General features: G+C 38.1%; 5 protein-coding genes and 1 gene segment (V, D, J or C); 4 read left to right on the top strand and 2 right to left on the bottom strand.

The window, feature by feature from the left end:
- Positions 1-15,469, bottom strand: part of prpsap1 (phosphoribosyl pyrophosphate synthetase-associated protein 1) — a 24,979-nt gene extending 9,510 nt beyond the window's left edge. For 2 of the 3 annotated variants that reach the window (XM_079839571.1, XM_079839570.1), the window contains exons 1-8: positions 15,194-15,466; positions 14,635-14,687; positions 10,467-10,533; positions 9,739-9,911; positions 9,465-9,580; positions 9,303-9,358; positions 6,926-7,071; positions 3,447-3,485 (exon numbers count right to left, since the gene is read on the bottom strand). In XM_079839571.1, coding sequence (XP_079695697.1) covers positions 3,447-3,485; positions 6,926-7,071; positions 9,303-9,358; positions 9,465-9,580; positions 9,739-9,911; positions 10,467-10,533; positions 14,635-14,687; positions 15,194-15,276 — 733 coding nt within the window. In that variant the 5' untranslated portion in view covers positions 15,277-15,466. Of the gene's footprint in view, positions 1-3,446; positions 3,486-6,925; positions 7,072-9,302; positions 9,359-9,464; positions 9,581-9,738; positions 9,912-10,466; positions 10,534-14,634; positions 14,688-15,193 lie in introns of all 3 variants that reach the window. The other variant, XM_079839572.1, reaches the window with a different exon arrangement.
- An 8,475-nt stretch (positions 15,470-23,944) lies between these two features.
- On the bottom strand, positions 23,945-24,416 carry trem2 (triggering receptor expressed on myeloid cells 2; the record flags this gene model as incomplete). Its single annotated transcript, XM_079808419.1, has 2 exons — positions 23,945-24,255; positions 24,368-24,416. The coding sequence occupies 2 exons, from the start codon at positions 24,414-24,416 to the stop codon at positions 23,945-23,947; spliced, it is 360 nt and encodes a 119-aa protein (XP_079664545.1).
- Positions 24,417-24,814: 398 nt separating this feature from the next.
- Positions 24,815-26,291, top strand: LOC307120974 (Ig lambda chain C region-like). The segment is given in 3 exons: positions 24,815-24,819; positions 24,893-24,927; positions 25,916-26,291.
- A 13,017-nt stretch (positions 26,292-39,308) lies between these two features.
- Positions 39,309-47,028, top strand: LOC307126070 (uncharacterized protein). 7 transcript variants are annotated; one of them, XM_079816437.1, is made up of 5 exons: positions 39,309-39,580; positions 42,597-42,962; positions 44,111-44,221; positions 44,306-44,334; positions 45,487-47,028. In XM_079816437.1, exons 1-5 carry the CDS (start codon positions 39,514-39,516, stop codon positions 45,508-45,510), a joined length of 597 nt encoding a protein of 198 aa, XP_079672563.1. In that variant the 5' UTR covers positions 39,309-39,513; the 3' UTR covers positions 45,511-47,028. The 7 variants fall into 7 exon arrangements, 6 of the variants coding, with proteins under 6 accessions (XP_079672563.1, XP_079672565.1, XP_079672564.1 ...); XR_013816448.1 differs by having other exon boundaries at positions 39,353-39,580; positions 42,597-42,988; positions 45,487-47,026; XM_079816439.1 differs by having other exon boundaries at positions 42,597-42,988; positions 44,306-47,028.
- A 529-nt stretch (positions 47,029-47,557) lies between these two features.
- Positions 47,558-120,476, top strand: LOC307125805 (protein NLRC3-like). 4 transcript variants are annotated; one of them, XM_079815942.1, is made up of 10 exons: positions 47,574-47,662; positions 57,494-57,600; positions 57,719-57,898; positions 73,859-73,942; positions 74,437-76,374; positions 79,807-79,980; positions 94,360-94,533; positions 100,692-100,853; positions 119,211-119,257; positions 119,334-120,476. In XM_079815942.1, the coding sequence occupies exons 3-10, from the start codon at positions 57,753-57,755 to the stop codon at positions 119,903-119,905; spliced, it is 3,297 nt and encodes a 1,098-aa protein (XP_079672068.1). In that variant the 5' UTR covers positions 47,574-47,662; positions 57,494-57,600; positions 57,719-57,752; the 3' UTR covers positions 119,906-120,476. The 4 variants fall into 4 exon arrangements, with proteins under 4 accessions (XP_079672067.1, XP_079672068.1, XP_079672069.1 ...); XM_079815941.1 differs by having other exon boundaries at positions 47,558-47,662; positions 57,494-57,898; XM_079815943.1 differs by having other exon boundaries at positions 57,494-57,902; positions 73,583-73,942.
- A 90-nt stretch (positions 120,477-120,566) lies between these two features.
- luc7l3 (LUC7-like 3 pre-mRNA splicing factor) lies at positions 120,567-141,427 on the top strand. Of its 3 annotated transcripts, XM_079822300.1 has the most exons (11): positions 120,567-120,784; positions 122,649-122,715; positions 122,796-122,835; positions 123,668-123,812; positions 131,171-131,245; positions 131,328-131,432; positions 131,517-131,678; positions 134,818-135,152; positions 135,636-135,805; positions 137,394-137,590; positions 140,920-141,427. In XM_079822300.1, exons 1-10 carry the CDS (start codon positions 120,686-120,688, stop codon positions 137,555-137,557), a joined length of 1,362 nt encoding a protein of 453 aa, XP_079678426.1. In that variant the 5' UTR covers positions 120,567-120,685; the 3' UTR covers positions 137,558-137,590; positions 140,920-141,427. The 3 variants fall into 3 exon arrangements, with proteins under 3 accessions (XP_079678426.1, XP_079678425.1, XP_079678424.1); XM_079822299.1 differs by having other exon boundaries at positions 120,598-120,784; positions 131,328-131,678; positions 140,920-141,414; XM_079822298.1 differs by having other exon boundaries at positions 120,598-120,784; positions 131,328-131,678; positions 137,394-141,414.
- Positions 141,428-144,179: the final 2,752 nt, after the last annotated feature.

Below are 144,179 nucleotides of genomic sequence, written 5' to 3'. Positions count from 1 at the left end.
GCAGCTAAAAAAAAACTACCATTTAAAAACTCCAGTCTAGGGGTTTTCAAAAGCAGGCATGGTGTGTTGATTGGCAAGATGAGCCTGGATCACAAATAAAGGCATATCTCTCGGACAGACATTCAATGGTTCCATTTCGATGGAACAAACAATGGTAATTACATGGAAATTGAAAATAAGCACTTAATTTGAGGTTTCTGAGTTCTGTTTGAGTGAAGCACCCTGAAGCTTAAACATCCATTTTTACCATTATTTGGTAAAAAAATAAATTATATTAAGGCTGGGCGGTGTGGCAGTATGTATGGTGGATGTATTAGTGCAGCTTCTAAAGATCAACTATTTTAAATAAAAATATAAGATAAAGTACCTTATTTGTAATAGTTAATTAACTGGATTATGCAAAAACAGTCGAAATAACATGCTAATTATAATATAAACTTTTATAACTAAATTTATATTGAAAATAACTAAATCGTGATACATATTGTTCGCATACTTGTATTGTGAAATTTTAAACATACCGCCCACCCTTACTCTTCATAATAGCTTACAATTACTATTACAATAATATAATAATTTTTAACTGCTCTTTTTCTTATAATAATGAGGAAAATATAAAGGGTTAGTTCACCCAAAAATAAAAAATCTGTCACCAATTAATCACCCTCATGTTGTTACAAACCCATAAGACTCTTCAAAACACAAATTAAGATATTTTAAATAAAACCAACCAATGAGGTTCATACTTGTGTTATGCAGCACGTTTGAGCTTCAGCAAGAACCAATGAGGTTCATTCTCGTGTTACGCAGCCATTTGAGCTTCAGTGAGAACCAATGAGGTTCATTCTCGTGTTACGCAGCCATTTGAGCTTCAGTGAGAACCAATGAGGTTCATTCTCGTGTTACGCAGCACATTTGAGCTTCAACAAGAACCAATGAGGTTAATTCTCATGTTATGCAGCACGTTTGAGGTTCCGCAAGAACCAATGAGGTTCAATCTCGTGTTACGCAGTACGTTTGAGCTTCAGCAAGAACCAATGAGGTTCATTCTTGAGTTATGTAGCCTTTTGAGCTTCAGTGAGAACCAATAAGGGTTCATACTTGTGTTACGCAGCACGTTTGAGCTTCAGCAAGAACCAATGAGGTTAATTCTCGTGTTATGCAGCACGTTTGAGCTTCAGTGAGAACCAATGAGGTTAATTCTCGTGTTATGCAGCACGTTTGAGGTTCAGCAAGAACCAATGAGGTTCATTCTTGAGTTATGTAGCCTTTTGAGCTTCAGTGAGAACCAATAAGGGTTCATACTTGTGTTACGCAGTACATTTGAGCTTCAGCAAGAACCAATGAGGTTAATTCTCGTGCTATGCAGCACGTTTGAGCTTCAGTGAGAACCAATGAGGGTCATACTTGTGTTATGCAGCACGTTTGAGCTTCAGCAAGAACCAATGAGGTTAATTCTCGTGTTATGCAGCACGTTTGAGCTTCAGTGAGAACCAATGAGGTTAATTCTCGTGTTATGCAGCACGTTTGAGGTTCAGCAAGAACCAATGAGGTTCATTCTTGAGTTATGTAGCCTTTTGAGCTTCAGTGAGAACCAATAAGGGTTCATACTTGTGTTACGCAGTACATTTGAGCTTCAGCAAGAACCAATGAGGTTCATTCTCGTGTTATGCAGCACGTTTGAGGTTCAGCGAGAACCAATGAGGTTCATTCTCGTGTTACGCAGCCGTTTGAGCTTCAGTGAGAACCAATGAGGTTCATTCTCGTGTTATGCAGCACGTTTGAGCTTCAGTGAGAACCAATGAGGTTCATTCTCGTGTTATGCAGCACGTTTGAGGTTCCGCAAGAACCAATGAGGTTCATTCTCGTGTTATGCAGCACGTTTGAGCTTCAGTGAGAACCAATGAGGTTCATTCTCGTGTTATGCAGCACGTTTGAGGTTCCGCAAGAACCAATGAGGTTCATTCTCGTGTTACGCAGCACGTTTGAGCTTCAGTGCGAACGCATGAGGTTCATTCTCGTGTTGTGCAGCACGTTTGAGGTTCCGCAAGAACCAATGAGGTTCATTCTCGTGTTACGCAGCCATTTGAGCTTCAGTGAGAACCAATGAGGTTAATTCTCGTGTTACGTAGTACGTTTGAGCTTCAGCAAGAACCAATGGGGTTCATTCTCGTGTTACGCAGCACATTTGAGCTTCAACAAGAACCAATGAGGTTAATTCTCATGTTATGCAGCACGTTTGAGGTTCCGCAAGAACCAATGAGGTTCAATCTCGTGTTACGCAGTACGTTTGAGCTTCAGCAAGAACCAATGAGGTTCATTCTTGAGTTATGTAGCCTTTTGAGCTTCAGTGAGAACCAATAAGGGTTCATACTTGTGTTACGCAGTACATTTGAGCTTCAGCAAGAACCAATGAGGTTAATTCTCGTGCTATGCAGCACGTTTCAGATTCTGCAAGAACCAATGAGGTTAATTCTCGTGTTATGCAGCACGTTTGAGCTTCAGTGAGAACCAATGAGGGTCATACTTGTGTTATGCAGCACGTTTGAGCTTCAGCAAGAACCAATGAGGTTAATTCTCGTGTTATGCAGCACGTTTGAGGTTCAGCAAGAACCAATGAGGTTCATTCTCGTGTTATGCAGCACGTTTGAGCTTCAGCAAGAACCAATGAGGTTCATTCTCGTGTTACGCAGCCGTTTGAGCTTCAGTGAGAACCAATGAGGTTCATTCTCGTGTTATGCAGCACGTTTGAGCTTCAGTGAGAACCAATGAGGTTCATTCTCGTGTTGTGCAGCACGTTTGAGGTTCCGCAAGAACCAATGAGGTTCATTCTCGTGTTATGCAGCACGTTTGAGCTTCAGTGAGAACCAATGAGGTTCATTCTAGAGTTACGCGGCACGTTTGAGCTTCAGCAAGAGCCAATGAGGTTCATTCTCGTGTTACGCAGCACGTTTGAGGTTCCGCAAGAACCAATGAGGTTCATTCTCGTGTTATGCAGCACGTTTGAGATTCCGCAAGAACCAATGAGGTTCTCACTGGAGGTTCATTCTGGTGTTACACAGCCGTTGGAGCATCAGTGAAAAACAGTGAGGTTTGTTCTTGCGTGTCAAGCAAATACGATTGAGCTTCTGCTTATGTTCACTCAATGTTTATATGTGAATAAATGCTCAAATTAAATTTACAGAAATCTCTCGGATTTCATTTAAAATCTTAATTTGTGTTCCGGTGATGAACGGAAATCTTACAGGTTTGGAACGACACGAGGGTGAGTAACTGATGACAGTATTTTGGCTGAATTGATAAAGACCTTATGGTGAATATAGTAAGTACTTCAGAGTGCTGGGATCACAGACACTGAGAGACCTCAGCCACTGCACGCATGCAATAGGAACCATTTCAGCGTGTTCACTGCTGTGATCGGTAGCAAATAGAGTTAACCATCATACTTGGGAGCTCTATGCCTGGGAACGGAGCTTGTTGTTTGCCTATTACCAATAAATAAACATCACGTTAAACAAAAATCCACACACAAATGATAGAACATACAGACAAGAAACTAGGACTTCAACAATCCTTATTAAACCCCAAAAAAAAATTTAAAAGCTTTCAAATAATCCTTTTTTTTTTACATTTTAAGTTTTAAGAATTAAGTGCCTTGAAATTAAGACCAAAGACATGAGAGGGTCTTTTGAGGATTGTTAAAGTCCATACAAAAACCATAAATGTACACAGAGCTACTTGGAGTGAACTCCGCCAAGACACATACTACACAAGATCTGCTCATACATTAATATGCTAAATATCACAGTGTGTTTATGAACTTCTTAATTAAGTGACTGTGTGCTCAAGGTAAGACGAAAGTATCATAAAATATAAAACAAATAGCACATGGAACAGTGAAAATAATCAAAAACTCTCAAAACCTAGATACAGTAACTGACTTGTCTAATTCCTTTATTGGTCAGTGTCTACTAAAAGAGCATGCCAGAAGTAAACCTTTTGTCATTGAAAACACGTCTCGTAACAGTAACTAACATGAGTCAAACATATTCTATGCGTTTGTGCAGTCCTTTAATTGTGGGCTTCAGAGAGATCTATTTTTCAAGGTTTGTTTTAAAATCTCAGGACCATACAGTATTGGGCACTGTTTATTATTGGAATTATTGGTGTAACGATATAGTGTTAATCGATATATCGCAATATAAAAATGTGACAATATGTATTGTTGATGTAAACGATATGATTTGCGATATAGAGTTGTTTTATCCAAGGCTCAGTTTAGTGTATTTATAAGGAATAATTCACCCAAAAATGTAAACTCTGTCATCATGTACTTACCCTCATGTTGTTTCGTTTAACTTCCAAACACAATTGAAGATATTTTTTATGAAACCTGATTTCGGTCACTCCATTTAAAGTCCATTCCTCTCAAACTTAAAAGGTCCAAAAAATGTCAAAGGTATCTTAAAAATAATCAATTGAGTGTCTAATCCAAATCCAGGTCTTCTGAAGAGACACGGTGGCTTTATATGATTAACAGATTTACTGTAGTAAACACGGACGTTCAAATGATTGCGTGACACGCTAAAAAACAACAAATGCAGAATTTACATTTTTGGATGAGATAAACATTTACAGTTTGAGAATGGTCATTTTGACACGCTTTCTTGCGCTTTGAACTGTGATTGATTGCATTGATCATCTGAAGCGCACACACTCCTCAAAGTAAAAGCACAAACATAATTTTATAGTTTATATCATATTTAGTTTTAGTAGTATGATTATTCAAAGTATTTTAGAGGGTTTATTCTTATATGTATAGTGCATTAAAAGCGGGAGAGGAGGGACATTGCGAGGACCGGGTGTGCGCAGCTATAAGAGATCCAATGTCTGCATTGAAAGTGCGAGTACTGCATGAGGGGAAAAAATTAAGTTTACAAAGTTTCAGTGATTACTACATTAAATGACTAATATATAATGTTGAATTTAATGTATAATAATACAATGGGGAAATAATAGTGGGTCCTGGTAATAATAATATTATTAGTTTAATAATAATAAAAAAAGTAAAAAAAATAAATAAAATAAAAACTCTTCATTTTGGCTTAAAATATTGCGATACATATCGTATCGTGAGTTCAGTATCGCGATTTGTATCGAATCGTGACAAGTGTATCGTTACACCCCTAATTGGAAAGAAAGCCCCCAAGTAATTTGCCGACCCCCTCTAACCAATTGAAAAACAAAGCATCATGAAGCTTCGAAGCGTTATGAATCACTGAGCCGAATGATGATTCGGATCGCGTGTCAAACCGCCAAACTGCTGAAATTTGGCGATTCAAACCACTGATTCGACTCGCTGATTCATAACGCTTCGAAGCTTCATGATGCTTTGTTTTGAAATCGTCATCACTATGTAAGTCGTTATTTAGGGTTTTTTTGCGCACAAAAACTATTGTCACCGATTCATAAAGTTATTGTAGAACCACTGTAGTGAGATGGACTTTGTAACGACGTCTTTAGTACCTTTTAAGGGTCTTGAGAGTGTAGAGTACCATTGTGCCAATGGAGGACTTTCAGAGCCATCAGATTTCAACTAAAATATCTTCATTTCTGTTCCGAAGATGAACGGAGGTCTGACGGGTGTCGAACGACATGAGGGTAAGTAATTAATGACATAATTTTCATTTTTGGGTGAACTAACACTTTAATGTTTAAAAAAAAAAAACTCCCCCATTTTGGAATATTTAGTCCCCCCAACATTTGTTATTGTTCCAAAAGCCATTTCACTCAGATATAGGTCACAACAGGGAAGAAAGTACTGAGGACATCCCTAGTCAAGAGCTACCAATACTGCATTAAATGTTTTTCTAGTTTGGTGGATCGCTAGTTTTTGGAACAGAACAGAGCACTGTCAAGGTAGCTCACTAACTGACTAGGCTGAGACAAAGCCTTTGTAAACAGAGCTAGAGCCAGAGACAGAGCTAAATAAATGGGGGAGGGTTAAAAAAAACATCCTGACCTATCTTGAACTACTTAACAGATTTCCAGAATCAGCTATTCTGCAAGCTGAATGCTGCAATCGACCCCTTCATTAACAGGATCACGGTATACATTTCACAAAAACATGTTTAGGTTACATTTCACCCTAAAATCAAAAGTTTTTTTTTATTTTATTTAAATTGCATAAATAAAAGGAAACATAATTTGTTTCCCCACCAAGTCTTTTTTGCACTGAGGCATTATTTTCATGACAATAGAGCAAATTTTCGGATCTGTGTACATTCATTTGTTTTTTGGTTTAATACCGAAAGCAGAAAGAAATGGAAAATTCCGTTTTTCAACAAGAATTAGGCTTGATCGAAAAAGGCTCTGTAGTCACTTTTCTGCTTTCAATATATTAAACCAAAAACGAATGAATGCAACGTAGATGAACCATATCGCTCTAATTGTCAAAACCGTATTGCTTCTTTATATTCAACTTTTGAGTTTTTTTTATTTTTATTCTCATTACTCTTGATGGTGATTCCAAATACTGTAATACAATACAGTACAATATTACTGAAATAAAATATTTTTTACTTAACTTAAATGCAGGACAACACACTAGCATGAGGTACTGTGAAGGTACTGAGGTAGCAATGAGGTAATCTGAATTACATATATTGTAATAATGAAATTATGTCTAATTCAATGCAGAAATATTAACATTCATATTGTTTATGAAAAATAACCATTTCTTTCTTTTAATTGAAGGGTCAAATATAAGCAGGACATGTTTGACATGTTTTGTGAGAGTTTGGAAAAGCCCAATCAGTCTTGCTGGTCTAGTTTGTGTTTATAACCTGGTTAAAACTTTTAATAACACATAGTCACTGGGTTCAAGCTGCTCTGTTGTGCAGATCTACAGTGTGGTGGCTCTTACATGGCAACTCCAAGCCGGGGTGTCCAAAGGTGTTGCGGACACATGGAGGAGAATGTCGCCCATCTGCCATGTCTGACTCCGAACACTGAGCTTCTCCGTGCATGACGGCCAGACCGAGACGCAAACGCTCCGCATACGACTGAGCCCTGAAGAGACAACGATGAGAGAGGGAAGACAAACAGAGATGATCCTTATGAGCCTCTTGCCAAAATGTTCATGCATGTCAAGTTGTGATCCAGTAATTCTAGGAGTTTATGCATTCCTGAACACTTTTCCGTGACATTTCGTAGTGACCGTGTCTGTCAAGCTGTGGGGACTAAACTGATGTTTTTTGTTAGAACTACTATACAGTTAATGATAATGAATTAATCGTTAAGTGGAATCAAGAACAGTATAAATCTGTATGACATCCACTCCTTATTAAAATGCCCCATTATGCTATTTTATTTTTTAAGTCTCTTACAATAGGTTTACATACAGGTAAAAAAAAAAAAAAAACCACTTTCATTTTCTCATATTATATATTGCAGCATCAGCTCTTTTCTCACAGTGTCTGAAACAGTTCGATAAAAGATCTGGGCTGCATTTCCTGATAACATTGTCTCTAAGCGCGCTACGAAGAATCTAAAGGTATAACTTAACTAAAGGTAACCCATTTCTAGGCGTGTTGCCCGAACTAAACCTTAGGAGGTTGCTTAAGGTATGCCTTCTTAAGTGCGACGTTAGCAGGCGCTGTCCGTGGCGGCAGTGCTGAATTGGTTTATCAATGGCTCAAAAATCGATTATTCACTCTAACGGGCTGTTTAACTGCATTATGTGAGAAAGCGGTGTTCTTTATAATAGAAGCACTTCAGAAAAAGTCTAAATTGCATTTATCAGGACTTGTGAGATCTTGTAAACATAATCCAAATTGTAAACTAAATCTAACTGTGGATATTTTAAATAATATTGAAATTGTGCGAAGCCCGCAACCACTACACTAACTGGCAGTAGCCTATGCCTATGCCATTTATATTATCATAATATATTTTGCCATAGTCTTTTTTTTACTCCACAACCAGAGTTGATTGCCCGCATCACATTATTGATGTAAATCACTTTCTGTTATTGGATGACCTACTCGATAAAAGCGCAACACGCAAAAGATTATCAACAGCTACTATAGCAGAGGAAAAAAAAGAAAAAAGGAGAGCCGCCAGTCGGACCAACAAGATCTAAAAGCTGTTGAATTTGCTACCGTGGCAGGCAAAATCTATTTTGAATTGCAGCTAGACATGGTAGCTAGGGAACTAACGTTTTCACGGATGAAATAGTGCATATAGAAATGGCTCCGCGGACGGCGCCGTCTTTGATTTAGCACAGCTATTCGCTGTATTATCACTAGTTTGACCAAACTCCCCTCCAAAATCATTCCCTTTAAATAGACTCCATAATGGTTTGCCAGCTGATATACCTTTGGATAACATAATTAAAAAGCTAACAACCATCAGTGTAATGACAATCATTTGCATTCAATTAGCAGAATTATATTAGTATAGACTGAGATGTAAAGAAACAGTGGTGGCCACTGTCGGAATGAACTGTCAATAGTGATAAGGTATAGCTAAGAGTGCTCCAGACCAACCTTACGAAAGAATGACTTAAAGAAGGCATACTTAACGAAGATCGTTTCGGGAAACACGTATTAACGTTAAGGTACAGCTTAAGGTATAACTTAAGAACAACGTAGTGTTAAGAAGTTTTTGGGGAAATCCAGTCTGCTGTGATTAGTATAATCTGCTCTGATCGGTCAGATGGCCCAGTCTGTTGTGATTGATCTACGGGAATTACCACATCTGAATTGCAGATCTTCCTCAGCACTTAATACACAGTGATACGAACAGTAACAATGGCATCGTTTTTACCGTATCAATTTGTAACAGGATGTAAGACTGGAATTACTGACGACTTGTTTCAGGCACAGGCAGTTCAGAATCTTTTTTTTGCATTTATCTGCACTTTGATTTTCAAAACTTTGAAGACCTTTAACATTCACAAACAGCTATATTACACTCTACATGAAAGGAAATATCAGAAAAAAAAGCATAATGGGGCACTTTAAGCAACCTGAAAGTTTGGCTTCCAAAATACTGTACACAAGCAGACTCGCATGCAATCTGCACTAACAAATCTCTGCAAATGTGCAGTCATCCACAAAAAGATATGCTTTATCTGACCCTTACATGTTATTTAATTGGATAATGCTTTCAGTTAAAAACATAGTGTTGCCAGCTCTGTTTAACACATTTCACCATGGAAAAAAGTAAGCAATTTCCAACTAGGCCAGCTTTCACCCACAAAACAAATACAAATACAAGACAAATGCAGGAGCAGTTACCGTTTTGCAGCAGATGGGGACTTGGCTACAATGATAGCATTTCTATAATCAGGAACCTATGCAAAACAGGAACAAGAAGAACAGAAATGATTAATTATTTTAGTATGTTTGTTTTTCTTTGAAATTAAAAAGCTGAAGTTTTTGGCTGTAAATGCTGCCAACCTCCTCCTGAATGTACTGCAGCAGGAATGGAGAAGCCCGCAGGTTGTCCACAGGGAATGTAAAGAAGCCCTGGATCTCTTTCTGGTGCAGATCCATGGTGATTATATGAGTCAGACCTAGTTATCAACGCAAATGATTTTAAAATGAATGGTTTTCAATTGGAGCGGACAATGAAGGAATGCACATATAATAATAAAGACTGTGTTGTGTTCAAACTTTTGACTGGTAGTGTGAAAACAGAAGTAGAAACGTCATAGACGTTATAAGGCATTACCTGCTTTAGCTAACATGGAAGCGAGCAGTTTGCACACTATAGATCCCCTCTTCCTCATCTTACACTGTTTACTGTAGGGGAAGTACGGGATCACGCCGATGATGTTCTTGGCACAGGAGGTCTTCAGTGCATAGGCCATAATCAGCAGCTCCATAATAGCCGTGTTGACATCTCTGACAGAGACAACAAAAAAAATTGATTTTAGCTATTTGTTCTAAAGCGCCTTTGAGTCTAAAAGACGACTGCATGCAGTTCAGCAACAAAGGTAAGATGCCATGCAAATAAATACTAAAAAGTGTGGCTTTTGAGTTCCATGGAAAAGAGGATGAGTTAATAATTTTTGGGTGAAAACCCTTCAACTGGCAATTACAACTGCAAACCCATTAAAACTATCACCTTATGTACAATGATGCATTATATGATTTTAGAGTGCAAAATGCAAAGACACACACACACACACACACACACACACACACACACACACACACACACACACACACACACACACACACACACACACACACACACACACACACACACACACACACACACACACACACACACACACACACACACACACACACACACACACACACACACACACACACACACACACACACACACACACACACACACACACACACACACACACACACACACACACACATATATATATAAACGTTCTGATTTTACTTAAGTGTGTTGATTTCCTACTCTTACACTCTTACCTGGGAATGGTTTGGATGATGAAGATTGTTTGTCCTCTCACAGACTCTTTGATCTCAACTCTCGTTTCTGTAAGATAAAAGCAACGGTAAATTGATTTGAAAATAATTTGTCATAAATAAAACTGAAAACTGAAATCTGCTGAAAACAAAAAAGAAAACGTAATTTTTTACCTCATACAAAAATAAGACCTAAATACATATACTCTACATCAGTTTTCATGACATATTTTTCATAGAAAATTAATTCTCATTATTGTAATGCTTCCATATTTACTAAATTAAACAAACTTAGAGCCACAATATGTAATTTTTCACCGCTAGAGGTCGCTTTTTCAAAAAAGGCGTAGCTTGATGACATCTTTAGACATGGTAAAACACGGTACTCGTGGTAAATCAATAATTTTTTTAAGATTTAAGACTAACTGTGTTGAGCTATATAACGATTAGTTTTGAATGCATCTAAACAGTTGCACACCTGTCTAATAAAACACATAATATATTAAAGTGTCTTTGGTGTTTCCATGGTTTCTACAAAATAAAACTGGAAATCAATGGGTAAGGTGGGTATGATTTCATTGATAGTCGACACATGGACACGGCCCGTTTCCTGGTTAAAAATTCTCTGGATTTAAACATTCTTGGAAACATTTGGGATAATGTAAGTACACAAGTCAACAAAATATATAACATTGTTCTAGTGGTTTTTGGTTATTTTAATCCAAAAATCTTGTGCCTGGAGTCCATCTGAGGTGAAAATCAAGTTTTTAATGTTCTCTACGTGGTGTTTTTAATATGCTTTAAGACAACCCATGTGCAAATTCTTAAGTCAACACCATTGCAGAGTATTTTCTCCTTAAAACTGCAGTGAACAGTCTCAAAAACGCAGTTTGAAATCGCTGGTGTTTCTGACGTCACAAACGACCTTGTGACCAACCAATCCCGTCAACCTGTGATCGTCAACGAGTGGATCTCTGAGCTGGTGTGAGTGAGTGGAGGCGGGGCTCATTTGCATATTCATGTCAACGCATATGTTGAATAGAGCAAAGGTTGTAGAGTTACATTCAAGCTATTTTAAGCTATGAAGAATTTCTTTTTCACAGGAAAAAAAAAACGTTTAAATGTAAACGTAATGCTTTATAGATCAAAGATGAGTTTTTAGCGATAACATTATTGATTACAGGGGGACTTTAAACATTAGAGCTGCGTCCGAAACCGAATACTATCCAAATAGGTAATATAATTGAAAAAATATATATATTATATTTGTTCTATAAGGTATGAACGTGTGTGGTATGAATGAAATTTGGACATACTACAACATCATTGTCATGTGACATATGATGTCGGTTTTGCTTCACTGTCATTCACAAATCCTCTTGCGTGGTTTCATGGGATAGTAAAGTGTCAATCAGACTCGCACTTCATACGCAGATATACAATCTCGCTATAAGTAGTTGGTCATCCGGGTACTTTTCACCTACTGTTTTATGAATGCTATGAATTCAGACATATTACACTTATCTCAGTGTTTTTCCTTGTACTAGCCCAGTGGTTCTCAAAGTGTGGTACCCGTACCACTAGTGGTACTCAGGCTCCCGCTAGTGGTAAGCAGAGGAATCACTCAATTAAAGTAGCTGTAAAGGCGATTCTAAAAAAAAATTCTAAACACATTATAAATATTAGAAATGTATTGCTGAAACGCGTTACAAAGACTGTGAACTGTGTAGTACTAAAACGGTGGCTCGATGACGCACTGGAGCCACTGAGCCTGGCCCCTCCCCTAACACTCTAACAACTAATGTTAGAGCTCATTCGCATCAGTTAGCCCGTTCAATCCAAGGTTACTGTCACTACCGTTTGTTACTACTACAGCCTACAGTTAGCTAGCTAGTTATGCCTTCACCACGTAAATACATATTACCTAGTTGTAAAACCTATAAAAAGCTACAAAATCGCTGATATCAAGAAGAGGTGGATTAATTTTGTGAACCGTTGCCTTGATCTCCACCAACACCTGCCTCTGCAGTGATTGTTTTACACCGGATAGTTTTACAAACGTTCATCAGAGACAACTGGGATTCACTGATAATCCACTGCAGAAAGGGGCCGAACCGACTATCTCCCGCCCCGGCCTTCATCCGCCCGTCCCGCTAACATCTGGTGCCATCGTTGCAGTACGTGCCACTTGCCCAGTTGTCTTGTGTACTCACTGTAGCTTTCCCACTAGTGGGCGTGGTTTCAGCACAGACAGCGGACACGCCCCCAGCGTTTGAGAGCAGAGAAAGCTGCTTTTTTTTTTTTCAAGATTTTGCTTGGCTTTTTTATCATTCAAATTTGGTTGGGTGGTTATAACACTGTGGTGTGACAAACTCAGAACAAATATTGAATTTTGATTTTACAGGGACTTTAAATATAAATTAATGTTAAAACAATACATTTTAATTTAATCTTTATTTGAGTAAAGTTTTTTTTTTACAATTAAGTACAGTACAGTTTTAATTTAACTTTTGGGTACAACACATTTTAATTGAATCATTATTTAATTATTTTATTTACCTGTATGTAAGCACAGTGCAGTGTTAATGTACAAACTGTGTATTTACAATGTTAAATTGGCTGACAACAATACATATTCTTATTAGGAATAAACTGCCTTGTTTTTTAACTGTGCAGAGCTGTAGCTGAATAGTTAGGTTTACTACACTACTGTGTTTTAATGTTGGTCATTATGGTGGTACTTGGAGAGCCAAATATTTTCTGAGGTGGTACTTGGTATAAAAAGTCTGAGAACCACTGTTTTATATTATTTCATCATATACAGTGAAATAGTATGAAGTAAGCCGTGTTGTGGCCCATCTGCAAGGTTTCTCTGAATAACAACGCAGATATGCACATCTGGCTAATGAGAGGTCAGTAACCCGGGTAAAAAGTGTTTCTTGTGTTTGAGCTGGTTTTTGAAGATGGCACACATCTTGCTAACATGTGCTCTCAGATGCGTCTTTAAAGAAGGTCACATGTTTGCTGAGCGTGACGAAAGGCTGTAAAGGAACGGTTGCACAGAAATCCCTTATTTGGAGATGGCTTGGGCATGTTTTATGCAAACGATTATAACCTCGGGCATGCGGTCGCTCATTTAGAATACTCCGGATTCATTAACATTAGAACGAGATTGAGAAGAACTTCATGTGTTGTGAATTAGGTAGAATTGTTTTGTGAGAAGCGTGCGTACAGTTATGATATTCCTTTGAGTTTTGTGTGATGTATTGAACATTAGTGTTGTTATAAATGGTGCAGACTTTGAAAGAGATACTGATGAAGCTTGCAGTTGCAAAAATGCATTGATGGCATTGGAAGCCTCAGAAAGAAACATAGTTAAAATAGTCCATTTAAAACGTTTTCTCGTCGCTTCATAACACTAAGGTTGAACCACTGGGGTCACATGGACTATTTTAACTGTGTATTTACTACCTTTCTGGACCTTGAAAGTGTTAATTACATTGCTGTCTATGGAGGGGTCAGAGAGCTCTCGGATTTCATCACAAATATCTTAATTTGTGTTCTGAAGATGAACAAAGGTCTTTCGGGTTTAGAACGACATGAGGGTGAGCAATTAATGACATAAATTACATTTTTGGGTGAACTAACCCTTTAAGTACCAAGTAATATTAATATACAACATGTACTTAATATATAATTAGAGTTAGATGCTTGTAATTATGCATAATTTACTGTTATTACCAAAGTAAGTGTGTAATGTGTAACAAGGACACTGTAAAGACATTTTTAAATGGATAGTTCACCCAACAATTAAAATTCTGTCATCATTTAAATTCAAGTCGTTCCAAACATGTATATATTTTTTTGGTTCTGCTGAAAACAAAAAAGATATTTTAAAGAATGTTTATAAACAAACACCATTGACTCCCATAGTATGGACGAATAAAAATCAACTTGAAGGTTAGTAAATAATGACAGAATTGTAATTTTTGGGTGAACTATCCCTTTAATCAGGATTATCATAAATGCTTTATGGTTTGCACAATATATGACTTTTTAAAATCAAATTACAGTAGTGAAAATGAGTTTAGTCCATGTCAAAACTGACAGGGTGTCAAGGGTCGCCCTGTCAGCAACAGAGTATTAGAACAAACAAAGCATTATTGATCACCTCTGTTCGACTCCTGGTAAACAACTGATTTCCCCAGCTCAACTCCAAGACGCCTGCGCAAACACAAGCAGAAAATCAAGACAGGTTTGCAAACAGTTTCTGATCATGAAAGCAAGTTTGAAGCAGAGCTGCATGACAGTGCAATTAAATAGAATTAGCAGTGCAATGAATGCAGACTAGTAGCTCGTTTTCAGTCAGTCACATGCACAGCTTATGTGATGAATAGCCCACTGTTCCTGCTCTTTTCTCGTAGGAAATATTACATTTACTTCCCACACAGTGTCTTAAAGTGAGTACACTTATTACAGATCCATTCTCCTGGAGTAACTTTATGTTCAAGAGCACAATGCATATGCTTTATAGATCAGTTATCAATCCAAATCTACAACTAGCATACATGACATCATCAAAGTGATGCTGTGAAGAAACAGGCCAGGTTCATCTGTCATGAGTTCTGCTGATGATCTACAGGCCAGATCACAATAACATCACATTCGTACATCGTCAAGATCAGCCTCTGTGTTCAATCTCGAGCAGTTGGTGATGCTGGGATACTTACTCGGTAATCTTCTTAGAGAGTTCCGTGCAGGCGGGCGTAGAGTTAGCCGAGAAAACACGATAACCACTTTTGGCGACGTTCATGATCAGCAAAGTGAGCTAATGGCCAACAACAAAACTGAGCTGTTTACGGGACTACTGCTAGAGTCTCGCGGTTTTATCTCTGGCTTTACAAAGGAAAACCTGTGAACGGTGTAATAGCAATTGAAGAAGACGACGTGCGTTTATTGTGGTTTCCAAACAACCGTCCGGTTTCTTCTGCGCGAATTCCACTGATGTGGGACGGCTCTTCACCACCGCCTAGTGGCGGGCGCGTTCGAATCCTTGATTCGAAACCTTTGTGAATCGTTTGGTTGGTTCGAACCAATGATTCGGAGCGGATTTTTTCAATCCGCCAAACGATGCGTCGTTGCGTATTTCACATAACTTTTTCGAAATTTCAGCCCATGAACCAGTGTCTATTAGTATAGTTTTTACCTGATCTCTGTAGACTTTTTAATGCCACATTTGTATAAAAGGAACATTTCAAGCAGCCCCTAAAAACAAATCAAGCGCTACAATTTAACAAAATAATCCTACGAATATAACACATTTTATACAGACATTTTAGATGTAATGGGATTAGATAATTCGTTAATAGATTACACTCTCGGCAAAACATTTGCAATTGTTTTGTAAATGTGTTTTTATACATGTTTGGGCTGAGTTTTCGTCGCATTTACACGATTTTAACCAGCAGGGGACAGCCGCGTGATGCGTTTCGAGGGCTTCGAATCTGAATCATTTTGCGAATCAATTGATTCAAAGTTTCGAAAAGCTGCGTTTCACTTCGCCACATACACCTGCTGGCGTGAAGGGCGCAGCACCTCGTGAACAAGTTAGTTGCTGTATCTGTATCCACATCACAACTTTTGAGGTATACTGTCGATACCATTAATATTGGAAATTAAAGTCCAGCATGCCATGTTCACTGCGTAGAGCTACTTTGCTTGAAAACAGTATTCATGATTAATAATCCATGGACAACGACGTACAGCAGATCTTGTTCTTGTTCTTATTCTTATTCAAATTTAATATACTATGTTGTATCTTATCTTACACATTTTGTTCCTAGATTGATTTTTATGTTATGCTGTACATTTTGCTAAGGGTTAATAGAAGTCCCAGTCTACTAATGTTCCTGGAATGATTGTCTTGCTAAGTCTCAGAGCACATTTGTCCTCTTGTTTTTATCTTTCACACTTGCCTGCTTTCAGAAAACTGGACAGGTTACTTAATTACTACTTTGAATAAGACTATTTAAATTATATTCACAACTATACACTGTTGTACACACGTTCATTTTTTTGGTGCAGAGCCTAACTGTAGGCTACATTTAAAATGAATAAATGAAATAAGACAAGCAAATAAGTTTTCGTTTTATTAAAACAAATTTAATCACACCTGCATGTTATACACAGTTCCCAAAGCAAATAGCATATAATGAGCAACTGAGCATCCTTGATTACATTGTAGTTTTAGGTTTTGTAAAATGTCTTGTTTTTTTATCACTTAAAGGTCCCATGGCATGAAATTTTCATTTTATGAGGTTTTTCAACATTAATATGAGTTCCCCTAGCCTGAATATTGTCCCCAAGTGGATAGAAATGTTGATCGGTGTAAACCCGAGTTCTGGCTGTCTCTCTCTGCCTTTGAGAAAATGACAGGCCAGACGAGCCAATCCTGAAGTCTCCTGGTTTGATGTCCAAGCAGGAACGGTTTCCTCCCTTTCCTCCGCCCAGAGAATCTGGCACGCCCATGCAAACGCTCGAGAGATCATTGCTTGTGAACGAGTGAATGCTGGCAGTTTCTCAGTGTTTGGATGTACAAATGAAAACAGAAGTCTTTTTTCAGTTCCTTCTGATCTGTGATCAGTGATTTCTGATGTGTAGCTAATTATTTATTATTCGTGCACACAATGCGGCTTCTCTCTCTCCAGACAGAACGGTGTTTTCGTGTTTTCTATCTTGTGAGTCAGTGTTTTTGTACGTCCTCGTCTCGTCTATCGGTTCTAAAATGTGCATACAGTTCTGCAGTTTCTGCTCAACATCAGCAGACTCACACACGCCGAAGCTCGGGCTGCACTGGCCGGTGGCCTTCAACATCCCCGACCCCCAGTACTGCATCTGGCCCACAGCGGAGGCACCAAACGCGGCGTGAGATTAAGCAGAAGGGGGGTAAGCGTGAGCGTATTCGGGCTATCCAGCCTAGCCCCACAATAAACTGGATTACATCCGATTACTGCTGTTGTGTCTTTGTTTGCGCTGTGTACTCGACGCGCGTCACTGACGCTTTTATTTTATTTTAAAAATAATGCTATTATCAACACTTTTAACTCGTTCATCTCGACAGCTGTAATGGTACTTTGCATGTGTTACAAAGTTGGTAAAAATGATAAAGACGGACTCGGTGTGACTGGGACTCGTGTTTATTCAGAACTCTCAGATACAAACACAATAAACTTGCGCTGACTGACAGCCCTCTCATAACTCAGTAGTTACTATAAATAACTTTGTTAGCAATCGCTGAGCTCCGTCTCTGGTACGTTAGTGATGTCCGGTTCGCGAACGATCTTTCTTTTGAACCAGTTCTTTTTAGTGAACCGAATCAGTTCACCAAATCGGACTGAATCGTTCTAAACGGTTCGCGTCTCCAGTCAGCGCTGATCCATAATTTACTAAAGTTACTAACTTTCTGACATGAGTGACAGCCCCTCCGACTAGAAATAGACGAATAACCTGAAGTATATGCTGTAACTACAACAGTTCAGACATGCTGAGAACTGATGTGAGGTGAACTTAGGTCCATCCGTCTCTCTGGCAGCAGCTCCTGCCTCGTAGACCTCGTTAAACCACGCCCCCTCCGCTCATTTAAAATGCAAAGATGTCAGCCAATCACAACAGTGGGCGTTTTTACTGAAGTCTCACAGCAGACACGCCTCTTGAAGCAGGGCATTCAGCCACAGGGCAAACAGCAGTATATAAAAAATGCCTTTTATTTCTAAATTATGACATTTTATGATGTAAAAGTCATACTAAGAATATAAGTACACCTCAGGAAACATTATAAAATAATAGAAAAATGCCATGCCATGGGACCTTTAAGGTTTTGTGGGAAAAAAGTGTTCTTGAAACTTAATAGGCCTATACTCCAATTAAATTTTCTATCTTGTATATGATTGAGATAGATTAACAAATAGCCTTAATGGGGGGTTGAGAGAAGAAAGCAGAGGTGCACAGATAGTCTAGTCATGCCGTTTGTCACAGAAACAATGCGAAAAATGTTAAAGATTAGGCAATATAATCCACTGGTTATGCTAGCATCTCCAGGGGCCTGTTTCAATAAGGGGGTTCAACCAACTCTGAGTTTAAACCTGAACTCTGAGTTGACTTACTCTGAGATGGGAAACTCTGAGTTTTGGGTTTCAGAACAGCTGAATTGTGTTGGTTCAATCAACTCTGAGTAGACTGACTTAACCACACACTATGAAAAGCCGCGATCAATGGAGCTCCGAAATTACGATTCACCATGGCGAGAGCACCCAACAAAAATATGTTTGCATACTTCTGAGTCAATATGTAAGTTTAATTCTTAATTATTTGAATTAAGTTTAATTTTCATGGTATCCAAAAGGCAAAAAAAGAATGTGGCAGCAGCTAAAAATGAAAAATAAAAATATAATCCAATCAGGTAAAGCTTTAAGCATAAAATGTTCATGGGTGTTGGTTTAATGACTTTACAAACTTTTGACATATTAAATAAATATCATTTTCCCACATAGACCCTGTTCACAGACTGTGATAATGTGTTTTAATGGTCATCAATATCGTAAATCCTGCAAAGTTTTTTGTATTTTTTATTTATTTACATTTATAACACTAATACTTTGTATTTTATTACTTTTGCATCAAATTACAAAAAAAACAAGTTACCGCTGCTGTGAGGGGATTTCTAATACAGTGTCTATGGGAGTAATGGTAAAAATAATAGCTTTTCTCTTTATCTTTATATCTTTCTCTCTTTTCACGTCCGTTATCAATCTCACTCTATTTTTTTCCCCTCTTTTTGAAAGTTGTGAAATCACTATTGTGGAGTTTTTCTTTTGCTATTTGAGCAAATGGGGACACAAAAATATATATTTAATGTATTCTCTCATTCACCGCTATAAAAGTTAACCCAGCTATGACGAATTCAGCTTCGGAAAACCCGAAATGTGAAAAGGGTCTATGCTCTTTCCACATACTGAAATGTTCTCTGATCCCACCTGTTACATTTATTAATCAGGGTAATGACATTAAACATTTGACTTCTACTCAGGCCAGCCAAACACCAGCCCAACTGACAGATGAAGAGGAGATGGAGGAAGAAAATTAACATCCAACAGGAAAAAGAATAAAGTATTTGTAGGAAATAAACATGACGATAAAAATTGTAAATAAATGTATTTAACAGCTGTGGTGGTGGTTATGGTATTTATCTCGTTCTACCATCTTCCATCACATACAGTAATCCGTTTTCAGAAAGTGTGGTGATGGGTATATGAGTGTCATCAATGTGCACAACCACTGGAAATCCTAAAGGAAATTCGAATTAGTAGGTTACTTCTAGAGGTTTATCAAGTGAATGTCCGGATCCTGTATAAAAGGATGCCATTTTTTGTCACTTTGACAGTGTCCTCATGATGAAAATATGAGCAATGAATGAATGTTCCTGCACTGCAAAAAATGCTTTTCTATGTATTTTTGTCAAGTGGCAGATAATTTAATTTGTTTTAAGTAAACTTCGCTTACATTAGATTTAGATCCAATTTATTTCTTGAAATATGACCAAAATACTCAGTAAGAAAAGCATTTGTGGCGTTTGAATGAATGAAGTATTTAAACACAGCTGGTGCTTTAAAAAGGGGAGGAGACTGAAAGAAACTCTGGGTTTACCCAAGCAAACCTGGGGCCTGTTTCAGAAAGGAGGTTCAACAAACTCTGAGTTTAAACCTGAACTCTGAGTTGACTTACTCTGAGATGGGAAACTCTGAGTTTTGGGTTTCAGAACAGCTGAATTGAGGTAGTTCAATCAACTCTGAGTAGACTGACTCTGAGTTAAGCTCATGCATTCCAACTATGAAAAGCCACGATCAACGGAGCTCCGAAATTACGATTCACCATGGCAACAGCACCCAACAAAAAGACGTTTGCATACTTCCGGGTCAATACACAAGTTTAATTCTTAATTATTTTAATTAAGTTTAATTTTCATGGTATCCAAAAGGCAAACAAAGAATGTGGCAGCAGCTAAAAAAAAAAAAAAAAAAAAAAAAAACATAATTCAATCAGGAAAAGCTTTAAGCATAAAATGTTCATGGGTGTTGGTTTAATGACTTTACAAACATTTGACATATTAAATAAATATCATTCAGTGTCCAATGTGCAGCAGCTTTTCCCACATAGACCCTTTTCACAGACTGTGATGACGTGTTTTAATGGTCATCAATATCGTAAATCCTGCAATGTTTTTTTTATTTATTTTTTATGTATGTACATTTATAACACTAATACATTGTATTATATTACTTTTGCATCAAATTACAAAAATCAAGTTACCGCTGCTGTGAGAGTGTTTCTAATACAGCGTCTATGGGAGTGATAGTTAAAATTAACATCTTTCTCTCTTTTCACTGCAGTTATCAATCTCACTTTAATTTTTCCATCTTTTTGAAAGTTGTGAAATCACTATTGTGGAGTTTTTCTTTTGCTATTTGAGCAAATGGAGACACAAAAATATATATTTAATGTATTCTCTCATTCACCGCTATAAGAGTTAACCCAACTATGACGACTTCAGCTTCGGAAACCCAGAAATGTGAAAAGGGTCTATGCTCTTTTCACATAATGAAATGTTCTCTGATCCCACCTGTTACATTTATTAATCAGGGTAATGACATTATTGACTTCTACTGAGGCCAGCCAAACTCCAGCACCACTGACAGATGAAAAGGAGATGGAGGAAGAATATTAACACCCAACAGGAAAAAGAATAAAGTATTTGTAGGAAATAAAGATGACTATAAAAATGTAAATAAATGTATTTAACAGCTGTGGTGGTGGTTATGCCATATATCTCGTACTACCATCTGGCAGCATCCTTCCATTCCATACAGTAATCCGTTTTCAGAAAGTGTGATGATGGGTATATGAGTGTCATAAATGTGTCCAACCACTGGAAATCCTAAAGGAAATTCTAATTATTAGGTTACTTCTAGAGGATTATCAAGTGAACGTCAGGATCTTGTATAAAACATGCCATTTTTGTCACTTTGACAGTGTCCTCGTGTGCTTTTCTTACTTTGTATTTTTGTCAAGTGGCAGAAAATTTAATTTGTTTTAAGTAAACTTTGCTTACTTTAGATTTAGATTAAATTTATATATTTTTTTATATTTATACTTGAAATATGACCAAAATACTCAGTAAGAAAAGCATTTGTGGCGTTTGAATGAATGAATAAAGTATTTAAACACTGCTGGTGCTTTAAAAAGGGGGAGGAGAACGAAAGAAACTCTGGGTTTACCAAAGAAAACCTGCCTCTGACCAGGTTAGGTTCACAGAGTAAGTGACCCTGGTAACTGACTCTGAGTATAAGTTACCTCTCTTTCAGAAACGGGCTTGGCTTACCCTGCTTTCTCGGGTTTGACATACCTCCCATTCTGAAACAGAAAACCCAGAGTTTCCCTTATTTCAGGGTTAACCTACTCAGAGTTTTCACTTAACCTCCTTTCTGAAACGGGCCCCTGCTCCTGACCAGGTTAGGTTCACAGAGTAAGTGACCCTGGTAACTGACTCTGAGTATAAGTTACCTCTCTTTCAGAAACGGGCTTAATTTACCCTGCTTTCCCGGGTTTGACATACCTCCCATTCTGAAACAGAAAACCCAGAGTTTCCATTATTTCAGGGTTAACCTACTCAGAGTTTTCACTTAACCTCCTTTCTGAAACGGGCCCCAGATGTAAGTCTTATGGTTAGTTTGACCTAATCTCTGCGCATCAACAATAATACAAAAAAGGTTCCCATTAAGTTAAAATTTTGATCTGACGAAGAGCTTCATTAACTTTAATAGCCACTAGGTGGCGAAATGAGTGGCGCTTACGTGCTTTATAATGTAAACTTTCGGCTGACTGCCTTCCCTGTTCAATTTATGGAAAAATTGTTGAAAGTTCCCCTGCCGATCGAAAGACTAACGCGACCAGGTACGCTCGTCATTACGTCACGTACGCATCTTGAGTTTCACTTTCAACATTCAACACTTTTCCACGGAAGGCGGACGGCCGAAAGTTTACTTGATAAAGTTTTTAATATGGATATTTTTCTTACACAAACGCATTGATTCGCTTCAGAAGGCCTTTATTAACACCCCAGAGCCGTGTGGAGCATGTTATTTGATGGACAGATGCACTTTTTATGGACTTCAAAAACCAAATTCCAATCCAATTCTAATGCTTGGATTAGCCTGGACTTTGTAATAAAACTCAGATTTTATTTGTCTGAAAGAAGAATGTCATATACACCTAGGATGACTGGGTGAACTATCCCTTTAAGAACTGAAATGTGTATTTATTTATTTTTCGCATTCATTATTTGTTTATTTATGTATTTCTGTTATTTCCAGAAGTCCATAAATGTTATGTTTTCTGGCACTGTGCACTTTGCAAGACAGGTTCATCTCAGTGGTCAGTTTTTGAAACAGACGTCACAATGTGTTGAATAAATACAAATACTGTGAACAAACACTTTTTTGCCTCTAAAATAAATAGAGTAGGCTATTGCAGAATCACTGTCATCGATATCACAATACCATCGATATGATGGACAAAATTGTATTGTAGTTGCGAATACACCAGAGTCCTATGCAGTTATTCTTGCCTCACTAAATTCTGCAAAGTGTCCTCCTTTTTGGTGTTATGGAAAGGCCACCCTATATGAAGTATACTCGCTCTAAAATCAAGGGAGCTAGGGTCTGGCCGTAAAAACTTCCCTCATCCACTTCACGAAGTGGAACGTTCTTCAAAATGGCTGCAGGGATTCCCCGAGGGGAAGTGCTTAGGGAAATTTGCAAGTGTCTAAAAGTGGAGTGGCACGCAGCCCTGATGGCGTGAGCACCTCGTCAGCAATTAAACAACACTATACAACAACAAAATAGTTGCTGTATGTACCCGCAACTATAGGCCTATACTGTCGAATCCATAACCACTGAAAATTATTTTGACTCACATGCCATGTTCACTGCGTAGAGCTACTTTGCTTGAAATCATTATTCATGATAAAGGTTATAATATCCTATAAAAGTATTTTAATGACAGTTACAAAGTGCATTGGTGCATCAGTATCTAGCATTGTTTAAATGCATATACACGGTGTGTGTGTGTGTGTGTGTGTGTGTGTGTGTGTGTGTGTGTGTGTGTGTGTGTGTGTGTGTGTGTGTGTGTGTGTGTGTGTGTGTGTGTGTGTGTGTGTGTGTGTGTGTGTGTGTGTGTGTGTGTGTGTGTGTGTGTGTGTGTGTGTGTGTGTGTGTGTGTGTGTGTGTGTGTGTGTGTGTGTGTGTGTGTGTGTGTGTGTGTGCTCAGAACTTTAAAAACTGGCTCTAATCATAGTGTAATATGTGTGTGTGTGTGTGTCTAAATCAGCAGTTCCTCTTTCACTGAAGGGGTTTTTGTACAGCTCTGTATCACTGTGTTAATGGCCATTCATTATGCTGCTGACAGTAATAATCTCCTGCATCTTCAGGCTGGACATTTCTAATATTGAGCATGAAGTTTGTTCCTGATCTCCCATCAGTGAATCTCTCAGAAACTCCAGACACTTTGCTACCAACACTAGAGAACAGGAGTTTGGGTGTTTGTCCAGGTTTCTGGTGATACCAGGCTAAACTGGATGTTAGACCAGTGCTGCTGGACCTGCAGTTGAGAGTGACGCTGCTTCCCACAGACACCAGATTCACGGATGGACTCTGAGTCAGAATGATCTCAGCAAAACAGCCTGCATCACAGCACCATCAGTCAGTGTTACAGTCAAACACACCATATGACAAGAATCTTACAACATTTGTAAAGCACTTCTAGAAGCTCTGAATATTCAACACTAATCTCACCTGGAAGAGAAAGCAGTAGAGAGCAGAGAATCAGAGCGTTTGCAGTCATCTTTGCTAAGAACGAGTGAGAACAGAGAGAGCTGCTGTTTATAGTCCTGACCGGTGGACAGTCCGTCTTAAACAAAGGGGTGGCGCACATATTCAAAGCTGCTTCCTTCCAACAGAAGGAAGAGGGGATTTTAAAGTAAAGTTATTACATTTATCCACTTATTGAGATTTTGTCTGTATCAGCTGATATTTCTCAATAGTTTCCAAGGATATGCTGATAATTTCTAATAAACATTCAGTAGTTGAGCGTCAGTGAATCAACTGGAGTTTAGATTGCAATGTTTAAACAAAGAACCATATATTACAAAAAAAAATTGCATTTACAAATGAAATGTGTAATTTTTTATTGAACTGTAATTGAGCACAATATCAAATCAAACTAAAGCTGTTGTTTTGGAGATGCAGTGAACAGTGCAGCTACTGAAGCGTTCAAGAGGTTTGTGTACATCTGTTCTATTAGTTTGTATCACTGTGAAGGACTTTCGGCGGCGGCACCAGACTGGATGTTGGCAGTAAGTAAATAATCAAACTATTGAATGTTTTACTTTGTCTTGTGGAACAAAAATATTCTATTTGATATTCTTACAGTGAATATAGTATAGGTTTATATGTGAGAGTCAAACTACAGACACATACTACAAAAGTCTTAACTACACAAAAGTTTTGAACATTTTCACCATTATTGTCCAGGAAAAGAGATATATTGGACAAATATTGACATGCTATTGGAGCATGAGAAGAATGTTTGTTGAAATGTGAAATACTACTTGTTAGTAAGTATATGTAAGTAAGTAAATAAATAAACAATTAAAAAAATAAATACCCATAAAAAACCTGTATTCAAAATGTATTGTAGGCTAAGATTTTCAACCTATTGAACAGAACAATTGTAAAACTCATTCATGCTGAAGATTGCTTTTTTAAACCAGTTAAGCAGGACTTCTTTACATCTTTATATGTAATTCCATAATTACTTCTATTGTCTTTGAAATATGGTTAAAGTTACTGCTGAATGTACTGACAAGCATTTTGTAAACTAAAAGATAATTTAATGTAACTTATTGAAATGTGCCCGCCATGTAAATATACTTGTGATGATGAAGCTGCAGTATAGTATATTTAAAATATATAACTTGTAATGTAATATTGAATAGCACAATAAAGTAAAAATTACACATATTAAACACATTAAATAAATGGCACTTCTTTAAAGCACAAAAAAAATATTATTAAAACATATTGATTTAAATTGGCACTTCAATGTAAATCTTTTAAATTGACATCATTACAAGGTGTGTTTTTTAAAAGCGTACTTAAGTGTGTAAGAAACAGTCATGAAAGTGCATTCGCTTTAAGTGCACTGAAGTTGCCTTTTATTATATTACATTCTCTGTTTAAACTGATGGTAGGGATGTTGTCTGTCACATTCATCTCTAATAAAATGTGTTAAGATGTTTGTTAAGAGAGTTGTCTGTTGTCCCGCTGCTCTTCTTCTCTCAGGCAACACTCCTCCTAAAGTGACCATCCTGCCCCCGTCCAGTGCAGAGATCTCCTCTCTGAACTCAGCGACACTGCTGTGTGTGGCCAGCGAGGGCTTGCCGTCAGACTGGAGCCTGAGCTGGAAGGTGGACGAGAGCAGCAGGTCTCAGGAGAGCAGCGCTGGGCTCCTGCAGAAGGACGCTCTGTACAGCTGGAGCAGCAGCCTGACTCTCTCTGAGCAGGAGTGGATGAAGAGCGTCTCAGTGAGCTGTGAGGCCACACGGAGCGGCCAGCCTGCAGTCACTGCACGACTGAGGAGAGATCAGTGTTCAGAGTAGATCCGCTCAGTCTCTCCTCTGGCTGAGGTCTCACTTCTGCTTCTCTGATCTCATTCACACAAGAGCATGCATGCTATGATTTTATGTTAGAACTGAAATTAAATAAACAATATTGTGCTTGTATTTGAGTCCTTTTGTATGATTTGAGGGGGGAAAAAACATTTATTGTTAAGGCATTTAATATAAAGTGGGTCCAAAATAGTTTTCGGTAATTGAAATACATTTAAAAAATAGTGGGGAGAACAGGTGATTTTACTTACAAAGTAGAGGTCTGTAATTTTTAACATAGGTACACTTTAACTGTAAGAGACGGAATCTAAAACAAAACCCAATGACTTTTAAATTATTAATGTGATTTTCTTGATTGTCGACCTGCAAAATCGGCAGTGTATCAAATACTTGTTCTCCCCACTGTATAAATATTAGCTGCTTACACATCCATAAGAAATGTTGTATTGGCTACTAACTGAAAGGTTTTTTGTTTGTTTTTTTTAAACATTACTAAAGCACCTTAAACTAAAATGAAATTTAATAAAACTGAAAATATTAAAATGAAAACTAATTCAAAATATTAACAAATATTATAGTCTAATACAATATAAATAATACTAAAGTATCCCTGATTTGCAATTGCAACCACTTTTTGGAAAAATAAAAGTTTGCAAACATTTAAGCCCATCGGCAACTATAGTTGCCGCAGTGTATAGTTGTCATTTTCCTTTTGTAAGTATTTTTCTAGATAGTATCCATGTTTTATATCTCAATCACACGCAAGAAAACAACCAAATAAAGGATTTCAAGAGGGAAAAAAGGTATTAACTTCCTTCCTGTCACATGAGACTGCCAACTTCCTACCCTCACTTCCAGGAAGCATAACGAAGGCAAACCCTCCCAAAGAAAGGTTATGTTCATGTTACTAATAAGTATTTTTTGTTGACATATAGTATATATCTATATTTTTTCGTCATTATATTAATTTATTTTCATTCAACTTTTTGATACACAATGCCCTGTTAGTTACTTTGTCCTGCACTATGTTCCACCACTTTAAGACAAATGTATTTGTTGTATTTTCATCTTTTTTTCAGCTTTTTTGAGTTTGCATCGAATGTTCTTCGACTTTTATACATAATACATTTGTTTGTGTAAAGATTGATCGGTTGAAAGCAGTTATTTTGAGTTAGATGGCAAATGTTCTCATCCTAGTCAAATTTGACATTGAAGGGGTGCATACAACATATTTGCCCACCGGCAACTATAGTTGCCGCACCTTCAAATACGATTTTCAAGAAAAAAAAACTAAAACTTGGGGAAAATAAATGCAGAACATGTTCACATAGGACACTATTAACATGACTATATGCATGAAACCATTCAGAAAAATTTGCCCACAAATGGGTTAACTTAAGAATGCTTTTTTGACCCACTTAAGTCAAACATAAGTACATCTTTATATGTAATTTCATTATTACTTCTGTTGCCTTTGAAGTTGTCAGAATGTCAAAATGTTTGGGGATAGGCGAATGTGTCTAGTTTTGTGGCGTGTGTGTGATCTATGAGCAGCTGCAGAGTCTCTCAACTGTATCAGTGCATTGTGACAGAGGTTTTTGTACGGCTCTTTATCAAGGTGTGACTATTGCACCAGTGTGGTCGCTCTGACACAAGTATTGTCCTGCGTCTTCAGGCTGGACTCCTCTGATGGTCAGAGTGAAGTCTGCTCCATGTCCACTTCCTGTGAATCTAGATGGAGCTCCAGTGAAACGATATGTGGCACGGTATATGAGTAGCTTAGGAGCTTCTCCAAATCTCCTGAAGTACCAAGAGATGTGGTCATTAAGATGCACTGGCCTGTTGGCTTTGCAGTTTATTCTCACTTCCTGTCCTGGTTGGGCTGTTGTTATAGACGGTGTCTGGGTGATGGTGACCTGTCCTCTGCACTCTAAAAGAGTCAGATATAGCATGAGATACCAAGCTATGATAGTTTATAGAATAAGATCTAGTCTGATTATACAAACCCTGAAAAAATACTGCAAGCATCGAGATAAAAATTATGATGAAAGTCATTGTTGTTCTGTGATGGTGAAGATATTGCTCTGTGTTGAACTCTTTCAAAGCACTCTTTAAAAGCGCTGAATGTGCTGCCAATGCAAAGTGCTGCTATATGTGTAAATGTTCATGGTAATCAGACCAGCATTTACTCTTTAAATTCTTGCACCCGGAAACAATTCAACTAACCATACCACCATAACTAAAAGTTTGCTAAGAGGTATTTCCTACTAAAACAAGGTGCTATAGACAAATTTGGAGCAGACGTCACAGTTACGTCACTTGCAGCTGCGCACGCATTGTGGTGGCAGAATAAATGAACATGATAACATGAGAAATGCGTATAAATGGTACAAGTGTGCAATGTTGTGGAATGTATGCACAAATGAGGTTTGCATGAATATGGTACGCAGTTTTTCGCGTGCATATGATAAGCACTTTATAGCGTGTATATGAAACGCTCATGGTAGGATGGGGGGGATGGGGGGTTTGTGCGTATAATATGCCATAAAGTGCGTATCATATGCACGTGAAAAACTGCTTACCAAATGCACTGCAAAACTCATTTTGGCGTATAGCCTACATTCCATGACATTGCACACTCATATATGCATTTTCATGTGATCGGGCTCGAAAAATAGCAGTATAACAAGTGGAGGAAAATGGGCAAAATCCACAGAATAAGAGAAAAATCTTTTGCTGTGCTTTTGGATGTCAGAATCGTAATGCAAAAAAAAAAAATTGTATAGAATTTTTCGTTCCAAGAATTGTGAGATATTTTTTAAAAAAAAAAGTCTTTGCTTTTTGCAAACACAAAATAGGTCTATACACTTGGAGTGTCAATCAGGTAATTATATATATCTGGCCGGATGCCTAGCCATTTAGTTTCATCATTTAATCATTGACAAGGTGCTATGGCGTATCCCACTCACTAATGTCAATTTCATTGAATAGAAGTGATAATCGCTGGGTGACAAGCTTTTGAAATATGCAGAGAACATTATGAAAATAATGGGGTTTTTTTCATCTTATTTCTGTAGACTAACCCAGAAGTTAAACATCACTCTGGTTCCCTTGACAAAAACCCAATTTTCCATTGGCTTTTCAATTATTGCAGAAAATAAACTTATGCAATAATCCAAAAGCCAATGAAAAAATCCTATTGGGTTTTTGGTGAGGGAACCACTAAATTTATTTAAAATGTGTCAGTGATGTAAAATACGAATTCAATTAATTGTAAATACATAATAAACAAGTGAGATAAGCATAACTGTATAAATGTTTATAACGTAAATCCATCCAAGTAGTCAAAACGTGAGGCAAAATATTTGCAATAGTCTAAATAAACTGAATTAACACAACACCTAAAAGTATAGAAGCAGTTACAATATATATAGCAATACCAACACAAAGAGCCCTAAATAATTCTGTTAGTAGAGCATGACAATATTGCACTCATTTGTGCTTGCTTAAGAACATTATATTTGTCAGAAAACAAAACAAAAGCCTCAATCCTAACAGATGTAAAATGTCTGATAAAGTTGTGAACCGTTAGTGGTTTCAGTTGTAAATCTTAATTTCTTGTAAACAAACCTCTTGGGGTTTGATCATGGTCTACTGCCTCAAATGCAAATGTGAGTTTCAGGCCACACTTCTAGTTTTACTAGGGTTTATTTGATTCAGTGCTTATAAATAATCCAGCTTTGTGCAGGGTACTCACTTTCTTGAATAAAACATTTCAATAAAACTTTTGAGCAATGTATATTTTAGGGTCTCATCTTTAAGAAACACAAAAAAAGGTTCAATATGGTTCAAAAAGGTCCAATAAACCTCCCATGTCTTTGGGCAAATAGAAATTATATAATAACTTGTTACATTTATATAGCGATTTCTATAGAACACCCACCACACACCAGCTTCTTGGTGGAGAGGAGACGGAGTGATGAAGACAATCAGTGGAAATGTGGGGATTATTGAGGCCATGATGGACAGGGGCCAATGGGCAAATTTGGCCAGGATGCTGGGGTTACAGCCCTACTCTTTTTTCAAAGGACATCCAGGGATTTTTAATGACCACAGAGAGTCAGGACCTCGGTTTAGCGTCTCATCTGAAGGATGGTGCTTGTAATCACTATACTGGGGTGTTAGAAGTTTCTGAATTTGCAGTGAGCCGTGAAGATTTTCTTCCACACATACAGGATGCAGCTGCTGCTCCACACTATAAAAATGTATCTATGTAAATTATGAGCTTTTACATATCATTTTCTGTATAAATATATTGCTAAATTGAAGGAAAATTCTGAATTTGGTAAATCTTGCAAAATATTTTCATTCTAAAATCAAAGTGAAAAATAAGTAATTATATAAATTTTTGCTAGTAATATTGTGAATTATTACCATTTTAAATGTGTTTTCTATTGAAAAATATTTTAAAATAGAATTTATTTGTGATTAAAGCTGAATTTTCTGCATTATTACTCCAGTCTTCAGTCACATCCCGCAGGTGAAAAATAAATATATTTAAATTGTGCTTTTTTGGACATATTTAATTTAATTTCAATTTTAAGCTATTTGCAATATGTTTTAATATATTAAATTCTGCTAAAAATTGAACAACTTTAATTTAGTGCTATTTAAATGTATTCCTTTAAAATTTATTTTAATGCACTTCAAGAACATTTTAATAGCATTTCAGTACATTAGAAATGCATTAGTATTGCACTACTAGTATATTATAAAGCTGTTTTTTAGTATTCAGTATAAACTTTAATGTACTAAATCATTATATACATTACAAAATAAATTCCTTGAATACATTAAAAAAGTACAGCAGCATACATAATCTCTTGACAAATACATTATAATAAATGAAAGATCAGTGAAATATATGGCAGAGCTATTTTCATCCATATTACTGAAAAGCACACTATGAATATGACATCATTGAATAAAAGTTACTGGAAAACAAAGCCCAGGTGAAAAAAGACATACTATTAAATGTATTAGAAATGCAATTGAAATTCAAGTAGTATGTTTATATTATATTTGAATTGTACTAAAAACATACTCAAGTAAATTTTTAATACATTTAAAAAATAATACAATTTGTTTAAAGGTAGGGTAGGTAAGATTTGGTTAAAAAAAGTTTTCCAAATTTGTTTAAACTTTCTTTATATATCAATACAAAATTAAAATGTAAGTACTCTGAGTGTCTGTAGACCTCTCACGACTGTTTTAAAGACAGCTCATTATTTCCATTCACTCCACCTTCTCCCTTCTGGGCTCTTTCCAAAGCCACGCCCCCAAAACACATGAACGCTCCACGCCGACCAATCAGCTCAGCTGAAAGACGCATTATTTACCTGAGACGAGCGGAGAAGAAGTGCATGTAGGTACATCATGTCAGAATCACATGTAATAAAAAATCTAACTTTATCATTATAAATATGAACAAAAAAGATGTCTTTTAGTACTCACTCTCAAGCTAGAATAACGATACTGGTAAAGTTCAAAATACACACACAACACCGTGTCTACGACACACACAGATACAAGATAAAAACATCAGTAAACATTGGTAGAGTATATAAAAACAAACCAAGGGCCGAAATTAACGTGCAGGTAAAGTTCCCGGTGAATATGGTAAAAGAGTTTAGACAGAGGGCAGAGATTATGTATAAAGCTAACTTAGTTCTAAAAGTTCCTGGATGCGGTGTACTAGCTTTTACACATGCATTTTGTTATCTAAAGTTACATTTTGTGAAATTCAACACAACAGCGATCAACTTGAGCTAAGCATATTGAGTATTTATCATCTCTACTAATGGTTCGCTAAGTGTATAACATTGTAACTTTATGCTTAGTAATGTTATGTTAGCTATATTAGGCAGCTACGTGTGCTAGTGATGCATGCTTCATGAAAATATAAACCAAAAAAATGTATAATCAAAATGAAAGATTACCTGTCCAGCAGAAATACAGCCTCTTGAACTCCTCAAATCAAACGGGTGCGCCAGGGTTGCCAGGTTTTCACAACAAAATCCGCCCAATTGCTACTCAAAACTAGCCCAAAACAAGCCCAATCGTGTTACTCCGGTAAAAATTTGGGGGGTAAAATGTGTCTTTTTGGTAGGGCTGCCTGCTAAAATTCGCAAATCCCGGGTCAAAATATCACATAATTGGGGTCACTTTAACCTGCGGACATGAAAAACAGCCCGCGGCAAGTGTTTGAAGTAGCCCGACTTGGCAACACTGGGCTGCGCGCATGTGGGCAGATCCTGGAGCAAAAGCGGCGGTAGCCATGGTAGCGAGAGAGAGTGACAGGCGCCCAAGCCAATCACTTGTTTCGGCCCGAACGAAAATAATGAGCGGTGTTTATTGCAGATTAAAAAGTCTAGAGTCACTCGATTTTTATACTCTCTTTTTCAGAGTACTTACATTTTTATTATGTATTGACATATAAAGAAAGTTTAAACAAATTTGGACAAAAGTGTTTTTTGTCACTTTTACCTTTAATTTAACAAACAAGCCTGCAAAAGGCTGAACCAAACATAAGAGTTTAAATGCCACATCATCTTCAAGTGGACGCTCACTTCGGAGTATGACTTGAATTTACTGCAACTGAGGGCTTGCGATTCAGACACTGTAATGTTTGAAGACTTCTTTATCACAGGATCTGTGAAAGGGAAATGTTTTTTTATATAAAATTAATCAATGATTAACAGTTTTGCATCCACGTTTAAATATAATATTTAATATATAATTTACATAGATATGCATTACAATTTCGTGACTTCTCAGTTTACCTTTCAAATCTTTGACTATATCTTCATCAATCTTGTCCATTTGTATCTTCTTGTCTGTCGTCACTATACAGCACTCTATGAGTAACAATGAACATAAGATTAGAAGAAGACCAACAACACCACTTACAATGAGCAGAGATTCATCATTCACTGATATTGTTATTTGAAGCAGTAATGCAACCTGTGTATTTCAGGGTATGTTGATAATAGAGTGGGGCAGGTGTGACATCCCTTTGTAGGCCAAAACACAGAAGCGAGTTAGCATTTTGCACTTCCGGTTCTCTCGTACCGAAGTCAATGTTTTTTGAATGCGATTTTGTTTAAATGGCTGAAATAAGGTCTGTGGTGAACACAAGCTCAAGACACTTTCGCGTTTTTTTCTACAACATAAAACACATCAGTATTACCCCTGCGCCACTTTATTGTGGTTTATTTTAACCTAAATTTCCCATGAATGTGTCTATTGCGGTCATGATAACATGCACTCTTCACCTCTGTTGCAGATATTTAAGGAAATTAGAAGTAGTGAAAAATGGCATGCCATGAAGACTATGACAAGTGACCTGCGGCTTTACCAAAAAACAAAAACAATTAAATAACAGACAGATTTTTACATGAATGACTCAAAGGAAGCACAGAAACGAGCCATTTGGAGCCAGTTGTGCTATCATTTTCTTATCAAGTTTGACCGAATCACCCTCCATTAGGCATGATTCAAAACAGAGGTGATACGAAATTAAATCATACTTTCTTCTCCCTTCTTTGCTTGTCTCTGCACTCTGCCTTCTATAGCCACTGATCTGAAGGGAAAAACAAATGAATTAATATTTCACAAAAAAACGGCAGACACATGATGATGAATGATTGTTTTCTTTTTAAGAATGACGCGAGTACAATGAATGTACCTGGTGGTAATATAACCAAAACCCTTCACAGCCTCAGCAGTTTCAGATGTACACTCTCTTATAAGCATCTCTTTTTACAATTTAATATTTGTACTTATCTGTAATTAAAAAATATATTTTAGAAAATAAACAAAAAGGCAGGTTGTCAAGCTTGAACAAATATAAACACCAATCAACGTTGCCAAAGTTGGCTGGTCAGCTCAAGACAAAGTAAATTTATGTTCATATAACATGGTTATTTCACACTATTTCAGCTTAAATGTAGCTTTGGCTCTAATTGGTCAAATTGAATGTACATTAAGGTTAGCTGAAAACGAAAGAAAAGTGCTGTTACAGTTACATTTTGTGTCAAAAATACGACTGGCACAGAAAATAGCATTAATTAAATACAAATCTTACCTGGAGTCTTAAATCTTACCTGAATCAGTTATGAATCAGCGAGCCGAATGATGATTCGGATCGCGTGTCAAACCGCCAAACTGCTAAAATTTGGCGATTCAAACCGCTGAATCGACTCTCTGATTCATATTGCTTCGAAGCTTCATGATGCCGTGTTTTGAAATCGTCATCACTATGTAAGTCGTTATTTAGGGTTTTTTTGCGCACAAAAACTATTGTCGCCGATTCATAAAGTTATTTTAGAACCACTGTAGTGAGATGGACTTTGTAACGACGTCTTTAGTACCTTTTAAGGGTCTTGATAGTGAACCGTGCCATTTAGCCAATGGAGGACTTTCAGAGCCATCAGATTTCAACTAAAATATCTTCATTTCTGTTCCGAAGATGAACGGAGGTCTGACGGGTGTCGAACGACATGAGGGTAAGTAATTAATGACAGAATTTTCATTTTTGGGTGAACTAACCCTTTAACTTTGGTCGCAAGTTCCATCGTTATAAGCATAATTAAACGAGTCAGGGTTTCCCATAGTTCCAACGAACGTTCACAAACAGCATCGCAAAGTTGAGTGGTTGGAATGACAGCGGAGTTTTTTGTTTTCATGACATGTGGACTTAAATGTCCACTTTTAAACGAAACAATTCATAACAAATATAAATAGCCAAGCAATGGGCAATGGGCAATGGGCACTGTTCACGCTAGCAGCTCATGACTGGCGTCTCAGAGCGTTTCTGTTCGCGCTTCATCACTGCATGTGCTGTAGTTTAACCTGCATTTTTTGACTAATCCTGACTCCAGTATTTCATTAAAGTTGCATACATTTTGTTCTTGCACTGATGTTAAATTTGTAGCCATTTTGCACTTTGACAGCCAGTTTAGTTTAAGATATAGGCTATATTTGAGTATTGTGTGTAATGAATCTGACAGTTTTTGCCATTGAAATGACTGTGAAAAAATGTGTCCCAATAACCCTGAATTCACCCTATACTCTTTGAAATCATAATTACATTGCATTAAGTTGCTTGAAACCCCAAATATTATAACATTCTTCATTAACAATTATTCAGTCATTTGTAACAATCTCATTGTAAAAAAAAGAAAAAAAAAGAAAAACGTAGTTTAAATGTAGCTAGATACTTTTTAATAGTAACTTTATAGTGTAGCTACTTTTTCAAAAGGGTAGCTTGAATGTAACTTAACTACTTAAAGTAATTTTTACTACAACACAGTTTGTTTGTTTTTTTAGATTAGCCACAGCCAAAAAGAGCCGCACAACAGACAGGACATACATATTTTTTTTATTTTTCTTCCCTGTAAAAGTATGCTGTAGGTTGATGTATAATCAATTTGTTCTATTTAGACAAAATCATGCTTCTACATAGTGCTTTAAAATTGTGTGTGTGTGTGTGTGTGTGTGTGTGTGTGTGTGTGTGTGTGTGTGTGTGTGTGTGTGTGTGTGTGTGTGTGTGTGTGTGTGTGTGTGTGTGTGTGTGAGTGTGTCTATAGGATATACTGTATATACAAAGCATCATATAGATGCATTTTGTCTTAATAGACAGAATTAATTATCAACCTATACTTATCAAAGGCAAAAAAGAAATCAACAACAACAACAAAACAATACTACCCCATTCAAATGCTTATGCAGAGAGAGTTTTCTGGGATGTGTGTGTGTGTAGCTCAGGGGTTTTCAAATTGGGTGAATGTGAGCCTCCCCTTAGAGTAGGTAAGGACAGCCGAGCCCCCCCTTCCCCAAAATCCTGTCCGCCTCTTCTAACCCACACACGCCTCGGCAGTAAATGCCATCTTCTGTGTGTTCCTGGCAATGATGAGTTTCAATAACAACTAATAAAATGTAAATATTTTTTCATATTGTATTTTATTTCCTTTTTTTTTTTTTAAGAAGTGCATTCATAAATCTTTGCAACAGTAAATAACTTCCAACTTTATGCAGGCCTATTTGAGGCTACTTTTAAAAATCACAGAACATCAGTAGGCCTAACCATAAGTCAACAAAACATGCTTAACATGTGAATGTTACAAGTGTGAAACTTGTGTCTGGGTCTTAAAGGGATAGTTCACTTTAAAATGAAAATTCTGTCATCATATACTCACCCTCAATTTGTTTCAAGCCTGTATGAATTTCTTCTGCTGCACACAAAGCAAGATATTTTGAAGAATGTCAGTAACCAAACAGTTAACTGGTCCCATTGACTTCCATAGTAAGAAAAATATATATATACTATGGAGGTCAATGGGACCAGTTAACTGTTTGGTTACTGACATTCTTCAAAATATCTTGCTTTGTGTTTAGCAGAAGAAAGAAATTCATACAGGCTTGAAACAAATTGAGGGTGACAAGATTTGTATGTGGCTAAAATTATTTAAAATCATACATTCAGATTTAAACAATAAACAAAATGCACCATTCACGTCATTTGCACGTGTCATTCACGTCATTTGAATTTTAATTTTGAACTTTGAATAACCGCCCATATCAGTGGGAACAATGAGGACGCGCTTTTGACGCGCAGAGGTGTTCGATGCGGGGCTGCACTGCAGAGAGAAATAAACGCAAGTCGTCCTCCTCCTGCAGCCTTGATCTGAATTTATTTTTAATCATGGTCAGTGCGGAAAACCCACACTCACACAAGTAAGTGGAGGTGAAGGGGATTAGGACTTGCATAGCCTCAGTGGAGATCTGAGGGAACTCGCTCTCCACAGACAACCAGAAACGCGTGATCGGCATTTCTGCCAGTCTCTGCTTCAAGTCCACATTCGAGCTGAATAAAATAAAAATTTAAAATAAAAAAGTTCGATTTCGTGCATTGATTTGTATTAGTAGGCCTACACTAGTCTTTTCTGTCTGTGTCAGCTGCAAAAATTAAGTTGAAGATCGCCATCTCCGTATTGAACACGCCTAGCCTACAGAGAGAAATGCACATCATGGATTACATTGAGTAACGTTAGCTAGCCTATTTCTTTTCGTTTTGAATAGTTTCGTTCAAAGAAACGTAAAGCTTTCTTAAATATTTTTCATGTCTATGAGGCATAAACTGAGTTTCGATTAATTTATAATAAAAAATTAAGATATCTGATATGAGATATGAATTTATGATGCGCTCCAGTTCACGCGTGGAATGCAATTGATCGCGGCTATATTTGCTTCTTATTTATTAAATCCAGGCAATTTGTTGAATAAACATTTATTAAAATTAAGATACAATTTATACAAAACGAAATTCACTTTAAACTAAAGAAAGCCTTTCTACAAAACAAAACTTAATGAAGTGGTCAATCATGTCTGACCCACTCCATGTCCCCGATGCATCCTATCTTACTCATGGTGTTCACTTTTCATAATCAACATATAGATGGAAAAAAATAACATATAATATTTTAACATATGAAACTAAATGCGCTTATTTAATGTAGGGCTGCTCGATTATGGAAAAAATCATAATCACAATTATTTTGGTCAATATTGAAATCACGATTATGTAACACGATTATTTCACATGACTTTGGGAATGTGTTGTATTTATTAAAAATACACCTTTCAACAATTCAATTGAAATTGTAACATTTGTTGTACTTTTTGAACTATTAAAATAAATAATATAACATATATATTCAAATCAAAGTATAAAAGTATTCACGTAAAAATGATAATCACAAATAAATAAGATCAACAATATGGTTCGGCTAGATATGCTTTTCAGGTACGTCTAACATTAGTTTTCAGGTACAGAAATGTCTCAAATGTAAAATAACATTGCATATTTGAGTGCATAAATTAAAGATGAATCCTATTAAACTTACAAAAGCTATTCAATCCGGATCGGATATGCGTCGTCTTTATCGACTGTATAAAGTTCACTTAAGGCATATACAGACTATGTCTGCTAGGATACTCATCAAGATGGACATGTTGACATACGTTTTGTGTGAGTTTGTCCGTTCAAGAGCAAGACTTGAAAGAGAACTCAATATTTGCGCGCTGAGAGACGTGTGCGCGCTCTCGGATGAGCGCACAGAGATACATTTCCTCACAGCGCGCACGGCTTCTCATTCGCGTCTTCTGGCACTAAACCCGGGTGATGACGGTGAAAACGACTGGTCATATTCAAACATACGGCAGCACTCGCATGCATTGAACAAAGTTTACAAAGAGAGAATTATTTGAAAAATATGAGGGGAAAAAAGGACGTTTACACGGCACCCCTGCTCTCGTCAGTTTTTGTTTCTTTATTAGATTGTCATAGGTCACTCAGTTTAATTTTCAAGTGGTTCAAGTGGTTTAAAAACAAATTCGTGGTGTTCCCTTGCGTTGCAGCCACTACCATGTAGCAAATCTTGCACGTAGCATGTTTCTGCTCGTCGTCTGATTCCTCGAAGCCAAACTGCTCCCAGACAACGGAGTTGGTTTTGCCTTTTTTGCTCACCAAACGCTGCTGTAACTGCCCTCCTTCTGCCATCTTTACTCGCGCCGAGTTTTTAAATTCCAGCGGATGATATGCACACGAGACTCCCGATCTGAGAAAGTTTGTGGCTTCGGGAGGGGCGGATGAGCGCATGCGCGTTTCATTCAGAACGCAAGGCAAAATAATCGTTTTTTCTCGATTGTACTATTTTGGTGATCGTTGGGAGGCAAAATCGAAATCGAAATCGAAATCCGATTAATTGCACAGCCCTAATTTAATGGCTACAACACATAGGCTATTAGGCACATTCAAGTTAATTCTCCAATTAATTTGAAAATGATTGAAAAAAATAAACATAGCCTACCCCGTAAAAAAATAATTGCATTGCAGTTTTTTCTAAGTTCAAGAAACACTCTTTCTGCGTAGAGTGTTTTGTACACGGACTAAGTACGTTTTTGTCCCCCAGTTTATTTTCCCTCCTCTCGACGCTTCACACTCCAGTCCAGTGGGTGGCGGTAAGTCAGATACGTGTGTTTACCAACCACCATTACAACTCAGAAGAAGAAGAATAACTGTTAGAAATATAATTTTGGTGTATATAACGATATTTTTTAATAAGGCGTAATATAAACATCCTCATAGACATGAGTTTTGAAGCAAGCAGGAATATCTGGAGGAGTATCAACTGAACTGTAGCTGTGAAGATGGTGTTTGTTAAAGAGGAGAGTGAGGAGGACATGCGTGAACCAGAAAAACACGAGGAACAAGGAGGTTGGTGTCTATATTCATTCATCTTTAATTACTGTAGTGGTACATTAAGTCTTTAATTCCTTAATGTAAAAATAATTACCATTAAAATGTCTTAAATCCACGTCTCAAAGTCAAAGGTCGCTCTTTGCTTTTTATGATGCATTCACGTTATAGGAATTATCGTAAATACTATCGTAAAAACGTAGTTCCTACTAGGAAGATCCTAGTTTACTAAAATTGGACACGAACGTCCTCTCAATTGCAAATATATATGTTTCTGATAATTTTATTGTCTAGTTTTGGAGAAAAGTACAGGCAAACTCACCCCAAAAATCATTCCAGCACTTACACCATGTCCCATTTTCAGAAACGCATAAAAATCTTTACTTTATATGTTTGCTCATTATTTCAATTGATTCCTGTTCAGAGTGACCCTGACTATTACTGTATTTATTTTCAAGTCATTTTACTGAATTACAGAAAGATGTTGTGATGGGTAACCTGTTATGACATTTCACAATTAATGCAAATATGTCATTTTTAAGCAATAAAACATAAACCTATTATGAGAAGATGCTTTTATTAGTGTGTTCAACAGAGAGTCAGTAAATGAAGTCACACAATGTTGTGTAGTCTGATGGAGTACAACAGCATGCCAAAAGTGCTGGTTTACAAGATGCACAACATAATTGTTTTCTGAAATAAAAAAAGCAAAGAATGTGATCAAAGAGACAAAAAGTGTTTTTCTCCAAAACTTTACACAGGAAAATTACATGGAAATTGATACATAAATAGTCAGTGTTAGAAATATCAATATAAAATAGCAATTAACAGAATGAGCAATGAGATTAAATAATGAAACTTAATACAGTAATTGTCAGGGTCACTCGGAGCAGGAATCAATTGAAAGAATGAGCAAACCTATAAGGGAAAGCTTTTTATGAGTGTTTAGTGTTATGGTGTAATGCACTTTGATGTTTGGGGTGAGTTTGCCTTTTCTCCAAAACTATACAGTATTATGGGGGGGTGGGGTATTATGTATTTAAGCATTTAACTGCCTGGGGGAATAAGCTGTTTTGTTTGTTTTGCCTTTTATTAATCTGTATCTTCTCCCAGACGTTAAGGGGGAGAACAGGTCATGTCCAGGATGGGGTCCTTTTTTTGAAGTCGAGCAGAGTAGATGTCACTGGCTGTGTGCATATCATGTTGTATCCTGTCATGACCATTTTCTCAGCCATTTTGAATTTTCCGACATTTTTTAACTCCTCCTAGGCCGTTGCTTTGTTTTTCATGATAATTGAACCAGGTCATCTCCAGACCATGCAGAGAAAAAAAGTTTTGGAATACAAGTTGATTTGTCAAAACATTCCTTGAATATCTGCAACGCTTACAGCGTATTCTGACCATACTTGGTGTATGACAACCATGAATTGACGCTACCTGCACAGGTGACATAACTTCTGAATGGGTTGGCCAAAAATAACAAACCAAAAGCTCAAGCCATTTATACAAATTTTTGCCGTCGTCTTTTATGAATTTACGAACCATGGATTTTAATGTGCTGTTAGTGGGTGATAGACACTGGTGCGAATCGATTTAATGCCCAAAGTTTGTATAGTTTGCTTAATGTACACGACATGAACATGTGCCCTGATCAGTGAGAATCTCTTTGAGTTTCACAGTTTCTTACAGTGCATCTGCCAGATATGGGTAAGTTTAATTAAAAAAAGCCACATTTTGAACAAAAAGCTGAGAAAATCACGTTTTTGTCAAAGACTACATCCAGATCAGATTCAGAACGATGATCGAACACCGATGGAGTAGATTGAGTCCATCAACACCCCTAATGCTCGCACAGTCCTGGGTCGACATTTCATTCAGTTACATATTACATAGTTTTGATTTATATGATGTTTAATGTTGATGATTACATTATTTTACATATGCATCTGCTTGCATACAATCTTAGTTTTTTTTTGCGTCTCCTTCTTCTGTGTTTTGATCAGGGGATTCTGTACTCATTCAGAAGATGTGTAATAGCGCCCCCTAGTTTATAACAGTGGAAACACTGAAAATTCTGTGTTTGGTTGTTTCACACAAATAACGGAAAAGTCCATGTTTGGCAGGGAAAGAGTTAAATTGTAAAGAAATTAAAGATCCGTCTTTGCTTGTTGAAAGAATTCCAGATGCATTTCACTCTCAGCCAATAAGATTCCATGTAGCATTTCCATCGGTCAGTCGTAGAAGTCTATTCTGATTGGTTAATAACTTTTGACAATGTTTAATCCCGAGGCGAAGAGAATTCATTTCTAGTGAAAGAACACACAGACAAGGGCCAAATTGTGATGGCTAAACTATATTTGGCATCTCCAAAACTGCAGCTCTTGTGGGGTGTTCCTGGTCTGCAGTGGTCAGTATCTATCAAAACTGGTGCAAGGAAGGAACGGTGGTGAACCAGCGGCAGGGTCATGGGCGGCCACGGCTCATTGATGCGCGTGGCGAGCGAAGGCTGGCCCGTGTGGTCCGATCAAACAGACGAGCTACTGTAAAAGGGGGACCAACACAATATTAGGTCATTATGTTATGCCTGATTGGTGTATATTGGAGAGCGCACGTCCAGTTTTATAGCAAAGCAATAGCATGCTAGTGGAGCAATTTGTGCTTGTGTATTACATGGAAGTGCTCTCGCGTTAATAATTGTCAATAAAATAATGCCAAAGTTTTCTAATGTATTATAGTAAATTGAGTCAAAAAAATATATTGCTATTATTATGTTACTATTTGTTCCCCCAAATCAAAATTTAATATTGTATATTTTTTCAGTGTAACTGTAATATTACAAAAATATCCTATATATTTCTTTTTCTGTTCTGACTTCTGAAATTGTGCCAAAATCCTGCTTTCTTTCTCTTCTGACTGCCAAAACACAGATGTTTTGTGAATGCGTTTGGACGGTTTATTTACATGTGTACAATATTTGAAAATATTTGCAAGGGTCGTCTTCATGTAAACTACAATTTTTTTTCTTCCATTTTAGCCCTGATGAAACTGAAAGAGGAAAGGCAAGATCTGAATGAAGTGGAGGAGAAACTTCAGCATCAGAAATCTCATGAGGTCTCCGCTGGAGAAAAATCATTGAGTTGCTCCAAAACTGAAAACAGTTGCACACAAAGCAGCATTCAGATAACAGAAGTCAACCTGTTCACCTGTTCTCAGTGTGGAAAGACTTTCAAACAGAAAGGAAGGCTTCGGACTCATATGATAACTCATACTGGAAAAAAGCCTTTCACCTGCTCTCGGTGTGGAGACACTTTCACACGCAAAGGATACCTTGAGAAGCACATGTTAATTCATACTGGAAAAAGGCCCTTCATCTGTTCTCAGTGTGGAAGGAGTTTTACACGTAAAGGACACTTTAATGATCATTTGGTAATTCACACTTCAGAAAAGCCTTTCACCTGCTCTCAGTGTGGAAACACTTTTGCACGTAAAGGAAACCTTAAAGGGTAACTAAACCCTAAACCAACTTTTTTTAGTTAATGATCTGTAATACTGGGGCTTTATTAATGCTGTTCATTGATTCGAGTAAATGTTTTGACATTTGAGTATAAAGTGTTTTAATTCTATAAAATATGGTGTAAAACCGCCAAAGTGCTGCCCTCTTAAGGTTGAACGGTGGCTACTGCAGTTGAATTTTCCTATTGGACGTTGCGGTACATCGTGACGTAGGATGGTACCTCCAACGGCTCTCTATCCGCGCCCCTAGCATGAGCTCACCACGCCCTCAGAAATGTTTCCCCCAATCACACGACGAGAACGGCTTCACTCCAGTATGAACTGTCATGTTACATGAAGTAAACATTATGAATGAAACTCACTTGACACTTGCTTTAACACCGTATTGAAGAAAATACGGTTAAATAATGCAGTTGTCAGTACACGTCAGGCTTTTCTTGCGATATTATTGCCGCCCGTCATGTGTACAGATAATTTTCATACATGAGACGCGCTTTCAAACCCTGACACGCAAGTGGTTGCCGCGGACGCAGATAGATTAGGTCGGTTCTCTTGCGCGGCTGCTTCACTAGCATCGTCGGCATCGGGAGTTAACGCAGTTTGAGCAGCGGCTCGCATTGATAAGGCTCCGGGTTTGTGTCTGTTACAGACAATCCACCCTCCTCCACTTCAGGTGAAGGTAGGAGAAATGACCGCTCTGTTGCAAAGCTGGCGTCACTCCAGTCATTCTCCATCTTTGCAACTCGCGAGTCTGACAGCTGTCAGTCAATCCGTCACTGCGGGTCTCAGGTGCACGCCCTCCGCTCAGCCCCGCCCTCGGTTCGTCCCCTCTGTGTCCGCCGGGCTCTGCCCACTTTTCCAGCATTTTTTGAAAATTGCCAGTGGGTGGAGTTAAGCTCTGAGCAGGGGTTTAGTTACCCTTTAAGGTTCACATGTTAATTCATACGGGAGTGAAGCCTTATGCCTGCTCTCAGTGTGGCAAGAGTTTTACACAGAAAAGACAACTTGATGATCATGTGCTATTTCACACTTCAGAAAAGCCTTTCAACTGCTCTCAGTGCGGAAACTCTTTCAGAAATAAGGGAAACCTTAAGACTCACATGTTAATTCATGCTGGAATCAAGCCTTTCGTCTGCTCTCACTGCGGTAGGAGTTTTACACAGAAACAATCTTAGGTTGCATTGTTTCTGCTCTGTACGTGAATAACATTGGTTTTGCTTTTTTTCACAGAACCAAGATATGCATTTGTTATGTTAAAGGTGGGTAAGTATGATCTAAAACACTTTTGTCCAAATTTGTTTAATCTGTCTTTATATGTCAATACATAATTAAAATGTAAGTACTCTGAAAAAGAGAGTATAAAAATAGAGTGACTCTAGACTTTTTAATCTGCAATAAACACCGCTCATTATTTTCGTTCGGGCCGAATAAAGTGATTGGCTTGGGCGCCTGTCACTCTCTCTCGCTACCATGGCTACCGCCGCTTTTGCTCCAGGATCTGCCCACATGCGCGCGCCCCACTGTCGGGCTACTTCAAACACTTGCCGCGGGCTGTTTTTCATGTCCGCGGGTTGAAGCGACCCCAATTATGTGATATTTTGCCCCGGGATTTGCGAATTTTAGCAGGCAGCCCTACCAAAAAGACACATATTTTACCCCCCAAACGTAAATTTTTTACCCGAGAAACACGATTGGGCTTGTTTTGGGCTAGTTTTGAGTAGCAATTGGGCGGATTTTGTTGTGAAAACCTGGCAACCCTGGCGCACCCGTTTGATTTGAGTTCAAGAGGCTGTATTTCTGCTGGACAGGTAATCTTTCATTTTGATTATACATTTTTTTGGTTTATGTTTTCATGAAGCATTCATTACTAGCACACGTAGCTGCCTAATATAGCTAACATAACATTACTAAGCATAAAGTTACAATGTTATACACCTAGCGAGCCATTAGTAGAGATGATAAATACTCAATATGCTTAGCTCAAGTTGATCGCTGTCGTGTTGAATTTCGCAAAATGTAACTTTAGATAACAAAATGCATGTGTAAAAGCTAGTACACCGCATCCAGGAACTTTTTTTAGAACTAAGTTAGCTTTATACATAATCTCTGCCCTCTGTCTAAACTCTTTTACCATGTTCACCGGGAACTTTACCTGCACGTTAATTTCGGCCCTTGGTTTGTTTTTATATACTCTACCAATGTTTACTGATGTTTTTATCTTGTATCTGTGTGTGTCGTAGACACTGTGTTGTGTGTGTATTTTGAACTTTACCAGTATCGTTATTCTAGCTTGAGAGTGAGTACTAAAAGACATCTTATTTGTTTATATTCATAATGATAAAGTTAGATTTTTTATTACATGTGATTCTGACATGATGTACCTACATGCACTTCTTCTCCGCTTGTCTCAGGTAAATAATGCGTCTCTCAGCTGAGCTGATTGGTCGGCGTGGAGCGTTCATGTGTTTTGGGGGCGTGGCTTTGGAAAGAGCCCAGAAGGGAGAAGGTGGAGTGAATGGAAATAATGAGATGTCTTTAAAACAGTCGTGAGAGGTCTACAGACACTCAATATTCATACTTTCTTTTTCAGAGTACTTGCATTTTAATTATGTATTGATTTATAAAGAAAGTTTAAACAAATTTGGAAAAAAAATTTTTTAACCAAATCCTACCTACCCTACCTTTAACTATAGGAACAGGACAGTTTTGAGTGTCTTTGTTTTGTCTCGTGCCGCTGCTCGTAACGGACAACAAACTCTTATGTACGGTATATTTTTGTTCTTCCTTGACGTCCATTCATCATATTTTCCGCAAAACACTATTTTGCTCAGTTTCTGTTGTCTAGTACAATTTTTTTTCCCAGAACTTCTTTTTTTAGCCAATTTTCTGTTCACTCCTGGGACCCAGAAAAAAAAGTGATTTGAATTTAGTATTTTTTCATGTCATTACATTGTCTAGAGCATAAGAAACAAATGGTAAAAAAAAAACATGTTTGAAAAAGGATATTTTATTCATATGTTATGATATGTCCTCTGTAGTTGACAGTTGTCTAAAACATAAAATGACATGATATTGCATGTATAGGCAAAAACAATGTGATTTATTTTTAATTCACCAATCAATTTTTAGATTTCATGATTTTTTTAAACAAACTTTGTTTAAAGATAATTCTGAACTATGTTATGAAAGATATAACGAAATGCATTGATAAACCATTTTACTTTATGAAATATGTGGGTAAAATGGCCATACTTGGATTTTCCCATTCAATACAATGTATCTATACGCTGCATCTAATTAGCATATTAATGTGTTCTTGGTGCAACATGTAAGGAAAAAATAAGTGTAATAATGGGAGTAATAATTAGCAACATTTTCATAATAATATCTAATATTTCATAGGAATATTGATATGTCATTTCTTTCCCTATTCACTTATGTCTCCAAAATGCCTGATAAACATGATTTAAATCCTGACGTCCATTACAGTGGACATTTATGAAATCAATGCCGTTTTGTAACAGAAAATCACATTTTGATTAGAAACCCCCTTAACATTTTCCTGAGATGTTGATTTATAACAAACAATTTCAAATTGAATCCGATTTAAATTATAATTAAAAAATATTATCATATTTCCATAAGAGTGCTGAACATTAATGTCAACCGTTTTTAAAGACCAAGAAGTTGATATTGTCCTGGTGAAACCTCAAAACATTTGGTATCTCTGCATAGCCCCGAATGTGCTCTTTACAGGACATCCAGACTGTGACATGTATGATGTCACAGAAATTCACTAAAATATAATGTCCACTACAGTGGACAAAAGTCTATGCGTGGGTCCCAGGAGGACATGTCTTCACAAGAAATGAATGTGTAAAAATAAACATGCAAATGTGTATTTTCTTTTTACATGTAACATTGCTAGACAAATAAATGTACTGTATACATACAAATTTGCATATTCTTTCTCTGTGTACAGTATTAATAAGACCCTATTCCTCATCTGGGATCACGCAGAGCCTCTGGAGCCCATGGAAGCGCTTTGAAACTGCATTGATTTGGACCTTCAGCATTTTGGTTGCAACTGAAACCTATTATATGATGAAAAACCCTGGAATGTTGGTACTGTGTACCTCAGTAAAAAGGATAGACCTGTCCTTTGAAATTGATGGGGTTTATGTTAGGCCTTCCTCATCTGTCCGTAATCTTGATGTCTTATTTCATCTATCTTTTGCATCCCACATTTCTTTCTGTTGTTAAAAACTCTTTTTTCCATCTTCGTAATATTGCACGTCTCCGATCTTCTCTCACTCAGGCTGATGCTGAAATCTTAATTCATGCATTATTAATCACATCCCGTCTGGATTATTGCAATGCTCTATTTCTTGGTATTCCTAAAAAACGTATTGCACGGTCATGTTCATTTTGATCAGGCATTACCCCAGTGGGTCCCTATTTCACAGGAGGACACGATTTCTCATGACAGCGGAACTCTGCCAAAAGTGAAAGCGAAAGGGATCAGCATGACTAGACACCATTTCGGGTGTCTTGAAAATCTATCAATGTCTTCACGGGTCACTCATGGTAAGTTCATTAAAACGTTTCATAGTTATAATATCAACCGTTTTGCGTCCAAACAACTGAAATACGTCAAAGTTGTCTGTCTTCTGATAGATTTATCACGGTAACTTAGATCTAACGTTAGCATTTAGCATTCCGGACGAGAAGCGCTGGGCGTTTAGCTCAAACTCACAGCTGTAGCTGCACCGACTGAGACTGGACTCGTGTTATTCAAGGCGACAGTCCAAAACAGTTGATAAATATAACCATACAGGCAAAAGTTCACTTTAAAAACAAACAAAGAGGAGTTAACGGGTTTAAGCGAAAGCGAAGTATAAACTTAGGCCTATATTAGCCTAACGTTACTCTAAATGTCTGTACACACTCATCCGGCTTCAGGTGACTTATAAAATAATAACGATTTGGGGCAAATTATGGATATTAATGGATCTGCCCTGCCCAGCACCGATCCAGAGAAAACTTTTTGTTAGCTTATAAACACTTTTTTAAATAGAACTTGTAAGTTAAACAACAGTACACTACAAAAACAGGCACCAAATAGGCTAAGTTACAGAGGCTCCAAAATTAAAAACAAAACATCAAAACAACAACAACAAAGACATTCCCAAGACGCCAAATACAGATTCGTAGTAGCCTATGTGACAATAGCAGTGTTACCTTTTACATTTTTCACAACTTTAAGAGACTTCATTAACAGAATGAGTTTGTTACAGAAAAACTTGTAGCTATAAAAGAGGATGTTTAGATAATCAACATTTATGAATAAAGAATTTTCCGTTGAGGATAATGAAATTTACAAAATTGTCAATATTTTTATCTTCGTATTAACAAATAATTCCTTTCACATTCATTGTTATCATTAATCCAATTTTGGCAGAGAAAGTGTGAAAACAGTCTTTCCAAAATGTATGTACACTTTGACAATCAAAAAAACAAATTCTCTTCAGTAGCCTACTATTACAAAAAGACCATTCTTTCCCAATATCCATAGACTTAGAGAGTAAGATATTAGTTGGATATATGTAAGATCCTTAAGTGAATTTCTCTTACCTGATTTGAAATACAAAATGTGTAGGGCAAACCGCCATGCCTTTCTCCAATTAACTTCCCAGAAAGGAATTCCAATAAAATTTCCGTCTTGTAATAACTTTCTTTCTTTTCATGAAAGGCCTGTCTAATATCCTTGTTAGTGCATTTTTTATCAAATAAATTTTTACCATTTATAAAAGAAATTACAGTTTTTATTATCTACATTATAACAGGACAAATGGCTGCTCATCAAATTAACAAGTCCAGAAGGGATTAGCTTTGATTATTGTAAAAACAACAACAACAACAACAACAACGTTATATTTTACAGGAAAATTGAACTTAAAATAATCATAAGAATACATTTTGTGTTTTAATCAAACAGATCACTCAAGTAATTTTAAGCCATAATCCAACCATTTCTCCAAAAATACTCTTGCCTCTAATTGTAATCAATTCATTATTCCAAATTTGCATTCTATGGTGAGAAAAATTCAAGGAATTCAGAAAAGCCAAGAGTGCTTGGCCATGAAATTTAGATAATTTTATGGGTAATTTAGTAAGTTAAAAGAAAATCAAGACCACCTACTTTTTTAAAGACATTATGTAGAATAAAAAAACAAATTGAATAAGGAACACCAATACACTTTTTGATCCAATTAATCTTGAAAGTATTATTTTATCCACATAATCCAATATTTCAAATCCTCCTTCAGATGTCTTCCCAGCTACAGATTTTTTAAGATGGTGGTGTTTATTTTTCCAACAAACATTTATTAATTTATTTACAAGTGGAATCCTGAACAAACAAAGAAAGGCCAGGGAAAATACATCTAGATAATCCACTGCCTTGGATAAAAGGGCTCTTCCTAAAACAGACAGATATAAACACTTAAGCTTATACGTGTTTGTTACGTGGCTAATATTATTTCCTTAATGTTCACGTTGTTACAAATAATATGTACAGACTCAGAGTATGGGCATTTAATGTGACATATACTGTATTTAATTATAAATAAACTAAATGAACATTTATAAAGCCTTGAACTAGTGGAACATGCATTTCTTTATGGAAACCAATAAGACATTAAAATAATAAAATATAGCTAAAATAATAATAAAACTCATAACTGTAACAAAACACAAGCTTTACATAACAAAACAAAAATCACTGTTTAATTATTACAAGAACGGTTGACTCTTACTCCCATTTTATCATGGCATTCCTGTAGAAATAACTCCATCCCTGAAAATTTAATTAATATGATTAATATGAATAATATCTGTTCATATATCAATTGAACTGACCACAGAAAACACTTAATAAATTAGTTGACCACATCATGAGTGAAATATTACTTGCTGTATTCTCCGTCATGCTTGTTCTGTTTGTCAATGATCTGTCTTCAGACGATTGATGATCTCATTTGCTACATTTGAAAAAAATAACATTTATTTTTTGCAACATTTTATTTTTCTCTATTATTTTAAAACTAAAATGTGTGGTTTTATTGTGGATGGGGTTTGCAATTTTCAGAGAGTTTAATTAATTTGTACATCATGTAATATTATATTTTTGTTGCATTTGTGACTTAATGATTAACACCCCTAATTTTGGCTGTTTCACACATGGAATTATGGTCCCACATTGACCCAAATGTCTCTTGCTGGATGTAAATCACCCATTACAGAAAGAAACCAAATGCAGCCCCATTGACTGGACCTTAACTATGAAAAAATCTGCAGATCATATACTGTAAATGTAACTTATATCTGATCATTTGCTCTCAAAACTTACTGATTATTGTAGCTGGTTGTTCTGTTAACTAAAAAGAAGAATAAACTGCATAAATCAATGTATATGAATACAGAAACAAGCAAGAGGAGCATCTGTAAAAAAAAAATGTTTGAGAATAAAACATCTATCATGGTAGAAACTATAATGGCGGTCGCATCCTGGAAGAGAATTGGGCGTTTAGCCCAAACTCATAGCTTAATTATTTACATCCCTAATTTTGGCTGTTTGTCTCACACATGGAATTATGGTCCAATGTAGGGCTGGGCGATATGGCTGAAAACTGTATCACGATATAAGTGTTTCATATCGGTCGATATTAGGGGTGTAACAATTAGTTTTAACAACGATTTGATTCGTATCACGATTTGAGGTTGTCGATACGATTCAAGGACGATATTGGTTCATTTAGAACGATACGATCCGAAACGATTCAGTAACTTTTTAGCCAAAAATTGTGTGACTGAAATAAATATCTGGATACTGGTCAGTGCAGGTGAAGTTTCCTAGATTCCTGTTGTTTCTTGTAAGGGAATCAGGTATAAATTAATTATGGATATAAACAAACAAGTAAACAACAATTAATGGAAAATGCATTAAAATTTTATTTGAATAAAGTGCAACCAACAGTTTAGGTTGAATTAACAGGAAGTTAACCTTTTCTGCTCTCAATTTCAATATTCAATACATTTTCAATAAAAGCACAGTAAGTGCAACCAACATTTCAACAGTAGGTTAACCTGCTACTTCTGCTTTTGTTTTCCAACATAAAAATATTACAATATTAATATCAAAAACAAAGTGCAACTAACTTCTCTTCAGGTTTAATTAATAGTAGGTTTACCTGCTACTTTTGCTGTTGTTTTTCAACATTAAAATAATACAAATACAATATTAATATTTACCATGACAAGTTTAGAGCAATACTGCCTGAGTGATTGGATTAGCATCTATGCAGTTGAATGGCACTGTTATGCTGATTGAATCTGGACGAGGGACACAGTTATGTAGAATAATATAAAAAAAATAAAAATAATAAAATAAAGTGCAACCAACATTTCTTCAGGTTGAATAAACTGGCTGAACCTGCTACTACTCTCAGTTTAACAAACAAACAATATTTAACAAAAGATAAAATGTAACCAACTACTCTTCAATGACTCTACAGATTTCTTTTTCAAAAATATCAACATGATCTGACCTCAGAACACTTCTCTGTGCGTTCACTATATCGCCAGCAGTACTAAAAACTCGCTCTGCTGGCACACTGGTGTCAGGAATGCACAGGTAAAATTTAGCAAGGGTTGAAAGTACAGGTAGCTCTTTCTCCTGGTGGCTTGATAATTTCTCTCTCGTTGGCTTCTCCTCTGCCATCCGTCATGCTATGTTTTGTTTTCTTAGCGTTGCTTCTGGTGCGTTGCGATGATGTCACAGATAGGCAGACTGAATCGAGTAACGTTTAACGCCTTTATCATTAAAAGTGCTAAGAAAAAACATCCATATAAAGTCTGACGTGCTTAAATCAAATGCGTTATTTCCTATGATCGATACAATCGATTGATTACCTTTTAAAACGATGTTAGATCGATATATGTCGTCCGGAAGGCCAACTTGCCGAGCACAGATCGATGTAGTTAGATCATAGGAAAATAAATCGATACATCGATGTAGTAGATGAATCGTTACACCCCTAGTCGATATTGATAATTATTGATATGTTTTATGACCTATTTAAATATTTATTTTACATTTAAACATTTTTATTTTAAACATAACCTTCCTCTGATTATAATCCCCTCAGTTATAAAGGCAGAAATGTCAACACAACCATGGAAAACACTCAAATAATTAAAATATAAACACAAGTCTAAAATCACAATGAACACTTAACAATTCTCTTAACATTAAGGTGCAGTGCCTTCGTTATTTCTTTGTAACTGTTACCGTTTAGATACCGTTTAGTACCTCTCCATGTAGTTTCAAAGGCTGAATCCGAAATCGCCCCTATACCCTTAAATAGGGCGCTTTTTGAGGGGACAGCCCTTTGTAGTGGTATCCGAATTAACCATAGTGGACGTTCTTGAGTGCACTTATTCTATCCCACTTTGCACCGCAATAACGAGTGTAGTGCCGTTGTACACACTCCTTCAAGTGAACTGTATTAGTGGACTAAAGTAGGGAACAGTGATTGAGGGTTTAGGGGGCGATTTCAGATTCAGCCAAAGTCAAGAATAGCACAACGGCGAGCGCGTCGAGTATAAACATTTCCCCGAACGAACGAGGCGTGCGCGCTGTCAGCGGAGGCTCGCGCTGCGGAGGCAGATGAAAGTATAAACAAGGCTTAAGGTGGAGAAACAAGTTTGTGGTATTACTAGTCTTGGTGGGGACGACAGTCTTGCAGATGACATTGGTCTGACCATGGTCAGACTTATACAGTACAAAAAACTGCCATACTGGCGAGCTGACTTGTTTTCCTGTTTTATTAACAATTTCCTCGCTTGCTGCAGCAATCATTTTCAACTTATCACTCCACGCCGGTTTACTGAAGAATGAATCCATCTAACAACACTAGACAACGATATGGCACAACCTTTTGATACAGTTACATGATTGGCTGTTAGCATGTCACTCCCTACGTTGCTTGGTTACCAGAGAATGAGTGCCTTTGTTCCTGCAACCAAATTTGCTTCGCAACCTCTGGTTTCTTCCGATGAAGAAAAAAAAATTATCTAACGTTTTATCATGCACATTTTTTATTGATATCGCTTGCGTGTCTATCGCGATACATATCGTCATCGTTTTATCGCCCAGCCTGTTAGATTTTTGGTGTATTTGGCCGAGCAGTCGTTTGGGTGGCTCGCCAATGTATTAGATTTCTCCAATACATAAAATAAGTAAGCTTGACCAGAGTTCTTGTGGGGAGAAGAATTTATTGAAGGTTTGTAGTGTAGCAGTCTTTCAGCAGCGATGTTATCATGCAGCCCTTCAACAATCTTAACCCAACGTTCTGTGTTCTGAGACAGAACTTTATACAGGGAAGACAAAGGGCTTCAGACAAAGGGAAACTGTTAGGACCTCCCACAGGAGATCGTTCTTACACACCCCAAACGTTCCTGCCATCGATACTGATCCAATCAGCATAACAGGGACATTCAAATGCATAGATGCTAATCCAATCACTCATGGGCTCCAAGGGCCATTAAAGACAAATGGTGCTCATTTTACAAACAGGAACTGGCCTGGAAGATTTACATACAAAATCTATCAAGCCCTACCCAAATGTCTCTTTTTGAATACAGAAACAAGCAAGAGCAGCGTCTGTAAAAAAAAAAAAAAAAAAAAAAAAAAAAAAAATATATATATATATATATATATATATATATATATATATATATATATATATATATATATATATATATATATATATATATATATATATATATATATATATATATATATATATATATATATATATATATATATATATATATATATATATATATATATATATATATATATATATACAGTGAGGAAAATAAGTATTTGAACACCCTGCTATTTTCCAAGGTTACTGTTGGTAATACACTAAGACGTCATGGTTTGAAATCATGCATGGCACGGAAGGTTCCCCTGCTTAAACAAGCAAATGTCCAGGCCCGTCTTAAGTTTGCCAATGTTGTGAACTTCAGTTGTTTCTTGAAGTATGGAGACCACGAGACGTCGGATCAAGACAGAAGTGATTCTTTTAATGAGAACTCTCTGTGCTGCCGGTCTGATTTAACAGTACAAAATAAGGCAATTTATCTACATTTTAGGGGGAGTCGTTATACAGCAGAGGAGGAGACATTCAAACAAAGGAATGCATATGTTGTGTAGGTAAAGGACACACCCTACATAACTGTGTCCCTCGTCCAGATTCAATCAGCATAACAGTGCCATTCAACTGCATAGATGCTAATCCAATCACTCAGGCAGTATTGCTCTAAACTTGTCATGGTAAATAGTTAGGAAATTGCATAGAGACAAAAGACTTAATGCCTCAACCACTTACACAGCCTGACGTCATCTCCTTAGAATTTCCTCAAGTTTACTTCAAAATGTAAAACACAAATATAGATAATGTTTTCAGTTATATTCTATTACATTTGAACCTAGATATAACAATGTGTACATTTGTAATTCAACACCAATGACCATTTGGATGATCCAGAGGAGTCATGGGAGAAAGTCATGTGGTCAGATGAGACCAAAATATAACTTTTTGGTCATAATTCCACTAAACGTGTTTGGAGGAAGAAGAATGATGAGTACCATCCCAAGAACAGCATCCCTACTGTGAAGCATGGGGGTGGTAGCATCATGCTTTGGGGGTGTTTTTCTGCACATGGGACAGGGCGACTGCACTGTATTAAGGAGAGGATGACCGGGGCCATGTATTGCGAGATTTTGGGGAACAACCTCCTTCCCTCAGTTAGAGCATTGAAGATGGGTCGAGGCTGGGTCTTCCAACATGACAATGACCCGAAGCACACAGCCAGGATAACCAAAGAGTGGCTCTGTAAGAAGCATATCAAGGTTCTCCAGACCTAAACCCAATAGAGAATCTTTGGAGGGAGCTCAAACTCAGTGTTTCTCAGTGACAGGCCAGAAACCTGACTGATCTAGAGAAGATCTGTGTGGAGGAGTGGGCCAAAATCCCTCCTGCAGTGTGTGCAAACCTGGTGAAAAACTACAGGAAACGTTTGACCTCTGTAATTGCAAACAAAGGCTACTGTACCAAATATTAACACTGATTTTCTCAGGTGTTCAAATACTTATTTGCAGCTGTATCATAAAAATAAATAGTTAAAAAATCATACAATGTGAGTTCTGGATTTTTTTTTAGATTATGTCTCTCACAGTGGACATGCACCTACGATGACAATTTCAGACCCCTCCATGATTTCTAAGTGGGAGAACATGCAAAATAGCAGGGTGTTCAAATACTTATTTTCCTCACTGTATTTGAGAATAGAAAGTTGAAGTTGGTCAGTAGTGTCATTTAGGATGTAGATAATAATTCAACTTCATAATAATTAAATTTTTTGACAGAGCAACACACATTATTGTAAAGCACAAATGAGATCCATCACACCACTAGTCAAATATCTGGAAGGAATGCAAAAAGAAATTGTACAGGATTTTTGCTCTTAGTAATTCTGTTGGATCATAATTGTCATTTATAATATCGATAGTTCTGGTCCTTGATTATGATTGGCTAAGCTGTGTTCAAAGCCATTGTAGCATACACTATAAACTAGGGATCGACCAATATAGATTTTCTAGTGCCGATGCCGATACCGATTTCTTTTCATCAGCCTTAGCCGATGACCGAAACGGACCGTCGATTTTCTTGAGCCGATATTTGGAGCCGATCCTGCTTTTGCTCCCTCAATTTACATCATAAAAATGACACAATGATCATGATGATAACAATGTTAAATGTCTCAATTTAAAAAAGAAACATTTATTGTACTAAAAAAAACCTATATTTAACAAATAGTAAAAACAGGTAAGGAAGAACTAGTAAAAAAAGAGTTCAGTGCTGAAAATAAATTCAGAAAATAAATATTTCAGCATAATTAAAATTCTGAAAATAAATATTTCAGCATAATTAAAATTCTGAAAATAAATATTTCAGCATAATTAAAATTCTGAAAATAAATATTTCAGCATAATTAAAATTCTGAAAATAAACATTTAAGCAGAAATAAAATAATTACACTATTGCACACAGTAGCTACAAGCAAGCAGCATAATAAAGTGCACACTGACTGTACTGTATCAAATTTTAAAACTATTTACAACCTAGTCATTTAATGCTTAGGTGCACTTAACTTAATCTCTTGTAGAGCAACACCAGCGGTAATTCAGGAAGAAAATCTCCCAATGCTCCATGTGAAACTTAGGTCTTCCGACCTTTTACCATCGTGTCAATTCTCAATTGATTTTGATTTATATGTGCGAGGGAGGGAGAGCAAGACAGTTTGAAGATGGTGCGTGCGGCCGGAGGAGAGGCTCTCTCTCTGCTCTTTCTCTCAGCAACACATGCGACCCGTTGTTTTGGCGCACCGCCGCAAATTAATCTATGTGTGGGAAACACTGGAGAGACACACACACACACACACACACACACACCACACGCGTCTAAACCTCAGCCAGGTTGTCGCTGAATAAAACTCACACAAATACCACGGAACAACACCGGCATTACTTAATCCTATGACCAGTGTTCGTAACAGCTACCGTGTGCATACGGATAGCCTACAACTGAGCTATTTGCAGCTCCCTAAATACAATGGCAAGCAGTTTTATAGACGAAGCATTCAGCATTTGCGTTTTCCATTTGGATGCACAAACTTGCTTAGCTATAGTTGCAAGCACATATAGAGCAACGTGTTTCCACTTTCAAAGTGTATGGCAATATTTCAACTAAGTCAAACAGTTAAAACATGCTTTGAAAGTTTAAAACTTATCGTTGTCTTGAAGAGAAGATTCTAGCACTGCTAGTGGGGGAGGGGCAGTGCATGAACTGCAGCGTCTCCAGCAGCTTAGACCTGCCCGTGGACGCCTGTCTGTAAATAATGCCGGGAAAAAACTATCGAAGAACAGCAGCCTTGTATCGGCCGATGCGATACACGTAAAAACCGCAAATATCGGCCTGATATATCAGCCGGCCGATATATCGGTCGATCACTACTATAAACGCACACCTGTGAGGTCATTAGCCCACTATTATTCTGGCAACAGTGTGTATTGCTGTATCTGTGTTTTGTGTGTCATCATAACAACGGCTCTTAACTGCCCTAAAATCACTGTAAACCACAGCTTCTTAGGCCATCAAACATACAGCGTTTGCACCACAGGTGGCCCGGCCACTTCAGTCCCTGTGCTTCCTCACTTCTGCTCACCAGCTAGTAGAGACTTAATTGTGTCATAATTCAGTGTATGTTTTCTGTTTCCACTTACAGGCCTGAAATAAAATCTCTTATCTAGGAAGAAGAGAAGAAGAAGTCTGCCTGTAAAATGAGTGTGTATGAGAGAGAGGAGGAGGAGGAGAACCGGACCTGTAAAATAAGTGTGTATGAGGAAAGAGAGGAGGAGGCTTCTGTTGACACTCAGAGAGCAGCATCTCCAGAGTTCAGCTGTGTGTCTATGAAGAGTAACATGTCCATTGGTCTGCCCCCTGTGTTCAGCGATGGACCATCTTCAGGATTCAGCTGTGTGTCCATGAAGAGTAACAACTCCATGTATCAGCCCCCTGTGTTCAGTGATGGACCATCTTCAGGATTCAGCTGTGTGTCCATGATGAGTAACAAATCCATGCATGAGCCCCCTGTGTTCAGTGCTGGACCTGCTGTGACCTCTGACCCTGTGTGAGTATCATGAAGTTGGATGTAAATTTTTTTTAACATGATGATTCACTCACTGATGTTATTTTTTCTAAATATTAATATGTTAAAAATATGGCTGCCTATTAAAAATTAAGCGATTAAAATGTTGAATCTAATTAATTACATAATGTGCTGATTAATTAATCGAATTAATCACAAATTAATCAAATTTGGCTGAGAAATTACAAGAGCCCGACCAATTTATCGGTCTGTCGATTTTATTAGCCGATACGAGCCAGTCACAGGTAGGGATGAAACGGTATGGAAATTTAACATCACGATTATAGTGACCCAAATTATCACGGCTATCAATATTATCACGGTTTTGTTCAAACGAGATGAAAGTATTCAAAAAGAACAGATGCACACACTTAAAACATTTCAACAAGTTTTATATTTGAAAATCAACAAACAACAAATAAATAAAGCAGCTCTATGCACTTTATTTAAGCTAGATTCTATTCAGTGGGATTTCCTTCCTTATAATGGCCGTCGTCAATAGCAATGCATAAATAATAATAATTTGTAAATATAATCTCTAATATTATCTCTGTAAATATATTCTCAAGCAATATTCTCATCAGTGTTCAGCAATGATGCATTTAAATCTAGCAAATTTTGTGTAAGTATCCTAGTGAAATAATGCATATCCATATTTCCATATGATTTGACAGTTTATTTTATTAAATTTCAAAATGTGTGCATCATACCTGACACCTAAATGATCACTTTACAGTCAGTTTTATGACTGGCATTCTCTTCAAATGCTATTGAAGTCAGAAACGCGTGTAACGTTACCAATGTTGTGTGTAACTTTAGAGACGGTCCCTAAATTCGCCAGTGTTATGCCAGTCATATCAGATGCGCTGTGGTTCTGCTGTGTTTTTTTTTTTTTTAAACATTTTCGCTGCTGAAATAGAGCAAACAGTCAACCCTTTGTATGATGAGTGAATCTCCTGCGCACATCGCACGTTTGTCTCTGATCTGAGTGTATATTTCAGCGAGTGAGAGCGGCGCGCGCTCTGAACAAAACTCCGCTAACGTTAATCTGAACGCCTCTGATTATGAGACATTGCATTCATAAACTCAATAGAAACACGTGTGAGTGGTTATAATGCACAACGCGATTATAACAGATGGCTTTTGAGAAGACTATAATAAGTTCAATAGCCAGAGTGACTAGTGTGCAGCCGAAATAACGTTACACCCGCAAATGGCGGTTGTTAATGTCAAGCCCTGATTATTATCCCTTAAATGTCACCCTAGTCTTGTCTGAATTTGTTCGTTCGCTTCACGTTATTATTTCCCAGACGTAGTTTTGGTATTGAGGTCAAAGTCCACTTGCCTTGCGTTTGTAGTTTTGAAGTGTTCCCCCTATTACAGCGACTTTCTTCTGGCATGTTCTGCAGACAGAGTGACCATCTTCGATTAAGTTTCCCTCAGGACTTTTGTCCTGCCAAAATATGACAAAGCCAAAATATGACAACGCCTCAGATTTGGTCCTTTTAGAAGTCTGAAAAATCTCCCTGCGCTGTCACTGTCTTCTGCCATTTCTTCTCATTCAAAAAACAGCGCTGCTTTGCGCCAGACTGATGCTGACTGGACAAGATTTACCGCAAGTTTTAATGATAATCACACACGGTTTTAATGATAATTAAATTTTATACAATATTACTAATCGTCACAAAATTTTATCGTGGTTTATCGTGAAACCGGTTATCGTTTCATCCCTAGTCACAGGTATATCGGCATCGGCGTATATGCCACCGATATGAACGTGCGGCCACGCATCTCACAGCATGAGAATATTCACACAAAATTATGTCAAAATGTCTTGTCGAGTATCATCGTAAACATAGTCGGTTCTGTCTTAAGTGAACGTAAAAATTTGCCAGTTTTTTGCCAGTCACCGCCTGTGTTTTTGTTTCGCAGTTTCATGGCCCACAGAATATCTTGTTATATGAATAACTGAACATGCAATATATCAAAAGAAAGAACAGGCTTTTACTCTTGCTTTATGCATGTTTTTTATCAACACTTGAATGTGGGTAAGTTTCATGAAAAAAGCTAAATTTTCAGCAAAAAGCTGAGAAAATCGTGTTTTTGTCAAAGACTACATCCAGATGAGATTCAGAGCGATGATCAAACACAGATGGAGTAGATCGAGTCCATCAACACCTCCAAAGCTTCACAGTCCTATAGCGACATTTCATTAAATAATATAGCCGTTTTGATTCATATGCTGTTTAATGTAGATGATCGCGTTATTTTCATATGCGTCTGCTGATATGAGGTTGCTCGTTTCTGCTGCTTCTTTGCCTCTGTTTTGATCAGGAGATTCTTCTGTACATGTTCAGGAGATGTCTTGAAATCTTGACGTACCCTAGAAGCAGCAAATGTAATTTGCAGCCAGGGTCGTCTAGCAACTATCTGTTGGCTTGCAAGCTTGAAAAGCCAAACCCTAGTCAGGCCAATCACATCGTGTATAGAGTCGGTGGGGGGGCTTAACATAATGACGGCAGAGTTACAACGGTTCCGCGTGAATTCCCTGCTATTTGAAAACAAAGAAGATGGCTGCTGCTGCTGGCGAACAGTGGCCTTTCGAATCGGATTTGACCACGACTCTGGAAGACTTGGAGTTAAGCTTTTCTTTGAGAAAAGAACAAAGAATGGCACTGAAGTCATTCTTAAAAAAGGAAGATGTGTTCGGAGTTTTGCCGACTGGATACAGCAAAAGTTTAATCTATCAACTAGGGCTGTGTATCACCAACAATGTCACGATACGATACACATGACGATACTGAAGTCACGATACAATACCTATCACAATATGGATCAATTTGGAATTAAATTTGTTTTGAGTTTGGTAAAAGTAATATCTGTTTATTGAATAACCAGTGTTATAACAGTTGTGATAACTGAAAAACTATTTTGTTTTTGTCATTAAAAAAACAATGAGTTAAATGAAATAAATAAATTGTCACAAAAAACGTAGGAAAGGCTCGGTCCAATAACTATTATTTTGGATGTATATCAGGTACAATAGATGGCAAATTTTTATGTAAAACAAATCTTGCGATAAATCTAAAATCTAAAACAAATTTGGGAAAACAAATCTCTTAACTAATGCTGTAAACTATGGGAGTCAGTTGTACTATAATATGAAAGGTAAAAATGAACAAATTTGTACAAACACTTAAATTACACAATTTACACAATGATGTTTTTTTTATAATAATAAAGTTATAATACTAACTTTACAAATTACATAATCATATTTCTACTCCAAGTCGGTTTTTTGAAATGTAAACATTTAAATGGTGGCTGTCATAAAAACTTGCCAGATTAATTCAAACATGCATTAAATATTGAAGAACATTTAAAAATGATAATGAATATGGTTCATATATTTATATATATCTCTAGAGTACATTTTTCTAGCCGACTAACGAATATGGACACTGGATATGTTTTTTCTGAGGTAAATGTGACATTACATGACATTGTTTACAAGCTGTTCTACTGACGCCTTTCTGCGATTGAAACACTGATTGAGCTATTCCATGTGACATGATTCGGATTTCGGTAAGTTTTACTCTATCTTTTAACACACTTTCAGATGTTCATTCATGTTTATTTCGCGCTGTAACTGGTAGGCCTATTAAGTATTAAGTCGGAAGAGAAGATCCGTTCACATGCGCTGTGCGCGGCCGCTTCTCTAGAGCTGAGCTGCGCCAGAGCGATCTCACGCCACAGCGCCAAAACGGTATTTATGTTTTTGAATTTTGTATTAAAATGGACGTAATTTGAAATCGGAAACTTTGTTTTATATCAATAGCAACAAAGCACAAAGAGTATTGCTATTTATTGGATGTGAGGCGCGCTGCAATGTTTCGTTCATTCAGTAACTAAAAACCTCTTCTACATTTTGAATGTCTTGCACTGCTGCTCGCGTTGCGTTGGTTACATTCAAAAGCACACAGTATCGATACGGCAGCTGCTGTATCGATATGCGGATCATCAGGAGTTCATGACGATGTATCATTGTATCGATATTCTGAGAGTAGCCCTACTATCAACTCCGCTGTATCAAGCTAGCTCCCACCAAGCCATGTCACCTTCTTCAATGCTCAGGGGCCAGTTGCATAAACTAAGCCATTATGTTAAGACAGTGTCTTAAGATCTAGTATGAGCCACTAGCAGTTAGGCAAGTGGCATTTAGTCTTACTTTTCATATCAAATTAAGCCAGTTTATGTTTTTATGTAACTGATAAAAAAAATGATGAACAGTCTTGAAGAAAAAAATGTATGTCTAACTTGTAAGACTAGTCTTAACGGTTTATGCAACCGGCCCCCTGGTTGGTTGTAGCGCTATCATATTGCGTGCAGAGGGAATTTGAAAGACAACCGTTTATCCTGCCCCTCGGATTGAGCCCTGCCAATGGTGTGTTCCCAGACCCAACATCTTGATGTGGGTCTGGCTTGTCTCCTCATAAAAGACGAAGATAACAAAAGACAGAAAAGAAAATCACTCGCGGCTCTTGACTGTATTAATTTAAAGGGGTCATGAACTGGCTTTTAAAAAAAAAAAATTATACTGTTGTCTGAGGTCAACTTATGACGTTTGTGTGGTTTTTACATTCAAAAACATCATAATGAATAAGTAATACGCTATTTTCTGCCTTGGTTTTGAGGCTGTCTGAGAAACACTAGTATTTGATGGGCGTGCCAAACTGAAGACTCGGAAGTAAACGCCCACGGCTAGGATTGGATAATATTTGAATATTTAATGAGCTTCAGCTACCGTCTGGCCCAAGAATCGTCTGGGGGAAATGCTCAGAGAACTCGCAAAATATCAAACAAACACTAAATCACACACACACTCGCGCGGACACACACACACACACACTCGCGCGGAGACACACACACACACACACACACACACACACTCGCGCGGGACACACACTCGCGCGGAGACACACTCGCGCGGACACACACACACACACTCGCGCGGGACACACTCGCGCGGAGACACACTCACACTTGCGCGGACACACACACACTCGCGCGGAGACACACACACACACTCGCGCGGACTCGCACTCACACTCGCGCGGAGACACACACACACTCGCGCGGACACACACACACACACACTCGCGCGGACACACACACACGCACTCGCGCGGGGACACACACACACACACACACACACTCGCACAGAGACACACACTCGCGCGGACACACACTCACACTCGCGCGGAGACACACACACACTCACACTCGCGCGGAGACACACACACTCGCGCGGGGAGACACACACACTCGCGCGGAGACACACACACACACTCGCGTGGAGACACACACACACACACACGCGCGGGGAGACACACACACTCACACTCACGCGGAGACACACACGCGCGGACGGTCGGACACGCACATAATGTTACAACAAGTCTCTCTACACAATCAATACACAATCGTACACATATTAAACGATCTGTAACAATGCAATACTATCACGTATAAAAAACATGTTTTACTAGGGCTGTACGATTAATCGAAAAATAACCGAAACCGACATTCAGAGCCTCTAACCGACGTATTTTTCCCATGTCGGTTATTTCGGTTTTCACGTAACTCCGCCCCGTCAGTCACATCAAGTGCAGTTTGCAGGCACACAGAGATGCAGGAGCAGTTATCTGTGTTTATAGATGCCCAGAATCACTATAGTAACTGCATGTTTTACACAGTTTATACAGGTCAGTTAATTGCTGTTCTTATAGCCTACGCGCTGACACACACAGACTGCGCGCGCAAGCCCCGAAGCCGCTTTCACTTTCGTGCTCATAAAGTTTGTCAAGTAAATGCGTTTTAAAGGCTTGCCAGTTTCAACATTTAAAGCGAATGTGAACTATTCAACAACACAATACGGATAACTTCTCCGTTCAGTGCTCAGCTTTTTTCAGTGACACAGAGCCGTGTCGCGTCTCTGAAAACGCGTGCACCCTGAAGGCAGACCTCTCTCACCTGCGTCCTCACACATCTTTGTCATTTGTATGTGGTTTAAGCACTGCCAGTTTGAACATTTAAAGCGAGTTCAAACAGAAATCTGCTCCATAGTCAATAACTGCTGAAAGTGAACCGTTTCCTTCAAGTATTTTAAAATCACAATGCACTTTTTCATTAGAAAAAGAAATTCCACCTTTAATAGTAGAAAATATTTACAGTACAAACCTTATGAGTGAACTTACTCAAAAACCTTATGAGAAAAAAAAAAAAAAAAAAGCAAAATAATCGTTCATTAATCGTAATCGAGGTCAAATGTTCAATTAATCGAGGTTTTTATTTTTGGTCAAATCGATACAGCCCTATGTTTTACATAAGTGTGCTGCACCATTCCTGTCGGGTCCAATATAGATGGAAGCATTGTGTTTCAATCTCAATATGTCTGCAAATCCCCACGTGAGCTGGAACTTCATTAAAAATAAAGTTCAACCACATATTCCTAATATTAGGATCCGAAGGAAGCTTATGCAGCTACTGTGTTCTTCCACAACCAGGAATAGCGCAATATCGTGATATCCTCCGCTTGTTTATTGCTGCTGGCTAGAGGAATCCGACCATCTCTATGAGTCGGTGGGCGGGGCTACTGAATTACACGTGCTTATTATTCTGTAGAGGCGGTGTTTCGTCGCGCGATGACGTAAGGGTGAAGCACAAGATCGTTTTCAGGGTCTGGTGTCTATAAAAGCTTTTCTTTGACCAATGTTATGGCAAAAATTAATTCATTGACATCACTAATAAGAGACAAACCATAATCCAATTGTCTTTATAAAGATTTATTTTTCTTGCAAGAAAGAGCCACGGTCAGTGCAGCCATTCGAGGCTGCCTTGAGTGTGAACTGATAAAACAAAGGAAAGCACTTTTATACCCTCAATGTTTTAACAAACCCCCTCAGTAATTTTCCATACATCTGGCGAAACCCACTGAAGGTTTCGCCTTGAGCAATTAAAAGCAAGAAACACAATGGTCCTTCATCTGTAACAACAGACAGAGTATCACCTACTCCTAATCAGCATAACTATTCAAACGCATAGATGCTAGTCAGGAACTCCAATTCCAAGAGCCATAAAAGATAAAAGGGGCAATGTCTGGGCTCCCACAGGGCCTCATTGATCTGACTCATTTAAAACACAATAGAGAAAACAGGTCTGGAAGATTAAATCTTCTGTGATTAAATTTTTCCCCAACACTAACAAGAAAGTTTTCAGCTCTGAAACGTACAGGATATTCTTATATTTGCAAATGACCTCTTATATATCAAAAGCTCAAGGGAAAGTTGATTTCTTAATTCATCACCCCTTTAACTGAGTGATGCTTTTTGTCATTTCCTGGCTGATGTGCTGCAGGAGATATGATGAGTTAATTTAGGATTTTTCACAATTTCGTATTACAGAAGCAAATCTTAACTTGATTTAGGATTCTTATCCTATCTTACAAAATCTCATCTTATCTGTAGTTAAGAAACCTTAAACTGCTCCATCGAGTTTGGTAATCAACTGTCAGGTCTGTTACCATTGGACACATCAATGGGAAAGTGTGTCCAAACTTTTGACTGGTACTGTACTATAATATACACGTAAAGAATATCGGCCGATATATCGATATCTGACTGTTTTTGCTCCCTAATATCGGCATCAGCCCATATCCCATAGCGGTCGGGCTCTCGAAATTACCCTCAAAAGATAATTTAAAGTCATGAAAGCATCAAATAGATCGCAAAAATAGCTTTAGAAAGAAATATTTTGATTCAACATCAACAGAATTTATTAAACATAAACCAGGGATGTGATTTTTCAGTATTTTCCAACCTGAAAAGTAGGACCCACATGAATGGCTCAAATCCAAGAAAAACATAGTTGGAGGCTTGTGGTAATGATGATTGAAAGCGCAAAATGGCCTTTAGCAATGACTAAATAAACTGCAAAATGTTACGTTTCCTAATATATTTATTTAATGTACGAATTGGTGGAAAAGTGTCTTTGGAGTCTTTACTAATGAGGTGTTGAGTTGAATCAGGTGTATTTGATTAGGGCAATACCCAAATGTGCCGTTCTGGGGGTCTCCAGGACCGGGTTTGGGACACACTGGTTTAAGCCTGAGGCATTTAACATCCTTCTACATACCCCTTCTCTTCTACTGCAGTCACACCTTTTCCATTAACGGACAATATTTGCCCCTTAAATTGATTTTCAGGTTTTTTTACCTTTTATAAAGGCAAAGTTTTTCTAACCCTGTCAAATGTGTGTCAAATTCTTAAAATTCCAATTATTTAATTACCAATATAATAAATAAAGCAATACATTAAATTAAATCAATAATTTAAATCAAATGAAATGATTGAACAAACCTCTATCTGAACCATTCAATGAGGACCTTCAGTTCCTTGTTGCCATACGACAGTTCAAGTTGCTTTCTGTCATCAGGCCCCTGTCATGGTTGAAAATTGCAAATGCTGACATCACAGCTTGTGCATTTTGATCTTTGTTAACTCCAAGCAGGTTATCCAATTTAGCATGAAGGTGTTTCTCACAGGCTGAACATGCATGCTCCATCTGTTGTCTCAGATTGTCTATCAGACTGTCTCTTTCCCCTCTCAAGTCAATGCCCTGAAAAGTTGTGGCATGAACACCAGGTGTTTGCTTTTCCAGACACTGGGTGATGAACGTTTCCAGCATACCATCTGGGAGAGGGTTGGTTTTCATGTAGTCAAGACTGGTCAAACAGCTCTCCACTGCAGCAACAGCACTGGTAGGATGAGGTCTGCCTTCTGTAGAGTCTGACTTAAAGGGTTCGTTCACCCAAAAATTAAATTTCTTCCATTAATGACTCACCCCAATGTTGTTCCACACCCGTAAGACCTCCGTTCATCCTCAGAACACAGTTTAAGATATTTTAGATTTAGTCCGAGGGCTTTCAGTCCTTTGAATGTAAGTGTATGCACACTTTGCTGTCCACGTCCAGAAAGGTACATTTACATTTATGCATTTGGCAGACACTTTTATCCAAAGCGACTTACATTGCATTCAAAGTACACATTTTACATATTTGTCAGTTCTTGCTTTCCCTGGGAATCGAACCCATGACCTTGGCGTTGCTAGCGCCATGCTCTACTGTTTGAGCTACAGGAAAGCTAGGTAATGAAAACATCATCAAAGTAGTCCATATGTGACATCATTTGGTTAGTTAGACTCTTTTGAAGTGTCGACAATACATTTTGGTCCAAAAATAACAAAAACTAAGACTTTATTAAGCATTGTCTTCTCTTCCGGTTTTGTTTGAATCCGCGTTCACGACGCCACAGTGACGCTGCTGACGTAAGACGCTGTGACGTGTTATCTCCAGTGCGTCATCAACAGTTATGATAGTGTAGGGGAATATGCTCAGTGGCTCCAGTGCGTCATCAACAGTTATGATAGTGTAGGGGGATATGCTCAGTGGCTCCAGTGCGTCATCAACAGTTATGATAGTGTAGGGGGATATGCTCAGTGGCTCCAGTGCGTCATCAACAGTTATGATAGTGTAGGGGGATATGCTCAGTGGCTCTAGTGCGTCATCAACAGTTATGATAGTGTAGGGGGATATGCTCAGTGGCTCCAGTGCGTCATCAACAGTTATGATAGTGTAGGGGGATATGCTCAGTGGCTCTAGTGCGTCATCAACAGTTATGATAGTGTAGGGGGATATGCTCAGTGGCTCCAGTGCGTCATCAACAGTTATGATAGTGTAGGGGGATATGCTCAGTGGCTCCAGTGCGTCATCAACAGTTATGATAGTGTAGGGGGATATGCTCAGTGGCTCCAGTGCGTCATCAACAGTTATGATAGTGTAGGGGGATATGCTCAGTGGCTCCAGTGCGTCATCAACAGTTATGATAGTGTAGGGGGATATGCTCAGTAGCTCCAGTGCGTCATTGAGCCACCGTTTTAGCCCCACCCAGAAAATCCTGAACACAGCAACGGTGAAAAACTGTTTAACGGTCTAACTTCAGTCTTTATAATGTGTTTCAGCCAGGGGCGTAGCCGTCTTTTCATAAGTGAGGGGGACAGAAATGTCATGTATAATACCTGTTTTTTTCTGACCTCTGTCTAATTGACAGATTTAATTGATCTATTGCTTTTAATTCAGTAAGATATCAAATACACTGCTGACCAATAACCACTAATATGTATAATATTTTCCCCTATATTTTATGCCAATTTTATGATTGGTTTATGCACTACAAACACTTGTGCATTAAAGGGTTAGTTCACCCAAAAATGAAAATTCTGTCATTAATTGCTCACCCTCATGTCGTTCGACACCCGTAAGACCTCCGTTCATCTTCGGAACACAAATGAAGATATTTTTGTTGAAAGCTGATGGCTGAGAAAGGCTTCAATTAGGCCTCCATTGGCATTCAGTACATTTACTCTCCCAAGACCCATAAAAGGCACTTAAAACGTTGTTACAAAGTATTAACAAGTTGGATAAAGGCGTTATTTTGATTTTTTTTTGCGCACAAAAACTATTGTCGTAGCTTCATACAATTATTGTAGAGTCACTGTGGTGAGATGGACTTTGTAACGACGTTTTAAGTGCCTTTTATGGGTCTTGTGAGTGTAAATTTACTCAATGCCAATGGAGGCCTATCTGAGCCATCAGCTTTCAACAAAAATATCTTCATTTGTGTTCCGAAGATGAACGGAGGTCTGACGGGTGTCGAACGACATGAGGGTGAGTAATTAATGACAGAATTTTAATTTTTCGGATGAACTAACCCTTTAACCCTCAGAGCCCGACGGCATCGCCCACGACGTCATACGGCACCTCCGATAAATATCTATATTATTTCATGAAACTTTTATCGATTTTCTTACCGTTTTTTCCAGCAGAAAGCTAACGAGCTTGCCATCACGGGGGTGTCTTTGGTGTCTTTGTAGCCTTTACAGAAGGTTTTCTATCCAGCCTGGAACATGTGCATCTTTTTGGAGTTGTTCAGCAATAAATCAAAACGCTTACATCCAAGATATATCCACTTGATGTCCATAATTTATAAATTTTCCGTCATTTTTGCCGCTAGCGCGATGCTAGCTGCCATTTTGGATGAGGGTTTGACCAATGACAGGCTGATCCGTCATCCACGTTGGTGTGCGTCATTACGCGAACCACAGCTCTGTTATTGTGAAGAGAGAGAGACGCATGGCTAGTGTTGAGGAGAGAGAGAGAGAGAGAGACGCGCTGCAGTTTTGTGGAGAACGTTTGAGGAAAAAGTTTGAGAAGAAAGTTTGAGGAGAAGTTCCTGATAGGAACTGTTTTGAGGCTTGGCACCAGTAAATATTCAAAATCCAAAGAGGCCAAAAGCGCCTGGACTTTTTTTGGAAAAATGTAAATAGTTTTGGTTCTGTATAAGTTATCATGTTTATTCCTGAGTTCCAGGACTCCAAAGACTTGAACAAACTGTTTTCCAGAGGAAATATGCTTAGCTTTTATTTATTTGTGTGTGTTTTCAATAAATATTTGAGTGATTCAATTTCCGTTTTATGTTTTCATTTGTCTTTATGGTCCCATAACTTATTTTACATTCAGGTGACATCAATGCAACACAAATATACTGACAGTGCAGCTTGTCTTGAAAAAAAAGAGGTGTGTCAATTGTCTGTGCACAACAGGGTTGATGTTTTACAAGCTTTTTTAGTAAATAACACCAGGCGGAAAATTAATTGTAAAAATACCCTTAGGTCTCTGAGGGTTAAGTACCCATGGATTTTATGCAATGTTAAAAAAATATCACTGAACAAGGCAGTGTAGTTAAAAAATTACAATTGTTCAATGTTTTTGAAAGAAGACTTCTGCTCACCAAGGCTGCATTTATTTAAGAAAAAGTGCAGTAAAAAAAAATACAGTGAAATATTATGCCAATTTAAAGCAGCTGTTATCTATGTGAATATATAAATAAATTAAGTAATTTATTCCTGTGATCAAAGCTGAATTTTCAGCATCATTACTCCAGTCTTCAGTGTCACATGATCCTTCAGAAATCATTCTAATATGCTGATTTGCTGCTCAAGAAACATTTATGATTATTATCAATGATGAAAACAGTTGCTTACTTAATTCACTGCTGAAAACACTGCTGCTTAATTTTTGTGGAAACCATGATAGTATTCAAACTTTTGTGGTAAGATTAAAAAAGAGAGAAATTCATACTTTTATTAATTAAACATGCATTAAATTGATCACAAGTGATATTTATAATATAAATAAAGATTTATATTTAATAAGTGCTTTATTTAATGCAAATAAATGCAGTTAATTTAACTTTCTATTCATCAAAGAATCCTGAAAAATAAAATGCATCATGGTTTCCACAACATTTTTAAGCAGGACAACTGTTTTCAACATTTATAATAATCATAAATGTTTCTTGAGCAGCAAATCCTCATATTAGAATGATTTCTGAAGGATCATATGACACTGAAGACTGGTGTAATGATGCTGAAAATTCAGCTTTGATCACAGGAATAAATTACACGTTTACTAGCTCAGTTACATAGTAAACAGCTGTTTTATATAATAAATGCAGCCTTGGTGAGCAGAAGATACTAAACATTAAAAAGGATATCAGTTAGCACTGCATTATTCATATACTTTATTGTCAATAAATACCTTGAGATGGCTTGAGAAACACACATGAACCATATAATGTCGAAATCATGTGTTTGTCGTCGCGTTTCATCAGTCATTATTCTCTTTATTTAGCTGCTGGTTCAGCGCTGTGAATGCCTTTGGAACGTGATTTCTTCTACGAATCCGTTTTGGACAGGGGCGTAAATTTCATCTAACAGTTGGGGGGGACAATAAACATGACATTTCTCAAGAGCAAATTTTGAAGGGGACACAAATAATACAACCAAAATTGTATTTCGTACTTTATTTGGTGTTTTGGTGCACTTAAAAATTATGTAATGTCCATTTTTCTTTTCTTTTCCCTTTCATTTTATTTGACCAACAACACAAAGTGATAGTTGTTTAAATACGATTAAGGTTCCCCACGCAGTCATAGTATAATTATTAAATTATCTTGCGTCCTCCACATAGTATTTATGATATTCAGATCTTTAGATATTCAACTACAGCAAGCCCTCTGATCTGCCACTTATTATCATATTGAGCAAAACCCAACACACATCTGGCGGAGCGGCCGTCCGCATACTTTCGGTTTAAAATTAGCGCCAATTTCTGGGCGGGTTGCTTGCATTTTTGGTTTATTAGCCTATTATTCTTAATGAAACACACAGCAAGTACAATGAAACTCCCTTAAATAGGCACTTTTACATTTCGCTTTGAAAGCAAATCTTCCGCGATCATCTTGTCTGTCAGCTGTTTGCCCGTTCGGCTCGTGCTGTATTGAGCAGACACGTTCAGTTTTTAATAGTTGTGTCTGTTCTCTAACTGAACCAAATTATTTTATTACTATAAAAATGAAAACGACGGTGGCCCGGGGCGGTACCGCGGTGGGCAAGTGATGTTAAAAGTGTTTTGCCTAATCTGTATTAAAGAGAAAAGAGTCACTTAATCTGATGTTTAAAGTGAATAAAATATCATTGACAGCTTACTGGAGTTTCACAACTGCTGTCTGAAGAGCTTTGTTCTCTCCCCAAACTTGTGTGGTAGTTTTTTTTACGGTCTATGGTTAACGTTAGTTGAGATGCGCGGTGGATCAAACCACTGTGGGGGGAGGGGGGACTCAAAATGTTTCTAAATTTAAAACGCATTTTTTTGTCCCGTTTGCGTTTGTATTGTTTTACTACTTACACATTTATTTTAATTATATATCATTATATTATTTACAATACTCAGCATGGTTTTCAGGGGGGGGGCAGCCCTCAGATTGGGGAGGTCCTGTCCCCCCCCAGATCCCGCCCCCCCCCACGATTTACGCCCCTGGTGGATACAGACAGTTTTGACCAGTATTTGACCTTTTACGGCACGACCATTTCCTGTTTTTAGATGCTGCATTTTGCCTGTTAGAAATACATGCTCGATTTTAATGTAATTTTAAAGGTGTAGTATTTATGAGGATCTATTAACAGAAATTCAATATAATATACATAACTGTTTTCAGTGGAGTATAAAGACCTTACATAATGAACCATTATGTTTTCATTACCTTAGAATGAGCCATTTCTATCTACATACACCGTGTGTCCCCTTACAGTGACATCGCCATTTTGTGCCTCCATCTTTCTACAGAAGACACAATTCTCCACAGAGCGCTAGCTACTCTCTGCATGACAGCAGGAGGTCTTGGATTAGACACAATGGGCATTGTTTATGAAACTTTCATAAATATGAGTAAATTCTGAGTAAGATTAAGCCCCACCTGTGAATTACAACTACGCAATTTACGTGTGAAGGGATGCTGTGGAATCTTCCAGAGCCCCTTTTCATGTTTTGCTCCAGTATATTGCATAAATGTAAAAAAAGACTACTTCGTGTCCACTAAAGCATTTTTAGCCAGTTGAAAATGCCTGGTGCTCTTCTGAAAATGGCCAGCTGGTGGCGCTTGAGAGTGCTTTGGAGGCGCAGCGTTTTTCCTCTTTTTTCGAGATGGTCCTCACTGCAGAACACGAGATCCAGGGTGCGAGATTGGATCCAGATCCAACTCCTCTCATTTACATATGAGAAGCGTCTCGCTGCAGCCTGCGGTGGACATCCAACCCAGCCCACATCCAAGTGTGACATCAGAAGCCAGGCCAATGACGACCCATAGCCGATTCTTAAGATTGTATTGGTCATGGCATGACTGGTTACCTACACCAAACACTGATCCCTAAACCTACCCTTCTCCACCCCCTGGATCTTGTGGACTGCAGTGAGGAGCTACTGTTTTTTTTCAGCCGTTGTACAAGTAGGATAACTGGTTGGTATTGTATTTGTCCCACAACTCCTCCACTGTGATGGCTAGGTAAAAAAGTGACCGTGAAGAGCACTGTGTTTTACCCACAGTTGAAAAGTTTTCAACTCTCAGCAACACAAAAAAGTACATCAAAATGCATTGTCATCAGTTTTCCTAAAATAACACAATTATAACCTTCATCTGGGCATGAATCTCTGGATGGTGATACTTCAGGTGCTGTAACATTCTAGATGTGTTCATTTTTCATTGATGACACTTTTTGTCTGCATGTTTTGAATGTTGGATACCGTCTTCAAACACTCCTGAATCATTTTTAAATAGCCAAAATGCTTCCAGATAGCTTTATTTTCTTCTTCAGCAAAGGAAAGTCCTGCAGTTTGTATTGTTCCACCATGTTTTCATTTTCAGAGTTTCACATACTCTGAAAGTTCATGCTAAGCATATGCCCTGCCTTACCCAGATAATCACCTCATGAACTCGGCTAGTAACAGCCTCACAGAACATCCAGACAGATGTGTGACACAAGTGCTTGATCCCAATCTGAAAGACTCTTTTTCATGTTTTTTCTGTTTTTTTTTAACCATAGTTTCCTAATTATTATGGTTTAACAGCTGTGACCTTACTTTAACATTAATTAAAACATTGATTTGTTTATATATCTATTTTTTTTAAATATATATCAGTATTGCATAAATAGCAATTAGAGTAATTTAAGCAACTTGGTATTTTTTCTCCGCGTACTGTACCTCTCTCACTCAGTTAGTATTTAACATGCATACTGACTCAGTGTAGTTTTCTTACATTGCATGTGAACTTGTTTGATGTCTTACTGTTGACAATACCTCTGTTTTCTTTATATGTAATACAAGTACTGCTCTTTATATGCAATACAAGTCCGGTGTTGTGGTTAATTTATTGGAGCAGACCAATAATCTGCAAAGAAACAATCTGAAGTATTTCTTTCTTTTTTCAGTATCATCAGCAGGAAGAGAAAGAGAGCAGCATCTCCTCTACAACCCCCTGATCTCAGTCATGAAGCAGTGCCCTTTGACCCTCTGTGAGTATACTCAAGTAGATTCAGACATTCAACACAAGAACACAGAATGTACACAGAAACAACAAGAGGGGAATGGTTACAGAATGGTAGACTGAAAAAAAAGAATAAAACAATGAATTAATGATTTTTTAAAACAACAAATACAACACAGAAACGAAAATCATGATGAAGAAAGAGTAGGTAGGGCCTTTGTTAAATAGTGTTTATGCTTCCCTGTCATTTCTCTTTTATATGTCTTTTCGACACTGAATTTTTGACACATGGGTTTTCTTCATCAGCGTTAAGTCGACATTAATCAGGAAATTAGTTGGACAATAGATTCTTTTTATTATATTCTATTAATCGAACACTTCTTTCTTAATGTGGTTGTGGTATGATTTCAAATAAGATCATTTAATATTAGAGACATTTAAATATTTTCTCTATTTTGATAAAGGTATTTTCTGTTTGTTTTTGTCTCTTTGTTCATTCTGTTGATCTCAATGTATTTTCAGTGGTGGGAGAGCTGACCAGATCAGAGATGTGTCCTGTCAGACCAGCACATCCTCCTCCTGTCAGAAACACATCAGTCCTAATGACACAGAAGCAGCCCTGCAGCTCGACTCTCACCAACCAGTGCATGATGATCTGCAGAGAGTCAAAGACCAGCACAAAACCAGCATGAAGAACAGATATGAGAATGTATTTGAGGGGATCAAACTACAAGAGAATCAGACGCTCCTGAACAGGATTTACACACAGCTGTACATCATAGAGGGAGAGAGTGAAGGGGTGAATGAAGAACATGAGGTGCTACAGATGGAGAAAAGTTACAAGACACTCCAAGACACTCCAATCAACTGCAATGACATCTTTGATCCTTCACCTGAACTAGGATATGAGGAGATGAGAAGAGAGAAGAAAGACAAAATCAAGACTGTTCTTACTAAAGGCATCGCTGGAATTGGAAAAACCGTCTCTGTGCAGAAGTTAATTCTGGACTGGGCAGAGGGAAAAGCCAATCAGGATGTAGATTTCCTGTTTGTGCTTCCATTCAGAGAGCTGAACTTGATTAAAGATCATCAGTACAGTCTTCACAGACTTCTGCTGGACTTTCATCCTGAACTTCAAGATCTGGATTTAAAGATTTATGATGAATGTACAGTTGTGTTCATCTTTGATGGTCTGGATGAAAGCCGATTGACACTGATGTTTTCAGACTGTGAGAAAGTTTCTGATGTGACTGTGACTTCTTCAGTGGGTGTGTTGATGTCAAACCTCATGAAAGGAGATCTGCTTCCCTCTGCTCTCCTCTGGATCACCACCAGACCAGCAGCAGCCAATCAGATCCCCTCCAACTACATCACCCGTGTGACAGAAATTCAGGGATTCAATGACCCTCAGAAGGAGGAATATTTCAGAAAGAGAATCAGTGATGAGCATCAAGCCAGCAGAATCATCTCACACATCAGAAGAGCAAGAAGCCTCCACATCATGTGCCACATACCCGTCTTCTGCTGGATCTCAGCCACTGTGCTTCAAAACATCCTGAATCTAGATCTCAGTGCAGAAATCCCTCAAACTCTGACTGAAATGTACACACACTTCCTCCTCATTCAAACTAGTATGAGGAACCAGAAGTATGAAGAGAGAGATCCAGAGAAACTCCTGCAGTCCAACAGAGACGTGATTGTGAAACTTGCTGAACTGGCTTTCACTCAGCTGATGAAGGGCAATGTGATGTTCTATGAGGAGGACCTGAGAGAGAGCGGCATAGACGTCACTGACGCCTCAGTGTATTCTGGGATTTGCACAGAGATCTTTAGGGAGGAATCTGTGATTTATCACAGGAAGGTTTACAGCTTTGTACATCTGAGCTTTCAGGAGTTTTTTGCGGCGCTGTATGTGTTTTTCTGCTTTTTACACAAGAACAGTGAAGTTCTGAAAATGTTCCTGACTGGAAAGTTCAGATCTCAGTGTGAGAAGGTTCCTCTGGATGTGTTTCTGAAGGGAGCAATGAATAAAGCCTTGAACAGTAACAATGGACACCTGGATCTTTTCCTTCGATTCCTTCATGGCATCTCGCTGGAGTCCAATCAGAGACTCTTACAGGATGTGCTGATTCACACAGAGAACAACCCAGAGAGCATCAAGAAAATAATCCAAAACCTCAAACGAGGTCAAAAAAACAATGTCAGTCCTGAAAGATGGATGAATCTGTCACACTGCTTGATTGAGATGAAAGATAATTCTGTTGTTAAAGAAATGCAGACATTTTTAAACTCTGAAACAAAAACAAAATGTCTTTCTCTTGCACAATGTTCAACTTTGGCAAACATGATCCTGATGTCAGAGGAGGTGATGGATGAGTTAGACTTTATGAAGTACAAGTTCAAATCAAAAGAGGGGAGATGGAGACTGGTACCTGCTGTGAGGAACTGCAGAAAAGCTATGTGAGTGTGAAAATATAAACATAATTATACAACCCCAAATCAGAAAAAGTTGGGACAGTATGGAAAAAGAAGGAAAAAGAAAAAAAGAAGTGATTTCTAAATTTACTTTGACTTGTATTTCATTGCAGACAATTTGAACACAAAATATTTCATGTTTTGTCTGGTCAACTTCATGTCATTTGTTAATGATGATCCTGTCATTCAGACCTGCAACACATTTCAAAAAAAGTTGGGACAGTAAAGCATTTACCACTTTGTAATGTTGCCATTCCTTTTCACAACACTTAAAAGACGTTTAGGGACTGAAGACACCAAGTGATGAAGTGTTTCAGGTGTAATTTTGTCCCATTCTTCCTGCAAACAAGTCTTAAGGTGGGCAACAGTACGGGGTCTTCGTTGTCGCATTTTGCGCTTCAAAATGCGCCACACATTCTCTATTGGAGACAGGTCGGGACTGCTGGCAGGCCAGTCAAGTACCCGTACCCTCTTCCTCCGCAGCCAGGACTTTGTAATGTGTGCAGAATGTAGTTTTGCATTGTCTTGTTGAAATATGCATGGACGTCCCTGGAAAAGATGTCTTCTTGAAGGCAGCATATTATGCTCCAAAATCTCTATGTACTTTTCAGCATTAATGGTGCCTTCACAGAAGTGCAAGTTACCTTTGCCAAGGGCACTGACACAACCCCATACCATGACAGACCCTGGCTTTTGGACTTGTTGCTGGTAACAGTCTGGATGATCCTTTTCTTCTTTGGTCCGGAGCACACGGTGTCCATTCCTCCCAAAAATACCTCAAAAACGGATTAATCTGACCACAGTACACGTTTCCACTCTGTGATGGTCCATCCCAGATGCCTCCGAGCCCAGAGAAGTCGACGACGCTTCTGGACACTGTTAACATAGGGCTTCCTTTTGGCACAGTACAGTTTTAACTGGTATTTGTGGATGTAACTACGTATTGTGGTACTTGACAAAGGTTTGCCAAAGTAGTCCTGAGCCCATGTGGTGATATCGCTTATAGATGAATGATGATTCTTGATGCAGTGCCGCCTGAGGGATCGGAGATCACGGTTGTTCAGCTTAGGCTTGCGCCCTTGTCCTTTACGCACTGAAATTCCTCCAGATTCCTTGAATCACATCATTATTTAACCATTTTACCTCATTACTAGCCCTAAATTGCTCCTATCCCAACTTTTTTTAAATGTGTTGCAGGTCTGAATGACAAGAAAAGATGCATATGTACAAATGACATGAAGTTGACCAGACAAAACATGAAATATTTTGTGTTCATATTGTCTGCAATGAAATACAAGTCAAAGGTAATTTAGAAATCACTTCTTTTTTTTTCATTTGCGTTTTCCATACTGTCCCAACTTTTTCTGATTTGGGGTTGTATTTGACAGATGATGTCATGGAGGTTTGATAAGTTTTATTGTTTTTTGTTTTGTTTTGTTATTTGTTGTGTAAATAGTTTTATACTTTGTGAACATAAACAAGCTAGCAGTAAAACTAGTCCAGCTCTAAAGGCAGTTGTTGATGTGACTTTATTCAGTAGAACTGGTTTATGTAATAAATTCGGCTGTTAACCGAAAGGTTTGTGGTTCGTGCCCACTCAGGGACGACAAATGTTTTTGGGGGAAGTTGTGGCCATGTAAACTGTTTGACTAATTAGACTTTACATGTTTTCAACATTCACACTTAAGTAATACCAACACAACTTGCCTTGTAAACTCAACTCAAATACTTTGTGTAGCAGAAAAATAACTCGAGTGAAAGTAACTCATGTGAATACAAATTAGTGAAATGATGGAATACACTACACAACTTTTGCTCAGATTTTTTTCCCAATTTGCGATCTGGGTGAGTCGGCAATAGCTGCCAAATGTCTGCAATAATCTGCAGATTTTGTGCATGCGGAGTTGACAGAATTCAAAGAAAATTGCGTAGTGTTGATGATGGGCACAGACTCAGACTTTTTCATTCAGGCTATTATTCCATGGGTCGGAGGATATCAGAACATGCAACGAGGCATGTATTTCTGTTTGTGTTCGGAGCGGTTTAAAGTCTGGTAGAATATGAGGTTGTGTAGTGTATGATGCCCAGCTTTTCTCTGTAACCATCTGTACAGATTTTAAAAGTTGTGTAGTGTATTCCAGCCTTTACATAGTAAATATATTGTCACATATTTGTCAATATATGAAAAGTGGCATATTATTCAATATATTGTAATATACACCGATCAGATATAACATTATGACCAATGACATGTGAAGTAAATAACACTGATTATCTCTTCATCACGGCACCTGTTAGTGGGTGGGATATATTAGGCAGCAAGTGAACATGGGAACTGGGTCAGAGCATCTCCAAAACTGCAGTTCTTGTAGGGTGTTCCTGGTCTGCAGTGGTCAGTATCTATCAAAAGTGGTCCAAGCAAGGAAGGAACAGTGGTGAACCAGCGACAGGGTCATGGGCGGCCAAGGCTCATTGCTGCACGTGGGGAGCGAAGGCTGGTCTGTGTGGTCTGATCAAACAGACAAGCTACTGTAGCTCAAATTGCTCAATAAGTTAATGCTGGTTCTGATAGAAAGGTGTCAGAATACACAGTGCATCACACCGCAGAAAGCGCCAACAGTGGGCACGTGAGCATCAGAACTGGACCATGAAGCAATGGATGAAGGTGGCCTGGTCTGATAAATCACGTTTTCTTTTACATCATGTGAAGGGCCATGTGCGTGTGCGTCGCTTACCTGGGGAACACATGGCACCAGGATGCACTGTGGGAAGAAGGCAAGCCGTCGGAGGCAGTGTGATGCTTTGTGCAATGTTCTGCTGGGAAACCTTGGGTCCTGCCATCTATGTGGATGTTACTTTGATACTTACCACCTACCTAAGCATTGTTGCAGGCCATGTACACCCTTTCATGGAAACAGTATTCCCTGGTGGCTATGGTCTCTTTCAATAGGATTTCAGCACCCTGCCACAAAGGTAAAGGAATGGTTTGAGGAGCACAATGAGTTTGAGGTGTTGATTCTGCCTCCAAATTCCCCAGATCTCAATCCAATCGAGCATCTGTGGGATGTGCTGAACAAACAAGTCCAATCCATGGAGGCCCCACCTCGCAACTTAGAGGACTTAAAGGATCTGCTGCTAACATCTTGGTGCTAGATACCACAGCACACCTTCAGGGGTCTAGTGGAGTCCATGCCTCAACAGTTCAGGGGTGTTTTGGCAGCAAAAGGGGGACGATAACACAATATTAGGAAGTTGGTCACAATGTTATGGCTGATCGGTGTATTAATGCAATATATTTTTCAATATATTTAAACCATTTAATATATTGATCATAAATGTAAGGAAATCTATTTTCTTTGCATAAGGGGACATCAGCACAACAGTATGCATTTTAACCAGAGTCCTTGCTGTTTTCAGATTGGCAGCCTGTAGTCTCACTGGTCAGCACTGTGAAATTGTGGCTTCAGCTCTACAATCATCAAATTCCCCCCTGAGAGAGCTGGACCTGAGTAACAATCACCTGCAGGTTTCAGGCGTGAAGCTGCTCTCTGCTGGACTGAAGAGTCCAAACTGTCAACTCAACATACTGAGGTTTGTGTTTCACACTGATTCAGTTTGTGATTGTTACGACCTTTCCTTGTAGAGGTCTAGGGAGTGAGGAGGGGAACATAAGGCAACTGGACAGTGTCAAGACAAAGAAAAGAATAAAACAAACAGAATATTTCTAACCTGTTTCAACTAAACCTACCTAATACAAAAGAAAAATGTAGAAAGAAAGATTCTTCAAAGTCCGAGGAGTCGTATCTTCCCTACACTGTCAAAACAAAAATTACAATGAGTGGCACATGCCCCTAAACCTAGTGTGTCCAAACAAATAAAACAAAACTAAGTGTGCACCATGTATGTCACGTGACAGAACTTACCTATCCTTTTTCCTCTATCCAGCCAAAACACAGTGTTCATTCTTTCAAACACTCAATAATAAAGGGATTGGAACACAAGGTAATTTGGTTTCACATGATAATCAAAACATACTAACAAAACTAATAACTCAAACTAAAATAAACAAAAACAAAACAAGCATTACAAAAATCACACAACACACAATCTCAGCTCAAGTTCACACACAAAACCATGTGCGTCTAATGCAGGGGTCTCCACACTCGGTCCTGGAGGGCCGCTGTCCTGCAGAGTTTAGCTCCAACCCCAATTAAACACACCTGAACCAGCTAATCAATGTATAACTAGGGCCTTGTAAGACACTGATTAGCTGGTTCAGGTGTGTTTATTTGAGGTTGGAGCTAAACTCTGCAGGACAGCGGCCCTCCAGGACCGAGTGTGGGACCCCTGGTCTAATGTGTTAGCGTGTCCTTGTATATTTTTCCGGGCTTCCGTTTGCGAAATGATTGGAGGTTGCCGCCTGACATCAGCACACTCAACCTGCTTCTCTCAAATGATTAACAGCAGAGACGCAAAAGGGAAAGTAAAAACGGAGAACAACACAGAAGAAAGAAAAATAGCAAAGAACACCCAATCCACACATTCAAATGTCACAATGATGTTACAGTGATGTTAATAAGTACAGACCTCCGTCAAGCATGTTTAAGAAGAAACATTTGGGAAATAGTAAATATTTAAGTTTTCCCATCATAAGCCTACTACAAATATAACTGTTCTTTGTGAAAAGTGTATACAGTGGGGTCCAAATATTTGAGGCAAAAAGTGAAAATGTTTATATTTTGCAGTGTTTTGTCATTGTATAAATATTTTTTCACAATAAAATGACCCAACTCTAAATTTAATCTAATTGTATTAATTGTCTTCTACAAACAGAAATAATCCAACAATATGCTCAGTTGTTTTTGTTTGGTCACCTAAAATATTGACACAAGGTTCATATAAATATATTTTCCCCTTTTTTCAAATCTTTAAGACATTCATTCTGTAAATTAGTGTCATTTTCATTTCTGTTACATCCACCCGCTAGAGTGCTTCATGATCTCCACTATGATCTCCACTCTTCCTGACTCTAAGGGCGTTTTCACACCTGAAAGTCCGCACCAAGGTCCGAACCGAAGTTCATGTTTTGATACTTTTTATACATTCGGTTAGTTTTGGTTTGGTTTCACATTGCAGTTATGCGAGCGGACTAAAGAACTTTACATGAGACACTCGCGTCCACTCGTCATCATCTATATGGGCGGCATCTGGACATTGATTGGTTTGTAAACGGACGTGCGTCTGACGTCAGCGTCTTTGACAAGTATGAATGAACGGACGCATATCGTTGCCACTAGTGAACAGTGCGCATTGCTTGACAATTTTTTATTTGTTACGTTTAAAAGTGGACATTTCAAGCTTTATATACACATATTTCTCATGTTTGTGAGGCAAGTAGCCTGCTGAGTTTCGGTTTATTTGAGACGTGCTCCAGCTTCATGTGTAAAGCATGTGATCGCTCCCGCGATTATTGTCTGCTATAGACTATTTGCTTCTTATTTATTAAATCCAGGCAATTATCTGATTAAACGTTGATTAAAATTAAGATACAATTTATACAAAACGAAATTACCATTAAAGAAATGCTTTCTAAGCAAAATCATACAAAATTTTGTTCAAAATTATTTCTGACTTTCTGTCTTCTGACATATTGCGCATATTTTCACTTTTCATAATCAATGTAGCCTAGATTGAATTTAAAAATAACATTATAATATTTAAACATAAACAGGAACTTCCTGTAAATGGTCTGAAAGTCCGAACCATACAGAAAATGCTTTCACACTAGAAACGAACCGAACCTTTGTTCAGTTTGATCCGGACCGAGACTACCTCTTTTCGTCGGACCAAATTTCGTCTCTTTGGTCCGGACCGTGGTACGGGGGAGGTTTCACACCTGCAATTTTTATTCGGACCAAACTGAAAAGTCCGAAAATCCGGACCAAACAAGGTAGGTGTGAAAACGCCCTAAATCTCCCATAACCCATGCCCAGACACATTATGGATTGATTACTTCCACCTGTCTATCATGTGATTGTATCAGTTTGTCTTTTAAAGCTCTGTGCTTCTATCCACTCTTTGCAAAGTCTTGTTATTGTTACTACTACTTTCTGAGTGCTTGTATCTTCAGTTTCTTGTTCTGTGGTTTGACCTTCTGCCTGTGTTCAAAAAGTTAATAACATTGTGATATGATAAAACGCCTTTTTTTTTTGAAACCGCAAAGGCTGCAGTTACACTGGTCACGTGACATGCAAAGTAACCCAGATAGCATGTCATCATTGAATCAATGTTGAGTCAGTGTTGATGCGCCAACGCCAATTACATTGAATTAACGTTACAAAGTGATGTTGCTTTAGCATCACTCATGCACCCTCAGTTAATGTTGAAGCGATACTGATATTTTAACCACAAATCAATGGTAATAATATTGATTCAACATTGCAAAGTGATATTTTTTCAACATCACTTTTGCACCCTCAGATAATGTTGAAATAATGTTGAGATTTCAACCATAAATCAACGGTAATAACATTGATTCAACATTACAAAGTGAGTTTTTTTTCAAGAGATCTTTAGCACTGTTTGTCACATGTCTGTCCTGTCTCATGTAGCACATGTGGTGTTTTGTTATTTTGGGCCATGTGCTCTTAGGCTTGTTTGAGATGCGCCTCGCCTTGCCTGCAATTCAGCCGAGACTAGGCGGCTGCAGTGAGGGGAGGAGTGAAAAAAGTGCAGGCAAGATAGTGTAGCGTCTTAGGGTTACATATATATTTAAATTAAAAATTTGCTCAATAGGGAATTGTGGGTATTAATATTTAGGGATTTATGATTAATCATAACGGGTCATAATCTAATCACAAATCTCCAAAATCCCCTAAAAGGGGAATACCTAACCTCGGTATTTATGCAACATATAATATATATATGGTTAACAACAATTTATTGCAATTAACTACAGATATATCTATATTAAATAATCACAGAATAACCTAGGGAGCTGATTCAAATTCCTCTCCGTTCCGTTTAAAGAACGAGCGGAAATTCTTTATCCACTCACCAGGTCTATTCTTCCTACCCAATTTTCGGGAAGTTTATCCTTCTGGCCACAGAGGACAAACTTTCCGAGTTATGGTATTAATTAAAGCATTCAACGATGCTTATAAGAGCTCGTAGCTTAGATCTGACATTAAAGGGACTCGTGTTCCGTGAGCAAAACAATGACAATCAAAACGTGAATATCATGGTTTTAATAAAGATTAATACTACGATTACCTATGACTACATAAAGAATACATGTATTTACAGAATAGTGGAAAGTAAAGAGGAGGATAAGGAGAAGGGAAAGGAAGAAGGGTATGATCGTGTCCGATCCGACACCTTCCCAGACATAACCACTGGAGCCAGCAAGAACCATATCACCTTAAACAGGGGTACAATCTTAAAACGCATCTAAATTTCGGTAGAATTGATACTTGCATGGTTTCTTGGTGTTGTGTAAAGCAAGATGCGTGCGTTGGCGTTTCTCAGAGTGTTCGTGCGCTGAAGCGTTCTCTCCGTTTGGTTCTTCCGGAGCTTCGTTGGTCCGCGGGACTTTTAAAGGTGTTTGGGAAGGGAGCGTCTTGGAAGGGAAAGTTCATCTCGTCCAGCTAAGTTCCTCGGTCTGGTGGAGCGGAGCGCGTCGATCTTCAAAGGAAACAACAGCTTGGCTGGACCGCGCCGGCTCGCAGGTCGAAGCCCGCGAGCCGCGCTGATGAGATGGGAGGAAAAGGAAATTTTTGTCTCGTCGGGGTCCTTGCAAGTTGACTTAGCAACAGATATGCTAGTGTTACTGTCTTTTGAAGTCCATTAACCTATGCCCATTTTCCCTGAGACGACCAATCGTTGGTGTGAATTTCAGGCGGGAGAGACGTTCTTTGTTCGGACTTTATTACTCAATGGAATGTTCTTGCTGGAAGCCAGAATTAGTAAAGTTTCACTCCAAAGACCTAACCATACTAGTGGTACATCTCATAATCATATACTTTGTACCATTGACTAAGACAAAGAAAAAGGAACATTTAGACATCAGACATGCCTTGGTTTACAGACATGAAGGCAGTGCATCTTCTATACAGAGCAATTTGGAGCGTTTAAGATAGCTCTTACATCACGCAAGCATAAGAAATATAGGGAGCATGCATACACTTAAGAAATCATCATATATGTAATTTCTGGGATAGTTTAATTAAAGGCTAAATAGAGGGGAATGCTTGTGTGTGTGTGTGTGTGTGTGTGGTGTGTGTGTGTGTGGTGTGTGTGTGTGTGTGTGTGGTGTGTGTGTGTGTGTGTGTGTGTGTGTGTGTGTGTGTGTGTGTGTGTGTGTGTGTGTGGTGTGTGGTGTGTGGTGTGTGGTGTGTGGTGTGTGGTGTGTGGTGTGTGGTGTGTGGTGTGTGTGTGTGTGTGTGTGTTTGCGTTAGCGTCAACCCCCCGGCCGTTCCAGACTGAAGGGTGAGGGAACTGTCCTGGCTGATTAGAATCTGATTGAAGGTCAGAAAGGGCCGTCAAGTCTCTTCTGGTCACACTCTAACTGGTCATTAAACAGTCGGAGGCGCAATTTGACCCAGACTCGTTGGAGCCAGTGGGGCAGAAATTTAATTTATATGCAGAGCTGTTTGGAGGAAAGCATCTCTGATCACTTTGATCCTAGTTGAGAGACACTCCAGACGCTACAATAGACAGTTCTCTCTTCTCGTAGTGGATCAGACACCTGCGAGATCAAAGGCGGATATCGCGGGATTCACACTTGTGCGCTTTGTTGCTGATAAACTGGATGTAATTTAAGTTCTGTTACTTTTATATGAATATAAATATGATGATCAAGACACCCAGAGTTTTTGTTATTTATTTTAATTCGAAAGACGTGTTTATCAACCATTTTTACATTAATTAGGCCTACATACATGTTTATATATATATATATATATATATATATTATAAATATGACAACAATCACATAACCCACAGAGAGATCGCTTTTGTTAGAGAGTTTGGGAATATTCACACATAAAAACATGATATCAGAGTTTTAAAATCAAACATTTTAAAAAAGAACCATACATCACAGTTGTTTAAACCAATAAGCATTAAGCTGTGTCGTCAGCAAGTCGTTTCCCATCATGCTTTTGCTCAGTGGAGAGCAAGTGCGCTTGACTGCAGAATCCGACACATCCGCCTTTCGCTCGCGAGAGTTTTTTTGACATATGTCAGCATGACATCAGAGCAAGGCGGACCGCCCTCGGACACATTTCTAACCGGCATGCATCTCGCGCTGATCACCGGTGATCGGTTCTGTGCAGATTTTGCTCATCTCAAACAAGCCTCTTGTCTTTGTCTGGATCCCACCCCTCTTGTTATCTAATTATTGGTTAATTTACCCCACCTGTTCCCACCTGATTATTTACCCTTTATAAGGATGCATCTCAATCAGCTCCCTAGTTCAGTAGTCAGGGTACTGATCAGGGAATCAGCCCATTGACTTATGTCCTGATCAGTGCCCTGACTACTGAACTAGGGAGCTGATTAAGTCGCATCCTCAGTATCCTCGTGTTTGCTGTCTGATCGTTGTCTTTCGTCTCTTGTTTCCCCGTGTTCCTGGCTGTTATGTTCCAAGTTGTTTTTTGTTATTTCAAGTTAGTTTTTTTCCCCCTCGTGGGTTTTTGTTTATTTGTCTAATAAATCATCCTTCACTGCATCTGAGTCCTCACTCCAGTTTTTCCTTGGTTTAACGAGACACTGTTGAAACAATGTTGACATTTGAAGCACAAATCAATGATAATACCATTTATTCAACCTTTTCAAAGTGATATTTTTAACATCACTTTTGCACGCTTAGATAATGTTGAAGCAATGTTGAGATTTCAACTACAAATCAATGATAATATCATTGATTCAACATTACAGAATATTTTTAAACATCACTTTTGCACCCGCAGTTACTGTTATAACAATGTTGAGATTTCAACCACAAATCAATTGTAATATCATTGAATCAACATTATGAACTGATGTTAGTTCAATATCACGTTTGCACCTGCATTTAATGTTGAATCAATGGTGAGATCAAAATGGTAATGGTAATGCTATTGAATCAACATTACACTATGATGGATTCTACATCACTGATGTTGAATCAATATCTAAATTAACACAAATAATCAATGGTAATATTGTTGAATCAATGTTACGTTATGATGGATTCTACATCACTGATGTTGAATCAACACTGAAATTAACACAAATAATCTTTGATAATATTGTTTAATCAATGTTACAATGTGATGTTGATTCTAGATCACTTTTGTTGAATATGAAAATACAACTGAAATGTAATGACAACATTAAACAATGTTGCCATCTGATGTACCAAGTTAATGTTGAAACAACATTAATATTTAAACTACACTTCAATGGACCATTTCGAATTTGGAGAAAACCCTTTAAAATATAAATTACACCTTCTCAGCAGTTGAGTCAATTTATTTTATTTAACAGTTTACCACAATCAGTGACAAAAAAAGATCCTTCTTTAAAAAAAGAAAGGGGGAAAAAATAGGACAAAAGCATTACAACCTTTAAAAATAAAATTACTTTCAGAAGTCTGATGTTATTATAACTACAGGTGGTCCAAGGGTTCAGGTTTTAAAAATCTGGCTTGCATCAGACGACTGCCTCTTTTCCTTTGGGTTCTCTGAAATCTGAAAAAGAAAGCATGATATTACTTAGGAACAAGTCAATTCAGTTGTCATACATACAGTCACATTCAAGCATGTTAATATACTAATCACAATATGATTCACTTAAAAAAAAGTTGGTCACTGATGGATGAAGACATGGGCTGTGTGACATTCCTCATGTTCATGTCTCTTGCACTTCAAGAAATCTGTTAGATGATTTTATTCAGGAATTTCCCAATAAACATTACTAAAGCAAGATGCATTTTTTACAAGCAGGCAAAATAAAGGAACAGAGAAATAAAAAGGTAGATGGAGCATTGTTTGAAATTGGACAAGATAAGTCATGTATGTCAGGTGGTTTAACACACAAGACTGTATAGGATGCACCTGTGTTTTCTCTCTAATGAAGAAGCATCAATTAGTCTACTGAGAAGTACACATGCTAAACCAAAATGGGTGTTAACCAATCAGTGGCCAATTGTGTGCTGTCGACTTATATCACAATTTCAATGCTGATCCAACATACTTTAAACATTGAAATGTCAATCTCAACCAAAATGATGGTTTGGATCAAAACTCAACATTATATCAATGTTACCATGCTGTCTGGGGAGCGCATGTGGCTGTGAGAGACTCAGTGTACTTGCATCTCAAAATGCTTTTATGACGCAAATTTAATGTAAACACAGTGAGCTATACGTTAAAGGGGTCATATGACGGTTCTAAAAAGAGCATTATTTTGTGTATTTGGTTTAATGCAATGTGTTTATGCGGTTTTAGGTTTAAAAAAAAGTTATTATTTTACACATACCGTACATTATTGTTGCTCTTCTATACCCAGCCTTTCTGAAACGTGTCGATTTTTACAGAGCTCATTATTCTGAAAAGCACGGTGTCCTCTGATTGGCCAGTGATCCACTGCATTGTGATTAGCCCGAATACCTTAAGCGTGTGACGGAAATGTCATGCCCCTTACCATATTTGGAACATCAGCTCCCGAAGCAATATTGACAGGTGATAATGTCGGTACTACCTTATCAATTAGAGACCGAATCTGATCCGGAAAAGGCAGATGACCAAGCTGATTGATCAACTTTATTATCAACAAAGCATTTGTTGCATCCATTGGGGACATAATTACTGATTATAATCACTTATACTGTCTTTTTATGCGTTGCGCCGCGCTACTGGGAGAACACTATGTAAACATAAAACCATGTCTGCATTTGTGATCGTAGAAACGACAAACAAGCAACAAAACTGTCACTGAGCTAGACAAATTCTGTGGGCGCGGTCTCAACTGGGCGAGCTCATGAATAGTAATTTTGTAATTGACCTGATTTCTCTGCTCATTTCTTTTCAGTGGCTAGAGCTGACAGAGGAGGTAGCAGTTCATTTTCACATTCACAACATAACACAAACACATATGGACCTAACATAATTTTTTTAAATTCAAGTAAAAACGGTTTTGTGTGGCAGGGCACCTTTTTAAACCTTTCTTTGCATATGCATTTGGCCGGTGTTATGAAACTCTGCCCCCACAGACTGACATAGATTTGTGGGGGTGTGTTTGAATGAAGCGTTTTAGGAAGGCGTGGCTGAGCCTTACATTTTACAAAGAGTATCTCTTTGGGTTTTAGACTTTGAGCTTTGTAGATCTTATACATGCACAAACAGCTAGATAACACACTAAAAAAAGGAAAACAAGAAATTGCATCATATGACCCCTTTAAGGGATTAAACAGACAGGACAAAAACAGCTTATAATTCAAAAGAGATTTGTGCATTAGATCTTATTAGATCTCCCACGATCTATGATGTCATTATAATAATCAAACAGCAGTAAAGATGAATGGAAAACGTTCAGATAGCCAGGCTACTCTTAAAGGATTAGTTCACTTTTAAATAATTTTTGCTGATAATTTACTCACCCCCATGTCATCCAAGATGTCCATGTCTTTCTTTCTGCAGTCGAAAAGAAATTAAGGTTTTGGATGAAAACAGTCCAGGGGTTTACTCCATATAATGGACTTCAGTGGGTTCCAAACGGTTCAAGGTCCAAATGACAGTTTCAGTGTAGCTTCAAAGGGCTTTAAACGATACCAGAGGATGAATAAGCCATAACTCCGCGATAACTTCCGGAACGTGAGGTCAAATTTAAGCGTGGTCATAACTGATCGTTTTGCTAGATAAGACCCTTATTCATCGTCTGGTATGCTCGTAAATAAAACCCCTATTGGATCGAGCCTTCTGTGTTGACCCTCTTTTATGTTACGGTGGTGGCCTTAACGCGTGCCTAGTGTAAAAACGCCTAAAACGGGCATTTTTGCCCCATATCTTATCCATATTCTTGAATTTTGGCTTTATCATACAGTGAGTTGTTGCCCTGCATCATGTTCTTCATCAATCAACTGTATGAAATGTAAGATGACCGAAGTAGGTCTGAGGCGAGGCAAGTGCATTAAATACGTTAATAATTTTTTTACTGTAACTAATTAATCTAATTAACGTGTTAAATCAACAGCCCTAATAATTACATATGTGATTTTTTTTTTTTTTTTTTTACTAATAAAATAAACAATAAAAAAGATGAAGAATTGTTTTGGAAATGGATCTTGACTCCCAGAATCATAATTAGGGTTGGGTATCGTTTGGTTTTTTTACGATACCAGTGCCAAACCGATACTTTTAAACCGGTACCGGTGCCTGAACCGATACTTAAAAAAAAAAAAAAAAGAGCCACAAAATGACGGTGGATGACATTAAAGAATGGCTTTTTATTGATTTTTTTTTATTCTTTAAATTGAACAATTTATTAAAAGGTTCAAGTATACTTAATAGGGGTGTCGAAATGAATCGTTTCTTCGATGCATCGCTATGCAGACGAAGACGATTCGGTATCGGTTCAGTAATAGACCATAACCGATTATAATGTACAGATTCTTTTCTGACATCATTTGTCACATACGTGCGTTGTCGCGGTAGCATACAATGGCAGAGAGACACGAGTGAGAGTAATTAAAATGCTCCAACTACTTTAAAAGACGACATCTGGGCACATTCCGGCTTTTATGAACAATCTGGTAAGCACGACCTGGAGAACACACGTGCTGTGTGTAAAACAAAGCTATCTGATTTATCTAAACGATTTCATTTACACCTGGGCACATAAATGCAACTGCACTATATGCAGATTTATTTGAGTGCACGTCACCGAAAACAACATCTATGAGCTGCATTATATTAATCACCATTGAGCCGCGCGCACTCCTATTGCGGTCTTGAAATCAAAGACCGCAATAGGAGAGCGCGCAGCAAAAGCACTGGTCAGATCATTCAGTTTCTTTACTTTTAATGAATATGATTGTATTTTGAGCACCTGCAACTTTACTTTCGGTAGTTTGTGCGTTTACTTGATGAAGAGAAACTCACCCGCTCTTCTGCGGGATGCGTGCTTCAGTAGCAGACGTGTCTTCTGTTCCCAGCCTTGAGTTTTGTTTGATAGATTCAAGAAGCGTGTTTTCTTTGAGCAGGTAAAATAAAAGGTTCAGTTCATATAACTGACTGATAAAATTGTATGAGGATACAGTGAATCGTCAATGCATTGTGATGCATCGTGATATCGAATTGAACCGAATCAATGGCCTGATAATCGTAATCGAACCGAACCGTGAGACCAGTGTAGGTTCACAGCCCTAATACTAAGCCACCTAAACCAACTACAATAGGTCTAATTTTAACAGTAAATAACAGTTACAGTACTAATAACAGCAAAGTAGTCGTTAATACTGGTACGCTACAAACCAGCTTCAAAGTTCAGCTTTATTTTGAAATATGACGATAATCTCTGGCTAAATATTTTAGAACGCATCGCCTTATTGTTTCATGGCAACGCATCATGCTTCTCACATGACACACAGCAGCCGCAATATGGCTGTATGACAGCTGTAGCTGTCTGATGTATTTTGTTGTTATCTTTTTTTATTCAAAATATTCACAAACTTGTTAACTATGTCAAAAACTATCTGATATTCTGATTTTCAAATATGTGTAAGTGAATGTGTGTTATTTGATCTGTAATGCGTGATGGGCACCGCCATGTTATGCCTAGTTCAGACTGCCCGATTTTAGCCCCGATTTTGACTCGCCGACAGGTTTTGCGAAATCGCCGACAAATGCCAGAAATCATAGGCAAATCGGTGCTCGTGCACGTGAGTGACAATCACGCAGTGTGAATGATCAAAGACGCGATCAGAGAGAAACGCAGACGAGATATGCTGTCGGACCTGTTGGCAATTCAAACTCCTGCTGTGTGAAATGAGTTCTGACTGAAAAATACATTGTCGATGACCGACAGCCAATGAGAGAGCAGGATACAGGGCAGCTGGAGGTTCAGGGAGGAGTTATAGACCATAATATCAGTATTTTAATAGATATATTTACAATTATATCAAACAGAAACAAAGCACAAACATTTGCTTGACCAGCCGCAACAGTAGCACATTGCAAAATTATTTATTTACCTCAAATTCTCCTTGCAGAACACAATCCTTTCTCCCTGTGTCTTCCCAACCGTTTCCTCCACCATAATCTTTTTTCTTTTTCGCTCTTTTGCTGCAAATCAACACACTGACCATTTGGCCATATTTTTTATAACGATTCCAGTCTCGCACAAGAACTCCAGTCTGACGCACGTGTGATCTCGCGTTGTTTCCTTCTCACTTCTCGCGTGCGTTTTGTTGTGAAACGTAGTTCGCGGACGGGACAGAGCTGTCGGCGATTCTTCCTCTTGTACAGTCATGCAGTGTGAAACCCCCTGTCGCCGATCCATCGTGCAGTGTTAACACAGTAGTGACTGAATGCTGGCCCAGATAGTCATGCAGTGTGAAAAGAGCAGTGATCTGACGAGTTTGAAAATCGTGCAGTCGGAACTAGGCATTAGTTTGCACCTCAGAGAATCGTATCTGTCAGATTTTCATCACGTAAATTCATCCTCGTCTCACGAAATACATGAAAGTAAGTGACCACTGAACAGGGAGAATAGTAGAGTAAACTATATACTTACTATATAATGTGTATCTGATATGAATAAAACACATAGTCAAATTATAACTGTCTGAAAGGATTGCTATTGCCGCTTCAGTGTGTGTTTTCTGCTAGTACTTATGAGCATTTAAATGTCTGAAACCTAAAACAAACATTATGTGGTTGAAAACACTGAATAGTTGTGATATGTGACGAGCGCTGAGCATGTCTGTCTCTGGCTCGGCGCCAGCCAAAGTGCGTAAGTAAATTTACATAGCCTAGTCTATATCCTTCCGTCAGCCCAGACGAATGGCCCGCGCGGCCCACATGAGGGAAAAACTCTAATCTGTTGAGCCTGAGCAGTCTCAGTGGTATAAAAGTGCTCGTCAATGTCAAAATGTTTGAGATATCCATTCAAATCGAATGAGGCGGGATTTATTGTCCACAGAAACTGCGTGGCACTTGAATGCGAGCCAAGGTAAGATAAACAGCGGAACTTGAGGAGTCAATACAGCACTATTTCCCGACTGTTTATGATTGACAATATTTAAAAAAAATGGACATTAATTTCCAAGGATGCAAACTTCTGCTGACCCTTTCAAATTTCTCAGATTGTAATGTCATTTACGTTAGCCGACATATAATGCACAAAGAAAAATTAACGTAAAAGTTTTCAGCATCAGAGTGAATGTTTGTGTATCTGTTTCCCGGCTTTCTTCAGTAAAATCACAGTCATTTGAAAGGGATTTATAAAACTCAAAATATTATTTTCACTAAAACTTAATAAAACTGGCAACTTTCATATTCAAGTATGTCCCGTGAAGGAACGTGTCATATAGCCTACTAAAATAAATATAGGCTATAATTTTCTAGTTAGTTCACATGCATTATTTTACACACTAGCAATCAACAGGTTGAAATAGTTAAGACTTTTTTTAATGTTTTTGAAAGGAGAAGGCTGAATTTATTTGATTAAAAATACAGTATATTAAGAAATATAAGAAATATGAATACAATATTAAGAAATATGAATATCATTTCTAATAACTGTTGTGAATATATTGTAAAATGTATTTTATTCCTGTGATCAAAGCTGAATTTTCAACATCATTACTCCAGTCTTCAGTGTCACATGATCCTGCAGAAATCATTCTAATATGCTGTATTTTACATTAAAAAATCCATGGACCAATATAATTTTTAAACTTAAATTTTTAAACAATTGGAGCTCTATTCCATAAAATGACTGATGTCAAGCTCCTGAAAGGACATAACCACTATAACCACTAGAAAGGCACCATAAAATAGTCCACATTCTGCACTACATACATAAGTCTTCTAGACCATAGCACTGCTTTATATGGACTGATTTTATGGTAGGTATTGAACTTTAGTGATATTAAACTTCACTCTATGGAAAAGATTTCAAAATGTGTAAAAGAAAAAAAAAATCTAAATTATTAAGTAATTCATTAATATTAATGATAAGCATTTCAATAAAAATAGCATTTATATTTCTGTATAAATAGCCTCTATATTTTTATGTTAGTAAGTGGTGTTTAAAATTGCTTTAATGAGCATAATGAGCTGGTGAGTTTATGATGAGATGTGTTGCGGACCGGTTGTTATGGGCCGCTTTGTGCCAGAAAGTCCAGGGCCACTTTTTTGCCCCAGTCCGCCCCTGACCCAACCCTAATCATAATCGGACCGGATCTTAAGGTGCCTAAAGATTTCCACCAATACCGATTTATTGTTTGTCTTTGTTGAAATTACATATGAAGTGCTTAAAAAGTAATCGCATATTAAATCACAATTTCAAAATTGATAAAATCATTGATTCTATTATTTTACAAAATCGTTCAGCCTTGCAAAGACAACAGCAGCTCCATGTGCATGTTTAGTGCCGTTTCTATGTTAGTTTAATGCAGACAGGCAACCCGTTTTTTTATTATTTTATTACCTACAGACCCAAAGCTAAAATCCTATTCACCTGCATGTCTGACATGCTCACATAAGTTTTTTGGTTTGATGAGAATATTTGTCCTTTTTTTTTCTAATTTATTCTTGTTCATGCTGAGTATTTGTGTTTGGTGTGAAAGAGCTTTAATGTTCAACAGCAGAAATTGTGTCAATCTACTCATTTTGTGTGTGACAGTCATTGACTGCTAAGCAATTTTGAACTCACTGTTTTTGAGTTTAGTTTTGTACACTAACTTGAACACTGTTGTTGTAGATTATCTGGCTGTATGGTGACTGAGAAAGGTTGTGTTGCTCTGGCATCAGCTCTGAGTTCAAACCCATCACACCTGAGAGAGCTGGACCTGAGTAACAATGACCTGCAGGATTCAGGACTGGAGCTGCTCTGCGTTGGACTGAAGAGCCCAAACTGTCAACTTATCATACTTAGGTTTGTGTTTCACATTGATTCATATTTTTGATAATTGTGTGTGTGTGTGTGTGTGTGTGTGTGTGTGTGTGTGTGTGTGTGTGTGTGTGTGTGTGTGTGTGTGTGTGTGTGTGTGTGTGTGTGTGTGTGTGTGTGTGTGTGTGTGTGTGTGTGTGTGTGTGTGTGTGTGTGTGTGTGTGTGTGTGTGTGTGTGTGTGTGTGTGTGTGTGTGTGTGTGTGTGTGTGTGAGTGTGTGTGAGTGTGTGTGTGAGAGACTATTTTATATATATATATTATATATACTAGCGGGTAAAATAAGTATTGAACACATCACCATTTTTCTCAGAACATATATATCTAAAGGTGCTATTGACATTACATTTTCATCAGATGTTTGTAACAACCCATACAATCCACACATGCAAAGAAATCAAACCATACATGTCTGTAAATTAAGTTATGTTTAATAATGTTAAATGACACAGGGAAAAAGTATTGAACACGCTTACTAAAACGTATTTAACACTTTGTACAAAAGCCTTTGTTGGTAATGACAGCTTCAAGACACCTCCTGTATGGAGAAATGAGTTGCATGCATTGCTGAGATGTGATTTTGGCCCATTCTTCCACACAAACAGTCTTAAAATATTGAAGGTTCCATGGGCCTCTTCTATGAACTCTGATCTTTAGTTCTTTCCATATATTTTCAATTGGATTCAAGTCAGGTGATTGGCTGGGCAATTGGTTTCTCTGAAACCAATTGAGAGTTTCCTTGGCTGTGTGTTTGGGATCATTGTCTTGCTGAACTGTCCACCCTCGTTTCATCATCCTGGTAGATGGCTGCAGATTTTTATCAAGAATGTTTCTGTACATGTACATAGACATATGTATCCTTCCTTCAATTATATGAAGTTTGCCAGTACCGTATGCTGAAAAACAGCCCCACACCATAATGTTCCCACCTCCAAACTTCATTGTTGGTATGGTGTTTTTGGGGTGATGTGCAATGCCATTTCTCCTCTAAACATGGTGTGTATTATGGCATCCAAAGAGTTCAATTTTGGTCTCATCTGACCAGACTATTTTCTCCCAGTATTTCTCAGGCTTGTCCAAATGTTGTGCATTATATATAGACAGGGTGATTTAGTAGGGAACAGCTTCTTCATGCAAAATAAAAAAATAGATAATTTAGAAAGAGCCTAAAAAACATTTTGTCTTATTTTAGTTTAATACACTGTTTGATTCCATGACCAATTATACTCCTCTGTCAATTTAGGCTAAAGTCTATCATGATCTAACATGTCTAACATGATAATTATCCCTCTTAAGCTTTTTATAAAAGGTCAAACCTAACAATGGCTTAATGTCAAAATAATGTTAGGATAATAATGGTCAGTAAATGGCTGACGTTTTAGGAATCCCTATACATTTGGATATTTATATAGACATTAACCAACTAATATTTGGTACAGGATCAGAAAGTAGCGGATACTTGGGGCGAAAATGGCACAAAAATTAACACAAATTCCCCTGAAATTTAAGACGAGACAAAAAATGACCCTGAATAATTCAACTAAAATTATTATGGCTGTGGCGATTTAAAGTGGCATGTGAAAATTAACCTCAAAGGGGGCGCTCGTGGGCACCCTTCTGAGACCTAAAATGACAAATGGGGACACCTTGCGGTCTCGTGGACTAAACGGATACACGCACGTAGCGGCCTTTGTAAGTCCACAAGACCGAAAGTGCACATAAAGTGTGCCATTTGGGACAGGGCCATGGACTACAAGCGCCCTCCGGCTGCCAGTCTGAACTGAAAACACAACACATCAGTATCCAGTGCTCATAATGATTACATCTGTGCATTTTGGGGAAGTATTGAATAAATAATACTCTGTTTAGAAATTTGACACAAACATATGAGAATCTATCAATATTTCTCCACATCTGCACACTTTTGAACTAAAAGCCCTGAGGGATGTTGTTTTGTTGCTAGTCTTCGTGACTAGCATCGAGGAGTTTTTTTATGAATGAGAGCAGCTGAGGCAATCATATTACAATCAAAAGGTACCGACGCCGATGTTCATATTCATAACTCCTGACACATATTAACAAATTACGGTCACTATGAGACTTTGAGAATAAAATAGAGGTAAAAAAAGTGGAATCTTGAGTCTTAGATCTTTTTAATGGTGTATAGTTTGTCAATGTAGTTACTTACATCTGACAGTTTGAGCTAATTTAAGCAAAGAAAGCTTCAGTGCGTCCACGTCCTCACGCAGGTTATCAGGTTAATCTTTAAAGACAAAGTAATGTTACCATTACTTAGATTTTGTGAATACATAACTGTGGAACAAGCAATATTCAGTTGAAAGAAACTGTATTTTTTGATGATAAATATATAAACCTGGTTATTGTGTATTTAAAACCCATTTGGTTTATTGATGATATTACATAAATCTTACTTGTTTCATTTATATACTGACAAATATGAATCACATTAAGTTTATTAATTTGTTAAAACTGTGTGATTCAAAATGTTTATATGCAATTCAAATACATAAAACTTCAATTTAAACCTTGATGTTGAGAGCAATAAAATGTGAAAAGAACTGACTGACACAATAAAATGTGAAAAGAACTGACTGACACATCCGAAGCGTGCGCACAGAAAGTCGCCTGTCTCAGCATGCGATAGCGAATTCAGTTCTCTTTCGTGTTATTGCACTTGAATGGTCAGATAGACGCACAATAATGTCAAAATGCCCGTAGTGTGGAATATTCACATAAACAGCCGTTTATGCCTTAAATTAATGTAAACAGTTGGGTGAGAGGTGGATGTGTGTCAGTTATTGGATCTGTGCATTTGGTCTTAGAGGGACAGCAACATAATAAACTGCTGTCTGTCTCAATGTTAAAGCTGCAGTCCGTAGTTTTTCCTCTTTGTCGCCATCTCTGTTCGAAATCTGCAATTGCAGTATTCGCGGAATTATCAACTTTACGTGATTTGTGCCTTGGCAAGGGACAGCGCGGAGGAATCCAATGTTTTGAGGAGAATGTGCGGCTGTCAGTCAATTGAATAATTGAATATTTTTTAACTGCAGCTTTAATCATACAACAAAAGAGAAAATCACTCACTGCTCTTGGCTGAATCACTTTTGTATCTTTATTAATAATCAGTTCATATTTGATTCATACAGTGAAGATTATGCAGTGTTTTTGTTATATACTATACATTATTAAATAATACATTATTTAATGTCTGTAGTATTTCTTACTACGTTAAATAAACCAACTGTAGCTGAAAAACATACGTTTATTTATTTGTCATATTGTTTGTATTTGTTTGTTCTTATTTTTAATAACAAATAAAATAACATAAAAATAGCTATATCAATACAATATATAATTATCATGAAATAAAATGTATCATACCATGAAATCATATCATGATACCATATCATGATACCATGTATCATATCATATCACCCACCCCTACTCTATTGTCATTTCTGATCATTGTCCTGTAGTATTCTCTGCTTCTTGGACAACATACCATCACAAATTATGTGAACATTCAACTCTAGATTACTGGCAGGTGAGTTCATAGTCTGGTATCTGGTTAGATAAGAAATCTATGTCCTTGAAAGAAACTGTATACCAGGTATAAACAGACTAAATTAAACCTCTGGGAGATGATGAAGGCCTTTTAAAGAGACCAGATAATTTCATACCATCAATTTCCATGAGGGGAAACACAGAATAGAGCGGGTCAATCAGATTATCTCAAGGATAAACGGCATGGGTCAAGAGCTTTCTAAGTCTCCCACTGTTAAGGAGAGAGGAGTATTACAGTCAGAATTAGTGTACAGTCAGAATTAGATACCTTAACCACGGAGGCAGAGAATATGTTATGTTTGCAGTCTTTAATAGCAAGAATTTGAGTATGGAAAAGCCTATGAAGTTACTCTCTCACCAACTGAGACAGACTGAATTGAACATTAACAAGCAGTCGCACAACATACCACACTTTTTCTCATCCAAAGGATGCAACTTTATTAATCCTGTTTAGACCCTTCATCAATCATTTATATTTATAGTCATTATAACTATAGACAGGCCTCCAGTTTTTTCAGATACATAAACGGTTAAACCACAAAACCCAAATAAATGTCACAATCAGCTGCTGGGTCATTTTGTAAATAAATCAGCATGTTTGTCATTCACTCTGTTAAGCAGTTTAAATGAGTGCATTCTTCACTGCTTATGTCCACGTGAACTGGACATTTGTGACCGTTTTTTTCTTCAGTGTTGTGACATATTTCTAAGTCGAATTGAATATTAAGTTAGATAAAAATAGAGGGTGGGGCTTGATTTCTTTTTTTTTTTTTATTGCTTTTTAAGGACTACAACAAACGGCTGATAGAGACTACACAAGCTTCCGCCCGGGTTAGGGTTCCCTGACATCACTAACCCTGAAATTTACATAAACCACACAACAAAAGGAGGGAGATTATCATGCCAAAATATGCTAATCAATGACTTAAAGCTAGTTAACTCCACATCAACTACATAAATTCATCAACCAACCATCCAGGAACATCTCATTGCATTCTACATGTTGCCACTTCTTGAGTCTCTCCATCATTGTCTAACTTTAGTTTGAACATAAAAGGCTGAACCATAGACCATAAAAAAATATGGACAACGCAACTTCATTGACTTCCGCTGACCATAGTTGAAGCTTTCGTAAGCCACACAGGGCGCTGACATCTTGGGACCGAGTCTGCGCAGAAGCGTTCTCGGGACCGGAGTTGCGCAGTAGAGAGCAGGAAGTAGAGGTGCGCTTATCAAAAGGCCGCCCACACTCACACAAATGCAGAACAATTAATTATGATGGTGTGAAATAAACCGTTATGGAAATGTAGAAATGGAAGCTAAAGCTCCAATCTCCTCCCAAAAATCCTGAAAAAAGTCTGTTAGTGCCTCAGTGACAACTTCACTCAGAGAAACCGTCAATCTCAGCTGTCAATCATGATGTCACACCCCCCGTTTTTATAGTATCAAAATTAAACTTATTTAAAAAAACGAACACTTGAAATGAAATCGTGATAAAAACTGCCTACAACGACAGAAACCATCTTTTGGAAACAATTATTTGAAGTGTAATTGAATTGTTTAGTTTGTCTCGTGTCCATTCAAATACATGGAGAGGTGGAGTTTAGGAGCTATACTGGGACCGGCCACCGGGGGGGCGATCGAGGCGCGGAAGCTTCAGTTTCTGAGAGGAGCACTACAGGCTTGGGCTGAACAGTTTCATTGCCTGTCTACATGAGGTTATCAGAGCTGCTAACTGGAGTTCTTGAAGCTCCACCCCATGAGCAGCAGCTCATTTGCATTTAAAGGGGTATTTTGAGCTAAAACTTCACATACACACTCTGGGGACATCAGAAACTTATTTTATATATTGTAAAATAAGTCAAAAACATTTAAATAGTCCATGTGACTCCAGTGGTCCAACCTTCATTTTATGAAGCAATGAGAATATTTTTTGTGTGCAAAAACAAACAAACATAACGACAATTCATTCTAGCCTGTGTCAGTCTCCTACGCAGTTTAAGTTGTAAATACAGGGCATCTCCTGCGTCATCATCACACGCATGTGTCGTGGTGCTCACATGAACAGCATCGGCTGCCGTAGAACTCGAAAGCACTGCACTGCTAACAAATGGAAACTGCGTAGGAGACTGACACAGGCTAGAACAAAGTTGTTGAATAAAGTCGTTATTTTTGTTTGTTTTTGTGCACAAAAAGTATTCTCATTGCTTCATAAAATGAAGGTTGAACCACTGGAGTATTATTTTATAGTATACTATTTTAAAGATGTTTTTACTACCTTTCTGGGCCTTAAAAGTGTTAATGAAATTGCTGTCTATGGACAGGTGAGAAAGCTCTCGGATTTCATCAGAAATATCTTAATTTGTGTTCTGAAGATGAATCAAGGTCTTACGGGTTTGTAATGACATGAGGGTGAGCAATTAATGACAGAATTTTCATTTTTGGGTGAACTATCCCTTTAATAACCATTTTCCCTATCGCCACCCCTGTTTGTGGCTATATTTATACTGTACATCTCTAAAAATGAAGCACACTAACATGAACATTTACTGTTGTTGTAGATTATCTGGCTGTATGGTGACTGAGGAAGGTTGTGTTGCTCTGGCATCAGCACTGAGTTCAAACCCGTCACACCTGAGAGAGCTGGATCTGAGCTACAATCACCCAGGGGATTCAGGACTGCAGCTGCTCTCTGATACACTCAAACATCTGGACAAACTCAAGTATGTTGAGATGTAACATTCATCATATTTGCTGTTAATGTGAGAAAGACTGAGTGCGTTGATGATGCTTTGGTTCTCACAAAGACTTTAGACTCTACAGTTAAGTATTGCCCTATCCACTTAATTCATACCCCAAATAATGTTCAAAAACATTACAACACACAATTGTCATTCATAATAAATTAACAGGTATAATAATGGTTATAGAGATTTACCGTGATGAACATAATAATAATAAGGGGTGTGCCATATCATACCTTCCACGATAATACCGGTATACATTTTTACATGATAAAAAAGTGTCATATGGCGATATCAATGATATAGTGATGCGATGGTATGGCGCATTTACATTCCCTAGCGCGCACAACACCTGTCAGAGTATACAAGAAGAGCAGCATGTCAGCCTCCGATAACGACTTAGTACCTAAAAAGGAGCTACTTGGTTACAAGTAGGGATGGCGAAAACTAAACATTTTCTTAACTGACCACCGAGCCTCATTAGCCGATTGAAACCGGTTAACCGATTAGTTTAAAATATGCTGCGCTATTTGAAATAACAGCCGCGAGCCACGCCTGCAATTTCGCAACTCTGTCGCATCTCTCTGCCACTCTCTGCCTCCCGCTCTCACACACACACTGTCCCGGCGCCGCCGCCTGCCTTCCACTCACGTCACTTTTTTTAAATCCCCTACAGCGCGAAACATGAGTCCCGCAAACGCGGCGCTGAGGAGCTTGTTTGTAATCGGATGACAAATGGCTCCTTAGTTTCGAAATGGTTTGGGTACAAGGTGATCGCGTTGAAAATAAAGGCATTTGTCTAGCGTTAGAAGCTCATTTGAAACATTGCCGCGGCTTATTTAAAAAAATGACAGCTCCGAAGAGACGCCGCTTTAGTTCGAGGTAGTGCTACCAGCTTGCATAGATAACACGGTAGGTTGGCTTAGGCTACCTTTCTCACCCGAAGAGGCTTGCGGGTGTCGTGTTTTCAGGTGATACATCATAGATGATGTGCTACTACTGTATTTAAGCACTGTATCACACAAGTTGCAACTTATATCTGTGTCGTTCTTTTTGGTGAAATGGTCCCACACACTACTTTTCTTTGCACGCTTCATACTGTCGTCTGCCCTGGCTCTAACCTCAAGTGTTTTAGCCTGTTTACTTTTTGCAAACCTTGTGAGCACGCAAACCCAAACGCTGTGACCTCGCGCCAAATGTTTTTATTGGTTTATTAAGTACAAACAGGCGAGTTATGAAAAATTGAGTGTGAGGGATTTGTTCATTTCACACAAAAAGATTTTGGAATGAGATGGCTAACTGTAGTAGCGTTTAGTCCACTGTCTATAATAGCCTAATTTAGAGATCACTTTTTTTTTTTTTTAACCGACAACCGACAACTTTGATCGGTTAACGTTGATACGGTCAACCATCGGTCAAACGGTCATCGGTTAACATCCCTAGTTACAAGAGGTCAGCCCTCTTGACAACTGACTAAACATTGACAACTTAAAGCTGCTATTGATGTTTGCAGCGCAATATTTGACCGGAAGGGTAATGTTGACAGTTATTTTCGTCAGTTACGGCTCGTTAGATCTAGCATTCTGCCTTATTTGAATCAGACACAGATATAAAGTAGTGCGTAAGATTACATTTATTTGAATGAATGGATTATAGCATTTATTTGGATTAATGAGAGAGGGAGAGAGAGACAGAGAGAGAGAGATTTGTACCTGTGTGACTGTGTCTGTTCAGCGTCTCTCTTAATAAAGATGTGGGTTTATTACTGAAAAATAGCGATGTAACCCCATCGTTGCTGAGAAATATAATGTAGTGATCCAGTAACTTAGCTATTTTATTGCTAAAAGTCGCGGGGCGGCGTTAATAACAAGTTTCTGTGCTCATGAATGTGCAGCACGATCTCTGCTCTCTGAATGCGAGTGACGTGCGCGGCGCGCGCGCGTGTGTGTGTGTGCACGCTTCAATAGCCCCGTTTTCATTCCGATTATATTCCGATTAAAATCACTCCGATGGAACGATTCTGTGGACAGTTTACACGAGACGTTATCTAAACCGATCTGGTGTTGCTGTTAGAAACACCTCAGAAAAATTAATTCTTCTGTCAGGCGCAGTTGAAGTAGAAAGTACCTGGGAAAAAACGCTGTCAGATGAGATGGCATAGCCAGGCTATGTCTGTGTCATTATTCCAACATTTATCTTCATAACTTGTTACAAAATAAAAAGTTTTACACTTCAGAAATATTAGTGTATCCTTATGAAAGCAGTGTTTATATGCAGCATTTTCATTCGGACTTTCAGACTTTTAAACCGATTACAGTGCTCCGTGTAAACACACCTCAGCGCATTAATAATATAGAATGAGGATTCATCTGACTTGGAACTACCTGTGCATTAAACGATTTTATTGCACACCTTCCAGCCAATCAGAATCAAATATTCAGACAGACCATGGCATAAATTACATTATTGTTAAACTAAAATGTTATGTTATGGTTTTGTTTGCACTAATAAATGCTGCTGCCTACCAGCTGCAATAACCAATAAAACTTTGTTCCATAAATTTTTTTCTATATCGTCATAAATATCGTTATCGCAAATATTCTTGAAATATTGTGATATAATTTTGAGGCTATATCGCCCACTCCTAATAATAATCATAATCATTTGAGGAAACTGATTACCTCAATTAAGTTAACTATTAGCTCACAATAGCACACACAAAGTCAAACCCAGTAAGTTAAGCTAACTCATTACATTTGAGGAAATCAATTTAGAAACTTATTTCAACTGAGTTCACTAAAATAATATTTCTTCATGTTTTTAACATATGTAGCAGTTAAGTAATTAAAGGCACAATGTGTAAGATTTTTAGATTAAAATATCCAAAAACCACTAGAACCATGTATTTGTTGACCTGTGTACTTACATTATCCCAAAAGTTTCCAACAATGTTCAAATCCAGAGAAATCAGCAGTTTTAACCAGTGTTACAGACCGTGTCCTTGCGTCGCTTGTCAATGATGTCATATCCGCGTTACCCTTGATTTTAGTAGAAACTATTGAAACACCAAATACGCTTTAATATGTGTTTTATTAGACAGGTGAGCAACTTTTTGGATAACAGAAAACTAATAATTGTTATACAGCGCAAAACAGTAAGTCTTATTGTTTGAATCACTTGTTTTCTTGATTCGCCATGAGTAATGTTTTTGCTATGCCTCAGATACAACACTATTTTGTCAAGTGGCTAACATGGCATAATCAGAGATAGCTTTCTCTATCATACAATATATTTTTTAATCAATTACATGTCATTTAGCAACAGTCATTAAGTCATCTAGTTTTTATTAATACGATTTTCTAATATCAATCTAGTTTACTGAAAAGTGCAACAAGTGTCTCATAGTAGCCACTGAGTGAGTTACGTCACAACATAAATTTCAACACACTCAAATGTATTTAGTATGATTGTTTTAATCACGTAAAACAGCACTGCGTTAACCTACATGCGTAACGAAAAGAACGGAAGCGGCGACTGGAGCATATGCATAATAAAAGCTCAGAGACCGTTGTTTCGTGTAGGTCTCTCTCATTAGCATTCGTTCCCAAGGGCTCTCGATGCGTCCTGCTTCATACCACCTTAATGTTAATAAAACTGTAATACATTCACTCATTTGTGAACATGATTTCTGCCCGAGTCCGTCAGATTCCTTTCCATCGGCTGTGGAGGTGAAGAGTCAAGACTACGACTTCCATGATACCACGCTCATTCACGGCATCATCAAGCTACGGCTTTGTTTTAAAGTAGCCAATTTTGTTTAAATAAAGGACTGCAGAACTGAGTACACCCTATCCAACAAATGTATAATAAATATTCTAGTATTTAGTATGTCCTCCATAATTTTAAGTGTACTGCTCTGGCCCTTCTTGGCACAAAGTGTACAAGTTCATGACAAACTGCCACATCTGTCCTGTTTCACTCCTGGATGATTTCCTCTTTGAATGCCCTGATCTTTAATGGGGAGTGTTGCTCAACTGGTCTCTACAGAATCCCCCACATGTGCTCAAGAATGTTAAGATTGGGTGAAATACATGCTCACAGAAGCTTTTTCAACTTGGGAGAATGCATATCGTCATTGTCATGTTGAACAAAATGCCAACAACGCAGGGAAGGAGATGTTTCAAGTTTTGCCAAGTGTTTGTGTTAAATCGCACAGTGGTGGATGAATTCATGACAGCATTGATAAAGCACAACTCCCTCACACTTTCAGCACTCATACATATAAGTCTATGGGCCAGATTGACTAAACAGGGCAAATTAGCTTTCCAAAAAAGGCACAGATGGGAGTGGAAAGTTCTGCACATGATCTACTGATGACGCACAAAATTAAAGAACACAGACGCAGCTAATTTTCCACTGTGTGTCTTTAGTAAATCCTGACAGTCGTTTTTTAATGGCAAAAGAGGTTTTGTGCTGGGGACACGCAACAGGAGCAAGCGCAATTGACAATGAAAGCCAAGTTGATGAGTTGATTTATCCGCTTTTTAATATGCTCTCGTTCAAAGAGAATTTTAGATGGATACTAAGGCTTTTTAGGTCGAGTAGAATCTGTGATCTCTGATCCAATTTATTTGCTGGCTTCCATGGCTTCTGCAATATGCTGTGTTTTCCACCAACTGGCAACCTGTGGTGTCGAAATACTATTGGGTAAACCGGCAGCGTGCGGTTTCGCGCAAACCAAAACAAAAACAGACATTCGGACACGGGATGCACATTTCAAAGCAGAATAACTGGCTGAAGCATTGTTTTTCTGAGAAACAAGTAGGTGAACTTAGCAAGTTTCCTAAATATCTCCAAACATACAGTCAAAAACTTACATACAGAACCTATAAACAAGAGTGCAAGTGAGCATGAAAAATTTAACTATTTACATATACATGAAACCCAAATAAATAAAATAAAATGTGTGAATCATACATAAAAACTAAACTAAATAAAATAAATAAATTGTGTATACAAATATAAGGCTACAGATCGGTCAGTATTTAAGTTCATTAATGTGTAACATTCCACATTAAACAGATTTAAAGGTACAATATGTAAGATTTTGCAGTAAAATATCCAAAAACCACGAGGCCAGTATATATTTTGTTCAGTTGAGTACTTACAATTAGGGATGCACCGGTTGACCAGCCAAAAAACGGAAACGGACGGTTTTTGTTTGTATTTTTCTGCCGGTTTTTCCGGAAGTGCGCCCGCGTGCACATACACCTATATTGCAATCGCGAACATGTAACTTGTGTGTTACAAACGGAAACTGGAGAACGGAGGGAAGAGACCAGATACACTGAAGGGAATGAAGAGCCGCTTTCCTGCGCGAGCTGAAGTTGCGCGGGCTTACCTCTCCGCGCCCTGCACAAGCGTAGATCGTGAGCGTTTGTTCAGCTCAGCTTCTCACGTGTTGGATCGGATGAGAACGAAACAGACTAACTTGTGACAAAGCCGAAATACTTCTTTTTGTAGCCTAAAGAAGAACATGCATGCACTTTTGAAATGAAATACTATCAGTTCTGTAGCCCAGTGTTTCCCAACCACGATCCTGGAGGCACGTCACCAACACAGCACATTTTGCATGTGTCCCTAATCAAACACACCTGATTCAAATTATCATCTTATTAGTAGAGACTCAAAGACCTGAAATGGGCGTGGCAGATAAAGGAGACAGGCAAAATGTGCAGTGTTGGTGTGCCTCCAGGATCGTGGTTGGGAAACACTGCTGTAGCCTATAGGATGATCATTTTTATTTTACCTTAAAATTACATTGACTTAATTTGATTTAAAAAGCACCTGCTGTAGCATCTTAGTTTTTTTCGTTGCACTAAACATTATTTGATTTAACATTTTGGAACAATTATATACTTTGGTTTTATTTAATTTCACTGGTAAAGACTTTTTTTTTTACACTGAATTTAAAAACAATTACTGATTTAAGTAACATCTTTGTTTTGGATTGCAGAATAGTCAGTTGTTGCCTTTAATTTCACCTTTCAGCCTTTTAATTTCCAATTCAATTTCCCATTAATTTCAGATTGCGGACTTGTTTTACATTTACATTACATTTACATTTAGTCATTTAGCAGACGCTTTTATCCAAAGCGACTTACAAATGAGAGCAATAGAAGCAACTACAACAGTCAGAGGCTACAGTATGCAAGTGCTGAAACAAGTCTCAGTTAATCTAACACAGAACACACAGGATTTTTTTTTTTTTTTTTTTAAATAAATTAGACAGACAGAAAAATGAATAGAATGTTAAGTGCTATTCTTGATTGGTCAGGTGCTGCTGGAAGAGATGCGTCTTTTAGATGTTTTTTGAAAATGGCTACAGACTCGGCTGCTCGAATTGAGATAGGCAGGTCATTCCACCAGGTGGGGGCAGTCCAGGAAAAGGTCCGTGACAGTGATTTCATGCCTCTCTGGTATGGCACCACAAGGCGTCGTTCACTGGTAGAACGCAAACTCCTGGAGGGTGTGTATGTCTGAACAAGCGAGTTAAGGTAAATTGGTGCAGAGCCAGTGGTTGCTTTGAAGGCGAGCACCAGTGACTTGAATTTGATGCGAGCGGCTATTGGTAGCCAGTGGAGTCTGATGAAGAGAGGCGTGACGTGCGCTCTCTTCGGCTCGTTAAAGATCACCCTCGCCGCTGCATTCTGGATCAGTTGCAAGGGTTTGATAGTGCATGCCGGAAGGCCTGCTAGAAGAGCATTACAGTAGTCCAGTCTGGAGAGAACAAGAGCTTGGACCAAGAGTTGTGTGGTCTGCTCAGATAGGAAGGCTCTAATCTTCCTAATGTTGTATAATGCAAATCTGCAGGACCGGGTTGTTGCAGTAATGTGGTCAGTGAATTTTAGCTGATCATCGATCACAACTCCAAGATTCCTGGCTGTCCTGGACGGAGTTATGGTTGATGATCCTAGCTGAATGGAGAGATTGTGATGAAGTGCTGGGTTGGCTGAGACCACAAGCAGTTCAGTCTTTGCAAGGTTGAGTTGCAGGTGATGCTCCTTCATCCAGGCAGAAATGTCTGTTAGGCAGGCAGCAATACGAACACCAACCGTGGGATCATCTGGTTGAAATGAGAAGTAGAGTTGAGTGTCGTCTGCATAGCAGTGATAGGAAAAGCCATGTTTCTGAATGACCGATCCCAGTGATGACATGTAGATGGAGAAGAGAAGTGGTCCAAGCACTGAGCCCTGTGGAACTCCAGTGGCTAGATGATGTGACTTAGACACTTCACCTCTCCATGACACCCTGAAGGACCTACCTGAGAGGTAAGACTTGAGCCACTGGAGAGCAGTTCCTGAGATGCCCATCTTCATGAGAGTTGACAGGAGGATCTGGTGGTTAACTGTGTCAAAAGCAGCAGACAAATCCAGTAAGATAAGTACTGTGGATCTGGAAGCCGCTCTTGCCTGCCTCAGTGCCTCCGTAACCGAGAGCAGGGCAGTCTCAGTTGAGTGGCCGCTTTTGAAGCCTGATTGGTTGATATCCAGGAGGTTGTTCTGTTCAAGAAACGTAGAGAGCTGGTTAAAAACAACTCGCTCGAGTGTCTTTGCAATGAAAGGAAGAAGGGATACCGGTCTGTAGTTTTCTAAAAGTGCTGGGTTCATAGAGTGTTTCTTAAGCAGTGGGGTTACCCGAGCCTGCTTAAATGCTGTGGGGAAGGTCCCGGTGTGAAGAGAGGTGTTGACAATGTGAGTGAGTGCAGGAGTAACAGAAGAAGAAATGGCCTGAAGGAGGTGAGTGGGGATAGGGTCGAGCGGACAGGTAGTGGGGTGGTTGGAAAGGATGAGTTTGGAGACTTCAGCTTCAGAGAGCAGAGAAAAAGAGGGGAGTGTATGTGTTATGGTTGTTGAGATGTGCGTGTCGGTTTGTGGTGCGGAGAATTGGCTGCTGATGGAGGAGGTTTTTTGTGTGAAAAATGATGCAAAGTCATCAGCTGTAAGAGTTGATGAAGGAGGAGGGGGGGGAGGACAGAGGAGCGAAGAGAACGTTCTGAAGAGTGCACGAGAGTCAGAGCAGTTGTGTATTTTGTTGTGATAGTATGTAGTTTTAGCAGTGGAGACGTTAATTGAGAAAGAAGCGAGAAGAGACTGATACAGGGTCAGGTCAGTAGTGTTTTTAGTTTTGCGCCACTTCCTCTCTGCCGCCCGGAGCCCAGAGCGATGTTCGCGGAGAACATCAGACAGCCAGGGGGCAGAGGGAGTGGTGCGGGCTGGCCTGGATGAAACGGGACAGAAGTTGTCTAAGCAAGATGTTAGAGTGGAGCAAAGAGTGTCAGTAGCACTGTTAGTGTCCAGTGCTGAGAACTGAGCAGGTGGAGGGAGTGAGGAGGAAACCATAGTGGATAGACGGGAGGGAGAGAGTGAGCGTAGATTACGCCGAAAGGTAATCAGCGGAGGAGTGTGTGTTGTGTTAGGAGTTAATAGGAGGTTAAGAGGGATGAGAAAGTGATCTGAGGTGTGTAAAGGAGTAACTAAAGTGACGTCTGTGGAGCAGTAGCGTGTGTAGATAAGATCAAGATGGTTACCTGATTTATGAGTAGCTGTAGTAGATACTCGCTTAAGATCAAATGAGGTCAGAAGAGTGGTGAAGTCTGCAGCCTGGGGTTTATCAAGGTGAATGTTGAAGTCACCGAGCAGTACCAGAGGAGTGCCATCCTCAGGGAAGTGAGAGAGTAACATATCCAATTCCTCCAGGAAGTTACCCAGTTGACCTGGAGGACGTTTTCATTAGCCAAAAGCACCAAATAAACATCTTGAACCCGAATCGGCCAGTTTTCTTGAAAAAAATCGGTATCGGAATCGGCCATGTAAAATCATGATCAGTGCATCACTACTTACAATATACCAAATGTTTCCAACTATTTGTAAATCGTGAGAAAATTGCGATTTTAACCAAGGAACTGGGACTTGTGAGTGAGTCGCCTGTCAATGGCGTCTTATCCGGGTTACCCTTGGTTTCCGCTTTTACTGTCAGAAACCAAGACAACAGACGTGAACAACTGCGTAATGTCTAGGGGCACGCTGTTGTGGTTTCGTTCAAACATTTTGGACCATGGCAAACACTTTAGAACAAAATGAGTAGTGATCGACCAATATATCGGTTTCCAGATATGTTTCCCGATATTTAAGCATTTTCCCATAATCGGGTATCGGTTTTTTAATATTGGATTCAGCGATAAATCTTGTGGACGTTTTGAGAATTGCCTAAAAGCCAGCCAATAAAGGACTGCTTCTGAGGGGAGATGAGTCAACAACGGTGTTCAAAGGCAAAATAACTTGCATCCCTTATTTAATGAACTTTATTTAACATAACAGCCAGTACTGCACAAATGAGATATGCACAAACAAGATGTTATGAAATGCTACTATGAAGTTATGTAGTTTAAACTTGACGCTAAAAATAGAGACAAACTCACTTAATCCGTCATGTCACAATAAAGATGTAACTTTACATGAATTAAATAAAACAGCCATGAATAAGAGCATGGTGGAAATATAAGCGCCAAATTTATTTCTCTCTCTCTCTCTCTGTTGTCTATGTTCATCTCGTGAAGTTGTGTTCAGCCGTTCAACTCACCGGGGTGTTGCTCCAGCATAGTCACCGTATGTAACTTTAACAAAACCCACTCGTTTAAAACACCTTAATTTATATTAACGTCTGCTATATAACATTTATATAATAAACATCAAAATAATTACAGCTCTGTGAAAATGAATTATTAGGCCAATCTAAGCAAGAGACGTTCTGTGTAAATGCAAACAGGGCTCTGTAAGGTAATCTTAATCAGCGCTCTGTAAGGTTCATAATCTAGACCGACAAAAACATTATTAATAATTCTGATAATGTGCCAGATGAGATTGACTCTGGAATAGATATGTTTTCGTGTTTTTTTTATTTTTATTTTTATGACAATGTTTGCATATTCCAGAGAATATTCACTCTTTAGTCTATTAAACACATAAACCTTTTAAAAATGTAGTTTAAAACTAATTCTTAAATGTATGCTTATATTTATGGAGAGTTGATAGACTCACATGTCATTTATTTATGTTCTCCATTTGAAAACATTAGACTTTGTAAATGTATTTAGCCTGTTGTCAACACTTTGCACAGTATTTAAAAAAATGCACTCTTTCAGACTATTTATTGATGTAGAAGTACTTCAGTACTACTTCTAGTACTACTTCAGTACTAGTCTTTTGTTCTGTATGTAAGGGAATGAAATTGCAAAAAACTACAGTGTTTAAAAAGTTCCGTTTAGTTCAGTGCTGTTGCTATAATTTTAAAAACCAGAAATAACACAATAAAATATTGGTTCTATATATCAGTTATCGGCACATAAACATGCAAATAATTGGTATAGGTTATTAAAAAAATCAACATCGGTCAATTACTAAATATTAGAAATCAAAAGAGGATCAGTATTGATGTGGCGTTTTAGAGAAGGCGAGAGCTTCACAAAAAACTGACTTTACAGAGATGCTGTTCTTGCATGTGCTTTATTAGACAGGTGAGCAAATGTACATGAAATAAAATCAATGTTATGTAGCTCAACGCGATGAAATATTAGAATATCATCAGTTTGATGTTTTAATGTTGATGTAGCTACTGCTAGTCTCATACAGCCAACAAACTAACACACAGAATAACGTTATAACTCAACACACTCAAATGCAGTTTAGATAGTGGAGACCAAGTTAAACGGCATTGAGTTTCCTCAATTTTAATTAATCAAATAAACTGACCTGTATGAGTAGTAACTCAACACTTGCGGGAAGTTCGGTAGAAGGAAATGTCCTCATTTCTTTATATCCTATATATAAACCTACACTTCACCTAGATGGCCTGTAGGTGGCACGCCGCCTTCATTTAACCAACTATGATAACTTCATCAGACAGTAAATCAATACAAAATGCTTGATTCACACGCTGAATGTGGTCCAGTGTTTCCCTATTATGTGACAAGCAATAAATAATGTGCTATTTATAGCAGTCAAAAGAGCATACCTTTACTTTGAGCTTGTCTTTCTTCCTGTATTCTTCTCTTTTTCCTTTTTTCGGCTCCCGCAAGATACTGTCTAAACTTCACTGTATCTATTCTTCTTTTCATTTAAATTAACTAAAATAGCATCATGTCTGATGATGTAGCCTCATACCTGTAGCACCAAGACCAAAATCATGCTGCGTTTCCACCACCGGGCCAGAAGCTCCGCGGTGCTTCACTAAAACCCGCCCGTAACACGCCTCTCTGGAACACACTCTTTGTTCCTACTTTAGAGGGAATTAAACATAACTTTATCAATTACACCGATAGATAAATATCCCAAGACTCATGCAAATGAATAAAAAAGGTAATCTTAAATCTTCAAGATGATTAGAGAGGGATCTGTAAATGCACAGGTGGGAATTTATTACTTGCAAATGGAAAAGATTCAAAGCCTTTAAAAGCTATAAGGATAGTTATTTACTTGATGGCAGTGTTTTAGCTTGTAGTGAGTGATCAGGGTGTGCTAGCTGGGCAGGAATTCATGGCAAACTTTCTAACAATCATTTCATTAATACAGGGTTGTGATTCCACACAGCTTGCACTGGATCTACAATAACAAATCCGTACTGGTCCTACAAAATGAATAGCAAGCGAGACACTGCTGTAACTTTATTCACCATAATTTCTGCTTGCATGCTATGTCTAAATTTCCTATGCATGCTGCTGAGGTTTATATTATCTGTGACCAAATTATTATTCCCAACAACCGTAAAGAAGTGTATGCTGCTGCTAAATTTTTTTTCTTTCTTTTTTTTTGGCAAGAAAGTGTGATCTGAATAGCTGCATGCTGCTACTGCTACTGCACAAGAAATTACAATAGCTAACAAGCCCTGTTGAATCGGCGAAAACATAAGTGAATGCTTATTTCACTTTGTCTACTCTGGGACTATGCCAGACGCCAGTGGCGCAAAAAGTGGGTATGCGCTATATGCGGCGCATAGGGGCGCAGCACCTTGGGGGCGCCAAAACGATGGTATTTTTGGGGGGTATTTTCTATAGGCCTGTGTAGCTGCTGTTATGCGTTTCTAAATCATTTCTGTATTTCCTCAATATTATATAACATTTTAGAGGACTAACAGGCTAGAGTAGGCGCCCTCATAAGATTCCATAATAGAATTTTGGATAATAATGGAATATCGCAAGTGCGCCGAGCCAAAAGGTGCGTCTCAATCAGCTCCCTATAGCTCAAGCGAGACAATCAGGGCAGTCAGGGCACTGAACAGGGAGTCAGCCCATTGACTTATGTCCTGATCAGTGCCCTGACGACTGCTGAGCTAGGGAGCTGATTGAGACGCACCCAAAGTGTTCATGCCTACGCTTGGGCGGGCGTCTGATTGCGCATTGACACGTCAAAAGCGTGCCATTTGACAGCATTTGACGCGTGTTTTTATATCAAAGCCCACGTCCTCGACGCATGATTTGCAATTTAAAAACGTGTCATATTACGCTTATCTGGTAAATCACGCGTCGAGGGCGCACGCTATGAGTCGGACAAAATGCACCTTATTAACGTGTCGGCTAAACAGGTAAACCAAACTGGGAGTGCAAACTTGTTTGAAGTATCCAAACAGACGAAAAGAACTAGCTCTTTCCTTGGTGTTCTCAAAATTGCATGCTCACTTTTTAGGGAACACCTCTTATAAAATAACGTTACATATTGTTGACCATCTTTTTAAGTAATTACACTATTTACCACAATACACTATGGCTGTTATAAGAATTAAAGGAATCAGTATCAACAAAATCCATCTTACCATTTATCAAAATCCACTTAATCCACTAATTACAATTTTTAGATTTGTTCTAAATATATTTTAATTATAGAAATATGAAATGTTGGGAAATTTTTAATTATTCCAGGCCTATATGAAACTATAAAACTGCCAGTAGCCTATATTTGGCGGCGTGAGTGGATTCTAGAATCATTCAACTATAATTCGTTCTAACCGACTGTTCAAAAACGGTGAATTATTCAAGAACGAAACCCATACTTTGTTTGAATCTATTTTTGTTGGAAAAATAGAGCAAAACTGTAAAAAATTACAACTTGTTGTTTATTGAAATGTTGTATAAAATTAAAATCGCATTTTGCAATCATGCTGATATAGGCTACTCTGGAAAATAGCACTCTTGCTCGTATGTCATTGCTTACCTCATAAGTTCCTCTGTAATTACTTTCAAACGAATGTTTATATTTTTGTTCGTTATTAGCCTATTTTAATGAAAATACAACAACAATAAAATAGTACAAAAAAAACTCGCGTATATTAAACTTTTGTTAAAAAAAAAACGAATAAAATTGCTATACCCGAATTATAGCTAATAAATAAAAGATATTTGGAAATTCCCCTTTAAAACGGGGAACCCTCAGTTTGTGGTTTGTGGTTTTTTTTATTAACAAAAGTGATCTTGCGCTTGTGCCTCAGCTATCGTCCTGTCAATCATCTCGCTCGCGGCTATGATTACAGTTACAGTAAAATTTTTAATTCACCATCATCGGTTCCCATCCTCAGCCGATCTGCATGACAGTTTTTGCAATGACCATCAATACTAGATAAATGGGCAAGTGAAAAGACAGGCCATGTTACAATTTAGTAATTAGTTAGTAATTTAGTAATTTAGGAATTAAAGAGCGCTCTAGAATGTTTGGTAGTTGTTAGTATTGGGCATCAAGAACCGGTTCACACTTGGAATCGTTATAAAAATTCTGAATCTTTTCTTTCTTTTTGTTTCTTTATTGGAATCCGATCATAATGTTAATGTTTGTCAATTTGTGACTGTTTTTTTATTTGTTTACATTGTTAATAATATATATGTACATAACGTATAATTATGGTAGGCCTACAGTGGCTGATATACTTTAAAATAAACCTTTATTATTTACAGCCCATACATAATGATGTCCGGCTCACTTATTTATTTGTTATTTGGCGCCCCTGCCAGACGCGAGTGGCACAATGTGACTAAATCATTGAACCCATTATAAGAGGTGAAACGCGTCCACACTGGATGCAGCGCAATGCGAGCAACACAACAAATTTCTATTTCTGACATACTTCAAACGCTACTTGATATGAAAGACGAATGAGTTTGCACGATCGTTTGTCGCATCCACAGTGAGGCACACCAGTGCAGACAGCGTACAAGTTCACCAACAGCAATGCTTTTTTTGCACTTGTCACCATGTAAAAATATTAAGAATTTTAACAAATTTACACAGCAAGAACAAAAGAGCTGTCTATGAATAATGTGCTTTTTTATTTATTTATTTATTAAATTGCATTTACTGCTGAGCCATTTCAGTGGCATCCATAATTACAATTTAAAATGAGGGTTTTTTTTACAAATAAAGTTTAATAAAGTTCTTCCTACATCCTTATATCCTGTGGTCACACCAGGACTAGGTTCCTTCAATCTTTCGCAAAAAAAAAAACAAAAAAAATGCATTGAAACCAACAGTGAGGAATCGATTCTTGGAATCGACTCCAATTCCAAAACTAGAAATTTCGGAATATAAAAGTTTCGGTCTATGATTTCGACTTTCCATGTTCATTCAGTGCTGGAAATCCATTTATTCTTTGCTGAAGTTCCTCGTTGTCATGGACAGCGCAGCTCATGGTTGCTAAGCAACGGCATCTCCCGAGTGCTTTGGAAAGGTGTTTTTAGACGCGACCTGTAAGCGTTAGGGGCCACAAACACAGAGTAACTCTAGACTTCATAAGCTATATTTTGAGAAGATCTTCAGAGAGTCTGGGAGCAGTTTGAATTTTTGTTTTATAAGATTCTGTAATTTAATAATCAAATCAAACTCTCAGGATAAACAGGTGAATCTGCCCATCAGAGGACTGCAGGTGGTCAGATATATCAGATATTCAATATGACCCCGGACGCAGAATCCCCGCCAGAAGATCTCAGTCCTCTATTATTATCCTGAGAGTTTGACTGAGAAAGCCAGAGAAGAGCAGAAGCAAGAGACGAAGTGATGATGATAGAAACTAGAATGTGCTTTTCCTGAAGAAAATGTGAGTGGTGCTTACAATGGCAAAACTCGTGACTCGGTTGCTAGGGTGTTTCAAGGTGGTTGCTAAGATGCTCTGGGTGATTGCTATGATTGAACTAGGTAGTTGTTAGGGTATCCTGGGTGTTTGCTAGGGTGTTGATATGCGGTTGCTAAGGTGTTCTGGGTGGTTGTTAGGCGGCTGCTAAGGTATTCTGGGTGATTGCTATGGTGTTGCTAGATGGTTGCTAGGGAAGTTGCTAGGCGGTTTCTATGGTATCCTGGGTGGTTGCTAGGGTGTTGTTAGGCAGTTGCTAAGGTGCTCTGGGTGGTTGCTAAGCATTTGCTGGGCTATCTTGGGTGGTTGCTAGGGCATTGCTAGGCAGTTGCTAAGGTGTTCTGGATGGTTTCTAGGAGGTTGCTAAGGTATTCTTGGTGGTTGCTAGGGCATTGCTAGGTGGTTTGCTAGGGTGCTCTTGGGGTTGCTATGTGGTTGCTAAGGTATTCTGGCTGGTTGCTAGGCAGTTGCTAAGGTATTCTGGGTGGATGCTAGGGTGTTGATAGGCGGTTGCTAAGGTTTTCTGGGTGGTTGCTATGGTGTTGCTAAATGGTTGCTAGGGTGTTTTGGATGGTTGCTAGGCGGTTTCTATGGTATCCTGGGTGGTTTCTAGGGTGTTGCTAGGCAGTTGCTATGTGGTTGCTATCGCTCTGGGTGGTTGCTAAGCAGTTGCTGGGCTATCTTGGGTGGTTGCTAGGGCATTGCTAGGCAGTTGCTAAGGTGTTCTGGGCGGTTGCTAGGAGGTTGCTACGGTATTCTGGCTGATTACTAGGCAGTTGCTAAGGTATTCTAGGTGGTTGCTAGGGCGTTGCTAGGCGGTTTGCTAGGGTGCTCTGGGGGGTTGCTATGTGGTTGCTAAGGTATTCTGGCTGATTACTAGGCAGTTGCTAAGGTATTCTAGGTGGATGCTAGGGTGTTGATAGGTGGTTGCTAAGGTGTTCTGGGTGGTTGTTAGGCGGCTGCTAAGGTATTCTGGATGGTTGCTAGGGTGTTTTGGTTGGTTGCTAGGCGGTTGCTATGGTATCCTGGGTGGTTTCTAGGGTGTTGCTAGGCAGTTGCTATGTGGTTGCTAAGGTATTCTGGGTGGTTGCTAGGCGGTTGCTAAGGTATTCTGGGTGGTTGTTAGGGCATGGCTAGGTGGTTGCTAGGGTGTTCTGGGTGGTTGCTAAGGTATTCTGGGTGGTTGCTAGGCAGTTTCTAGGGTGTTATGGGTGGTTACTATGTGGTTGCTAAGGTATTCTGGGTGGTTGTTAGGGCATGGCTAGGTGGTTGCTAGGGTGTTCTAGGCGGTTGCTTAGGTATTCTGGGTGGTTGCTAGGTGGTTGCTAAGGTATTCTGGGTGGTTGTTAGGGCATGGCTAGGTGGTTGCTTGGGCGTTCTGGGCGGTTGCTAAGGTATTCTGGGTGGTTGCTAGGCAGTTTCTAGGGTGTTATGGGTGGTTACTATGTGGTTGCTAAGGTATTCTGGGTGGTTGTTAGGGCATGGCTAGCTGGTTGCTAGGGTGTTCTGGGCGGTTGCTTAGGTATTCTGGGTGGTTGCTAGGGTGCTATGGGTGGTTACTATGCGGTTGCTAAGGTATTCTGGGTGGTTGCTAGGGTGTTCTGGGTGGATGCTACGGTGTTGATAGGCAGTTGCTAAGGTGTTCTGGGTGGTTGTTTGGCGGCTGCTAAGGTATTCTGGGTGGTTGCTATGGTGTTGCTAAATGGCTGCTAGGGTGGTTGCTAGGTGGTTGCTATGGTATCCTGGGTGGTTTCTAGGGTGTTGCTAGGCAGTTGCTATGTGGTTGTTAAAGTATTCTGGGTGGTTGCTTGGCAGTTGCTAGGGTGTTCTTGTTGGATGATAGAGTGTTGATAGGCGGTTGCTAAGTTGTTCTGGGTGGTTGTTAGGTGGCTGCTAAATGGTTGCTAGGCGGTTGCTATGGTATCCTGAGTGGTTTCTAGGGTGTTGTTAGGCAGTTTCTATGTGGTTGCTAAGGTATTCTGGGTGGTTGCTAGGTGGTTGCTAAGGTATTCTGGGTGGTTACTAGGCGGTTGCTAGGGTGTTCTGGGCGGTTGCTAAGGTATTCTGGGTGGTTGCTAGGGTGTTATGGGTGGTTACTATGCGGTTGCGAAGGTATTCTGGGTGGTTGCTAGGCAGTTGTTAGGGTGTTCTGGGTGGTTGGTAGTTGTCACAGATGGTTATTATGCAGCTTTTATAGTGTTCTTAGCATGATTTAACACTTAGCTAAGCACTATTAGCATGTAGCTATTCACTGTTAGCATGTGTTGCATATTGGAAGTCCAGTTTGCTAACATGAGCCAAAAGACCCAACCCCCATGTCTCTATGATGTTCTGATGCAGAGATATAGGTCTTGGTAAACGGTTGCTAGGGTACTCTGTTTGGTTGCTAGGGAGTGGCTTGGCAGCATCCAATGATGATGCTCCAAAGGCTGCTTGCTAGTATGAATGATACAAACCAACCCCCGTGCCTCAATGACATTCGGATGTGAAGATATCCCTCTGTGGATTTGGGTTGCTAGGGTGCTTGATAATGGTTGCTAAGGCATGGCTAGGAAGTGTTGAAGGTGATTTGTGATTGGCTGTTGATGCCCCGAGTCAAACAAACCCACCCTCATGTTCCTATGACGCTTCTATCCAAAGATATCCCTTTGATGTTTTTTAATGGAAGTCTATGGGATCAGTTGCTAGGGAGCTCTAAATGGTTGCTAGGGTGTGGCTTGATAGCTTCACGATGATCCTGAGAAAGTGATTGGTTTCCATAGTAAATTGAGCCCACCCTCTTGTCTCTGTGACACTTTGATCCAGAGCTAAATTCAATACAAAATCCCTAAGCCCAAAAAGGAAAAATGTGTTTTGAGTTTAATGGGCCGTCCCTCACCATTGTAAATGAATGGGGCAACTTTGGGCAGCTCTTGCGCCCCAGGGGTAACACTCACACCCCATTGCGAGGTATGTTCTGACAGAGCCTGACAGCCTCTTCAAATGTGGAAAACCACGAGTTTCTATGAATTCCTCGCTCAGAGCTATGAGGGGTCAAAGTTCGTTGCAATGCAAAATCTATAAATTAATAAAAATAATAAAATGATGAAAAGATGAAAAATGAAGTAAATCTTATAAAAACATGAATAAATTATGAATGATAATGAATGATGTAAATCTGTTTTCTAGTTTGGATCACGGAGGAGAGATCAGGATGACAGCAGGAGCACAGAGATGTAAGTCCTCACACACACAGTTTTAGTGTGTGTTGTTGTAAATGTTGTGTTGTGATGTGTGTGTTCTTGTGTTCAGACGCCTGTGATCTCACACTGGATCCAAACACAGCACACACTGACCTCGTCCTGTCTGAGGAGAACAGAAAGGTGACGAGTGTGAGACAGAGTCAGTCGTATCCTGATCATCCAGACAGATTTGATGATTATCCTCAGGTTCTGTGTGGAGAGAGTCTGACTGGACGCTGTTACTGGGAGGCGGAATGGACTGGAGAAGCTGAAATATCAGTGGCTTATAAAGGAATCGAGAGGAAAGGAGTGTGGAGTGACTGTGAGTTTGGATGGAATGAGAAATCCTGGAGTCTGAGATGCTCTGATCACAGTCTCACTGTCTGGCACAATAAGAACTCCACTGCTGCTTCTGCTACTGCCTCCTGTAAGAGAGCTGGAGTGTTTGTGGACGTGTCGGCCGGCATTCTGTCCTTCTACAGTGTCTCTGACACACACACACTCACACACTTACACACATTCACACACACATTCACTGAACCCCTCTGTGCTGGATTTAGAGTTTATTCTACAAACTCTTCAGTGTCTCTGTGTCACATTAAACAACACACACACATTGACACACACACACACACACACTGAAAACTCAAAGTGTGAGTGTATGAACTCACTGTTGAACTTGTTGAATGTATAACACATAAATATTCAAGTCAATTCAAGGCAAATTCTGAATTGGGTGAATCTCACAAAATATGTTCACCCCAAAATCAAAGTGAAAATAAGAAATTATATTTTTGCAAATAATATTGTGAAATATTATTCCAATTGAACATAACTGTTTTCTATGTGAATATAATTGAAAATATAATGTATTCCTGTGATGCAAAGCTGAATATTCATCATCATGACTCCAGTCTTCAGTGTCACATGATCCTTCAGAAATCATTCTAACATGATGACGTGATGATCAAGAAACATTTATTATAACAGTCGTGCTGCTTCATATTTTATGGAAAAGCGATACATTTTTTTGTAACATTGTAAATGTCTTTGCTGTCACTTTTGATCAATTGAATGCATCCATTATGAATAAATATTTTACTTTCTTTTTATTAAAGTTATACACTTTTTGAATAATACACCTTTCATGAACCCAAACATTTAAACTGTAATGTATACTATGACTATAAAAAAATAAATAATTCACTATAGAAATGTGTGCTGATTTTTTTACGACCTGTCATCCCATACGCTAGATGGCGCACTAACGCCTGTTCCTCGAGGTGAATTATGGGTAACATCCGCTGCTGCTGATCTGCCATTTTGTTGTTGAGATCAGAGAGCAGGGGACGCGGCTTACGTTATTCTGTAAATGAATGATACGACTCTCTTCTAGTGGATCAGAAGTAGAGGCGAGGCAAGATGCTTTCCGCAGCCCAGCTACTCGACGAGTTAATGGGCCGGGACCGGAACCTGGCTCCGGATGAGAAGCGCTGTAATGTGCGCTGGGATGATGAGACTGTGAGTGAGATGACGGCTAAACAGATTCATTTATTACACACACAGAACTATGTAGGTCACTAGATGACTCCATGAACGCATGTATTTGTGTTAGTTTATACATAACCTGATCTGAGCGAGGCTTGTTTGCTAGTTTGGATCCGTTAGCAGCGCGCGAGGCTCGTGCCTCGTTGTTGAACACATGCGCGCGCAGCGTCCCGCCTTCACTTACATCCGTTTATCAGAAGAGTTTGCCCAGGCTAATCACTTGTTAACGCGCAAACTACCGATACGTATCAAAATATTGCGTGTAACTACTAGTAGGGCTCAATATTGACATCTCGCGATTCGATTCACAAGTAGGGCTTCCTAAAATAACCGAGCCTTCGATTCCAAGGCGTTGGGAGTTGAGAGTCGATTCCGTTCCTTCAAAAGGGAATCGACTCCTCTTTAAGCATCAATTTGTCTCTATAATAGTAGTTGTAAATCCATTTAATCTCCGCTAAAGTCGGACATTTCGTTTCAATAAACCAGTTTAAATTATAGTTATTGAAATGTATCTTCATTTTACAAAGATTCAGAGAAGGTTACTTTTTTACAACTTTATATTGTGGTCATTTCTTCAATCTTTTATTAAAAAAGAAAACAAGAATCGAACACAACAGTGAGGAATCGATTCCCCATTCTTTCCAGAACCAGGAATCGAACTGTTCACAAGCTTGCGATTCGATTCAGTTCTGATCTCGATTTAATATCGATTCATTTACAGTACATGTTCGTTTTTCCTCCAGGATTTTTTATTAATTTTATCTCAGCTAATGCTGGTAACTATTTAGAGAGCCCTATCAGTTATCACTTTAATATTAATGAGCTAACTGATTTGATTTATTTCAATGGACGAGTTTTGCTCCACTTGCTTAATTTAGAGTAGTTATTATTGTTGCTAATGTAAAATCATATAAAACTGGAATATTTTAGTAGTTTTAACCTTGGTGATGACAGTCCTTTCGAAAACAGCTTAGCATACTTTTAAAACTGTACTTAATATAATTTAAAAGTATATAGTGCGAGCTGAATGTAATTTAATGTAAACTTATTTGCATGTTATTTGAAATCAATGTATTAGTTAAATGTATAAAATGTATATTAAATGCAAATAGTTGAAATTAAGTGTCATATATTTGTAAAGAAGTTTTTGCAGTCTAGTATGTCTAAAATATATTAATTTTAAATGTAATATGACAGTTCAAATTATAATCAAGTGCTTTACATGTGCTTTAGTATGTTAGTCAACACATCAAAATAAGTGCACTTCTTTAAAACTAACATTTTCTAAACCAATATACTTTAACTTTTAATTTCACATTTAAAGTACATTTTAAAGCGTAATTAAGTGTGTTAAGAAAGTCTCTCTTCACGTGCACTTAAATGGCCTTTATTTCATTAATATTTCATGATCTTCAAGACACGTATTCTGTTAAGATCTGAAGTACACTACCATGTGCACATTCAGTAAAATTAAGTACACTTCTTTTCCACAAAAGAGTAGTTGCTCATACCATTTGATTACTACCACATTTTTACTGTAGTAACAGTCAAGAGTATTTAGGCCGGAATGATGCTGACTTAAACTGAGCAGCTGAGTCAAACTGTTCTTGTAAGAGTTTGTCATGTGAATGTCCTTAGTGAAAGCACTTTTATCTAGTTGTGATTAACTCTGTCTATATAAAATAAGAGAGATTTGTTAGGTGGTCTCAGCACCCACAGCAGAGCTCATGGTCTCATCTTAGTGTTAATGTCTTTTTTTTTTTTATGTGACACCACATGAATTTACAAAAAGAGAGACCGGTGAGGGTTTAACGTGAGCGTTTTCTCTTTTCTGCAGGTCTGCAAATACTACCTGTGTGGCTTTTGCCCTGCTGAACTCTTCACAAACACACGCTCAGACCTGGGTAAGGACGACTTCTTCAATACGTTCACCTGCTTGAATTCTTGCCATCCACATTGTAACGAATCAGGGTTTTTTTTCCAGGTCCTTGTGAAAAAATCCATGATGAAAACTTGAGGAAAACGTAAGTTAATTCTCTGTGTGAATGTCATGAAAATCACAATGTCCAGATCACATTTCACCACCAAATCATGTAGAAGAAAAATTGTTGTAAAGACTTTTTAGGACCCTCACCAATTACAGTTACTAAATGAAAAAAATTAAAACATTACTGTTATGCTATTATTCTCAATGGTGTTTCACATTACTGGGAAAAAAATGACTATAATAGGTAAAAATGCTAGTCATTAATTAAATTCAGAAGATATTTAGATGCATTTTATTTTTATTTTTTTCAGTTTGGTACAAGAATTGTACTTAAAATTGTCATAAATGTTTTAGAGCAACAACAAAAAAAATCTTAATGGTTATAAAACTCGTATTTGTTTCTTTTAAAGGGTTAGTTCACCCAAAAGTGAGAATTCTGTCATTAATTCCTCACCCTCATATCATTCCCAACTTATAAGTCCTTCGTTCATCTTCAGAACACAAATGAAGATATTTTTGATGAAATCCGAGAGCTCTCTGACACCTCCATTAATTAACACTTTCAAGATCCAGAAAGGTAGTAAAAACATCATTAGAATAGTCCTTGTGACTACAGTGGTTCAACCTTAATTTTATGGTGCGACGAGAATCATTTTTGTGTACTAAACCCCCCAAAAATAACAACTTATTCGACAATCTCAACTAACCCTTTAAGCATAATAATGTCTTATTTCACCCCTAGAGTGAGTGAATGAATGATGATAAATATAATCTGGACATGTTTCCTGAGGTAATTCTCGAGGTATAGTTTTGCATCTTCAGTCTTGTTTGCAAAGCGTGTTGTTTGAAGTCTGACTCTGATGTCTCAGGTATGAGAAGAGCTCACGCTTCATGAAGGAGGGATATGAGCGGGACTTCCTGCGGTACCTGCAGAGTCTCCTGGCCGAGGTGGAGCGCAGGATTCGGAGGGGACACGCACGTCTAGCACTGTCACAGGCCCAGCAGAACTCTGGGGTACCACCTCTCACAGCAGTCTCTGTCTTTACATTTGTGTCTTACACATAGATCTCATTTATAGCCTGGTGCTTTATTAGAGCCCTATGATTTCCACGATGTGAAAAATGCAGACAGAATCGGAGAATCCAGTCATAAATATGCTGAAGTGCAAAAGCACCAAAAGTATTTAAATATGAAGTTGGCAGTTTTTTTACTACACGTTGACGCTGTCTGGCAGAAACCTTGCATCTCCAAACCTACATCTCTTTTCATAAATCATTACTATCTGTCACCCTTTACATCCCTCTATGGGTTTTGAAAGTATTTAACCAGATGAAAAGTGTTAAAAATAGCTTGTGACTAAATCTTGTAACTCCATTGGTTCCTCAAACTGTCAGTCACACCTCATAACTCCACCCGCCTCTATCATGAATGAAGTGCCGCACACAGTTTGGCGCATCTCTGCTAGTTTGCAATGCAAGGGTAAATAAAGAGCTGTTTGTTTAAATACAGCTTTTTTTCACTCAAGAAATATATTAGGGATGCACGATATATCGGCAACATATCGTTATCGGCCGATAAATGATTATTTTTGATGTTATCGGTCCAATAAGAAAATTTGACCGATAAGCCGATAGATAATGTATTATTTCCTTCAGCTGAGACGGACGCGCTGTCCACCATGATGGGTTTGAATTGCTCTAAATATGTTTGGAATCACTTCGAAAAGGAAAATACAGTTATGTGCAACATGTGCAGCGCAAGTCTTCTATAATCTACATAAAATGATAATGAGAATAGAATAGGCTGTAAAAGAGCGTTGTGTTTCAGCGCGTTTGTTGAGGGAAGAGCGCGCCCACGGAGTTACACCTTCATGACGAGCACAGTCAAGTTCGCTTGTGCATTCACAGCCTTTTGTGCCATTGTAAGTTGTAATATTATATTTATTATTATTCTGTGTATGTAATATCATATAGGATGCGTTTGGTTGAGTTAATAAACGATGCAGTAAAGCACTTCATTGTACCGGTCTTTAGCTTCAGCGCGCGCCCACGGAGTTACACCTTCATGACGAGCACAGTCAAGTTTGCTTGTGCATTCACAGCCTTTTGTGCCATTGTAAGTTGTAATATTATATTTATTATTTTGTGTATATAATCCCATATAGGATGCGTTTGGTTGAGTTAATTAACGATGCAGTAAAGCACTTCATTGTACCGGCGCGCGCATTTCAAACAGAAATGCACAGCATTAATAACTACTGGGACTGTCCTATACATAACACTGCAATGAGAATATTTCTGTTATAAAACGTAGTGAATTCTCTGGGTTTAGTTGTTTTTCAGCGCGCTGTTGTGGGAAGTGTCAACAACGCATTCTGACCAGCACAGTCAAGTTCGCTTGTGCATTCGCGTCATTTTAAGCATATGTAAGTCGTAATATTACGTTTTTGTAGTATAAACATCTGATTAAAGTCATATAGGATGTTTCGTTAAGTCAATAACCCGCAGTGCTTCACTGTACCGGTGATCATCTTAAGTTTCAGCACGCTCTCAAACAGGGGAAGAGCATCCACAGGAGTTATAACCCTTCACCTATGCGTGATTTTGTGCTAATATAAGTTGTAATATTATATTTATTTTGTATAAATATCTGATTGTTCTCATATATGATGCGTTTAGTTGTTAATTAAACTTCTAAGCGCTTCAGTTTATGGTTGTTCGTTCATTCTCTCCAGCTTCAGCGCGCTCTCAAACAGCAACATTATTCCTAATAGACTAGACTAATATTACAGATGTTTACTATTACTGTAATATTAAACATATTTTTTTTTTCAAAAACACAGAAGCATTATTTTTTATAATTAGCACTTTTATTGTTCTCTTATCATTTCCATCAACAATATGGTTTGATTAAAACCATTTCTTTATCGTCTGTGCGGAGGTTATTTCATGCACTTGCATTCTGATTCTTTATTATGCAGCCGAAGTAATGCTGTTCAATTACTTGTTTGCATTATTTAGGTATATTATTTTTATTTTTTAGACAATATAATTTTGGTAACATTTTACAAATAAGGTCTCATTTTATTAATGCATTAACTATCATGAACAAACAGAGAGCAATAACCTTTGTTTCTTTTAGTAATAAAATGTTTGTGTTTTGTAACAGTCCATTCACAGTTCATACCTAATGTTAAAAGACACAACTTTGGGTCTGAATATGTTGAGATTAACATGAACTAAAATTAATAAATCCTGTTGAAGTATTGTTCATTCATTGTTGGTTAACTAATACTAACAAAAATTAAACCTTATTGTAAAGTGTTAAAAAAAAAAATTTGGGCCATAGGAGTGTAAAATTAATTTGAAAAGGTAAGGAATCTCACACTGGTTCAAATAGGCTACTGTAGTGTATAGGTTTGATTTATTTTGAAGTGTTTGGGACATGGCTTTTAATGGTGAGCCTTTTGTTTTTGTAATCAGGCTCTCAGAGTTTATTAAAATTTGTATTTAGATTTATCGGCCAAAATATCGGTTATCGGCTTTCAAATATTAAGAATTATCGGTTATCGGTATCGGCCAAAATGTTCATATCGGTGCATCCCTAAAATATATATATGTATATGAAGTCTAATGTTTTATGTAATGAGGAGTGGAGAAGAGTCTCTTAGTCTAGCATTTTGTTGTCGATTCATAGCCAATACTGTCTTTAAGGGATAGTTCACCCAAAAAAGAAAATTCTGTCATAATTTACTCACCCTCAAGTTGTTCCAAACCTGTATGAGTTTCTTTGTTCTGCTGAACACAAAAGAAGATAGAGTGAAAGATGTTAGTAACCAAGCAGATAGAGCAACCATTGACTACTATGGTAGTCAATGGTTGCTCTATCTGCTTGGTTACAAACATTCTTCAAAATATCATCTTTTGTGTTCAGCAGTAAATTATGACACAATTAGCTTTTTTTGGGGTGAATTATCCCTTTATAGGGTTAGTTCACCCACAAATTAGGGGTGTGCATGAATACTCGATCTGTAATTAATATTCAAAAATAAAAATACTTTTCAAATTTTACTATATTGCTTTGCTGGCCATAAATGCAGTGAATCCATGATAAATCCCACTAAAACTCAGTTATAACTAAATCCACTGGGTGGCGCTGTGGAGGGTGTTAATAAGTTGAGTGAATTTGATCACATAATGTCATCGTCTGCCTCACGATGTTTGGAGTTACTTGGATGAAAATTTAAAATGAGCTTACAAAATGGAGTTACTTTTGATAAAATGAGTTAATGAAACAGAGTTGTCATATTATCATTACCACTAGGGATGAAACGATTACCGGTTTCACGATAAACCACGATAAAATTTAGTGACGGTTAGTAATATCGTATAAAATTTTATTATCATTAAAACCGCGTGTGATTATCACGGTTGTGAAAACTCGCGGTAAATCTTGTCCAGTCAGCGTCAGTCTGGCGCACCGCTGTTTTCTGAATGAGAATAAATGGCAGAAAGCAGTGACAGCACTTGGGGGATTGTTCTGCCTTCTAAAAGGACCAAATCTGAGGCGTGGTCATATTTTGGCTTTTACAAAAGTCCTGAGGGAAACTTAATCTAAGATGGTCACCCTGTCTGCAAACATGCCAGAAGAAAGTCGCTGTAATAGGGAAAACACTTCAAGACTACGAACGCAAGGCAAGTGGACTTTGACCTCAATACCAAACCTACGTCTGGGAAATAATAACGTGAAGCGAACGAACAAATTCACACAAGGCTAGGGTGACATTTAAGGGATAATAATCAGGGCTTGACATTAACAACCGCCATTTGCGAGTGTAACGTTATTTCGGCTGCACACTAGTCACTCTGACTGTTGAACTTATAATAGTCTTCTCAAAAGCCATCTGTTATAATCGCGTTGCGCATTATTAGCACTTACACGTGCTTCTATTGAGTTTATGAATGCAATGTCTCAAAATCAGAGGCGTTCAGACTAGCGGAGTTTTGTTCAGAGCGCGCGCGCCACTAGGCATGTGCCGGTATCAAATTTTCATGTTGCGATTAATTGCTGAAGCTTTTATCACGGTATACGGTATTATCACGATATTTTAAAAAAAGTTGCAAAAAAAATGTTGTCATACTATAACAGGTTTAAAAAAATTCTTATTACAAAAGAACCAAACATTTAAATACAATAAAGCAATACACAAAAATGTATAAAGTAAACAAATATTTGAAACAGATTAAAGTGCTAAAGAATTATAAAGAACAATAGGTAACACTTTATAATAATGTCTCGCCAGTTAATGCATTAACATTAACAAAGAGCGAATAGCTACATTTTTACAGAAGTTATTCTTCTTTGATAATGTTAGTTTAAAAAAGCAACTGTTAGTGTAAGCTCAGGTCCATTAAATAATAGTTACAACTTTTGATTTTAATAATGTGTTATTAAATGCTGAAATGTACATTTAACTAAGATTAATACATGCTTTAGAAGTATTTTTCATTGTCAGTTTGTTAATGAATGAACTATTGTTAAATAATGGAGTCATATTGTAAAGTGTGTGATTGAACAACAGTCAGAACATATTCAAACAATATCTAGGGCATGTAATTTAAAACTTAAAAAAAAAATTTTAAGTTTGAAAATGACTTTAAGTCTTTAAGTATTAGGTTATGTGATGACGAGCACCGGATTATGGTTACTGGGGAAACGGCTGTATTTCTGCTGTTCCATCAGCGCCCTCTGCTGTCTGAAAGTGAATGTGCACTTCAGTGCGTCTTCATGCGTTCCGCCATGTGCTCGGCTCATGAACGGTCTGTTTACATCAGTGCGCGTTCCTCTTTGACGCGTTGTTCATTTTAAACGGTTGATGGGTAAAGTATTCTTAAAATACATTCTAAAAATCTGAATAATTCGTAATAAATAATTATTCACGGTATTTTGAAGTGCCCACGATAACAATATAGTGCATGTTCATTATTGCGGTATATCGTATTACCGTTTACCGGCACATGTCTACGCGCCGCGCTCACTCGCTGAAATCTGCACTCAGATCAGAGATAAACGAGCGATGTATGCAGGAGATTCACTCATCATACAGTGGATGACTGTTTTTGTTCTATTTCAGCAGCGACAATGGTTTAAAAAAAACACAGCAGAACCACAGCGCATCTGATATGACTGGCATAACGCAGGCGAATTTAGGGACCGTCTGTAAAGTTACATACAACATTGGTAACGTTATACACGTTTCAAACTTCAATAGCATTTGAAGAGAATGACAGTCATAAAAAGACTGTAAAGTGTTCATCTAGGTGTCAGGTATGATGCACACATTTTGATATTTAATAAAATAAACTGTCAAATCATATGGAAATATGGATATGCATTATTTCACTAGGATACTGTTTGGGCTCTAACACAAAATATGCTTGATTTAAATGTGTCTGATAGAACACTGATGAGAATATTGCTTGGGAATATATTTACAGTGATAATATTAGAGATTATATTTACGACAAATTATTATTATTTATGTGTTATGCGTTGCTATTGATGACGGCCATTAAGGAAGAAATCCCACAGAATCTAGCTTAAAAAAGTGCTTAGAGCTGCTTTAGTTATTTGTTGTTTGTTGAATTTCAAATATAAAACTTGTTGAAATGTTTTAAGTGTGAGCATCTGTTCTTTTTGAACACTTTCATCTCGTTTGAACAAAACCGTGATAATATTGATAACCGTGATAATTTGGGTCACTATAATCGTGATGTTAAATTTCCATACCGTTTCATCCCTAATTACCACAATGAGAAATTGCATGAAATCCAAACACTAGGCGAATGAGAAGACCGCTGTCCATCACTGCATTCACGAGTGCAGGTATGCACAGAGTGAGATAACATATGATAGCCAAATAATCTCGAGACAAATGCTTCCTTTAAGTTTTGTTGAGGGTTTAAGAACTGAAAACACAGTGCTGTTAGAAACTTTACTTAACACTTTATCTTTGTGTCTCTGCAACGTATGTCAGCGGAGCGTGTTTTCTCACCCGAGAATATCATCCACATGATATTGTTTTTCCTCAACATTATAATGTGAAACAATATAAACACGGTAACTATATTCTGACTCGAGTGTATATGTAGGCTACGTTCTGCATGATAACTGGCGCGCTCTGCTTTTATTAGTGTTTTTTTAAATTAAAACACTAATAAAAGCATTTTATTAGTGTCTTATAATGTTTTTGTTCTTTAGGCCTATATTTTTTTGTTTACACATAATGTTTAATGTTTTGAACTGAATGAAAACCTTAAGATAAATCGTAGGCCTGTTGTGTATATTACCTAATCGTACAAGACAACTTGATGAATATAAAAAATAACGTCTTTCTCATTTTCTCAAAATAACGTCATTTAAATAAACAAATATTCGAATACAAAATTTTGGAAAAATGCCCATCCCTACCCTCAAGTCATCCTAGGTGTATATGACACTTTAATTTCAGACGAATACAATTGGAGTTATATTTAAAAAAAGTCCTGACTCTTCGAAGCTTTATAATGGCAGTGAATTGTTGCCTCGTTTTTGAAGTCCATAAAAGTGAATCTATCCATCATATAACTGCTCCACACGGCTCCGGGGGGTTAATAAAGGCCTTGATTTCCCAGAAGCTTGGAGGAGTCAGGACTTTTTTTTAATAGAACTCTGATTGTATTTGTCTGAAAGAAGAGTGTCATACACCTAGGAAATCATGGGCTAATTTTCCTTTTTGGGTGAACTAACCCTTTAAATTGCCTCAATTCGAGAGCTCCACGCTTGGATTTATAACAGTTCATAACTGAGAAGGTTTGATGGAAGATTTAGTCTCAAAAACGGCACAAGTGGCTGAGTGTTGAAATCTGGCAACCACAAGCATGAATGCGCATTTGTTTTTTAACTACATGTTAGTTTCATCTATTTTCGTTAACGTTATTGCATGTTGATATAGTCTGTTATTGTTTAATGATGTTTGTCATCTCATCTTCGTCTCTTCTTAGACATGGAAAAAAGTTGTCAACACATTTTTCGTTAATGAAATTAACACCAGTGGGAACCCTGATTGTTGTTAAATTGATTAATTACACAATGCTTTTTCATTACTAAAATTTAACTTATCCATTAAAATTGAATACAGAATTGTTTTTATGGAAAAAACTGAATTTGGGAAAAAATAAAAGGATTTCATGGGGCTCTAAGTTATCATGCCACACATGGTTACATTTATATACAGCTTTTATAATACTCTTAAAGTAAAAACACTCTCTTATTGACCACTTTGTTTGTACACTGTGCTTCAAACCCAATTCACTTTGAGCTCTGATTTCTAGACACCGGGTCCGTCTGGGAAAAACGAAGAGAAAGCGCAGGTCCTCACGGAGAAGATTGAAGAGCTTGTTGTTCAGGTACTGGTTCTGAGCGGCATCCACTGAGAAGTAAACATGAATGTGTTGAAGAGGATGTAACTGTTTGTTTGTGTGTGTTCAGATTGAGGAGTTGGGCTCGGAGGGCCGTGTGGAGGAGGCGCAGGGCATGATGAAGCTGGTGGAGCAGCTGAAGGAGGAGCGGGAGCAGCTCAGTTCCAATCCTTCAGTGAGTTACAGCGAGAACATGCACTCGTATCATAAGCTTTCAATCGAGCGTGTTTTGGCACTGACGTGTTTTCTCGTTTGTCAGACGATTGAGAGCTTTGCGGCTCAGGAGAAGCAGATGGAGGTGTGTGAAGTGTGTGGCGCTTTCCTCATAGTCGGCGACGCTCAGTCCAGAGTGGACGATCATCTAATGGGCAAGCAGCATATGGGATACGCCAAAATCAAATCCACGGTGGAGGAACTGAAGGTTAGTTGATGGTCAAACTTGTGAATTGGAGTGTGGTATGGTTATTTTGACCAATCCTGTACTTGACAATATAGTTGTTTTTGCTGAACAAAAAATATTAGGGCTGTGAGATTAATCAAATTTTAGTTTCAGTTGTGATTTTTGGCTTTCAACAATTATCAGGGTTTTCGATGGGTCTTAAATTCTTAATTTGATCTTCCACAATTTAAGGCTTTAAAAAAAAGTCATAAGTTCAATTTCATGGCATTAAATTTGGCCCCTATGATTTCTGTGATACAGGAAATGTGGACATCGCAGAATCCAGTCATAAAAATTTTATTTACTGTATAATGCAGAATGTCAAATTTTGGTTTAATAAATCACAAGTAGGTCAGTACGCTTAAAGGGATAGTTCCCCTAAAAATTGTCATTTACTCCGTTCCAAACCCCTCAAGACTGATTCCTCATATAAAGTGATCGAGTAAACCGCTTGATTCATATAGAATAGTTTTAGGATCTGTTTATGAACTTTTTAAAGTCTCAAAGTAGTAGTTGCTTGGACTGTCAATTAAGAGACAGAAATTTTTCAGAATTCACTAAAAATATCTTAATTTGTGTTCCGAAGATAAAAGTAACATTTTATTTAACCATGAAAACCAGAAAAATGTTAAAAAACAAACAAACAACAGATTTCATAAGGCTTTAAATTAAATTGCAGGAACTGCAAAAAATTGTTCTTCCTCTAGATTTTTGTTAACCAGTACAAATTCTAAACATCTTTAAATCAAGATATTTACTTGACATGCATGAAGAAATTAAGAAAAAAATGAAGAAATTAAGTTTTGTTTTCTGAGAAATTGACCAAAATTAAGTGAGTTTATGCTTAAAACGAGAACAAATATCTGTCATTGGGTATGACAATAACTTGCATTTGTATTAAGTTAATTTTTATGAACCCATTGGCAGATATTTGTTTTAATCATAAAATCACAAGATTATACATTTACATTTATACATAAATAAATTTTTTCTTCTTCTAAAATTAAAGTTATGGAGATATTTTGGAAATTGTATTTTCAAACTTTGTAGTGTTGTGAATACAACTAATTATTTGCTTGGACATTTACATGTAGAGAACATACTGACGTGTTATGTTCGCTTTAATTTATTCCTTACATTTTCTTAATGTTCGCCATAACTGTTGTTTCCATAACCACAAAAGGCCACTTTATATTTACTTTTATTTTGTTTATTTTTAATTTAGTGTGGTGGCAACTTTATAGTATTAACAAAAACTGCTATTTAATAGATTTAACTTGTAGTAGGGATGGGCATTTTTGTCAATTTCTCATTTCGATCATCGATAGATCTCAAAAACGAGTACTCGGGGGCGGGGCATGTGCAGGGGGCGGGGCATGTGCAGGGGGCGGGGCTTGTCCGTCATTGATATAATGAAAACTGTTATGAAAATGGTTGTTGACAAATACAAACGTGACATGAAAACAGGTATATGAAAACATGAACATATAAAACAAAAAATAACTGCTAGATTATGATGCATAAATGTCTTTGAAAAAGAAACATCTTTATAAAATGACCGTCTCAAATAATCAAGTCAGTAATATCGAGCATTGCCTTTGAGCTGAAACAATGAAATAACACCACCCTGCAGAGCTTGCTAGCTGGTTAATAACCTCAACCAAACGCACCCTATATCAATATTAATATGAAGATTATTATGAACCTATTACGACATAAATCAACACAAAAGGACATGAATGCGCACGTGAACTTCAGCGTGCTAGATTTGACAGGCGAAGGGTTTGAAACGGAACATTTTGAATGCGCTCTTCCCTTAACAACGCTGATACACGGACAACGAAAGCACACAGAAACAACATTTTATTAAAATATTGTTCTCATTATAATGCTTTGACAGATTGACTCTGCACATCATGCACTTAATCGTATTATTCATGATCGAAGCGTTTACAGACATCACTGCGCGTTTTCAAACTCATAACGAAAAACAACTTTAAATAAACTAGGTCTACTGTTAAAAAAATACGAGAACAGTATAGCACTGCTGCATTACTAATATCAATGATTCTGAGAAAGAAATAGCCTATCTGAAAAGAATATGACCGTCTCTAAACCATCATGTCAAGCATGAAATATGCGTTTGAGCTGAAACTGAAGAGAATGAACAGCCGGTATAACGGCAGCGCTTTGCTAGTTTATTAAGCTCAACCAAACGCGTTTTATATTAGATTAATCATATAGACAACATAAAAGTAATCTTACAATGTGCATCTGCAGAAAAGGACGCGAATGCGCACATGAACTTCACGCGCTAGTCTGAGTGTTCTCGCTAGTTTCTCTGTGGATCAGCTGATACACGGGGATAAGCACAGAGAATTCACAGCATTCTAATTTCCATCGTGTTCTCATTATAATGCTATGTACATGACAGATTGGCGCTGCACATCTTGCACTAAACATTTAATGATCACAGTGATTCCAGACATCACTGCAGTGCACGCCTCAGTTTCACTTTATTTCGCCGCGTTCTGGAGGCTGTATAACGCTAACCAATCAGACCTCCGGCGCGCAAAACGACGCAATAACCAATAAAAAAGAGACAAATATTTTTTTTTAGGGCGATCATCGTTCTCATGATCGATGATCGCTGTCACGTTCGAGTACTCGATTACTCGACCACTGTTGCCCATCCCTAACTATTCATACAATTTATGTGTTTAAGTAGGACATTACTTAAGTGTGTCATCAATTTTTATGAAATAAATGTGCTTTTTTTTTAAACATTATGGTAAATGGTAAAACGAGTAGATTATTTCTGACTAGTCTACAGTGGAGGCATTTATTTCATTTTAGACTACTCGGGTATGCCAACTGCTCTAAAGGAAACATGAAGCCAATGTATAAAGTTCATAAAGATAAAGTTAATAAGTTACATTATGGCTGTTATTAAGTTAAAAGTGAATCTAGTGTTATTATTGCTGGTGCCCTGCCATGAACCATGACTCCACAGCACACAGAACAGAACCGTGGCTCCAAATCAGTGATATGAACCGAACCGTGGCACTGGTGTATCGTTACACCCCTAGTTTACACCATGGTTTTCTGTTTGATCACACAGGAAAAGCTGCGTCGGCGCTCGGAGGACCCGGAGAAGGATGATCGAGGGAAGAAGGAGAAGGAGGACCGGGAGCGTGAAAGGGAGGAACGCGAGAAAAAGCGCAAAGAGGAGGAGGAGAGGGAGAAGGAACGAGAGAAGGAGAAGGAGAGAGAGCGTGAGAAGGAGAGGGAACGTGAGCGGGAGAGGGATCGGGACAGGGAACGGGAACGGGACAGGCGCAGCAGGAGGAGTCACTCCAACAGTAGACACTCCAGCCGCGCGTCAGACCGCCGCAGGAGCCGCTCAAGAGACAGGAGGAGGTCCAGGAGTAAGGAACGCGACAGGAAGCGCAGCAGGTGCGCAACTCTCACTGCTCCCATACACACCAGCTGAGCTGTTCACAATAGATGTGTTAGTTAAAATGGCAAATTAAGTTATTTTAGTATTATTTTTATACTATTATAGTATTAATACATTTTTTTAATTAACTTTTATTTTCAGTTTGTTTGTATATTTTTTGTATTGTTTGTTATTTTTAGTTAATTTGTGCTTTTGCCATTTTTATTAGTTAATTTTTTTTATAAATTATTATTTTTTTGTTGTAAAATTAGATTTACAAATGTTATAACCCATTTCAATTAGTTTCCAAGGCAATACTTCTAATTTTCAATTATTTTAATCTTTTTAAAATGAAATATATTATTTTAGCTTTAGTTCAGTAAATGAAAAGGATTTAAGTTTTACTAACGGTAACACAGCATAGGTTAAACGTACTTTACTACATGTAAGGTTCTCCTGTTGTGCTAGTTGAGATTAAAGTTGTGCTGATTGATACACAGGAGCCGTGACCGAGAGAGGAGGCGCAGCCGGGAACGCTCGGACAGGAAGCGCCGCTCTCGGAGCAGGGAGAGGAGGAGGTCCCGCAGCTCTGAGCGCAAGAGCCACCGGCACCGCAGCAGAGACAGAGAAAAGGACAGAGGAGACAAGGACAAATCCTCAAAGGACAAAGGTCTGGCATTTAACACAAAATAGTTCCAGAAGACGTTTTTGTTGCTAATTTTTTTTTTTTATCAGAGGTGGTTTTGTTTTTTTCTGCATGTAACATTTTGTTTTTGTATTGTTTTTTTTTGTCCTCCCCTACAAAAAGTCTAGATATTTAAAGCAAGTAAAATGAAGTAATATTTCCAGTTAAACCGCATAATACTAATGTTTTTAAAGTTCAGAAGTCCATATTCGGACGAAAAACCCTGATTTCCAGTCACAACTTTCATGCTTCTTGGCATGCTCTCTACCAACCGATCACATTGCTTTTGGACATCTGGGCAACCTGTCGAAAAAATTCAAGCAGCTCTGCTTTGTTTGACCATCCATCTTCCTCTTGATCACATTTCAGATGTTTTGTAGTTCGGTTCAGGTCTGGAGATTGGGCTGGCCATGACAGTGTCTTGATCTGGTGGTCCTCCATCCCCACCTTTATTGGCATGGCTGTGTGGCATGGAGCATTGTCCCGCAGGATAAACAGTCCTTCGACTTGGGGAACATTGACACAGCAGAAGGATTCAAGTTTTTGTCCAGGATAACCTTGTACCTGGCTTAAGCCATGCTAATGGATAGTTCACCTAAAACTCGCCTTGTTTTTGTTCTAATGCCACAGTACGCTACAAATGTCCTGCGCTCATCCATATAATAGCAGTGAATAGTGATCATCAAGTTTTCTTTCAAAACGACACCAAAGTATCACAGAATGGTCCGATGTGACAAGTGTTGTATATGTTGAGTGTTCTGTGGGTACACGATAGGGTTTGGTGAAAAAAAACGCATCTAATGTATTTAACAAATATCCTGACCTTGGTCTTTGGTCTTCTGTGAATGAATACGTCTTTGTAAGACTCTTTTAGCACCGCTAAAACTTTGACTCGCCCAGAAAAAAGTTGTGAAAAATAGCTGAGAATAGCAAGTTGTGGTCCAAAAAACCCGACATACTGCATTAGAAAATCACCAGGGTGGGTACATTTTTATTTTAATTTTCGTTTTTGAATGAGCTAACCCTTTAAAGGGATAGTTATACACCCTTTATACACAAAAAAAAATAAAATTCTGTCATTTTGTCACGCTCAAGTGGTCCCAAACCTGTATGAATTTCTTTGTTCAGCTGAACACAAAGAACAATTTGGAAGAGTGTTTGTAACCCAGCAGATCTCGGCAGGCATTGACTACCATAGTATCCAATCCCCCCCCCCCCCCCCCCCCCCCCCCAACCACACACACACACACACACACACACTATTATAGTCAATGTTTGCTCTATCTGCTTAGTTACTAACATTCTTCCAAATATCTACCTTTGTGTTCAGCAGAACAAAGAAATTCATACAGGTTTGGGACCACTTGAGCGTGACTAAATGATGACAGAATTTTCATTTTTGGGTGAACTATCCCTTTAATGTAAGAAAAATATGCAGACTTCCTTAAACATGACAAATGAAACTTCTAATCAACTAATGCAACAATTATTTTAACCTCTCCAAATCTAAAGCAGTTTTCTCTGAATATCGCCCGTGTACGTTTACTGAATGCGGTCGTGCCTCCTCACACAGATCACAAGGACTCCTCGGATGAGAAAAGGAGCAGCAGAAAGGGCTCGGTTGAGAAGTCAAATGAGCTCTCCAAGCCCGAGCCCATGGAGGCCGAGCCTCCCAAAGCGGAAGTGAACGGCACCGCCCAAGAGCTACATTCTGAAGGTGACACACAGTCCAATTAAAACTGATCTGATAGGACCTCAGATCAGCCCCAGGTAAGTGCACCGTCCTCCCCGGCCCGGGTCTCTCCCCCCTCTCCCCTTCCCCCCTTTTTCTTTCAGTTCTGTCTGTGATTTTTCTTCCTGTTTTTTAATAGTGCATCGTAAGTATGCACTGAAGATGGGGACTAGGCTGATGAAACGGAAGAAAGTAGAAAGAAACAAACCCAGAGGGAAAGGCCAGTGTAGCCCTGAAAAACATGCTTGGAGGTACCTCGTTTTGTATCGGTCATACATCTGTCTCTTTAGACAAGTTCTCTTCCAAATTTACGTGTTTTATTATTTTCCTTTTTTTTTCTTTTCTTTTGTTAGTTTTTTCCTAACTCTGCCTTTACTACCTCAACCTGTTTATGCTCGCAGTAAGATTAAACTATTTAACATTTAAAATGATTGTGTGCTCCATATGTATGTTCAGCACATGCATAAACACACAGCATTTTACCATCTGATGTCTATAAGGTGTTCATAAGAGCTCCAGAAAGTTCATTGAACTGCAATGATATCTATATTTATTATTTGTTGGAGTTTCATGGATATGTTGCACTTTTAATACCGTCTGTTCTTAAAGTTGAGATCCGATAGCTTTGGGATGATGGAAGTGTAGGGTTAATGAATTATTGCAGCTGACTTCCACACCTCACACAGCGTTGGTGTTGTGAGCGACCCCCATGAAAAGCCCATTTAAAAATCAAGGATACTGTCAATCTGTGCAGGTACTCACCCAAGGTACTCCTTTCACTACCCACATCCATTTGAATGCTGTTGCCTGTGAACGTGTCTCAGAGCTTGATGTTTATTTACCCTATCTCTTTTCTCCCAGTTTTAATTGTCCTCAGTTTTGCTTTCTGTTGGTTTCAAGTGCCAATGGCTTATTCTACACCTAAAACGGGTGGATGTAACGTGTGTCAGGTTTACAGATGAGCCCAATTGATATCCCACTGTAACCTATCAAACCAGATCAAGCTCAAAACAGTTCTTTCTCCTTGTTTGTGTCGCTTATTTTCATTTTGCCTGTTTAGTAAGAAGTGATAGGTTTGAATTAGGGCTGGGCGATATAGCTAAACAAAAATATCTATTTATCTCACTAGCTGTTTCCATTGCATTTATAATAATGCATAAAACATTTGCGAATAAAGCAGGGTTTCCATCCCAAAGTGTTGAGTAGAACCGCTTCTAGGAGGGAATTAAACCAAATCATTTTGATGTCAGACTTTGGCTCAGGCGTTTCAGAGCCACCAAACCAACATTTGAGATGCTGCGATGCGATTGGTCCTCTGGTTAGTCCAGTTATCCAATCACATCCTCTTCTGAAGTCACGCATGTTTTTTTCTATTGCGCATTGAAGGATTTTTTCAGTAAATGTGTTTCCATCATGTGAATATCACCAGACCAAGCTCAATTTAAGATTGAACATTGGTCTGGGGAGTCTGCTATGTGTTTTTTCTACAGCACAAGAGGCGTGATAAACAAGCATAAATTAAATGACTCTGTACGCAATTGGATAGTCCTTCAACCAATCAGACCACAAGAAGCATGATCAACGGGCAACAACCCATCGCTTCTCTATCCGTCATCGTGTTAAACCCGCCAATAGCCACTCTGATTGGTTCCCGCAAAAGTGTTACAGAAGCAGTAGAAATGAATGTACAGGTTTCCAGACTGAGCTGCAGTGCGAAATCAAATCGCCGGCAGATCAGGCTGGGTTTACCCAGTCTAGTGAATGTAGTCTTGCCAGATAAAAATTCTGCCTCAATTGAGCAAATACATTTTTAATGCGCATTTTAGAATTTATGCGCATCTTAGTGTTTTGAATCCAGCGTTTTTTTTACGGTTTTTTTTCCTCAATATACCAAATTTTCTTGCAAATAGTTGGTTGGAAACATTGCTGATTATATTCACTCTTATTTACTCTCAAATGACTTAAAATTAGCAGAAACGACATTTCAGCCAATCCACCTTTGTAACACAACATTCAACATCCAAATTTAATAGAAGGTTAAAAATGAAAGTAGTAAAATAGTGGAAATTATATAAAAATAAAAAATGAATCCAAATTAATTTAATGTATATAACAATACACAGAAATAAATGCTAATTATTGCTCATTTACATTGAATCACAGTTTTGAATTCCAATTATAAGTTTTTTCCTATTTTGATTTGGAATCAATCAAACTTTCTAAATCTTTTTGCCATTGGCCTTTAAGGGAAAACCATAGGCTGGTAAAAAAAAATATAGGTGTAGTGTCTGTGACATCGCCTGTATGTTTCTGAAGAGCATTTATGAAGCCTAAAAGCCGGCCGTTGCCATCTTGGCAGCGCGTCACTCCAGGAGAACTGAAAATTGGAAGAGGCGGGACGTGGCTGGAGCTGAGGTGCCCGGTGGCAACCCACCAGTCATTCAAGTGGCCACGACCTTGCTTATGCAGAACTTTAAGGCTTAATATAATTTAAACAGATGAGTTATAAAAAAAAAAATCACCCCCTTCACAGATGTCATGAAGGGCAAAATTAGCTATATAGACCAAAACCACTTTTTGTACCAGGCTGTAAAGTTGGGCATTTTAACATGGAGGAGATACAGATTTGACTCCCTTTCGGAGCCTGTCTCTAGCGGTCGGTCGATTTAAATTGCAGTTCAAGTCACTTCCATGTTGGTTTCAAGAGAAACCGCTTGGGGAAAACGTCATTCTAACGCTCTCCATAATGGCAAAAAGCATTAAAATCGTTGCGATAATCACAGTAGTGATTTTTAATTTTATCCCGCCGCTGAATCTATTGATCATATAGGCTATATCTCTCAGCCCTAGTGTGAATTAGCTTGTGTTTTAATGCAGGTGTGTCTTTTTGAAGTAAACTTTTACTTTCTTTCTCTCTCTCGTGCTTTGTTTAAATTCCCTACTTGTGTTGTCCTTAAGATAGCAGTGCATGCTTTGAGAGCAAGATCAGCCACCTAATGTCAAAGTCTGGCCGTATAGACGAGGGGATATCAATTTTCAATATTTCATGGTTTTATTTGTGTGCTTACCTTCAATCATTTTACTTACAGCTGAGCAGTTACTATCGCTGCTGCTATTGAAAATATGAAGATTTAAATCATTGATAAGCGGGTAGAATAAAGATAATATTAAATAAAGTGATCAAATGTATTGATTGCTGATTAGACAAAGGACATAATTTGTCTAAAAAAAAAAAAAAAGTGGTTTGATCATTTAAAAAAAAGTTTAGATCTTTTATTTCCAGAACTTGTGTAATGTACTTTTATGCTGTAAATGTGTGTGGTTTCACTCACTAATCGAGCTCTCTCTGACCATTTGTGTACATCAGGGGGAGTTTGAACAGCTGCAAGAGGAAGACCTGAAGACCTCCATCCCACACCTCAGCTCCGCTGCTTTAAAACAAGGTGAACCACAGATGTAGTGGCCTATGATATGATGTAAATGTAAAAATGGTTCCGTAGCCCTTTTTCACCGTTTCAACAGGACCTTCCGTGTTTTTTATTATGTTTGTTTGGTTTTCTTTGGTCTTACTGCTATACGCTGGCATAGATGCACATGCAAGTCCACCATTATTTCTGTTAGTATGCATTCAGAATGAATAAAATACTTTGTGGCATGTTTGCTCTGTACAGTCCGCTCTCACTTTACACGTTGGAAATATTGAAGATCGGTTTAGTTCAGTATTTTGACTGGAAGCCTTAAAGGTCTCTACACTGCTTTCTCTTATTTTTCCCTCTGTATGCTAAATCCCAAATCTTTATACGATTTTAGTTTAGTGAAGTGTTTTCATTTTGTTCCCGTTTTAAAACTTGTATTTGTCATGAATAAAAATGAAGAAAAAATGCTGGCTTGTGCTTTTTCAAAATGCCATGGGAGGTTATGTATGTGTTGTAGCAAGTCCAGGATTGCATTTAGACTGCACATCTGCAAGAACATGCTTCAACAACGAAGACTTTTTCAGTTCTTCATATCTCAATGTATGTGAATACAAGCTTAGCTGGACAGGCAAGTCCGTTCACTCGATGGCCGTCTGAAGCGAAACGACCAAAAACTCGCCACATTGAAACAAACCATTGGTGAGTGACAAAAATCCCTCGTAGGTCCAAAAATAAATGTATTCTTTTTTTTTTGGTCCAGAAAGCTTATTTCATTTTGATGTTTTCTTTTCTATTTTATGCAATTTTTTTGGAGTTATTTTATTTACCTTTAAATTACTAGATTTTATCAAACTCTTGTGGAAAAATATAACACTTCATGACTCTTGCCACTAGATCTCCATATGGCGATCCTAAATTCTGCCTCTTCAGTATGCATTCAGATACACATAAATTTTTTTGGTAAAGTTTTAGCATTTTTAGTTTGAATTTTGAGCATTTGTTAGGTTTTTCTATGTGTACAGAAGCATCTCTCACATTCCATTGATTCCTACTGGGGTCAAATTGACCCGTGAGGGAAGAATTTGTTCTTTTTTTTTTTTTTTTTCAACCCAAAACTTCTCGAATCCAGTAAAAAAAAAAGTGTACATTTGTGGTTCAAGTGTGACAAAAGTCCTATGGTCTTGGACCACTCTGATGAACACTACATTTTTTTTTAAATACGTGAATGACCCGAGGGAAGGATGAGGGTTAAAATAGGCCATTCACGTAATTCTGCCAAAATTCACTCAAAGGAAGAAACTGGAACCGCTCCGTACTTTTGTATTTGGTGTACAAGCGTCTGACCAGTTTGAATACATTTTGACTTCACTTATTCATGAGGGGTTTTTTTTTTTTGTACTATTTGAACTGTTAAAGGAATAGTACACCCAAAAATTAAAATTATCCCATAATTTACTCGCCCTCAAGCCATCCTAGGTGTATATGACTTTCATATACACCTAGTTTAATTTATATTGGAGCTTTATAATGGCAGTGAATGGGAGCCCAAAAAAGTGTATCCATCCATTATAGAAGTAATCCATACGGCTCCAGGGGGTTAATAAAGGCCTTCAGAAGTGAATCGATGGGTTTGTGTTAGAAAAATATCCATATTTAACACATTATAAAGTATAATATCTAGCTTCCGGTGGACCACCTTCCGTATTCAACTTAAGAAGAACGTGTAACGCCTCTCGCAATTCAAAGCGCTTGTGCTACGTTCTAGTGGTACGTCACACCAGTTACGCTTTTTCTTAAGTTGAATACAGAAGGCGTCGTTTATAAAGGATGGAAGCACTTTTTTGGGCTACCGTTTACTACCAATATAGTGCTCGGATTAGCCAGCAGGACATTGTTTTTAATATACACCGAGGATGCCTTGAGGGTGAGTAAATCATGGGGTAATTTTCATTTTTGGGTGAACTATCCCTTTAAATACCTTTTTACCCCAGTCCAGAGTTTGCAGGTCTGGTATATCAATAACAGATCATTATAAAATCTGACAGCTTTGGTATGGTTAAACATGCCTCTTTTTTTTTTTTTAATGGCAGAGTATGGTTCACTTGTGCTTCTGTTTCAGTTATTGAACCTGCATGAGTTTTACAGTAAACAAACAATCAAAAAAAGACATGTGACTCCTTTAATGGAATGTGAGTCTTGAATGTATAAGTCAAGATGCAGTCTATGGACAATCGTATTGGGACTCACATCTGAACTATTGAATTCCGTTGTTTCAATCAGACCCATTGCCACAGGTGTATAAAATCAAACTCTTATCCATGCAGTCTGCATTTATAAACATTTGTGGGAAAATGTCGTTCTGAAGAGCTCGGTGAATTCAAGTGTTACTGTGATAGGATGCCGCCTTTGCATTAAGTCAATTCATTAAATTGTATCACTGCGAGATATTCCACGGTCAACTGTAAGTGGTGTTACTGGAAAGTGGAAATGTTTAGGAACAGCTGCAACTCGGCCACGAAGCAGAAGACCATGTGAAGTCACAGAGCAAACCGGTCACCGAGTGCTGAGGTGTGTAAAAATCACCAACGCTCTAATGATTCCATAGCTGAAGAGATCCAAACTTCCCCTGGCATTAATATTGGCACAAAAATTGGGTTTCCATGGCCGAGCAGCTGCATCCAAGCCTCACGTTACCAACTACAAGGCCAAGCGTGGGATGGAGTGTGTAAAGTTCACTGTCACTGGGCTGTTTGGAGCAGTGTTCTCTGGAGTGACGAATAGGGTTGGGTACCGAAATCCGGTTCCAATATGGCACCGGTACTTATATATCCGGTATGTACCGGACCGAATCAGAACGCAGATTTCGGTTCCTCATTTCGGTGCCAAAATTCAAACGTGCTTTCGCGCTTTGGCTGCACCGAGCCAGAGACAGACGCTCAGCGCTGGTCACATCACAACTCCTGACAACTATTCAGTGTTTTCAACGACATCATGTTTATTTCAGGTTTCAGACATTTAAATGTTCATAAGTAGGCTACAAGCAAAAAACACACACTGATGTCTATGAAAGCGGCAATGACAATCCTTTCAGACGGTTATAATTTGACTAACGTTACGTGTTTTATTCACATCAGATAAATGCACATTATATAGTAACTACATAGTTTACTCTATTCTTCTTCCAGTTCACTGGTCACTTACTTTCATGTAT

The sequence above is a fragment of the Gobio gobio genome (genome assembly GCF_949357685.1).
Source record: "Gobio gobio genome assembly, chromosome: 1".
NCBI lineage: Eukaryota > Metazoa > Chordata > Actinopteri > Cypriniformes > Gobionidae > Gobio > Gobio gobio.
Note: the sequence above shows the minus strand (reverse complement) of the source record. Positions and strands in the feature narration are given on the sequence as shown.

Coding starts and splice junctions, on each gene's coding strand:
- LOC307126070 (XM_079816436.1), top strand. CDS start 39,514: ATGGTGTTTGTTAAAGAGGAGAGTGAGGAGGACATGCGTGAACCAGAA. Junction 39,581..42,596: donor AAAACACGAGGAACAAGGAG/GTTGGTGTCTAT, acceptor CTTCCATTTTAG/CCCTGATGAAACTGAAAGAG. Junction 42,963..44,110: donor GTGTGGAAGGAGTTTTACAC/GTAAAGGACACT, acceptor TTCACACTTCAG/AAAAGCCTTTCAACTGCTCT.
- LOC307125805 (XM_079815941.1), top strand. CDS start 57,549: ATGAGTGTGTATGAGAGAGAGGAGGAGGAGGAGAACCGGACCTGTAAA. Junction 100,854..119,210: donor AAACATCTGGACAAACTCAA/GTATGTTGAGAT, acceptor TCTGTTTTCTAG/TTTGGATCACGGAGGAGAGA. Junction 119,258..119,333: donor GACAGCAGGAGCACAGAGAT/GTAAGTCCTCAC, acceptor TCTTGTGTTCAG/ACGCCTGTGATCTCACACTG.
- luc7l3 (XM_079822299.1), top strand. CDS start 120,686: ATGCTTTCCGCAGCCCAGCTACTCGACGAGTTAATGGGCCGGGACCGG. Junction 122,716..122,795: donor AAACACACGCTCAGACCTGG/GTAAGGACGACT, acceptor TTTTTTTTCCAG/GTCCTTGTGAAAAAATCCAT. Junction 135,153..135,635: donor CGCGACAGGAAGCGCAGCAG/GTGCGCAACTCT, acceptor ATTGATACACAG/GAGCCGTGACCGAGAGAGGA.